Below are 144179 nucleotides of genomic sequence, written 5' to 3' on the forward strand. Positions count from 1 at the left end.
TATTACTAAGAATTTTGAAAACGATTGTGGAAGATAACATGAAAGACTGGGATACAAAGCTCGACTCCTCACTATGGTATTTCGAGAAAAATTTCAAGGTAGCTATGAGTTTAGCTCCCTTTAGGTTGTTATATAGACTTGAAGTTGTAGTTCCGATGGAGTTTGTTATACCCATTAAATAGAGTGCACATACATATATAGATTGGATAGACTTGATATTATTGGTTAATTGTGAGCAAGAGAGATCAGGGAAAACGGGTGATTCAATGCATCAAGGTAAGCTATATATACACAAAGAAGAGGTCACAATAGAGCTATGATGGAGTCGTAGATGGAGTAGAATAGCTTAGAGATAAGAAATGTCCAAGATTTTTTTAGCTTAGAGAATTTAATTTAACCTAAAAATACATTTCTTTAAAATGGGAGAATCGACCAATAGCTTTTTTTCTTGATCAAAATCTAGAATATAATAAATTGCCAAAATTTCTTAAAAGGAACCCCAAAATTAAAATTTATTATTATTTATTTTAAAATGAATTACTCCACATCTAATAATAATTCTACATTGAAAATCAAGCACCACACTCTTGTAAACTAATCTTTATTTGAATATTAAATTTTTTTGAAATGGGCTATTGAATGAGGAGAGAGATGGAATTCGTGCAATTAACAAGGTGGAATGAGATTGAGAAAGTGGAGAGATAATAGGATCATTTTACTATTTTTCTCTCCACTTTTCCTTGTTTTAAGGAAGAGAGAGACAAAGATAGAGTTAGAGAGAGACAGAGAGAGAATTCATTTTTTCCCTAATGTTTTTTCACTACAACCACCTTGAGTCGATCTATCATTTAATGATTGATAGGTTAGGTTAGTTATCTATGTTTTATGCATGGAGTGGAATAGGTGAGAGATAATGGTTGACTTTGTGTGTCAAAATAAGACTACATCCACCAATGGTCCCACATTGAGCTTATAGAATGTAACACTAGCCTTGAGTAGTTATTCATCATCAAGTAGTTCTTAGAAGCTAGCTGTGTAATTTCATGAATGTAGACTAAAGAGTAAACAAAGCTATTAAGGAATTCATGACCAATTTTCAAAGCCAACTCAAGAGGATATCAATAAAAGAAAGGCTCACCATGAGGGCTATTTCAATAGTCTTCATCAATAGGACTAAGGATAAAGAGCTATATAGTAGTAGTAGCTATTGGAGCAAAGAAGAATGGAGAAGGAACCTCCCTTTACCTAGGAGGTAGCAAACATCAAGCAAGAATTGGCTAAATTTTAAGAATGTCTTAGACCTAGGTATATATTGGCCTAGTGTGTTCATTGTGTTCATTGTGGTGGTGGGGGGGGGGGGGGGGGGGGATAACTTGATACTTGTGTGTGAAACACAAAATGTAAGACTTTGGACAAAAAATATTAGATATGACATAACATATCAATCTATAGAGCCATTATGAGGTTATTTACAATCCACAACATGCAAATAAGTGGTCCTATTATGGAATAGCACTTCCTATTCCACAAGAGTAAATACTTGCAACTCTTGGAATAGGGAGTAACCCTTACATATCACTAGACTAGCTAGGTCTTGCATCATAATTTCAAAGAGCCTTTTCATGAGAGGATTTATACAAACATCTATAGAGTAGTGAGGGAAAAAATGCAATCATTATTTACTAATGATCAATCCTTGTGATAGTTTCCTTAGATGATAAATATGTAGAGGTAGAGGTATTAGACAATCTTGAGAAGAGATTACCTATTGGGATTTGTGGCCAACCCTATCACATTCATCTCATTGTCCTAAGACGTAAGAGATTGAGAAATACCTCAAGGGATATTGGATATGTACTCAGTGCAGAATAAACCCTATATATTGTGACTAACCTAGAAAGAAAGCATACACCAACAAGGCCATAGGAAGAAAGAAAGCATCCACTAGCAAGTCCATAGCATCTTCTCGTCCAATAAGATTAATTAGAGTAGAGATGATGACAAAATATCCAAGCCCAACACCCATGAATGCAATCACTAGATCCTAGAGAAAATTTAAAGGAGTAATCTTACTTGGTCCATCTGCGGTGGTTGACTCAACTTTAGTAAAGATCCAAAATAAGGGCCTTGAAAGAAGTCAACTTGAAAACTTAAAGTGATACTACTCAACTCATAGTGGCACCAATACTCAAGGTGAGAATCGAAACCAACCTCTACCATCAACCATTTTGAGAACTTAGAGCAATACTAGTGATTTCAACAATACTCTATGTAGGAAGAAACACCACACCTTTGCCATCAATGTTTGAAAATTCTGCCAAAGTAGGAGATTGCCACTAGCCTAGAACAACAACTTGAAGTTATTGACAATGTAAAATAATGGGCCAAAGACATGCAAAAAGATATGAAATTCTTAACTAAGGACATGGAGAGAAGTGTGTCTAAGATCAGGTACACATAGACATTCTTGAAATACTAGATGCCATATGTTAAGAGCAAGAAGAGTTTTACAATGTATCAAAGGCATCAACCTCAATCCCATAGGCAAACCAAGTATAATAAGTGAGCGAGGACATAAAAACAAGCCCTATTTCTAAAATATCCTCAAAAAACATTCGCATGAATTTGGGATTATTGTTGAAAGTAAATTCTACCAAGAAGAAGGAGGTGAATGTTTCAAGAATATTACAAAGGAATGAAATCAACCAACTTGGTATACATTTTCAAGGATCTCACCAAGGATGAGAAAGAACACTTGATAATCCTGAAGGGGTTCTTTGATGTGTTTACTTGAAACTATTCAAATCTAAAAGCCATTTTAACCAATGTTGTAACTCACACTATCCCAATTGTGCCTAAAGCTAAGCTAGTCAAACAAAGGCCATACCCATGAACCTAAGGTATCCAAAATCCATGTCGAATGAGCTACATAGACTATATGAATCTCAATTCATCTAGAGGATACAATTGCTTGTATCACTATTGATGGTATTCATAATTAATCAAAAGATCAAAGTATGTATCAATTACAAAAATGTCAATGCAATTATCAAAAGGGACTACTACCCGGTACACTACATAGAGCAATTAGGCCTTATGTCACTATGTCCCAAAGAACCTCTTGATAAGATAATTTATAAAAACATGTACATAAAAATTGATGAGGACAAGTAAACAATCCTTACGAACTAATAATTAGTCCCTATCACGGTCTTGGAATGAAGAATATGTAGAGCTATGGGACAATCTCAAGAAGAGATCACTTGTTGGCCTTGTGGTGAACCCTATCACATCTCATCTCATTGTCCCAAGAAGCAAGAAATTAAGAAATATCCTAAGGAAGATCATGTAAAATATTACAAGGCGCAGCGAACAGAATCTGAGAAAGAGATAGAGAGTACACAACATATAAGAGGAGAATCAGTAAATTCTTTAACTTCAAACAACTGATACAAAGATGGCTCTATCCACCCGTGCGCTTCCACTGTGTGAAGCTTAGATGGCGATCTAGACAAAAGATAGGTGAAGAGCTTAAGGCTAGCTGGAACAACAACTCTAACTGGGTGAAAGATGAGTGAGAGATGGCTGCAAAGGGGTTTAGCTTTTATAGCCCGCGAAGGTCGTTAGGCCGGCCTGCTGACCTGACCTACTATATGAGCCTCCACTAGTTGGCCAGGGAATGCTTAACCACTCTGTCTAACCCAAAGATTAGACCCACAACAGTCACCTTTTTGCCATCCGGTCACATAGACCTCATCTGATATACAAGTTAGGACTCAACCAATGTCTCAGGCTCACATTTTGCTTCTCCTCATAATGGGGGCCTTACAACTTTGAGCACCATGGATCATTGGTAGCACCTAATGAGGGTGGGGCATTGATCATATCTAACAAATCAGAGATGTACTCAATGCAAAATAACCCATATTCATTATGATTGCCCTTAGAAGAAAGCAGCCACTACCAAGTCCATGGTATCTCCTTCTCCAATAAGCTTATTTGGAGTAGGGATGATAAACAAAAGAGCCAAGCTCGATACCCTAAAATTCAAAACACTAAAGTTTATGGAAAATTTAGAGTAAGCTTGCATGTTCCATCTTTTGTGGTTGGCTCAACCATAGCAAAGATCCAAAAGAAGGGCTTCGAACAAGGTCTACTTAAGAAATTAAGAGTAATACTACTTAGTTCACATTGCCAAGAGTACTCAATGTGGAAAGCAGAGTGTGTGTGAGTGACTGAGGCCTTTTTTTCTCAATATCTTCTTCTAGAGACCTCTTTTTTAACGTTTTTTTTTCATCTTATTTATTTAGAAAGCTACACATCAAGAGGTGACTTACAAAGCAAGTGGAGTATCCAGAGCAAACAATTAGTGTGGCGCCTTAAGCTTCATCTCAACTACAAGTGGAGGGATGCAAGAGGCGAGCTCTCCTTTATACATTTGGGTCATTCTTGGTTTCTAATTGTTTAGAATACACATAGGAAAGCCATAGACTACTCAGAGCAAGAGTATAAGCAACTATATGAGAGACTTGAACTATCCAATAGATGGAATCCTACTTTGTCTTTGAATTAAGGGCAAACTAAATCTGAAGGTCATGATCTGATCAATTTACTTGTACATAATCCTCTCCTTCAACTTACGTGAAATACTTAATGTGTATATTCATTACATTCCTTGCAAAGTTCCACTAGTGCCTCTTCAATAACGATATCACATTGGTGTGAGATGGATTATCCTAGAGAACATGATGTGCCTCAATATCCATCATGATGTCAATATTGTTCAAGCCTTGCAAGCTAACCTCTAGGATAAATATTTTAGTAATATAGTATTTATGGAAAAACTTATTCCTTCCACCTATCTACCAGGCATAATGTGACCAATACTGTATGCACGTGTTCACATGATAGGTCACAAATTATACGACAAATAGACAAAATCCACAACTTATCATAACATTGTTGGGCTAAATACACAACAATGGAGACATTGGATGAACTTCTATTGTTTTAGAAGCTACAACCTACTTCACTTGACTATCTCTCAATCACTGAGTCATCTCACCACTCCACTCTAATTGACCATGCATAGTTCTCTCCCCTACCTAAGAAAGGAATAGTATAAGTTCAACTTTGAGGTGTAGTGAACTCATCAACAACTTACCTTGAGGGCTTGATGGTTCCACAATCTAAGTGCTACACTTCAGTGCCTTGTCTCCTTTGCCTCCACCACAAAGAACTCTCAGGTTGAGAGAAGTAGATAGGGAAGAAGAAGGAGAAGAGATTTGCCACACCCCTCACCCTCAATATTGGTGACATGGAATGGAGAATAGAAGAAGAGAATAGATTCTCAAGGATTGCACTTACTGAGCTTCAGTAGCATTGGAGACACCTACATGGATGTTTACAATTAAGATCTCTTATACTACCTTGTGAATTAGGGTTTGCATTTCCCTTTTTATTTTAGGGTTTCCATCACCTTTTGTGCATCCTACATGGATTGCACTTACTAAGGTTCAGTAGCATGGAGACATCGACATGGATGCTTACAACTAAGATCTCTTATCCTATATAGAACAAAATTAATATAAGGGGGTTTGCATTCCACAATTTATTTTAGGGTTTCCACCACCTTTTGTGCATCCCACCACTTTATAGGCTCTTAGCTAGTCCTTCTTTAATAAATGTGTCTACCTTAGACTAATTGGAATTAGCCTAGACTATTATAATCACATTTTCATGGTGGCTGCAACCCACACAACCTATTCTTGGTCAAAAATTTCAATTGTGAGGCATATTACAATGCATATGGGTGTGAGCTTGGCACTTACAAAATGACCTAATAATAAACATGATGTGTATTTGGAATAATAGAAGTACCCAAAATAATCGATGAAACTCCAAAAATTAATACACATCTTAGAAAAGTAAATCATGCACTCATGCTTTCACTTTGCTTTGAGCTTCTTTGACTTTGTATCATAAATTTCCATTGACATTATCTTTCCCATGGCCCCCACAGGGCCCTAGACAAGTGCCAATAGTCCCATGCACTCATGTCAAAGGTAGCATGTTGTAGTTTGCATTGAAGACACAAAATACTACAACAATTGATGCAATAGTGGTCCTAGTGGAGGAGTGGTGTTGATATTCATGAAGAAGATGATGTTTCTAATGATGGTACATATGAATGGAACACTCATAGATGGACACACTTCCCAAACCATTGCCGCATGCTTGAACCTTATTCTATCAATTATGGCATATAAAAAACACTTAACTTTTTTCTCATTTCCTATTTAATATTCCATCAAACTAGCTCTAGTGGTAAAATTGCAGTTCTTAATGAAATCAAGGGATGCGATGAATGTTAGGGGTTAAAGGTTACTTATGCCTAGACACCTATATTTATCTTGCACTTAGTGGCCTACACTATAGTTGGCAACCGCCCATCACTATCTTGTTTATTGTTTATTCTTTAATATGGAATGATAAAGGCAAGGCACGTGACACATTGTGACTGTTGGAGTTGCCACATATTGGTATTGCTCTCTTGGGTTTAAACCTTCATAGTCATTTCTCTCTTTCATCCGTTTGAGCGCCTCTCTCACTCTCACTCCCTGTGCACATCACTTTCAACTAGTATTAGAGTGTGCATTAGAGGAGTTCAATCATTCTTCTTTAACCCAGAAAGAGAGCTTTTACCAAGCTTCCATGGTAGTGACACCTTCTTCCAACTAAAGTACATATCAACTTTCCTTCTTTCCAACTTGTTTCCTAGCTCTAGAAGGACCTCCACTCAATGCCAAAGCACCCAAGATATCAACCACCCTAGCAGCCAAGGGATTGACTACAAGAAGCTTTGGGGTTTCATTCTAACTTCTTGGACTCAAGCTTTGGGGTTTCACTCAACAATTCCAAAGCACCCAAGCTCAGCTACTCTAGTATTTGTCTCCTACTTCTTACCCAACCTTTGGAGTTTCATTCGGACTTCTTGGACTCCATTTCGGGTATCATTCTAGGTTGAAATGATCCACCTAGAATGATACCACTGAAATGTCCACAACAATAGATTAACCATTGATCTACTGTTGTGGACAAACCTATTATTCACAATTTCGGGTAGCAAACTGTTGAAGGTTCATGCTTCTCTGATGTGTATGCACCGAAGATTCAATGTTGAATTGATGTATTAATGCTTGGGAAGGCTCTAGGGATCAATTGGGCTCATTATATGGCAACACATGCCAAGCGATATTGGGACACTGTGAAGGGTATCATGTGACACCTTAAGGGCACTCCAAACTTATATCTTTCTTATCGCAGCCAAGATATTGAAGTCATGGGCCACACTAACTTAGATTATGTAGGATATGTAAATAATAGGCAATCCACCTTTGGCTATGTCTTCACCTTTATTACTAGAGGTGATGTTTTCTTAAATTCTCTAGGGTGTAGAAATGTACTGCCTTATCTACTATTGAGGATGAGTACATTACAACCACCACTAAGGCTTACAAGGAGGCCCTATGATTAGGTTGTCTAGTTGTACACCTTGGTATCTCTTCTATGGCTCCTACACTACATCTGGACTCTTATGAGTGCTATCCAATTGGTACATAATCTAGTCTTTCATGCAAAGACGAAGCACATTGATGTCCATTATCTATATCAAAGATATGATGGAGGACATGAAGATAGATCTTGTCAAGATCTCTACACACAAGAATCCTACCAATTTGGTCACCAAAAGTTTCCTAATAGGACTTCATGCATTCCTTACAAAGGTGATGGGCGTAGGATGAGATGATATTTTTCCTAATTCACTTGTGCACATATGTGCATTTTGTATTTTCTTTCTTCTCAATCATCCTGACACATTTTCCTTTAAGTGGGAGGTTATTTCGGGGTTAAAGGCCACTTTTTCCTATCTGCCTAGTGCTCATACACGTGTACACTACAAGTGGCAGTCGCCCAACATTGTCATGTTTATTCTTTATTTTCTATTATGGAATAATAATGAGAAGGCATGCCACACATTATGACTATTAAAGTTCCCACATACTAGTAATGCTCTCTTGAGTTCAAAACTCCATAGCTATTACTCTCTTACTTCCGCTTCGGCTTCTCTCTCTCTCTCACTCCTACTCACCCCTTTCAATGAAACCAACTCGGTCACCAATTGCCTTAGCATAGTTACCAAATCCACACGCTACCTCGCGTGCTAGCAAGACAATAGGGTCGCGAAGGACTGCCTCAAAATAGATTTTTATATGATTGACAATGTCTTTACAAGAGGCAAACAACTGCTCGAACCTCCCTATATACACGTAACCTAACCTTGGGACTTCATGCCTTGAATGTCAGTCCCACATAAAAGGAAAATAAATTCCCCACATACATAAACATATAGCACAAAGGGAAAGAACTCGTAAATGAAGGACATCGATTGGACTTGGCCACAATAAGCTTTTGCATAGCAAGAGGCTCTCTCCAAGTACTTTATTGAATTTGTTTAGTATAGCATTAAGACAAGAAACCATTAATCACACCCGCACCAAACAAACATATGGCCCTCTTGTCCTAGTGAGATAACCCAGTTCACTGTAAAATAAACAGCCCTCTTGGCCTAACAAAAATATAGCTAGAAAGTACACCATTCAACATCCTACTACTAAAAACAAACCCTTGGTTCCCACATAAATCATATTAAAGTACAAAACTAGACCAAGGAATGTGGCGCTCAAGTCCTACACTAAATGCATCAAATTATTAGCTAGCCCATTGCATAAATGACAAGGGATGTCCTACCAATATGCTATTGAATGATTTGATGCGTCCATGAAGGAATATGAAGACGATCAATCGCTACTTAGCTCATCACCCATACTAACCATTGACGGCCATAACAAGACATGCCAGTAAAGTAGTCCCCACAGTAATCCTGGGCTTGTAAGGTTAGACAATTCTAATAACCCCTCGGGACCAAAGTTGAGAAATACATCCTCAACAAAGGCATAATCTACCAACGAATTTGCAAAGCAATTCCATTGATGAGGAACCAATTGACAAGTCATTGTCTCAAAAATTTGAAGTATATCCAAGGATGCATGGTGATACATCTGCAGAATGGGATCCCACACACTGTAGGTCCCATTGAATTGGTGGATCACTAGCTGCGAGTCGCCTTTCACCAATAAATGGTGGATACCACCACGTTGGGCTACTATATTCAACCCTATAATTAAGGGCTTGTATTCTGCCATATTATTAGTAAAAACAATGCCTAAATAAACTTCCATTTTCATAATGACTCTACGTCGGGGGTCAGTCTTTAATAACCATATTAACACTCGCATGCTAAAAAGTGCATCCTACAGTCAAGGACACCACTTCTTTAGGTGGACTAAAATGACATACAATTTATTCCATAATAGAACTAGCTATTTTCTTGACATTGTCCTTCATTGTAGCTCGAGCTTCAAATTATTTTATAAAGAAGTCCATCACCACAATGATATAACACTTTCACATAGTAGACGAAGGATGATGCACAAGTCCCACAAAATCGATGCTCCACTTCTCAAAGGGCAAAGTCACAAGAATAAGATTAAGTGGCCACTTATGATTTTTCATGCATCATGCCTTTGATAGACATCACAATGCTTAACATATGCAAAAGTATCTCGAAAAATCTTCGGTCACCAATAGGGCGCATGTAAGCCTTTCAGGGTGGTCAGCCGTTCAGTAAAATGGCCTCCACATGCTGAATCATGGCATTCCTCTAGAATAAATAGGACCTCATTAGGCACCACTCGACGACAATAAATCTCATCCACACCTTTCTTATATAAGACCTCCACTATTATTGAAAAGTGAAGTGCTTGCTGCTTAATCTTCCTCTTCTTGGATTTAGAAAGAGTTTTTGTCGGGTTGCCTATTGATAGATAATACGTTATAGATGCATACCATGACAGAATAGAGGCTAGATGGTCACTAATATTAGCCCATTCTTCCTTAGGCTCACCAAAATCTACTAGACACTCTATGATATTCTGCAGCTTTGGTGGCTTGCTTCTAATCTCATAGTCAAACTCTTGCAAAGAGATCAACCACTTGGCTAGCCAATCAGGAAGCTGAAACTTGTTCAATAATTACCACAATCTCTCTATCATGGTCAAGAACACCACCTTCTCATAAAGCATATAGTGTCTAAACATCTTGGTGGCGAACACCATAGCCAAGCAAACCTTCTCCAAGTAGCTATAACGAAGCTCTAAAATTCCCAACTTCCGGCTTGCGAATGCAATAGAATGATAAAGCTCTGCCTCCCAAATTTGGGATAGGCAATAACTAATACTACGCCGCCTTGTTGCGCCTATGAATATATAGAAAACCTCACCCCTTTTTTGGAGCTTTTAAAACCAACGCTTTGGATAATTCCATTTTAATATCTTCAAACACCACTTTGCATGCTTCTATCCATTAAAAAACATGTCTATGAGATAAAAGATTCGTCAAGGGTAATGAACATTGAGCCAATACATTAATGAATCGACGATAGTACCCCACTGATGAAACAAAACTATGAACTTCCCTAACGGAAGTGGGTGGGCTTAGGACCACAGTAACAACCACCTTTTCAAGGTCGGTGGCAATACCAAATGCATTGACAATATGACCCAATAGTAAACCATAAGCCACCCTAAATACACACTTCCGAGGATTCAATACTACGCAATACTCACAAAATCACTCAAAGCATGTGCATAGAACAATCAATTGTCTATGACAGGTCATGGTAGATGCCCCCAAATCATATATGAAAACCTTCAACTCTTTAGGGGATATATCAGCAAATGTCTTGTCAGTTGTTCTTTGCCAAGACCCATGAGCATTATATAGGCCAAAATCCATTACATGGTACGCAAATGTACCAAAAACTATAATGAACATCATCTTTAACTTGTCCTCTTTAGCTATGGCCTTCTAATTATAACCCACAAAACAATCCATGAAAGAGTATATCTCTTGCCCTACCACAACACCGATCTAAAATTTGATTGATGAAGGACAGAGGATAATAGTCCTTCACCATCTCCTTGTTCAATTTCTTAAAATCAATATACCAGAAGATTTTATTCTTCTTTTTCTTTTGTATTACCACTGGTGAGTACCATTCTGTGTGTTCAACAAGAAAGATTAGACCAGCCTTCCTTAAACGCATCAATTTCTCAAAAAGAGACTCTCTCAACTGAAAATGTATACATCTAAACTTTTGCCTCACCACTCGCTTACTACCTTCTTTCAATGGGATCGTATGCACACAACAACAGAGGGGGGAATCCCCTTAAGTTTGTCGTAACTCCATGCAAATATATCCTTTAAATCTATAGGAGTGCCACATAATCTACACACTCATCAGCAGATAACATAATGGGGGGATCATTGGGAGTCTCAAGATCCAACTCTATCACATCAGTATCACAAATCTTGTCCTTTGCCTCTATTGGCTCATTTAAATATACTTGGTAAGCCTCTTAATAGTAGAATCCTCTTCAAATTCACTGAAACGTAGGGTTTTGATAGTTAAGGTTCCCTCAAGTGCCTCCCATTTTTTAGTGGGAGGTAATTCCCTTTCATCCAATGGGCGCCTAGGGTATGCATCGAGCATTACTCTAATAACCCATGCCCAAAAATCAATGGACCAGTAGGGATATCCACCAAACAATCGAAATGTAATATCCAAGTAAAAATTAATGGCTTGGTCTCCCAATGAGTTGGATACCATGGAAGTCAAGGACGCACTCAACATTAGCAATCGTTACATGTACTTGTGCTACCATTTCTTCTTGTTTCCTTAGGCTATCATCAACAATTTTTTAAAGTGTCGTGACATCCTTTTGGATTGGTAGACCCAACTTCTCCAAAATAAATACATACTCATAATGTTTACGGATGAGTTGGGCTCTACCACTGCATTTTCTATTAGGATTTCATCCATATATGCCTGCACCCTAGGGCATTGCTTCTCTACGTGATCCCACCATTCACTACCCACTCAATGGAAACCAAAAGGTTCTATGACATAACCCATTCGTAGGATTTTCTTGAACTCCTTTACAAACGTTCAATGACAATTGGATTAGTTGCAACAAATTCACATCCAGTTTGACTTCACATAGCGTGTTTGCTAGGTTAAACTCACGGAAGTTTGCAACTACTCTCTTCTCTTTCCACATCAGTCGCTCTTTTGGCTTCTTGATAATCTTAGTACCCTTGTTTTCTTTTGATTTACGTTTTCTTTTGACCATAGTCTCCTCTAAAACACCAATATTTTTAAGAGGACCCACTTGGGGTATCCAACACCTTCTTATCATCCCTACTAGGTTTAGGGTTAAATTTGCTTGCACTAGGGTCATCTTTTTTAGCACCTTTCAATTTCTGACCCCTGGTTACTACCCTAACATTGTTAGGAAATAAACTCTGATTGATTGGCAAAGTTTCGACCAAACTTTCCCCACTGGGCATTTCCTCGAGTGCGGCTTTATCCCTTTGCAAAATTTTATTAGGGGCCCTCTTAGTTATCTTAATTTTGCAATTCGAGAAATACGCTACTCAATTTTTTGGTAAGGTAATGTAAGCTATCTTATTTCTTTTTTTAATCAAGAAATTCTTATGTGGCAGGTCTTCCTTTTGTACATGTGCAAATGGTGGCTCCTCTATAAGTTAAAATGGTCACTCCACCTCCTTCCATTTCTGTTAGTTGTGAGGCAGATAAATAAGCCTACCAAATAAAATAGAGAGAAAAAACAAAGAATATATCTAAAAAACCTATATAAAATGTGAAGGTGTGTAAAAAGGGGTTCTAACCCCTTTAAAAAAGAAAATCAAAAGAGAAAAATGTGAAGGTGTGTAAAAAGGGGTTCATTGCCTTGCAAAGGCTTGACAGGTTCCTAGGGATGAGTTAGAACCCGGGGCCGATGCCTTGTCTTCTTGGGGGTGACATTTAGCACAAAAAAATGATAGTTGGAGTAAACACAAAAGTGAGCGAAAGAAGAAAATGATTTAGTGTCGCCTTGCAAGAGCTTAGTAGGTTCTTAGGTACCAAGACAGGACCTAACACCGATGCCATGTTCTCCTTGGGACACAATATGCTCAGAGCTCTCCTTTTTACACGCTTGAGTATCAAGTCCTAAAGTATAAAAAAGTCATAAATAAAAAGTATATGAAAATAAAAGACGGTTATAAGAGTTCTCACCTAGTAGGATTGGCCAATTGTCCTCGATTAGCAGGTAGACAGGTCAGACCACTAGCCATTCTATGTTGGAGCAGTTGGTTAGCGACTAGCTTTGGATCTCTATCAAATTATGCTTGGCCTATCCCTCGTAGATATTCATGCCTTGATCTTTATCAAGGTTTAGGGTGAGAGCTATGGTTGTGTTTTGTTGTGTATTCTTCTTTGTAGCAGCTTGATGCTCTTTATGGTTTCTGTATGTGCAAGTTAGTTCAAAGTCGCCCTATCCCATGGTCACCAATGAGAGTGGATTTTTGGAGTCGATTTTATAGCCTCCATGAGGCATGAAAAATAATGTTTCATGTAAAATGAGATGATTGTGGATCAAGAAGTTGGAGGATACATTTCGACACCAGCAATCCAATGCAAGTGTCTTCAATCCGAGTCCATTTTAACCTCCATTCAATGGTCGCAAGGTTTGGTGTTATGAAACATCTATTGGATTCGAAAGTCGAAAAACATATGATGGAGGCCAAGTTCATATGGGTATTCAGCAAGAAATGATATCGTATTCAGTAAGATTAAAATCAATCTTTCTCTCTTACCATAAACATGGTTCATATGGGTTGAGAGAATGAGGGTGAATGGGCACTGCTTTCACAAAAAATGCAAGGGATAGATCAAGAAAATGTCGAGAAAGTATCAATGGTTGTAAATGAGCGTCAGTGGCTTCCGGTTTTCTAATTACAAGGCATGGGTATGCGATTTTATGGTAAGTGGACTTTCTCTCAATTTTATGATACATATTGGTTTCCTATAGTTAAAATTGGTTTCTAGTGTTTGAAAATAGTTCATTCTATCAAAATTATCAAAGTGAACAAGTCCCAATCATTTACACACTTTATTCAAAACACGTAAAAGTGCGATTTCATACCAAATCGTCAATTTTATGAGTTTCATCATGACAAATTCTGTTCTCATAGAGGAAAATAGGGAGTAATAATGAATCTTAATATTCTTAAGTGTTTCACATTTAAAAATACAAAAAAAAACCAAAATTATAACTATAAATAATGTAAAAAATAGAGAAAAATAGTTTTAATTGAGAAAAAATAAGATATCACATGTGAATAATTATGAAAAATTAGGGCTATGTTTGTGCAAGTAAAATGGAGGTAAGGCATGAGATTTTGCCTCAACTTACCTCCATTTGTATATTTTAGTGGGTATTTATTGCTTTCATTATGAAGAAACATACATGGAAACACCTCTTAGCCTACCCATCACAAGTATAAGCCCAAATGGTAGGGAGAGAGGGACTTTTATGTACTAAATATGATTCAAAATATCATTGGTTTGCTACACTTTTCATATAGGTTTCGATCTTATTTTAAGTATTAAGAGGAACAGTGACATGGAGTAGTCCGACACTGCCTTATCATCGCAACTAAAGCATTAGTGATGTAAAATCATGAAAAGAATGACCACATTCACAATGCTGATTTCGTTTAAGTAAAACATTTGTACACTCAAAGTCATCCACTTTGCATTGCATTGCATCGACATGGTATAAAGAAAACTATATTCTAAATGCATAGTACTTGGTTTCAAACAATTAGCCCACGATGAGTGTGAGCCTCCCTATACTATAGGTTTAGTATAATCATTTTCTTGGGAATTGATTTAGTGAGAAATATACTGTCTCCTAGAACAAATATTATGAAGAGAGGACTTTGTATGTGTTATATGTTGAGACAACGCATCCTAAGGCCAATCCCTAGGGTGTAGGAGACCCATAATGAGCCCACTGCGATAAGCTAGGGGACTGCTCCCTTTGTTTGTGTTACCAGGTGCTAGCCAACTATGTGTTTGGATACTTCCTCTACTTGGAGTCAAGAAGGGCATCACGTTGGACAACAATCTAGAGATTGTATCTAAAAATGATTTCTTTCAAAAAATTAGTTCATAGTGTCTATAAGCTCCTCAGCTCGAGGTTGTGGGGTTGTTTCGGTGATTATAGGAGGCCCAAGTAAAGACCTAGAGCCAATGTCAGACCCACTTTTGGTCCCAACAACCCAAAAAGTGGGTTGAGAGATATTTAAAGACTTGTGGCTCATTAGCATGGGGAGGTTTTGGGACAATGTGACTGATCGTCCCATCAATTTTTTAGTTAAGAGGAGAGTATTGTTGGGTCACATAATTGTATCAAAAGAAGAAAATGGCATTGACCCGAGGAAGATATCTATTGTTCAAAAGGCTAAAGCACATGATAGGTCAACTGATGCAGCAAGTATTTGAGGTACCTTTCCCCCCATATGTATTCTTCCCTCACCACCCTGACTAATATAGACATGCAATTTATATGCCGAGAGGACCAAGAAAAGGCTTTTTTAGTACTCAAGAAGATACTAGTTGTAGCCCTTATCTTACAATCTCCCACATGGGACCTACCTATCCATGTCTTTGTCCATGATTTTGATGTGTTTGTAGGAGTTGCATCAATGCAAAAAAATTGTGCCACTAGGAGACTTAGTATAGGAAAGAAGAGTTACTTTGTGACGAAGAGACATGAATTGGAAATGGTATATTCCTTCCAAATATTCATGCATTATCTATTGAGAAATCAAGTCATTTTCCTTATTGACCATCTTGCTCTATTGTTCTTAATTAAATAATCCTTAATTAACTAGAAGATTAGCAAGATGGATGTTACTACTCCAAGAATTTGATTAGAAGGTTAGCCACACTCCACGAAAAGAGCGTGTAGTTGCAAATTACTTGAGCAAACTTTTGAGTGATGATCTTGAAGCTGGAGTACAAGATTAACTATTGGATGCTAGGCTATTTGAGGTGCACATCATGGATCTTGACTTTTACTATGATCAACTGCTTCACCTTTTAGTTCGAGTGATGCCTACACATTTTTCTATTGACCAAAGAAGAAAATTAAGTTTCAATAGTAGTCCATATTAGGTTATTTTCAATACCTTATATAGGAGAGGGGTGGATGACATCCTATGCTAGTTTATCATGTGGTCATTTTTTAGGGGAGATCACACAAAGAGATATTGCATGCAAGATTATGGTGGCCAACAATCATAAAGGATGCTCACCAATATGCTAAGGAATGTCTACAATACTTGACCAAAGGTCAACCATTGGATAAAAATAGTGTAGGATAACCTTGTTTTACCATAGAAACCATTCCAAAAGTAGGGGATATACTTTATTGGACCTATTAAACTTGTTGCTCAGAGGAAAGGAAATAAATACCTCTTGGTTTGCATAGATCATTGCACTAAATGGGTGGAGGCACAAGCCTTGAAGGACAATACAACAGGAAGTATTGTCACCAAGTTTATATATTCAAATATTATGACTAGGTTCACGTGTTCAATAGAAATAGTCAATGACAAGGGTCAATACTTCATGAATAAAATCATTGTGAAACTTACCTTTAAGTATATGATCATGCATAAAAAGTGAACATAACATCTATAAGATAACGATCAAGTAAGGAGTTTCAACAAGATATTACTATGAATTCTGAAAACTATTATGAAAGATAACATGAAAGAGTGGGATACAAAGCTCAACTCCTCACTATGGCCTTTCGAGAAAACTTTCAAGGTAACTACGAGTTTAGCTCCCTTTAGGTTGTTATATACACTTGAAGTTGTAGTTCCGATGGAGTTTGTTATACCCGATTAAAAAGAGTGCACAAACACATAGATTGGATAGACTAGATATTATTGGTTAATTGTGAGCAAGAGAGGTTCAAGAAAATGGGTGGATCAATGTATCAAGGTAGGCTATATAGACACAAAGAAGAGGTCACAATAGAGTTATTATGGAGTCTAGATGGAGTAGAATAGCTTTAGAGAGAAGAAATATCCAAGATTTTTTCTATCTTAGAGAATTTAATTTAACCTAAAAATACATTTCTTTAAAATGGGAGAATCAACGAATAGCTTTTTTCTTGATCAAAAGCTAGGATATAATAAATCGCCAAAAAGTCTTAAAAGGAACTCCCAAAATTATTATTTTTTTGTAATTGATTTTAAAATGGATTACTCCACATCTAATAATCATTCTAGATTGAAAATCAAGCATTACCCCTTTGTAAACTAATCTTTATTTGAATATTAATTTTATTAAAATGACTATTGAATGAGTAGAGAGACCAAATTTGTACAAACTCTTTGGATAATATTAAAAAAGTGGAATGACATTGAAAAAGTGAAGAGAGAAGAGGACTATTTTACTTTTCCTCTCCACCTTTCCTTGTTTTAAGGAAGAGAGAGAGAGAGATTTCATTTTTTTCCTGATGTGTTCTCACTACAACCACCTCAAACCGATCTATCATTCAATGACTGATAGGTTAGTTATCTATATTTTATGCATGTGAGTGGACTAGGTGAGAGATAATCGTTGACTTCATGTGTCGAGACCCTTGAAAACAATAAGACTGCACCCAATGGTCCCACATTGAGCTTATGGAGCATAACGCTAGCCTTGAGAAATTGTTCATCAACTAGTTCTTAGAAGCTAGCTATGCAATTTCATGAATGTAGAACGAAGAGAAAACAAAGCTATTAAGGACTTCATGACCAATTTTCAAAGCCAATTTAAGAGGATATCAACAAAAGAAAGACTAACCATGAGGGCTGTAGTAGTAGTAGCTATTGGAGCAAAGAAGAATGGGGAAGGAATCTACCTTACCTAGGAGGTAGCAAACATCAAGCGAGGATTGGCTAGAATTTCAAAAAGTCTTAAACCTAGGCATTGTACTCATTGTGGGAAAAATAACTTGATACTTGTGTGTGAACCACAAAATGTAAGACTTGGCACAAAAAATAGTAGATACGTCCATACGACATCAATCTATAGAGCCCTCATGAGGTTATTTACAATTCGCATCTTGCTAATAAGTAGCCCTATTATGGAAGAGGAGCTCCCTTAGCACTTTCTATGCCACGAGAGTAAATACTTGCCCCTTACATATCACTAGACCACCTAGACCTTGCATCACAATGTCAAAGAACCTTTGCACAAGAGAATTTATACAAACATATATAGAGCATTGAGGAAAATAATGCAATCATTATTTACTAATGATCAATCCTTGTGATAGTCCCCTTCGATGAGAAATATGTAGAGATAGAAGAATTGGAAAATCTCAAGAAGAGATTACCTATTGGGCTTTGTGGCCAACCTTGTCAACTTCTGTTTTGTTATGTTTTTCTTCTGTATGGAAGGCTAGGGTAATGATTAATGAATTTTGAGGTCGTTTGAAAGTTTATTGAATGGTTTTTTATGGTTTGGAATGGTTTTAGTATGAGTTATATGGTTCTGATGCTTTCTGTTGACCTTCTGTAACCCTATATTGAGCCCTCAAGTGTATGATAAAAGCAATCTCCTTAGTATGGACATGGAGCATGGAGAATATGCAAGTAGAGAATTCATTGTTGCAAAGGGTTGAGGATGAGGAGAGCTTGCAACATGTAGAGGAGACAAGTACAAAAAATGTAGGGAAGGAGACAGAAGTACAAGATTTCTTCAAGAATGAAGTAAAGTTTGGTGTGAGATGGACTGTCTTAGAGACAACATGATGTGCCCCAATATCCATCATAATGGCGATATTGTTCAAGCTTGCAAGTCTAACCTCTAGGATCAATATATCTATAACATAGTATTTGTGGTAAAATTTATTGCTTTCTAGATTTTTTATGGCTTCCATGAACAACACAATGAAAACAACATTGCACATTACTTTTGACAAACATCTCACTATAGTTAGTCATTATCATATCCACCACCCTACCAATGGCTACTAGCTTGTTTCAAAGAGATAATTGTGCTCTATCGATCCATTTTTCTGTGCATTATAACTTACGAATGCCTCCTATCACTTGATAAAGTATGAGATAATTGATGAAGTAATACAAAATAAAAGTATTAATTGAACCAAGTTGAGGGTAGCATGTTCTATAAAGATATGACATCTGTACATGTGCACATGCACATAACTATCCCTATAGAAGGTATACTACACATGAGTATAACATTCTTAAAGTAGTAATGTGCATAAAAAATACAAACATCTTGTATTATCAATATCTGTAAGATAATAAAATGTCACATATGAAAAAGCCAAAACCAAATAAATCATTAATATTTCACTTTCTACACTTATATAGAATTCACTCATACAAGAAAAGTACTGGCAGTTTACAACTATGGATGCAACACGACCATATTCCCACCTTTGATATAAAATTCAACTACCAATATAATGTCAAGAAGTCTAAAATTTCATTCCAAAAGATACATAAACGTAACTATCTGAATCATGTGTGTCTAATCAATCAATGACTTCATATCTTACTTGCAATTTTTAAGGCAAGGTCCCAAGGAAAATGATATAGGGAAGTGTTTGGGGCATGCCCTGATCAAGTGTACAGATTAATTCTTGCTCATGCGATATGAATCCACACCCCATGCGAACGTGCCCTTAATAGGACATCCTCGAGCCAACCATGCAAACCCATCCTTGCCGTGTCATCATAGAATCTTCTAGAAGATATGCCAATCATCACTTGCATCATTGATGATGTCATCATGAAACATTCTAAAACATCTTTAACTGCCCTCCAACACCTATAAACGAAGGAGCTCGCTGTAGAGCTCCTCAATCTTGCCAATGCCAGTCTTGGAAGCTCAAGGAGTCCAGACCTCCAAGTAAGTAACTTTGAGTTCAAGTTCTAGTTCTTGTCTAATCATGGTATCTAGTCTTGTCTTGTCTTCCATTATACTCCTATTATCTTTTCACCTTGTAATCTCGTAGTACAAGATCTTATCTAGTATTGTCTTGTATCGTATTCATCCCGGTCAAGGGAGATCTTGTAATTTCGATATCTTATATCCATACGTATGATCCTAGGTTGTGGGATTCTTCATATCCTATTGACTCTTGTTCTCTATACCTATAGTCCCAGATTGTGGGATTTTCCATATCTTCTTATCCTTATACATTGTGCCCCTACGTGGGATTATCTTGTAATCATAATTCTTGTAACAAATCTTGCATCTAGTCTACTCTCTTGAGCACTATCTAGTGCTCTCATAACAGTTTGGCAAGACCACTTTCTAGCCCTACTAAGCACCATGCAAGCGACCCTTGAAAAAATCATAGCCTCCCTTTAAAACCTCCAACAACAAATTCAAGACTTGAATGAACAACAAGCGCAACTTCAAATAAAGCAACCTATGCATCTACGACTTGCACTTCAAGCGATGTGCAAGACTAGATCCGAGACTTGCAGAATAACAAAGGAAATGATCCGATGATTCTATGTGTTTACCAACCCCCAATAAGAGAACCCAAGATCAGCATGCTAGAGAAGTTCAATGGTGATCGTCAGAAGCTCAAAGGATTCCTACAAAAAGTAAAGCTCTATATATGCATGCAATCGGATAGGTATCCAAATAATGCTTCCAAGGTGGAATTCATTGGGACTTTGCTTTGTGATCAAGCTTTATCATGGTTCACCCCAATCTTGGAAAAAGAATATACTAGTAGTTTTATAATTATGAGGCATTTCTTTGCTAGCTCACTTTCACATCTGGGCATGCAGACACTGGTTGAGTAGTAGAAACAAAACTTCGAAAGCTACGACAAAGCAACCGCCCTACCTCTACTTATGTATATGAATTTAAACAATTAATCGATGACCTCACTTGGCATGAGTATTTTATTAGTCAATTTATATGGGGTCTTCGAGATGACATCAAGGACCTCATGCTCACTATGCCCGAGATAGAAACACTCAATGATTATATCATGCAAGCCATTGAGTGTGATAATAGGTTGTTCGAGAGAAAGAAAGAAAAGCAAGAAAAACTAAGGCATTGCTAATGGAACCCAACCATAATCAAAGACCCAATCAGAGAATAAACCAAGCCCAAACCAATGCAAATAGATAATACCAAATTCGAACCCTGGACTCCACAAGAAAAGCAAAGACAAAGAGAGAATGATCTATGCCTATATTGTGAAAATCTTGGACATATCCCCCCTAAATTGTCCAAATAAGAGGACAAGAACCCCAAGAGTTGACCCTTTCCCTCAAAGCCCTGGTCAACTCCGAGCCTCCGCATATTCCATTGATGATGGATTTGTGAATAGATATCAAATTCCAATACTCCAAAACACCAATCATGCAATAGCTGAAGTTGTGGATGGAATATCTCTAGCATCTAGAGATATTACCAAGAAAATCAGACCACTCATGGTAACTCTTGCGATCACAAATCTTGTGTATCCTTTAATGTCGTATCCAATTCCACAAATCCAATCATCCTTGGGATGCCTTGGCTAAAGAAATACAATCCAGAAATTGATTGGATTAAGCAAAAGATTACACGTCATGAAAATCAAGAAAAGTCGATATATCTAGGAGCCAAAGCCCTTACGCACACAAGGCAAGAACTGATCTGCATGTATATCATATACCAGCTCAAGAATCTAGTAAGGATGAGTTGGTTAACCTACCAAGTTAATCTCAAGAACTCCAAGATGCCCGAAAAAAAGAATGGAGCTCTCTTGCTCGAACACAAACAATATGATTGTGCTATAAAACTCATGAGAGGGCTCAAGTACCCTTTGGATCTATCTACAAGCTATTCCTTGATGAACTAGCTGAACTACGCAAAAACATTGATGAGAACTTAACCAAGGTGTTCATTAACCACTCGAAGTCTCCTGCTAAAGTCCCAATTCTATTTGTGAAGAAGAAAGTCACTTTGAATGTGTGTGGATTATCGAGGACTCAACAAGATAACAATCAAGAATCGATACCTTTTGCCAAAGCTCTTGGAATACCTAGGAAAAGCCGAGATCTTCACAAAGATTGATTTGTGAGGGGCTTACAATCTTGTACAAATCAAAGGAGACGAATGAAATATAGCCTTCACACAAGGTATGGTCACTTCAAGCATATTGTGCCATTCAATCTCAATGCTCTTGTAATGTTTCAACATATGATAAATGATATCTTCCGAGAGCATCTAGATGATTTGGAATTATATACTTGGATGATATCTTGATATTATGAAAAGACCCAAATAGACATAAGCACTATGCAAAATTGATTTTGGAAAAGCTCAAAGAAAAAGGACTGTGCAAAACTTGAAAAGTGTTTTTTCCATCAGATAGAAGTGAGATTCTTGAAGTACAATGTCTCCCACAGAGGAATCTTCATGGACCCCAAGAAAATCGAGACTATTCTTGACTGGCAAACACCCACATGTCCAACAAGGTCCAATGTTTCCTTGGCTTTGCCAACTTCTATAGAATATTTATCAAGGATTACTCAAAGATAGTCACACCACTCACCAAGCTCACAAGAAACTCAAAGTTCTCATGGATCCCAAAAACTAAGGCGGCCTTCTAGACCCTAAAGATTGCTTTCACCACTATCCCAATCCTAGTCTACCCAAATTCTACCAAGCCATTTTTCTTAGAGACCGATGCATCAGACTATGCCTTGGGAGCCATCTTATCTCAACATGGAGATTATTGTTATATACATTCAATGGCATTCCACTCAAGAAAGTTCTCTCCAGAGATAAACCATGAGATCCATAACAAAGAACTCCTTGCCATTGTAGATGCCTTTGATACTTGGCATCATCATCTAGAGGGTGCAATCCATGAAGTTATCATCTATACGTATCACAAAAATCTAGAATATTTTATGACAATCCGCATCCTCAATTGAAGACAATCCTGTTGGAGTAACTTCTTATTTAGGTTTGATTTTGTTATTACCTATCATCTAGGATGTCAATAATGCCAATCAGATGCTTTATCAAGAAGATCCTACCTGACACCTAAGAAGGGAGAAGAATAAGCAATACTACTCAAGCCAGAGCACCTTTAACTAGTAGACATCTCCAATTCTCACCAAGAGGACCCTACCTTGATGCAATTAATCCATGAAGCCCTACCGCATGATGATTTGGCTAACAATATCAAGAGAAAAAAGGAAATGAAGTTTGTAAGTTTCAAAAAAATATGGGTTGTTATACTATAAGGATCTACCTTATATTCCTCTAGGAAAGCCGAGACTCCACGTACTCCAACAACACAATCATGCGAGCAACATGACACTTTAGAGTTGATAAGACCTTAGAGCTTATTTCAAGAGATTGTTGATTGTCCAAGATGTGAAAAGTTAAGAAATATCTAAAATCATGTGATCCCTACAATAGGGTCAATGTACTTTGTCACAAACCACATGGCCTACTTCAACCCCTGTCATTACAACACAAGCATAGTCTTCTCTATCCATGGATTTCATAATAGACCTTCCAAAATCAGACAAATATGACTCTCTACTTATGGTAGATAAGTTCACAACAATAGCACATTTCATCCCTACCATCAAGACCATCACAAACACAGCTACTGCTAAACTCTTCCTTAGATACATTTTCAAATTATGTGAACTCCGAGATAACATCGCTAGCTGTCGGGATCCCCAATTCACATCTAGTTATTAGAAGAGCCTTTATAGCCTCCTTGGAGTCCAAGTTAAGTTATCCATAGCCAACATCCATAAACTAATCGTAAAAAAAACGGATGACTCAAGTCTTGGAACAATATCTCCACTACACCATCAACTACCATCGGAATGATTAGTTTGAGCTCTTTCCCTTTACAAAGTTTGCTTGTAATAATAGTATCCATGCATCTACCAAGCGAACTCTTTTCTTTACAAACTATGACTAGCATCCAAGGATGTATATACATCTCTTTAATCAAGTAAACTTTGCGACCTGAGATAAAGCTCAACACCTAGTAGATATATGCCAAGAACTCAAGCAACAAATCCAAAAGGCTTATAATCAATATAAACACTATGCAAGCCCGCATTCTCTCCAACATTCAACATACAAAGTCGGTAATAAAGTATGGTTACTATTGAGAAGAGAGCGATCTAATCCCGCACCACCTATCCAAATTGAAGATCATGAAGAATTTGAGATCAAGTATGTCTTAAACTGGAGAATCTCTTGAGGTGGATTGAAATATCTTGTTATTACACTGGAAAGGATATAACATCAATAATCACACTTGAGAACCTGCAAAATATTTCCATAGAGCACCTCTCAAAGTTAAAGAATTTTACAAGAGGAATCCAATAAAACTTGGACTAAACCACCAAGCCGCTTCTCATGGAACTCATCGCTAGAGGAGGGGGTAATGTCACGAACATACCACCATTAAGTGTACAAACTAATTCTTGCTCATGCCATATGAATCCACACTCCATGCAAACGCACCCTTAACAAGATGCCCTTGAGTCAACCATGCAAACCCACCTTTGCCATGTCATCATAAAGCATTCTAAAAGATGTATCATGCCATCGTCTACATCATCAATGATGTCAACATTAGAAATTCTAAAAGATCTTTAGTCGCCCTCCAACATATATAAAAGGAGAGGCTTGCTATAGAGCTTCTCAATCTTGCCAATGTTAGTCTTGGGAGCTCGAGTCGAGACCTCGAAGTAACTCTGAGCTCAAGTTTTAGTTCTTGTCTTATCTTGTTTTCCATCATACTCCTGTTGTCTTGTCACCTTATAATCTCAATACAAGACCCTATCTAGTACTATCTTGTATCTTGTTCATCATCGTCGAGGGAAATCTTGTGATTCTGATATCTTGTCTCCATATCTACGATCCCAAGTTGTGGGATCCATCATATCCTATCAAGTCTTATTATCTATATCGACGGTCCTTGGTTGTGGGACCTTTTGTATATTGTTATCATTCTACCTTGTACCCCTACGTGGGATTATCTTGTAACAAATCTTGAATCTAGTCTACTCTCTCAAGCACAATCTGATGTTTCCATGACAAGAAACACGCATATACACATTAAAAAAATTCAAGAATAATGTCCCTTACAACATCCCATAGATATATATGACAAAGACAAACATTATCATTATCATTAAAAATATACTTTGGCGTACCATTGCCAACAAAAAAAAAAACTAAAGCTATAAGAGTTGATCAATTTGTCATGACACCAAAGCAACTAGGCTTTTTAAACTCCTCTATGGCAATTTTGTCAACTTCATAAACTATCCATTTGCTCTCTGCTCAAAAAGCCTTCATATTAGAGATTACTTGGGAGTGCCTTTGCATTTGTTGGCATAAGTATTACATTAGTACTTCAAATTCATATTTAATGTTTTCAAACTCCTCAATTATTTGACTCTTCCTTTGCTTGGTGTCTGTCATGGCACCATCTAATTGAACCCTTGTTTTTCCATTTTGATCTTAGTTTGGTCTCTAGCTAGCCTATATGACACATGCATGGGAGGGAGAGGGGTGTGTGTGTGTGTGTGTGTGTGTGTGTGTGTGTGTGTGTGTGTGTGTGTGTGTGTGTGTGTGTGTGTGTGTGTTTTTCTCCCCGGACAAGATTTATCTTCTTGGCATATAGCAATCTCGTATGCTACTTTGCCATGACTTTTGTATCTTTCCTATGATCTGACTTTTGTACTCATGTGATTTGAGATAATATGACTACTCATTACACACAAAAATGTAATGCATACAATACAGAATGATTTCATTGCTTGATAGCAAGATTAATTATTCAATTAGGATATATCAAAGACGATAACCCTACTTTGATGTTGGCTTTCATAGACATGTCATGTTTGTGGGACAACTCGAGGTAGAATGAACCAAAATGTGAATATTTGTAGTCATAATTTCAAATATCAAATCAGTTGTACTTGCATTCTATTGAGATTCGAGTTGTCCTTTATCTGCACGAGTTTTATCTTGTTTTTTGGCAAAGCAAGCCTTGAAAAAGCCAGTTCTACTTGGTTTCTTTCCTTTCAAGATGGTAATCATGGCAACATTTGGTTGGTATGTCTTATTAGTTTATTTTTTATTGCAGCAATCCACACGCTTCTAACTTGCATCCATACCTTACAATGGAGTGCTTTCAAATTATTTGCAGACTAGCATATGCTTCAAGGTAGACTGTCATCTCCTCCATGCTAGATTCACATAGTCATTCTCTTCTCAAATTAGTCTGCCTATATTTTAAATCAGAACAATGGTATACAACAGATTCAAACTCATTACATGTTTAGTTCTAAAATTTACAGATTCATTACATTGCCCTAAACCATAAACCCAATCATTGGAAAATACCAACAATATACTGCTTGTCTTTTACTTCTAAATGTTAACCTTGGGTTGGACAAAACATATGAGAACCCAACACACAGGAGATGCTAGCCATGGTCCACATGACCCCAGCTAAGAGTGGGACTCCTACAAGAGATTCCCTGAAGAGGACAAGGGCTGGGAAGACAAAGGCTCATAGGCAGGTCAAAAGTAGAGACGTGTGGACTGCCAGACAAATATAAGGTTTCACTCAGCTTATCCAGACCAGGGGCAGCAACCATGCAAGTTGGTGTTGCATAAATTAAGCTACCATACAGCACCTTCTACATGTATAATCTTTACCCACATTTCTCCTAAGGATAAAGAATCACAGCTCTCTGATATTGTAAACATGGATGGCCTACATTTTGTCTGAAGTATAAAGAATCGCAGCCTATAGGAACGTCCTTGCAGTATTTATATACGCACAGACATAGATTAACTACTCACCACACGTCAGACCAATTAAACATTATCAAAGATGAGTGGCAGTAGCATTGGCCAGAGAAGGCGGCTGATGACTGCCTGGCCTTGACAACCAGTTCTTTTTCTGTCGATAAGCTTCAACAGCTTGGTGCCTTAATCGCTCTTCTGAAATGTTCTGTAAAATATAGCTAGTAGTATTCAGTTTAAAGTATCAACCAGCTTACTAAAGCATTGAGAAGACATTTTCATTGCACTCATCAAAATGCATCACAATTTAAACAGACACATTGCTTGCCTCCCAAGTCTCTCTTTTGGATAGTTCTTTTACACATTATTAGTTACTCCCTCAAAAGAAGCAGCATGTTCACATAGGCAGACTTATAGACCTACATTACAGGCATTTGCCAATGTGAATGAAAATATTTATGTGACTCAAATGATTGCTCATCTTTGATGAAGCAGACTTGCAGAAGTACATGCTCTCTATATGTACACATACATGCGTACGTGCAAATACATATTGGGAAGAAGCAGCCATAAGAATACCACCAGGATATAGAGCGAGGACTGAATTAGAGTCCGTATGATCTTAACAAAGGACACATTATGAATTTGTCTCCAGAATAAGCAGATAACATTACTTAAATTAAATTTCTATGCAATGCTTATTCAGCTCCAGAATAAGACGGAAGGAAAAGGAAGAATTGGGGTATCAAAGAATAAAGGCTTGCCTGGTTCATATTACAAACTTACCAAATTAATCCCAGTTAAAGATACAAAGATTTGTGCCTCTGTTTCAAGATACAAAGATTTGTTCATAAAACGACCATCGGGGTTGCCATCCTGTAGTCTAAGGAACAAACTATGATAAGCCCAAGTGTTTAAGAAGCACTTACAGAAGCTCATGCCAATGCCAAGAATCTCCCTTAAGGTTAAGCTACTCCTAGTGCCCAAAAAGGGAGTGAAAAATGGACTAGAGCTCTGCCACAGTCAAATTTACTGAAGGGCTCTCCTTGGTGAAGCTCAATTGGAAATGGGCATTTCCAAATGTGCCACCATATGAGGCTCTAAATAACTTTCCACATGTCCAATTGTGACATGAGGGCTCTGATATTTGCCAGCTAGGCAAGGCATCCAATCGCACCACATCACAGGAACTAGTCTCTATGATGATCATGTCCAGCATCTCTGGTGCAGAGACTAGATGTGGCCCCTGATTGACTGATTGCTAATAGAAAGTTCCAAGGTGATACACCCGTTGGTGACGGATCCTAGAAGTTCCTCTCCACAATAACTTGTCTCGTATGACCATCACAATGCTTTGGTGTCTCCGTGCATTGCCACAAGCAACACTGCCAAAACCCATTATGTTACATCCATACCAAACAAGTGCCCAATGCATGACTGCATGCCAACCAGAGGAAGGAGATCCTCTGTAGCTGTCAGTTGTCCTATAGGCCTCTTCAAGAGGTACACCTCAAAGGATCAATGACACTCTAATCCACCTAATGCCAATTGTGGGTTGGGGCCCAAATTGACATCATCTTCCATCAGTACATGTCTGCAAATCCATGACATGTAGGCGACGAAACTCACTAGTCTTTGAAACCACCAAGGCTGGCTAATTCCACTCTTGAGTTCCAATTTAGCTCATCAATCCTCCCATATCCAAAACCGCCACTCATGAATGTCATACCAAGACAAGTGTCTAGCTTCCAGGACTCCTACAACCAAATGACGCAGAGCCCCAGTAAAGGAAGGTCAGGGAAAGCTAGACCCAACTATCCCCTGTCCAAGGCAAGCCACTCCCAGCAGACAGCCGCATCAATCTCCATTCAACGAGTCAGTGAGTCCCACCCCTTCCTACTTCCCACAGCCTATTCAAGAACTACCACAACTGCATCCTGCAAACCTCTTTCTAGATTTCAATATAGCAGCCAACATCAGACCCCACCCCCCCCCCCCAAAAAAAAAGTTGCCCACTAAATATGCTTGCACTCATCAAGCTGCAAGACCTTGTCCTTGATGTGCCCATTCCAAATGACTTGTTATCAATTAATCGCATCCTGACACCTCAAACATCTCTCCTCTAGCGCCTTATGCAAGCATTGTTACACATGCAATAGGTTATGCAAGAAGGATGATTGTGTGAGAGGGGTCAATGTTGGCGAAGATCCACCTCAACAAGGGCCTCCAATCTGGATTATGGACCTAAACCACCAACTTGTCACCAGTTCTCGACTTTGGTACTCAGGGTATATGATCTTGAAGCCTCTTTTTGCCTTGTTTTGATGATAGGTTGCCATGCCACTTTAGTTCAAGAATCCTTGGATCTGTCTAAGCCTAATCACAAAAGAATTGAACTAAGCTACATAATTGAGATGTGCATGCTGACAAGAAAGACCAGCAAGAAGCAATGTATGAAGTTGTCATTAGCAAGACATGGTTGATAACTAGGGCTTTGCCCTCTAAGTAAAGATGGACACGTTAGGTTAGGGCTAAACAGCATTTGCACACTCACACACACTCACAGTGAACAAGTGAACAACAAGAGAGAAGGGAGTGCTAGAAGGTCACATCCACTATGTGAGAATGAATGAAAATACAATCCCTACGGTACTAAGTACCACACCCACTAATAGGTGTTCACATGGGAAAAAAACTCTTCTCCAACTAGAAGGTGAAAAGTGGCCATAAGATAAGGGAGTATTCATACCAGAACATAGAAGGAACACGATAAGTGTAGCAAACTCCCTAGAGTGAATGATGTGAAAGTATACAAGGAATAGGCATATCAATCCCCAAACACTACAAGCCGAGAGCCTTGTAAAAGGCTTCGAACTTCTCTCTACAGAGAGCTTTTGTAAACACATCTGCCAAGTTGTCCTATGTAGGGACATAAGCCAAGTCAATCTCCCTTATATGAAGCCTCTCTCTAACATAATGATAATGCACCTCAATGTGCTTGGTGTGAGCATGAAAAACTAGATTCCTCGCAACTGCCATGGCATGCTAAGTGTCAGTGTAAATAGGAGTCGGTGGCTACTATCCCAAGGGCACTAAGATCAACCAAAAGGCATCTGAGCCATACACATTCCAATGCAGTTGTAAACGCTACCCTGTATTCAACTTCACAGCTAGATGTGGCGATTGTAGACTACTTCTTACTGAGCAAGAAAATGAATAAATCACCAAGCATGAAACATTTGCCACTAGTGGACACCCTCATGTCAAAACAACCAACCCAATCACTATCTCTAAATGCATGCAAGTAAAGAGTAGTGCCTTTAGAATTGAAAAGCCCAATGTTTAAGTAGCTTTGAGATAATGAAAGACACATTTAACTACTTGCCAATATTTGTAGTACCAAGGTGCATGAAGTGTGCCAACTAAGAGACCCCAAATTGAATATCTAGCCATGTATTGCACAAGTACAATAAACAACCAACAGCTTGCTGATAAAGAGAAGCATCAAAAGGTTCTCCTGTATCCTCAAGTGTAAACCTGTGGCATGTCTCAACAGAGTATAGGCGTCTAGTTTTGCATCTGAAAACGCTCAAGAAGCTACTCAATGTACTTAAGACTATTGCAAAATAATGCCCCCTCAACTGCAATAAACTGTATGCTAGATAGTAGTGCAAGTAGCCAAGATCAGTCACATCAAAAGCATGCTGCAATTCAGCTTTCAAAGCTGAAATATGTATCTCACGAGGTCCAATCAATAAAATATCATCCACATAAAGAATGAGCATCAAGAAGCTATCCCCATCTTTGCAGACATAAATTCTGCTCTCAGTGTGTGAATTACTAAAGCCAAGGGCAATCAAGTATGCATGTATCTTCTCGTACCATGCCCTAGGTAACTGCTTTAAGCCATAGAGGGCCTTATGCAAATGGCACACTTTGCTTTCTAACCCTTTCTGAACAATTCCGAGAGGTTGAGTGATATAAACCTCCTCATGAACATCACCATTTAGAAAAGTAATCTTCGCATCCAACTAATGCACATGCCAAATATAATGAGCTGTCAATGCAATCACACTACAAATGGTGTTCGTACGTGAAGTAGATGCAAACGTCTCGTCATAGTCAATCCCATGCTATTCGGCGTACCCTTTGGCAACAAGATGTGCCTTGTAGGGATCAATGCTACCATTAGATTTGCATTTTAGTTTGTAAAATCACTTAGTGCCTATAGCACACTTGCTAGCAGGCAAGTCACGTAACTCTCATGTGCCATTTTTATCAATACAGTGTAACTCAGATTGCATGCCTGCCATCCAATATTCATTTTGTAAAGCATCATGTAAAGAAACAAGTTCTTCATTGCATGCAGTAGCTATAAGTGCCTACACAACCAAGTTACCTTGTGCATGGCGAGTGGCTGCTCTAGTTCTACCAAGAAGAGCAACGGGCTGTTTGCTGTCCCATAATGTATCTAACAACTTCAGATTTGTGCTTCAAAGCATATGCCCAATAATGACAAGTCATGTCATCAATGAAGGCAACAAAGTACAAGTATCCTTTGATGGATTTAACACCCAAACATCACTATGTACAAGCTGTAATTTCTTATCATCACGCATAGTACCACCCTTGGGAAACGAAGCACGATGCATTTTGCAAGTACACAACTTTCACATACATCGTAATTAGATGCTTTCAACAGAGGGAGATTGAGCACCATATTTTTGCTTCTTAGGCATAGCAAACTACCATAATTAAGATGACCAAACTCACAATGGTGGCATCTTGTGATGCATCCTTTGATATTGTTCTCTCATATAAATCAAGCTGATAGAGTCCATTGTATAAAGTACCAGTGACAATGAAAACATCCCCATCACTACAGTCATAGATACTGCATTGATTCATATAGAATTTGACCACAAAACTAGCACATGTAATGGCTGAAACTAAAAGCAAGTTTTTCTTTATGCCTAGCATATACAAGACCTTTTCAAGTATGATAGTTTTCCCATCCATTGTAATAATGACCAATGAGCGTCACTGTCAAAATACAAAGTGCTGCAATTTTCAACAACTAAAAGACCATACTCATGTGAAAAAGGATCATACGAAAAACGCACAACAAAGGCATAAGACTGACCAATGTCCAAGCTTGCCAAATGTGTGGTTGCATCCTTAGCATTTGCTAAATTTTCAGCAACACTCATGCCCAATCGTTTTTTCTTTTCAATTGCCATCCTGTTTTCTCATTCTTCAATTACATGTCCCTTCTATTTGCAATAATTGCACCTTTTTCATAGAGAAAGGGAACGCCCATTCCGGCACTTAGGAATAAATTAACACATTTCAAGAGGACTGAACCCATGAAACACTGGTAAAACGTTCCAGCCCGTTCCATGCCCCATTTCAGCCCGTTCTATCCCATTCCTTGGCCATTCCCTATTTGGAACAGTTGTTCTAGTGTGGCAATATTTTTTTAAAATAAAAAAGTTAAAACGTATCTTTTCCTGCCCATTGCACGTATGCGATCTCCCGTATGTCGTCCGCCCGTCGTCTATTGTGCAATCTCCCACCTGTTGTTTGCCCATCGCCTATCACCCACAATCTCCCTGTCCACGTGTCCACTATTAACACTAAAGGTGCAACTGCCAGCGTGTTGCAGGTCGACCATCACCCGATGCAAGATGCCCACCTCTTTTTTCTTTTTGTGAAGATAATTGAATTAAGTAGTAAATATTTACATCAAACCATCAAGTCAGCATTCTCTCTGTATCTCTTACTTTCTCTTACTTTTTGTTACATCAGACCATAGTTGTCAGGTACGAAAAGTATGGTACGGTACGGTACCATAAAATACGGTACTAAATGGTACCTTAAGATTTTATAAGATACGGTACGATATTAGTACGAAAAAAAATTTAACTTCGTTATTTTGAACTATAGACGATAGGACAGATGTTTAAAGTCTAAATACCAATGCTATTGGAGTATATAAGATGAATACTTGAGGGTAACACGCCAAAACCTCTATGGCATATGCCGCATGCGCAACATGCGTTACAACTTACAAGTACATACATAGGAGTGGATACATCATACGTGAATGATCATACAAATAAGAGGCATGTATGCTTGAGAGAGAAAAGGTTGGGAGAGAGGAAGAGGCAAGAGAGAGAGAGAGAGAGAGAGAGAGAGAGAGAGAGATGAAATGACATGAGATACTTTATTAACGTCTCCAAGAAGCCAAAATGACCTGTGAGACCAACAGTTACCAAACAAACCACCAAAGGTTTTGGTAAAAGATTTATGAATTTTGTTATGGTTTTGTTTGGCATTGCTAAGGCTAAAGTAGCTACCGATGGTACATTCACTAATTCATGTACTCTCACAAGGTACATTAGGCCAAGCTATCCTCTGGCCTAGTTTTATTAGCAATGTGTACTAATGCTTTGGGTTGGGTGGTGCAAAATGAGCTGTGAACAAAGGTAAAATCAAAAGGATTAAGCTACTTGATGATTCTCAAATGGTGCTGAATTTATTTATTGATGACACTAACATATTGTGAAAAATGATGGAACATCAATTAGAAACATTTGGAACTACTTGAATACCTTATGTATGGCCTTCGGCTCTAGGATAAATCATACCAAAACATGTATGAGGAGTCTAATCAAGCTTCCACCCCCTTTCTTGGTTAATCGATCAAGGCTACAAAATCACCACCACCACCACAACAACAATAGCCAACAACCCAAACCACCACCAACAACAACCACCACGCCCAAAAAAAAGTGTTTTTTTTGTACGAATTCGTGTGGTACGGTCAGTACGAACCGTATAGTATGAACCAGTTCGTACTACGTACAAGTGCAACTATGCATCAGACCATCAGGTCATCAAAGAAACTCTCTCTCTCTCTTTCTCTTTCTCTCTCTCACTCTCTCTGTTTACATCTGTTGCATCAGACCATCAAGTCCTCAAAGAAAGTGACAAAAGACTATTAGGACTAAGTCACAAAGAGAAAATCACACTGCTGGTGTAGAGCGAACAATGGCCAGTCAGTGGGTAGCAATGTCAGGAAGAACTAGATCCGCTCATATCATAGAAGAAATTTGCCATAGCACTAAACCTCGAATACGGGCCACATGGCCATGGATGCCCGAGACCGAATCAAAAAGAAAGGCATTCCAAGTTCACCAAATATGCCACAAGGCAGTCCATCTAAGGAACTGGAACAGGCAGGAATAATCAAAATGCAAAGAAGGCACGGAGAGAGCTTTCCCATAATCCATGACCGGGCTATTATCCGGAGCTCAGTCGCTGAGAGCCAGACGCGAGAAATAAAACACCAGATCTGTCGTGCTGCTGGACAAGAGGCAAAAAGATGAAGCAATGTTTCATCACATGTAGTGCAAAATACACAATGACCAGCAGAGATCTTTCGGACACGGAGCACCTCTCCAGTTGGAAGACCACCAATCAGCAGTCTCCACAAGAAAACCTTCCTCTGATAGGGAACCTTAGACTTCCAAAGCTGAAGGAATCTTTCCTGCCACTTCGTTTTGTCGTCGCTAATATGCCATAATTTATTCACCTTTGTAGTGGCCCATCTCTTGGCCTCCATCATCTGACGGTATATCTGGTTAGCAGACCTCTTCTCAAAATCATCCGGAATCACAAACTTCCAGTCATGCCATAGATACAATGGTTGTAGCACTGGTAAAGGAGAGAACCTCTGAAGTGTGACCATTATGGATAACCAGATATCACAATATCCACAGGGTACCCGAAAGTGTTGACGAATACGCCGAAAAGAGTAAAGACAGGACTGCCCAAGAATAACACCATCAAAAACTGTCTACAACCCCAAACGAGCCATCCGATTAAACTTGAGTCTATGCAAATCTTTGTCCGGCCAATCCAACAACCTAAAGGAGGCTAAGACCTCTCCTTGCAGTGAATTCGCCTCCTTGTGAATCTCAAGAGGGCGCCAAGCTAAAAAACGTAAGATCTCCTGCCAGGATGCAATCAAATGAGAAAGAAGAAAAGATTGGGTGATCATAATTGGCCTCGAGGAGTTGAGGAAGAGGCACAAATAACCGTATTACCATGAGAGATGCTAGTCTTTTCAATGAAAAATTTTGTAATGTCCGCAACCAAGGATAACTCTGTACACATAATGCCTGCAAAAGGGCCAACCTCAAGGCTTTCATATACAAATTAACATCCAACACGGCTGCTCCCCCCATTCGCTTAGGTGTAGTCACATGTAACCACGAAATTCAAACATGATCCAACCGATTCCCCTTCTTTTTCCACAACATAAACCTGATAGGCTGAACAAGTTCCAAAAGGGACTTCTTAGTCCAGGAAAGGAGTGGCAAAAAGAATGATATCATATTGATCATAACACTTTGAGCAGTTTTCAGTCTGACATGTAAAGGCCAGCCTTAAGATTTCCAGTACATGAACCTGTCATGAATCCGAGAGGCTATCCAATCTAGTAAGGCCTGGGGTGCTACCTCCACCCCAATAGGATATCCCAAGTGTCAGGTTATATTTCCCTTTGGGATCACAATTCCATGCCAGCCCAAGGCCTGCAAATCAGCCTCCGTACAGGACAGAAGTGTAGATTTCTGCATAATAATATGAAGACCAGATGCCAAAGCAAAAAGATTCAATGCCACCATTGCTCGATTAACATTAGTGTGATCAGCCTTAAGGAACATAAAAGAATCATCTACCAAAGATTGACCCACAAGTTGAGTACCACTGGGAAGAGTCAAGCCAACTATCTCGCCTTGATCAGCCAACTTGTCCAACAATGAGCATCGGATGAGTGACCTTGCCTAAGAGATCAAGATAAGGCCACCTCTCTCTCTCTCTCTCTCTCTCTCTCTCTCTCTCTCTCTCTCTCTCTCTCGTACGCACTCGCTTCAACCTTCCTCTCATCTCATTGCCAACCCCTATCGGTTGTCACGAGGTGGTGCAGAGTGGGAGGTTCACACATGACTTGGCACATCATCAACAATCAATTTCAGCTTTTCTAAATTCCAAGGTGTCTATTAACCATACACACCACTTTCAATTTTATTTAAATGTTAAGAAATTTGTGTAAATTGTATCAATGTTGGGGCATTATGGACGAATTTTGCACATATGGAGCAAATTGGGACCCGAAATGTCCCCTTATTAATTGCCCCAAATCGCTCCCAATGTCACAAATTGGATGACTGCCCCAATTATCCCGAATTTTTCAATTGTCCCAAATTTCAAGTGTTTACAATTGAGGCCTGAATTGCCCCCAAATCTAGGGCATTTGGGATCTTTCTGACATGGTGTCAACGTCCATGTTTGGGCCCTAGGTGTTACTTTCTATTGTGGACAATCTGCCCCCACACCTTCCTGCTGCTGTTCAGCCTTCTACTATCTACTGCTGCCCAAGCTATCTATCCTTGATCAAAATTCACCTGATTTCAGTCATCTGATGCCTGTTTTTGTCTGCAGCTGGCTGCATTTTGATTTTCTGCATTATTTTGTTGCTGTACAATTGCATTTAACATTGGAACTGCCTGCATCTATTATTTAGCTGTCAATGTTTTTCTGCTTCTGACCTTGTGCAAGCTGCGCGACAGAATCTTCACATCTTAGTGGCTGTAATCTTTATCTTCTGGCTGTATTTGATCCAGTTTTCCCTGTTTCAGCAATCGTTTTGTGATCAGCTGTCTCTACACTGTGTGGAACTCATGCTGTTTTGGCCGTGCTCTGTTTTTGCCTCTCTTCTTTTTTTCTCTTCTCATCCTATCCAATCACATAGCGCCTCCCTGCTGCTCTACTAATGATAAGACTTCATGGGCCTAATTATTTAACTTGGAGTGCTGTCATGAAAGCATGGTTTGTGCATAAGCAATTATGGTACACAATTTCAAGAGCTATCGCGCATCCCCAACCTCCTATTCCTCTCCCAAATGATTGAGACCCTGTCAAGTTTCAACCATGAGGAAGTTGTGCTTACGTGGGATTATGATGATGCCCCTACGTATTCTGCTCTTTTCCAATGTATCTCTAAAGAGGCTCTGCAAGTAGTCACCTCCTACAAAACAGCTTCAACAATGGGAGAAGCTTCAAATGTTGTACAAAGCTCCTTCAACCATGTGTGCCATTACCCTCATCGAGAAAAGTGGCAGGATGGTATGCACTTATACCATATCAAAGAGATAGTAGAGTTTGTGGGGAGAAACCTAGAGCATATAGCAAACACTGAGAGAAAAAAAACTCCAAAACTCAGAAGAAGACTGAAGAAGATGATGAATGATGAATCATTGAATCATGTTGAATGAATTAAGCTGATACAATGGAGCAATGCTCTGAGATGACTGCACTGTCCTGGCTGATCAAGCGGCAATGATTGGAGGAAATTTGCACAATGAAGAAAGTGAAATGAGCTCCCCCAAGAAGTAAGGTGCCAAAGGTAAATGTTGAATGATGAAGGACAGCCGCAGAGGGAGCAAAACACAGTCCTTGAATTCTATCGAAGTGAGAAGAAGATGATGACCACCAACCATGATCTCCAAATCAATAGGGCAGCCTGCCTCAAGATAAAACGCAATGATAGAGGGCCTCCCAGCTGCAAAACGCAGTATGGAGGGGTAACATGCTGCCTATCGGAGCCAAATCGGATATTAGAACTAAGCTGAGCAGCAAAACGCAGATGGGAACAGCCCAAAAACTGGTCACATGGCAACAAGGAGCAATCACCCGCAAGGAGATGATGGTCACCAGCCAACCGAGGAAGTAAAGACAGCTGGGCAACTTAATTTGCGCAAAAACATAGCCTAATGAAGTGTAGACAGGGCATCTAGAAGCAAGGAAGAAGATCCAAGAACTGTACTATTTTGCTTGTTAGGGATACAACAGTATAAAAGCTAAGGAGAGAGGAGAGGAATGATCGATGATTAAAGAATGAATATGGATGAATGTTTCATGGTGTATTCAATGGGGGGATTTCGTGCCCTATTTATAGGCATAGACAATCTAGGATAGTGCCCCACAGCCCAAAATGTGGATGCCTAGTCCTTTTTCATGGTTGTAAATGTGAAATTGGAATAAATTTATGAAAAGAAATACAATTAATGAATGGATTTCTCAACAACCCTCTATGAACAGTTCCAGCATACGACGTTTGAGCCCAAGGATACCATCCAATCTTTCTTGCTTCCTATTACACATGTACAAAATAAACTTCAACACAAGCAATCCACCCTCCCAAAGGCTTGTCTAGTGGGGCTTGTGCTCTATAAACTCCCTTCAGAGTACTCCCTTCAAAGTTTGACAGCATAGCCAATTATTTGCAAGCCAAGACATCTTCACACTAGATGATCTTAACACATTGTCCTTGATGTTGCTTGAGCATGAGGTGTCATTGAGATTACAAGGGAGGCTTCCATCTCAATATGGTGGCCCTGATGAGGCATTTGAAGCTTCAAAGTGGGTGACAAAAAGAAAAGGTCGAAGGCCTGGTGCTATCACTATGTTAAGAAGGGACACTTGCACAAGGAGTTAGCGGCTTTGAAGAAAAAGGAGAAGAAGAAGCATGATACAAACTCTTATGATGAGTCATCCTGATTTCCCTCCAACTCCTACTCAGATCCTCCGACCAAGGTGAAGGCCAAGGGATGGAAGGGGTCATCTTCTTCAAACACAGGAAAGGGACTGGCTACCCCTCCCTTTGCTGCTTTCTAATACACGTAATGCAACCATCCCTCAAGAATCTCCAATGCAAAAGAGGGCGTGAGAGGGTGGTAAGATGGGCAGGTGAGCCTCATCTATACAAGTACACAAGTGAAAAGGTTCCAGAAAGGGACTTCCCTTCTGCATCTATCACGTTTTTAAAGTCTTAGAGCTAGAATTGTCATCCAAGTTCAATGGGTTATTTCTTCACAGAGAGCGGAATTGGCACCTAGTCCAAGCTCATATGAGGAGACACTTTGGCAGTTTGGCAAAAGGCAGGGAATCCATGGGCTCGGATGCTTAAAGGCATTGTTGGCTCGATGACCATGTATGCTATTGCGAGATATTGTTGACAAACAGAGATGGTTGCCATGCTTCTTCTCTATTCTCAAGAGCTAGTATGATTGACATCAACATCAAGTTTTGTCCAAGGCACCTTGGTGGTTGCTTGATCACCCACTCCTTGGGTATCCATGGTTCTATTCCGGTGGTTTTTCTTGTATAGACTATGATGAGCCATTAGAATTCATGATCTGAGAGAGGGTGTTGATAGATTACTCATGAATTTGTGCATGTTTGTTTATGAGCTAGGCGCAACAGTTTATTTCAAGCATTTTTCTAGTTTTTTTTATTTTGTTTCGGACATTTATTGGCTAGCCGACTATATCTTTTAAGGCCATCATGATACTGACCAACCTAATACATTTTAGTCATTATTTTATGTCTATTTATTTGTGGGCTCCCCTCCTCCTCGTTGATCATTCACTTGCAAACTTTAAATGCAAGTCCTGTTGGAGAAAGGAAGTCGGTGCCAATGCCCACATAGCCAAATGGCTCACCCTTGTACACAACGGTCTTGTCTTTGATATATAAATTCCATTTCTCAAGCATATCTCTAAATTCTCTCTTTGCAATGTACCTCTGTTCTTGTGTTTTCTCTTTTCTCCCGTGTATTGTGCAATCTATTACAACGGTCTTCTATGCTTCCATCACTGCACCCACTTATGGCAAACATATCTACTATAAAGTAGACCCTAAGAGGGTAAGTATTGCAATACCATCTGAGAATAAGTGCTTTGCAAAACGTGCCAAAGTTCCAAAGTTAACAGTCTAACTGCAAAAAGTATTGTTCTTGACTTTGTTCAAGCTTGGGCCTCCTCAAAGAAAAGTAGAAAGCCATGTTTGCATGTTTTCCTCGATCCTAGCTTCTGCAACATTGTCAAAGTTGATTTGTAACACTATTGGAGCTACACACTAGGTAAACCTCTTGCCATGCTATAGATCACCCGCCACTGAAGGTGTCACTATCCCAGTGAGCATTACCAAAATCACCAACTAACGAAAATGATATACACACTGTACCAGCTAGTCAAAGGTATCATATCTATCAAGAAGTCCTTACTATTGATTCTTGAAGTCCTACTACTAAAGTTGAGATTGGCCTAGATGGGAATAATTGAACCACACATTGTTGTGCAGCCTCTAAGGTGGCAAGATCAATGACTAGATAAAATGGAATTGCAACCAACTATTCTTGATAGTGGGCCTTTGCTGCCAATTAAGATTCCAATCTTGTTGCTTGGGTCTAGAGTTTAGCTTCAATGTCTACTAAGGAAGCTTCTACACTTATCTCCAAGAGCTCTATTAAGTATTGATTTGTTCATAGAAAGACAAGGCTCGACAAGGCTTGTCTTAAACCCTTAGTGGAAGATGCACCCCTTGAAAGGGGTTGCTATAGGGATGCATGAGTTATTGGTGTTGTTGAAGAAGTTGTAGAAAGTGGAGAAACTATGACTACAAGCCAAAGATGAGCCAACTACCAAGGAGGAATTGGCTAGGCAACTTCCATTCCCGAGTGTCTATGTGCCACCTTTGACCATCAAATTGGCGTCAGGTACCATTAAACGCCACTTCTCTAGTGTCACCAACTAACACTTATGGCCAAATGAATGGCCTTAGACCAAAAACTAGCACCAAATACCACCAAGTACCTATGCGGCATAACTTGCAACTTTTGCCTTTGACATCCCGTGATTTCTTTGGGTCCCGGGCTCGTAAATTTACTTTAACCCCAATTGCACCTTACATGTGCAATATTTACTTAATCATGTGATTAAAAATTAATCCACATATTAAGAGAGGTTTCAAAAATACATGTCCTCATGACAGCCCTTTCCCTTGAAATCCTTGCAATGGTCCTCGATTGCACTGCCAAATGCATCAAAAGCAAAGTACTATACTCGAATTTCCATAGGGCATCATAGTCAACACAACATTGCGCACTACTGTTCAACCATTCCTATGCCCACTATATACTAAAAATTACCAGCCAACATAACATAGCATAAGACTCACAGAGAATCTCAAAAACATAGCCAAATTATCATGTGACATGTCCATTTCTTATTAGCTCAACTCATCTAGCAAAACCAAACCATAGTATAGCGAAAACCAAGCATAAACCATGGCTAAAACATCAATGGCATCATAACATATATTATTTTCCATGGAACTAGATGTAAACCATTGAAAACTGAGCATAATCTAATAATAAACTGATCACTTGCTGATCTGAGAACTGATCACAAACTACTGCAAATGTGACCCGAAACTGATTACAAACTCATTGCAGAAATTGACCAACAATCAATGCAAAAACTGATGTAAAACTGATCCAAAAAGTAACCATAAATGGTTCTCAAGCTTATCAAAAACTGAGCTAAATACCACTGAATATTAATGATCATACACTGAAAACCAACATTCGATAAGCAGCCCTTGATAATCATTAACTGACGCTACGCCAAGCATAACCAATGCCATACCAAGCATGACTGATTCACACTAAGCATAATTGATGCAAATGTATATTTTCAAAGCTACAATGAAAACCATACCGATCTGCATACCAAACATAATGACTAGTACACTGAAAAGTGATCCCCTGGCAAACATATTGTTCAACTACAATACCCTAAATGTACGTTGAATACATTCGAGATCCACTACTTCTAGAGCTGTCCATTACTAAGGAGAGGAGGTGCTAGCTCCCTCACAAGTATCAAGTAATACTCTGAACCTATGCTTTGTTGAACCTAATTGAGTGAGAACTAAAGTCGGCTCTAACTAGAAAGCATCAAAAGTAAAGCTACAACAACTGACGATGGTCTGCCGAGTCATCCTCCTCCATCCATTTGACATCCATTGGTGAATAACTCTGAAACTTCACTAAAACCCTTATCCCTGATCTTCTTCTCTTTGTGTGCCAAAATCTGCTGTAGTATCAGTATTTCATCAAGCTCTTCAACCTCAGACTGAATTTCAGCAGAGACATCCTTTGACGCATCTCCATAAAAAGGTCTAAGCAAGCTCACATAAAAGGCATTGTGTATCCGCCAGTGTAGAGGCAATTTCAACCTATAGCATGCATCATTGATCCTCTCCAACACTTGAAATGGGCCATAGTATCTCATAGACAGCTTTGGATATAATCGCTCTTTGCCCTTCATCTTTTTCAGCCATGCCTTTTCAAATCATAGCAGTACATATTCGCCCTCTGCAAAGTGCAAAGCGCGCCTATAACAATCAGGTGCTCTCTTTTGCTTATTCTATGATCTTTGAAGCGCATACTTAACCTTCTGATAAGTTGCATTCATGCTTTCCACATAGCAATCAAACTCAAAGATCTTATCTATTGTGTGCAAAATAGGGGATACTTTCTTACCACGCTCTACCACCTCAAATGGAGCTTTGCCTGTAGAACTATGCACTATGTTGTTGTAAGCCCTTCCAAAATAAACTGGTCATTCGAGGGTCTCAATCACTAATGATCGACTCTAGCATACCATGATACTTAAAGATGTGCTGCAAAAACAATTGTGCCATATGATCAACCTTTATTTTCTTCCTCACCAGAATGAAATGGGCTTGTTTGCTAAACTTGCAAATGATAGTCCATATCCCATCATTCCCTATAGGTGTCTTAGAAATCTCAAAAATAAAGTCCATTGCAATGCTCTGCCAAGGCCTATCTGGAACAAGCAAGGGATGCAACAAACCCAATATCTTTTGTCTATCATGCTTTACCTTCTAGCATACAATGCATGTCTTAACAAACTATTCTACATCATACCTCAAAGCTGGCTAATAAAAGAAATGCTCCACTGCCTTGACCATGGCATCAATACCTCTATGTCCTGCATATACAGAGGAGCATGACTTTCAGTGATAACTCTAGGCCTTAACTACTTTGTGACACACAGTTGTCCATGCATCATCAGAAATCCATCTCTTACACAAAGTGTCCATGCCTTTGGCCATTGCAAAGCTGATCATAAACATTAGCAAAGTTAGAATCAGCAACATATTGCTCTTTCATAGCATCCAACTCGGTGTGATAAACTGTATTGACAGCCGACAACTGAGGTTTACGTGACAGTGCATCACTTTTCTCGCTCTTTCTCTACGATCTGTTCCTTTTTCCAACCCTATATTCAAATCTGCCCTGATTTTCACCTTTATTTTCAGATTTACCCTTTTTCTCAGCCTTTGCCTCTTTGACATGTGACTTGGCATCATCATCATGGAATCCTGCATCCTCTCCACGCAGCAATATGTCAGCTGTAGTAGCAGTTTCTATAAACTGAGACATGCTAAAAATAATGGACTTAATGCAAAAATCCCGAATACCCTTTGGCAAACCACAAATATACTGCTCCACCTGCTCATGGAGGGATACTGTGCGATAAGAAGTAACTGGCACGAATGCATCCCAAAACTTCTTATTTATTGATCCAAGTTCTTGCAATCTTTAAAATTCAATTGATTCCAAGTTGTCATAATGTCTACTTCAAAGGTACTTGTCAACCAATTTGAAAACTGGATCCAAGTGTTAGTTGACTTGAATAAGAAGTATAGACCACCACTGCAATGCATTTCCCTTCAAAAATGTGGCTACCTTGCATATCTTAGATGCCTCTATGAAGTTGCCTCTAGAATACGCTCCATAAAACTGCTGAATAAAAACAAGTGCTTTCAGCCTATCTTGTGCACCACTGAAAGGCTCAAACTTCACGCTTTTGCCACCTTCATCATAGTCCTTCGGCAGACCTATGGGAGTCAAGTTATCATAAATGGGTTGCTGCAAAAAGGGTGCATTGGATGTATTTGCATAAAAACCAGTACTATTTGAAGCACCTACATGACCAGCACCAAATCCTTGTGCTCCAACAATCCCTTAGGGCGCCAATACATATCCATATGGCCCACTTTGTGCCCCAAGCATCATGCCTATGCTTCCATACATGATGCCATACATTCCCATATGCGGTGCCTGTCCAATCATAGCATGAAAAATGATACCACCACCAAAGTATCCTTGCTGTCCCATGTTTGCATGTGCATAATTGCCTTGCTGCCCATGTTCCCATGGATTGGCACTACCAAGTTGGCCATGCATTTGCACTTGCTACTCCACAGATACAAACTATTTATGCTCATCAGGCATTTTGGGCTCTTCTAAAGAAGGCTTAGGCATTTCCTTCAGTTCTTGTGGCTGTCCCGAAGCTGTAGAAGGTGTCTTCTTCTCTTTGCCTTTGTTGTCCTTCTTTGGGGCATTCAAGAATCAAGTAAATTGAGGATCCTTTGCCAATTCAGCAAAAAGATTTGCTATTGTACGCATTTGATCCTTGAAGCTATCATCAAATTCTTCAGCCCCTTACCGGTCATCAGTCTCTTTATGCATTGAAGTGCCAACATTTGGGTCATTTTCCACATTTTCAGCATGCTGTCCATGTTGAGAACTATGCCCAACATTAGTCATTGCATTTCCCCCTTCACCACGTGGTTGACCAAGGAGTGATACATCCTCTCCACTTGATCCCATATTACCATGTGAAGACATGCTTGATGTAATTCACTGCTGAGAACAATTTCACCGATAATGCAATAGTCCCAAGTTGCAATCGAGTACCATGGGCCCACAAATCAATGGATTTGATGGTATCCCGGCAATGGAACCATGTAACCAACCTTAGCCATAATTAAATATTAATTTTCAGTATTTAAATACTAAAAATTGATATAATAATTATTTCAGTGCCCTAAAAAATAATCTAACTGGCCAATAATTAAATTGGCTAGGCAACTTCCATTCCCGAGTGTCTCTGTGCCATCTTTGACCATCAGATTGGTGTTAGGTACCATTAAACACCACTTCTCTAGTGTCACCAACTGACATTTATGGCCAAATGAATGACCTAGGCCAACAACTAGCACCAGATACCACCAAATACCTGCGTGGCATAACTTATAGCAACTTTTGCCTTTGACATCCCGTGATTTCTTCGGGTCTCGAGCTCATAAATTTACTTTAATCCCAGTTGCACCTCGCATATGTAACATTTACTTAATCATGTGATTAAAAATTAATCCACATGTTAAGTGAGGTTTCAAAATACATGTCCTCTGAAAGGTGAGAATGATCAAAGCTTGCTTGGAAAAGCTATGGCGAAAGAGCAAGAGCAAGAAAGAGAGAGAGACCAAATGGAAACTCCCACAGTCATAATGTGTAATCGGGCCTTCCTTTATTCAAACTGTCACTAAAAGAATAAAGAATAAAGTGACAATGACGAGCGCCCATCACCTGCAATGTGTAGTGGCGGGTACTGTCAGTGTAGTAATACACAGGCGGCAAGGCAAAGGCGCCTTTACCCCCAATAACCTCCCACTTAAAGGCGAATATGCCCCAATGAGGAGTGAAAAAGAAAAAGAAAAGACAATACAATGTACACATATACAACAAGATGAGGAAAAACGTCGTTCCATCCAACACCCATCAATCTCTTAAGGAAGGCAAAGCACTCAGTAGTAAGGCTTTTCGAGAGCAAATCGGCAAGATTTTCATTAGTGGAGATCTTGACAAGGTCAACAGTCTTGTCCTCCACGACCCCACGTATGAAGTGATACCTCACCTTAATGTGTTTCGTCTTTGCATGGAAGGCCGGATTCTTGGCTAGCTGAATAGCACTCATAGAATGCGAATGCAGCGTAGGTATAGAATCAATCCGAAGGTCATGAACCAAATGGCCCAACCAGATGGCCTCCTTGCAAGCCTCAGTGGCTGCAACATACTCGGCCTCAGTGGTAGAGAGAGCCGTACACTTTTGAACCCTCGACATCCAAGAGACAGCACCTCCAACATAAGTGAATACATAGCCAAAAGTGGACTTCCTACTATCTGCATGTCCTACATAATCGGAGTCTGTGTACCCCACAACTCCTGTATCCTGGCTGCCATAGCAAATACACATATCTGTTGTGTCTTTCAGGTATCTCATGATACCTTTCACAGCATTCCAATGTTTCTTGCCAAGTGTAGCCATATAGCGTGCCACAATACTAACTGCAAAGGCAATACCTGGTCAAGTAGCTATCATGGCATACATCAAATTGCCCATAGCTAATGCATAAGGGATCTTGGTCATCTCGGCCCTTTGCTCATCTGTCTGCGGACAATTGGCCTGTGAAACCTTCACATAAAAAGGTAATGGACAGCCAATAGGCTTCGCGTCCTACATGCAGAACGCTCAAGGACTTTATGAATGTACTCCTTCTGTAAGAGGTAGAGTAGTCCCTGATGACTATCGCGCTTACTACACATACCAAGAATGTGAGAGGCATGTCCCAAATTTCTTCAACTGAGATTTAAAAGCATCCAACTCATCATGAGTTTTCCTTGCTATCAACATATCATCCACAAAAAGTATCAAAATAAGCAATGAGTCATCACAGGCTGTCTTAGTGTAAAGACACGTATCCATAGTACTCCTGTTGTAGCCCTGTGACTGCATAAAGACATCAAACTTATGATACCACTCCCTAGATATCTGCTTCAAGCCATAAATACTTTTCTTCAACTTGCACACTAGGTGCTCCCTGCCAAGTTCTCCAAAGCCCTTAGACTGCTCCATGTAAATCTCATCATGCAAATCACCATACAATAATGCAGTCTTGACATCCATCTAACGCATGTTCAAGTCAAGCAACGCGACTAAGACCAAAACCAAGCGTAGGGTGGTCATCTTAACCATAGGGAAAAATCTTCATCAAAGTCAACTCCATGCTCATGTTTAAAACCCTTAGCAACAAGTCTTGCCTTATAAGCCGGCTTGGGGTGTCCAAGGGTACCTTTCAGCTTGTACACCCATTTGCATGGTGACAGAGTCTTTTTTACCAGCAGGCAAGGAAACCAAATCCCAAGTCATATTCTTATGCAAGGAGTCTATCTCAGACTGCATAGCCCTCTCCCAGGAGTGACTGTCACCCCTACGCATAGCCTCATCATAGGTGAGAGGCTCTCCTGCATCTGTAACTAAGACATAATGCATCAAGGGCTCAAATCAATCAGGTGGACACCTAGCTCTAGTAGACCAGGCTCTGCTACATGTCTAGCATCCTGTTCAACACCCTGGCCATGTGTACCAACTGCTGCTACAAGCTGTCCAACTGGTTGTGCAGCAGCACGTGGCTCCTCTTGAAATATAACCCTGTGTATCTCTACCACCTTCTCAGGCTACCTATGCATCTTGTCTTCATGGAAGACTACATCATGGCTACGGATGACTTTCCGCACCTGCGGATTCCAAAGGCGATAACCCATCTCGCATGCATCTCCATAGCCAAGGAAAATACATTTGACACTCTTAGGATCCAAATTAGTTCGCTTGTCCTTGGGCACATCGCAGAATGCCTCACATCCAAAGACACGTAGATGCACATAAGACGGAGGTTTCCCAATCCATACCTCCTCTGCAACCCGGAAATCCAAACCACTGGAAGGTGATCTATTGATGACATGCACAGTTGTACTGACTGCCTTAGCCCAAAAGCTCTGTGATAGGCTTGCATAGCTAAGCATACTGCGTACATGCTCTTAGATGGTTCTATTCATCCGCTCAACCAACAAACCATTTCTGGGGTGGGGTATAGGGAGTGGTCAACTAACGCTTAATACCCCTCTCGTCACATAGCTGCTCAAAGGCACGTGTCACATATTCTCCTCCATTGTCAATCCTAAGGCATTTCACTCTATGTTCAGTCTGGTTCTCAACCAATACAAGCCATCTTTAAAACACAACCGAGACATCTGACTTAAGCTTAATGGAGTAAGCCCAAACTTTACGCAAAAAATAGTCAATGAATATTACAAAATACTTTGCACCACCCATAGACTGACAAGGTATGGGCCAACAGACATCCGAATATACCAATGCCAAGGGCTCACTCGTGCGTGTCCTACCAGACTTCTTATGCGTATTCCTAGTCTGTCTACCATAAAGACAATGCTCACATGAATCAAAATATGCATAGTCAAGGAACAGTAAGTACTACAAACCACAAAGCATTTCCATTCCCTTCAAGGACATATGGCCCAAACAGACATGCCAAAGAGATACATGTGGGATGAAATTGACTAACAAAACATGGTCAATAGAAAATCCATCAACTATAAGAGGATAGAGGCTACCGACCTTAGCACCTCTAGCAAGCACAAGTCTGCCACAGGTGATCTTCTAGGCAAAATTCCCAAATGAAATATGAAATCCAGCATCATCAAGCTGCCCTGCAAACATAAGACTGAATGTAAACGCAGGTATATAATGTACATCCTATAACAGAAAAGTACTGTCAATAGAGAGCTGCAGCTGTACATCCCCAATGCCAACAATATCAAGTGACCTGTCATCACCCAAGTGAACTGAACCAGAGACGGTACGGTAGGAATGAAACCACTCATGGCATGGTGCAATATGAAATGAAATACCAGAATTCAAAAACCAATACTATGCATACATAGAGTGAACCTCGGTCAACGACGTAGTATCACAAAAACTAGCTGCAAGTATGTACTCCCCATCAGAGTCATTAATCTACATGACATTTATCCCCTCGATTTCCACACTGGATTTTACAGGCGTAATGCTACAATCAGAGGACTTTTCCTGTCCTTTGTCTTTCCCGTTCTCTTTGCGCTTCTCATTGCGTAACTCAGTACATTGTGGGCGTATATGACCCTTCTTGCCGCAATGATGATATGTCACATTAGCATTTCTCCCACGAGACTTACTACGCGACTTACCACGTGACTTAGACCTAGACTTCTACGAGTCTCTACCACGTCCAAAGCCACGGTCATTCTTTCCATTATCATCTCTACCTCTAACAATCAAAGCATGTGACACACGAGAGGCATCCAAGTTCTTACGGTTGATCTCTTATTGTAGAAGAGCACTCTCTATGTCATGCAAGTTCAAAATAGTAGCAGGAGCATATAAGGCAGTGCGGAATACATCCCATGACTCACTCAGAGTCCCAAGCAAAAACAATGGAGTAACCTCATCATTAAAGATAATACCCTATGAAGTTAAGTTCTTGAGAATAGTATGGAACAAACATTGTCATATTCTCCTTCATGCGCAGGTCCATAAGCTGCTTCAGCCAATACATCTAACTTGCTGAACTTTTTCTATCATAGAGGTTCTTAATTTTATCCCAAAGCTACCAAGCACTTTGTGCTTCCTCAATCACATTGTAATGCATATGTTCAACGAGAGACAAGATGAGGGTGGACTTGTATAACTCATCAAGCTCATCCCATTCATCATCAGTCATAGTTTTAGGCTGCTCGCCATGCATCCTTAGTGGCTTTATCTGCGATTTCTGCACCAATACCTACCAAACTTGACTCTTCCAGTAGACATAATTCACACCATCAAACTTAGTGATGTTAAAGATAGCACAACCAGTAAAAGAATATATTATACTGCAGTCCAAAACGGTACAGACAATTCAAAACTGATTGCTGTTTTCTGTTGTAAACAGCCAAAATACTACCAAAACCAAGGCAAAATGACCACAAACTGATAGCTAATGATGCTGCCCACCAAGTACCATCAAAAGTACATAAAATCAGGATGATTCAGCATGAAAATTCCACGTCAATCCATGCATAACAGCTTGCTGTAATAAATTACAACCAAATACAATGAGAGCAAACTGTAGGCAAAATGAATGCACCAAGTCAACCACTAACTGTCAAAGCATAACCAGTATCAAGCGAGCATAAATCAGTATGTGACAGTCATACGAACATCGAGCAAACACCCAAGCATGTCAAATGAATCTATAAATAAGCCAACACTCCCCCTGTGTAATAGAGCATAGTATACACAACACTAGCAAGACCTAACACAAAGAGGTGTATGCTCAAGGAGTACAAAGCCCAAATCAGCCCAAGTACATCTGTGAGGACGACGGCACATCAATCATGCAACATCCAAGTGAAGATCCCAGTCTCAAGTATCTGAATGCTCAAGTAGCATAAACTGCTTGCTCAATAAAAGCCGTAAATATCAAGCAAAGAAGCTCAACAAGGGCATATGATAGTACCAGTGCTAGAAGATCCAAGATCAAGCATCAATAAGACCTCATGAGTATATAGGCCGTACGGCATCTGTACATAGCATTCATAGACATTAAGTACATCCAAATTGTAACTTTAATAAGCCAACAAATAGCCAAAGTAAGCTACGGGCAATCAAATGTCAAGCCAAAGCAAGGCTCAGTAGCATCCAACTCCAAACAATGTAACGGGCATACAGTAGTGGCATAGGTCAAGCATGTCAAGACCGGTCAGACATAACCAAAGTACATGCCATAAGTACATCAAAGATAAAGATCCCAATGCTATGCGAAGCGGGCTCAAGCTCAACCAATGATTCGAGAGCAAATCCAAACTCTATGTCGATCCCCGAGAGTCACTACATCAATGTATACATCCAAGACATAGCCTGAATCCAACAGGCATATCCAAACATAAGCAAATAAGCTTTAGCCCTAAATATTCCAGCAGCAAATAAACATCCAAAACTGAGCAAACAGTGGCTCAATCCAAGCTCAAAACCATAGACAAACCATAGGTATACTTTCCCATATGTATAGGCACCAACCGGACATAATCGAGCATCAAATGACTATGTAGTATGATCATAAAGTGTAATGACAAAGGGCTGCCCTGTTTTGAGCTACCTGTGAACTGTGTAAAACAGTCAATGACTGAGTAAATTCAGCCCCAAAAGCATCTCATATCATAGGCATACATTCCCGTAGCATTCAGGGCGCATTCAGGACCAACAGAGCAACCAATGTCAATGCCAACCAAGCATAAACATAAAGTACTGATGTAACACTATTTGTGGCTGCCTTTGGATTGTGAAAAACAGTCCTGGACTGCGATAAATCAATTCACAAATCAATGCCAATGATAACCACCAATGTCGAGCATCAAGGGAGTGTTTCCAAGTGCCAAATGAAGTGTTTTCAAGCTGTCAATGAGTGCCAAGAAAGGGCTAAAGTACGAATTTTTTTGCAGGTCTTCAAGCTGGCCCAAACTGATCTGGGGCCTGTGGAAGGGCTGGGCAAGGTCAAGGCAAGGTTGGGGGAGTAGTCAAGGACCCCTAGGAGCTCCCTCTTGAAGGGCAAAGTCACTGATAGAGAGTAGGCATCACAAGAAGCAAGAGGGCATGGCTGCCTTGCTTCACAAAACCTGTGGACTGAAATAAAATAACAAAAGAGAGCTCCAATACCTTTGAAGGAATGCCCTTAAGGTGCCCAAATGGGCCAGGTAGGTGCTCGGGAAGCCAGGGAGTGATGGGAGCTTGGGAGAGTCGGTTATGGCTGCCGAGAAGGAGACCCAATGAGTGTAGGTAATCGATAGGAAGCTGAAGGAGTCACGAACCAAGTCGGAATGCTCGAGCAACCATGCTCTAATACTAGTTGAAAGGTGAGAATGATCAAACCTTGCTTGGAAGAGCTATGGCGGGAGAGCAAGAGCAAGAAAAAGAGAGACCAAATGGGAACTCCAACAGTCACAATGTGTGACCGGGCCTTCCTTTATTCGAATTGTCATTAAAAGAATAAAGAATAAAGTGACGGTGACGGGTACCCGCCACCTGCAGTGTGCAGTGGCAAGTATTGTCAGTGTAGTAATACACGAGCGGCTAGGCAAAGGCACCTTTACCCCCAACATTCTCATGACAGGGTGGGTCCTGACTTGTATGTCAAATGAGGTCTATGTGACTGGATGGCAAAAAGGTGACCTTTATGGATCTAGCCTTTGGGTTAGATAGAGTAGTTACGTTGGTAGCAACTCAAGGCACAATGCATTGAGTTGCAGGGTGTGAGAGTTATCAGGGGTCGCAAAAGCGGCCCTTTGCTGGGGGGGGGGGGGGGGGGGGGGGGGGGGCCGTCTTAGAGAGGCCAACGGCCCCCCTGATGGGTATCTAAGGACAACGCCCATGGCCTGACGGTAAAGGGAATATTCGTTGGGCGACTAGAAAAGGTTCATAATATGGTCGGATATGCCAACCAAACTACCTTTCCGAGCTATAAAAGGAAGACCCCTCTAAAGCCATCGTCAATCTATCTTTCACTAAGCCAGAGTTCTTCCGGCTACCCTAAGCTCTTCGCCTATCATCTGTTTGGATTGCTATCTAAGCTTCACAATGGAAACGCACAGGTGGACAAAATCGTCTTTGTATCAATTCATTCGAAATTAATGTAGTCTCTGTTCTTCTCATATTTGATGTGTGTTCTCTACTTCTTGCTTAGATTTTGTCCACTATGCCATGTAATTTCCACGACTTGTACCCACAATCCTACAGCAAATGAGCTTATGCAGTCATTATACGCATGGAGCACTCGGAGAAGACCTAATGGAGAGTTTAGGGGCTTCATGTCACCACTACCATCCCGGGATTACTAGTAGTGGAAGAGATAGTATACGGCCACCTACTGTTCAAAAGGATTTCAAAGGGGAGGCTTAAAATGCTCATAAAAGAAATATAAAAACAGTCATTAAGCTGTAGAGATATATGTCTGCCCATTTGACTGCTCGCACTTAGTTTACACCGACGCAACTGCACACTAGAATTTCTATATGTATCAAAATTTTTTCTCAAGTCTGGTACTGGTTAGCCTTGCCAGGCATGAGGCAGAATCTGTCTCTCTGCACACCACTTGGGAGCGTGGATTAGACAAGGGTAAAATCTTATTTATCACCCTAATTCAAGAAAAGACTTGGCCTCATCCAAGTTTCAGACTTGATGTAACTCACTTATAAGTTGAGATAAAACATAGGTGCCTAGGACAGTCCAGGTGTTCAGCCAGTCGTCATCATTTTGTCCATCGGTAGTTCTCAGCCACTGCCATCAGTCTGTATGTATTGGCACTGCTGCTCCTTTTGTCATTACATGCTATAAATTCAATACAAAAATAGAAGAAGCCAAACTTACAATTTTCTTGGGCAAAGAAAGTTTCACAGGTGCATCGACCACTTCTCCAAAATTGATTTTTTCTTGTTGGTGTAGAGGACAGCTTAAGTCAGCAGAATTAAGATATCCTGGCTTCTTCTTTTTCTTCTTTTTCTCATTGAGAAACCTGAAACAAAACCAAACCAAGAACTTCCCCTTAAAGAAAAAATGCACTTGTAACCCCATCATTAAAAAAATAGATCTAGTGTAATTCAATGAGCATTCACAGAGTACCGAGGTACAATGTAGAATGTGTTGCGAATCCTCCAAAAAAGTCTTCAAATTTTGAAGAACTGGGTTTAAAATATTGAAATTACAAAAATTTTACTTATAGGGCAAATACTTGTAATTTGATTGAAAAATCTCCCCAAAATCTTAATTTGACGGTTTTCATATCTGCCAGTGAAAATGCTTTGCATGACCACTGCATTCACTGAGCTAATTTATATTATAGAGATCACATCACCAGATCCTCAGAATATCTTGAAATGACTATTATACATGTCAACACATGTCGTGTTCATGCTTTCTCAGTCCTTAGAAAAAGGTATGCTTATGGGGTCTGACAGGGCAACGATTCTGCCAGGTGCCTTAGGCTGTGCGTGCATTTACTCTTGTGATTGACATAAATACAATAACAATATGTTCCAGTAAACATATTGCAGTTATCATACAGGTTAACCAATGTTCTGATTAAGTCATTTTACATATGGCAATGCTTCCAGGGAGGCAAATACTCTAAAGAATGTATGTGAGAAATTAGGAGAACACAGTGAGGATACAAATATTATGAAAACATAGAGGATAGAAACATAAACATACCCAAAGACAAAGACGAGCATAAACATTTGTTGCAAAGATCTACGGAAGAAGAAATGGTCTGGAAAGAGAGCAATGCAAAAATGGCATGATTGCAGGTTGTCAATATCGTCCAGAAGGGTTTGCCAAAGAGTATGCTAGGAATCTGCTTTTGAATTTTAAAGTCTGGCAAGCCAGAAGAGCACGAGAATGAGTACAACTCAAAAGAAGGTGATTTATGTCTTCAGTGGCAGCCCCACAGCAAACCACTAAATGTTACACTCCTATGCAGAGAGACAACTATGCTTCTTTCCATAGTCAGCATGGCCAATATTGAGCATAAACATAAGAACAAAGCAACACTCAGCTCAAACTTGGCTCACCGTTTTTTCCGATCATTGAGGCCTTTGTTTGAAGGAGTTGCCTTAAATTTTTCCAACAGTAAATGAGTACCCTCTTGCCGTTTCCTCTTTTTGTTCCTTGAAACGCTTTCACCTGTTTGAATGCCTGAGCTTGTTTGTTCATCCACCATTGACAATCTTTCCATTTTCTCAGGTTTTGTAAATGTATTGTTTTCCAGACCCTGAAAGTAAATAGATTGAGCTGCTGAAACAAGTATTTGCTCATAATTCCACAAGAAAATCACTGAAAAACCGATACAAGGCATTAAAACTGAATAGCGCATGCATATCTTCCAAATAATGTTGTGCATGTGCATGTCATGCAAGAGACAATTGGACTTAGACAAAGCATAAGACTGAATAGTGCATGCATGCCTTCCAAAGATTGTCATCCATGTGCATGTAATGTAGAACACAAACCATGTTTTGTCAGATATCAACACACCTATGTCAAGATTCTGACTATACTATTCATAGTTCATGCCCCTTTGACTGTTATTTAACAATCCTGGAAATGAAGTACATTATACTTCACCCCTCATCTATGAGTACTTACCAGTATTCTTTTGAAAAAACAGAACAATGACTAAGAACATGACCGAGCTACAGAGTCATACAGAACTAAGCTGCCCCCTTCCCCATGTCCTAGGCAAAGTCCACAGAACTATCTAAGAATCAAAGTTTTCCCCTCATCATCAGATGTTTCCAAGGAGATTCTCTTCCCCCCCCCCCCCCTCCGGGCCCCCTGTCCCAGTCTGGATGTACACAATGGTCACTCCGAAGCAAACATGGGCCAAAAGGAGCCAAATTAGAGCATCCTGCATAACAACATTCGTGTGTGATAACATGCGGGCAAAAGCCACATGTCCTGTCACAAAGGGAGCAGACAGCAACAGGCATATTCAAAACCACAATTTCACAACCCCTCTTGGATCAATGTTTGATACTTACCAATCCTGCTTCACTCTTAGAAGCACTTTCATGAGGACCCTCATGTTGGCATTCGTGATTCGTATCCATATCTGAATCAAAGAGTTATCAACAAATTCTAGCTCAATTCAATTCTCACCACCCGTATCCCCACATTTATCCCTACACATATGTTGTTATTTCTAGGTCTACTGCTCTTTCTATCAAAGATATTGCTCCAATGACAATTTCGACAATGCCAACAGCTCCAAATCAGGGATAGAACCCCAATACAGCTACAGACCCCTCTTCTTGCACCTCTGCATTTCACTAAGGTGAAATAGAAACCTACTGCTCTCTTTTATTTCGTAATACTGCGCTCTTTTTTTCCATGAAGAAGCTTAGATTAAATAAGTAAAAGTATTTACATCAGGCCTTCCGGCCAGCCATAAAAATCCTAACAATTCACAAGCCAAGCCAAAAGGCTACCAAAACCTAGCACACAAACATCACAGCAATGGCAAAATAGGAATGGATCAAACAATATTCAGCCAAAGGAGCAGCCACATCAGGAAGGACAAGGTCTGCCAGAACCATGAAAGAGATCTGCCATTAGAGTAATCCTCAAACAGGGGCCACATGAACACAAATACCCAAGGCTGAATCAAAAATGAAAGCATTATAGGTGCACCAAATATGCCAAAGAGCTGTCCATCTGAGAAAATAGAAAGAGGCAAGGATGATCTGATTACAAAGTGGACAAAGAAGGCATCTTGCTAAGGACCCAAGAACGGATGGCCATCTATTGTCAAGTCACAGAGGTCCACACACAGGAAACAAAGCTCAAATCTATCTTGCTAGAGAGCAAGAGATGAAGAGATGAATCGGCGTCTTCTCACATGTAGTACAAAAGATACATTGACCACGTCAAATCTTACAAGCATATAGCACATCCCCAGTAGGAAGACCTCTAATAAGTAGCCCCCATAATCTTGGACCTCCATGGTAATACTTCTCTCTCTCTCTCTCTCTCTCTCTCTCTCTCTCTCTCTCTCTCTTTACAGTGATGGTCGTGTCACCATTGATGGCAAGGCCATACAATAGGGAATCATGGCCTATGAGACAAACATTAGCATGGAGATATGGAATGGCTCACTATGGTCACACCCAAGGAGACTAGAGGAGGTCATGACAAACAGAGACATGATTCCACTTACTAATATGCACTAGAGCAAGGAGACAAGACTCCCTTAGATTAGGGGATACACTTGGGGAGTCAGCCTACTGGGAGGGTACTAGACAGCAAAGCATAACGCTTGGGTCAGGTGGGGTGGCTGTGCTCTTTCAAGAAAAGTTACAAGGGAAGGTCTCCATCATGTCTCGAGATGCAAAGGCACAAAACGTGGATTTGGGTGAAGCTATCACCAAGACTCTGTGTGTGTGTGTGTGTGTGTGTGTGTGTGTGTGTGTTGGCACTATGCTACTTCCCACTAAAGTGGTCCAAATTCATTCGGGGAGCAAGGAGGGGAAAGGGAGAGGGATGAGAACAAGAGATAGCAGAGAAGGAGAGGAGGTCACAATCATACTTTTTGGATCTATCAGAGGAGATCGGACACTTTTCAAACCTAGGAGAGGTCCTCTTGGTAGGCAACTTCAATGCTTGAACTTAGGATCACCAATGTGAGATGTATGATTTTGAGGAGTCAAAGATGCTCCACTGACTAGATCCATAGAGAGCAGGGTGAGGACAGCGGAGGATTTGGACCCACATAAAACACGGCATACACGACAGAATCCAATATGGTGGACTACACATTAGGATCCATTCCTTTCATGGAGAGGATCTCCTCTTTTAACATACCAACGCGGCCCATAGGAGCAGACTATAGATCCCTCACTACCAAACTAACCTCCACCTACACAAAATACCCTGGTCCCACATCCCACCATAGCCACCTCACACCACCTTGTACTTTATATACGATCTTGCCGACATCTATGCACACCATGTATATGAGGGATTGCTTTAACTAGACCTGTCAACATCATTAGCTACACTCACCTCACAACTTCCCTTGATCATACACTCAACAGCCACCTTGAGCTTTCCCCATCGCATATGACTAACACGTAATATAGGGCCTGGGATAAACCCCCACCCCTCCAAAACACTTGGAACAATGAGTGCAAGGCACGGTATAGACAACTTCGGATGCAAATTGACCTTGGGCAAATCACAAAGTGGGTGTTAGGTTAGCATTCAGCAACACACATACGCTCACACACACTCGCAATGAACAAGTGAACGCCAAGAGAGAAGAGGGTGCTAGAAGGTCACATCCACTATGTGAGAATGATTATGAAAGTACAATCCCTAAGATACTAAGTACCACGCCAAACCCTTCTCCAACTAGAAGGTAAAAACTGCCCATGGATAAGAAAGCATTCACATTGGCCACTATAGATTGTTTCTTGCACAACCAAGAGATACATGAATCACCAAGTATGAAACAATTACCACTAGAAGACACCTGCATCTAGAAACTACTCCAATCACTATCTATGAATGCATACAAGCAAAGAAAAGTGCCTTTAAGATAGAAGAGACCCAATGTCTAAGTGCCTTTAAGATGGCAAAAGACACCTTTGACTGCTTCCAATGTGTAGTATCAAGGTTATGCATAAAGTGTGCCAACTGAGATAGCCCAAACTGAATATCGGGCCATGTATTACACAAATACAATAGAAAACCAACAACCTACTGATAAAGAGAAGCATCAAATGAGTCTCACGCATCCTCAAGTGTAAGCCTATGGTCTATCTTAACTGGAGTAGAGATAGGCTTGCAATCTTGCATCTAAAAACACTCAAGGAGCTGCCCAACATACTTAGACTGTCGCAAAATAATGCCTGCAATAAACTGTATGCCAAGATAGTAGCGTAAGTGGCCAAGATCTGTGACATCAAAAGCATACTACAATTCAGCATTTAACGCCACAATTTGTATCTCATAAGGTACATTCAACTACATATCATACACAAAAAAAATGAGAACCAATAGGTTATTCTCATCTTCGCGGACATAAAGCGTGCTTTCAACATGTGAATTACCCATAGAAACAAGAAATGTCCGGAACCGCCCCCCAACGCACCGAAACGCTGTCCTTGGCATGAATCCGTTGCGAATTGCATCCCTGTATTGCAAAACATTTCATGTTGTCGGGATAAAGGCCCTTTATTCACCTCCTTCGTGTATAGCACACGTGTATAATTCAATTGTACATTTGAATGCACCCTTACGTGCCCTAAGTAAAAATACATTTTATTCTTTGTGTACCAACACACATTGTTGGTATACCCAAAATCGAATCATACTCTCTCTCTCTGTCTCTCTCTCTCTCTCTCTCTCTCTCTCTCTCTCTCTCTCTGTGTCACTCTCACTCACCTGCTCACTTCTCGAACTGCTGCTCACTCCTCCAGCTGGTGACATCACTAACAACGGGTAACAGAGCACAGGTTGTGCCTGCTTCCCGAGATTAGACCACCTAACGGCATGGTCTACCTGACAAGTCCAATCTGACCTGACGGGATCAACTGACAAGAGTTGGGCGCAGCTGTCACGTCAACGTGAAGGACAAACCAGTGACAGGCGAGGCCAGGATCAGGCGGCAGGTGCTGAGCGTGTGGCAACTAGCAGGCAGTAGTCGCAGCATGAAACAAGCAACGCCAACAGGCACACGTGGTAGACAGGTCATGGGCAAGTGACACTGCAAGGAGTCGCAACGACCTGCAGGGGCACCACGTGTGATGGTGCAACAAGAAACAAGGTGGGCAGCAACGCAGCGCGACGGGTCAACGGACCACCCGCCCCCCCGGGTCAGTTTTTTTTTAAATCAAAAAAAAAAATCTCTAACTTTTCACTTCCCCCTTTTTCTTTTGACCGAAGTTCACGCATGGAAGCACAAGTCACAGATCTGTGCACAATCTAGCTTGAAAATTTGGGGCTTTTCCCAGATTTAATCCCTTTTCTGTCTGGCAGTGAAATTCGTGTCAGAAATTGTAGACATTGTGCGTGTTGACCTCAATCAAGTTGGGGATTTTGTCAAATTTGTCGAAATTTCGCTCATTCAAGTAAAATTTCTTGGCATTGGACCCGGAAAAATTGGGGCTTTTCACATTTTGCTGAAGTTTTGCTTAGCTAGGTCAGATTGACTGACATTTACGCACTATTGGACCTGGAATTGTGACATTTTGTGCAAAATTTGGTAAATTTCTGCAGTATTTGCCTGTGGTGTGACTGGTTTATGTAAAAACAGCAAAGATTTATTACTATTTGGGGAAGAACAGCAGTGTATTTGCTGGTTCAACTTGTGCTTCTACAATTTAGTGCATTCATTCTTGTGTTCGTGATAAAAATGGCTGCAACTTCTTCCAATTCAGACATTAAGAGTTTGATGGAAATCAAACGGTTTGATGGTCACGGCTTTGACCTTTGGAAAGACCATATGCAAGGCATATTGTTCTTAAAGGATTGTGAGGATGCTTTGCAGGAAGATAAACCCACACAAATGTCTGATGCAGATTGGGCCAGAGTTAACAAAAAGGTTGTGGCTTACATAAAGATGGGTGCCACTGATGACACTTTGACAGACATTAAGGGCTTAAATACAGGTTATGCAATATGGGAGAAGCTGAAAACTACCTATGAGATCACCACACCTGTTAATCAGGTGCATTTAATGTGCAAGTTGGTGAATATGCAACTGGATAAGTCCAAGCCTACAGCTGAGCACTTGAGTGCATTTACTAGCATTTTAAACCAACTCAAGGATGCAAATTTGGATTTGATGATAAGTTCACGGAGATCTTTCTGATCATGACAATGCCTAATTCTTGGGAGACCTTGGTGGTTTCTCTCAGCGATAAACCTTGGTGGGTTCAATCTTGAACGAAGAAATTAGACGTAAGTTTAGTGGAGAAGGCAGCAAGTCAAAGGAAAAAAGTGGCATTACTCGCTATCAGTGTTGTCGGAAGGGCCACAAGAAGCCTGATTGTAGGTACTACAAGAAGAAACAAGAGAAAGAAGAATGCAGGAGACAAAAAAAAGAAAGAGGGTAAGATAGATGCATCTGAGGCAACCAAACGCAAGGAAAAGGCCAATGTGGCCTCCAGCGTAGTCATAGAGGAGCTTTCGGATACAGAGGCTGATGTATTATGTGCAGTTGATTATGATGTCCTTGTATGTCACATGCAGGATATGCAAATTACCAAGGCTGATGTGATTGATGCAATTTTGTCAGTTGATGATGGTATCACTCAGACCTGGATTGTAGACTCTGGTGCCTCTTTCCATGTAACTCCTTGCTTGGAGTGTTTCGCTATGTTCAATGCAAGTAGTTATGGAAAAGTATATCTTCGAAATAACCATGCTTGCAGCATTGATGGAATTGGCACTATACACTTGTCTTTAGATAATGGGCAAGAGCTTGTGTTGAAAGATGTTAGATATATGCCTGGCATCAAGAAGAGTTTACTATCTGTTGGTCAACTTGACTTGCATGGTTACACTACACTGTTTGGTGGTGGTTTGTGAAAATTGACAAAGGGTTCCATGCTGATTGCAAAAGGAACCAAGAAGGGCCTTTGTATTGTTTGCATTGTAAAGCTTTGAATGGCAAGTTTCTTGCAGTTGCTGAAATTGGTTGTCATTTGGAGTTGTGGCATAAGAGATTAGGCCATATGAGCCAGAAAGAACTTGATGTCCTTACCTCTTTGAAGAGGGTTGATGGAAAAGGCTCTAAACTTGACTTTTGTAATGACTGTCAGTTTGGAAAGCAAATGAAATTTTCATTTTACTCTAGTGTCTCTTGTAAGTCCAATGTCTTGGACTTAGTGCATTCATATGTATGTAGTATGCCCGTGAAATCATTGGGTGGTGTTGCATATTTTGTTTCTTTTATTGATGACTGTTCCAAGAAGATTTGGGTTTATCTGTTGCAAAAGAAAAGTGAAGTATTTGCTGTTTTTAAAACTTTTTTTGCATTTGTGACAACTCAAATAGGTAGAAAGCTAAAATGCTTGAGAACTAATAATGGGGGTGAGTTCACATCTATTGAATTCAAGTCTTTTTGTGACTTGCATGGAATTATGAGGAAGCTTACAACTCCTTACAGCCCTTCTTCAAATGGAATGGCTGAAAGATATAATAGGACTTTATGTGAAAGAGTGGAGTGCATGCTATCCACTGCTAATCTCCCTCATGAATTTTGGGAAGAGGCACTTAAAACTGCGGTTCACATTTGCAACCGCTCTCCAAACAAGTTGTTAAATAATAGCATCCTTGAGGAAGTTTGGTCTGGCAAATCGGCCTCACATGACCATTTACGCATATTTGGCTATGATGCTTTTGTGCATGTTAGAGATGAGCTAAGGAACAAACTTGACCCGAAATCCACCAAAGGCATTTTCATGGGCTATGGTGATGAGGGTGAATTTGGCTATAGAGTGTGGCTACCTCAGTCTAAGAAAATTATTTGCAGCTGTAATGTTGTGTTTAATGAGGAAAAATTGCTGAAAGGTACTTTGGCCTCCAAAGAAGACATGAAAAATGTCAAATGTCAAAATTTGCAGCCACCTATTACTTCAAATGATGAGCCTCATGGTGTTGTACCACAAGCTGAAACTAATGATCTGCCGGTTATTTTTGAGCTAGATAATGATGGACAGCAAATAGAAGCACAAGGAGGTCACGGACAGCAAGAAAGACTTGCTGATTATGAAAATGCAGGTGCTGGTAATGAAAATGAAGGTGCCGTACAGCATGAACAGCATGCTGAAAATGGCTTACAGCAGCCAATAAATGCTGGAAATAACATACCTCCAAATGTAGACCCAATTCCTGAAAATGTAGATCATTGCGTACGCAGGTCTACACGTTTAAGAAGGCGGCCACATAGGTATAATCCCTCTTTGCACTATGTGATGCTTACACATGAGGGTGAGCCTCTTACATATAAAGAGGCCAAGTCATGCAAATTCAGCATTAGGTAGGAGCTAACTATGCAGAAAGAGATTAAATCTCTGTATACTAATGATACTTGGGATCTTGTGTCATTGCCCAAAGGAAGGAAGCCTCTTCCAAACAAACGGGTTTACAAAGTCAAGACAGTTGATGGGAAACCCAAGTACAAGGCAAGATTGGTTGCCAAAGGGTATGCACAAAAGGAAGGATTGACTTCCAAGAGGTCTTCTCACCTGTTGTAAAGATGACCACTCTGCATGTGCTTTTTGCTCTATGTGTGCTTTTTGCTCTCACTGTTGTGTTGGACTTAGAGCTGTACCAAATGGATGTAAAAACAACTTTTCTACATGGTGACATTGATGAGGAAATCTACATGAAGCAAGCTGAGGGCTTTGTAGTTCCTGGAAAAGAGCACATGGTATGTAAACTAAAACACTGCTTGTATGGGCTGAAGCAAGCACCACGACAATGGTACAAAAAGTTTGACACTTTTACGCTCTCTCATGGGTTTACACTCAGCCATGCAGATCATTGTTTGTACATAAAAAAGGATACATATGGCAGCCCCATCATACTTGTTTTGTATGTGGATGATATGTTGGTAGCTTGGAAACGAAAGACTAGCTTGGATGCTCTCAAAGATCAGCTGAAATTAGCTTTCTCCATGAAAGATTTGGGGAATGCAAAGCATGTATTGGGCATGAGGATTCACAGGGATAGAATGCAGAAATTGTTGTTCTTATCTCAAGAAAAGTACATTGAAAAGGTACTGAACAGATTTAACATGACTGAAGCTAAGCCTTTTGGGTACCCTTAAAAAACCCTTTGCCTGCAGTTTGCATTTTTGTGTTTCTGCGTTTTGCATTTAGGGTTTGCAGCCCCAAAAAGGGGCGCCATCCTGTGCCTATTTATAGGCCACTCTTTCATTCATTTCTCGCGGCTGATTTATTTAGTCTGTCACCTCTTCTCTCCAGCCTCTCCACTACCCTCACACCCCTTCAAGAGGACATTGCGGTTCGTGGTTCGTGGCTGTCTTCATCATCTTCCTTGTGCTACGGCATCTTTGGTCCCTTGTATCACAATCACTCCATGATTCGGAACTTCATCATTCCATTCATCAAAGTTTCTTCTCTCTTTTCTTCTCTTCTCCATGTTTGCTGAGTTCACTTCGTGTTCCTCCCCGCCAACCCTACTGTCTCGCCGGTACATCATCTTTTGACATAGTATCAGAGTTGGATCTGCTCACCTAGCAACGAAGATCCTCCACTCCAGTAAAGGCAAAGACCGGTGGCGGGTTCGGCATCCACTTCTCTTCTTCTTTCGCTGCATCAAAATCTCGTTTTTGCATATTTCAGGTGTTTCAGCTTGCTGCTTACACCCCGTTCGCGGACGACATCTTACCCGAAGCTGTCCATTGCTGTCTCCATCAGTTGGCACCTGATTTCCAGCCCTCTTCACGTGGTTTGGAGCTGATTCTAGCCAGGCGACTGCTGTTCCTGTGCAGACTTACTGCCGTACAACCTACCACGTTATCACAGTCTTGTTGCCTGCGTTTTTACTCTCTCTCTCTCTCTCTCTCTCTCCTGTTCCCTGTGTTTTTAGTCTTTCTCTCTCTTGCAGGCTGTCCTACCTGCGTTTTTAGTCTTTCTCTCACCTACTACCTGCGTTTTAAGTCTTTCTCTCTCCTCACCTGCGTTTTTCTACTGAGCTTTTACTACCGGTCACATCCTCTACCCTCCCACCCCTTGAGGCGGACATTGCAGTTCGTGCTTTACACTGCCCTCACACCCCTTGAGGCGGACATTGCGGTTCGTGGTTCATGGTGGCTGACCTCTTCCTTCTTCAGCAAGGCACACTAGTATCCATGGCTTATTTACCAATAGATGACCTGACTACTGGGTACTACTACTGTGGCATCACCGGCCACACTACTAATGCTCGCCGACTTCGACCTTTGCTCCCCACCCCTCCAAAGTATATGCGTCTTCTACCAGGCACTCCTTGTGCCACCTCTCCTTTCTGTCCACAGAGATTGTTCTGCATCGGCTATCAGAGTACTATGCTCAAGGCAATAAGACGCATCCGATGCGCACTAAGTCCTTTCGAGCACATGGAGGATCGATTGGCGCTACGACCTCTTGGAGATCGTCGCAATGCCAACAGCAATCTTCTTCCACCCATTTTCGAGTACAATGGCTACCACGGCACGTGGTTCTGCAGTCCACTCCATTGAGAGATAGTGATTGTTTGATACCATCTCGTCAATCCGCTCCTTCGAGAGACAGTGGGCTGCTCAACTCCTTCCTCTTCTTCAGCTACCCAGTCTACTCCACTGAGAGACAATGACTGTTGTCCACCTCTTGCTCATTCCACCCTTCCCCACCCTCGACTACTTAGGTTCGAGAGGCTATCTCTGGGAGCTCTTCGGCACCCCAGATACCTTCTTCAGTACGACCGGCAGTACTTCCTTCATCATCAGACATTTCGAAGTCCGTGATCCATGAGTTTTTGGATTCCCTGTCTACTTCAAAGGGGGATTCAGAATGGATGTTATTTCTTTGTCCTCAGAGGGGGCATCTACTTCTTCTTCGACTTCAGCGGGAGCCCCTCCACCTCCCATCTCAAAGGGGGAACCTACTCCATATGAAGTTCTTCACCCATCCTCTACTTTCTTGGGGTGGCTTTCTTCGACCAGTCATCTCTTCTACTAATACCCAAGATCTTCAAGTACCACCTAGATTGGGACCTCGAAGGTTCAGCCGCGACTTGGTGACGCGGCCTTCGTATTCCTTCCAGCATGGATGCACGGAACTAGTGGCTTCTCTCCCGAGGTTGCGTTTCGGGTTCTCCAGTTAACTCTGTCCAGTGTTCTTTCCTCCAAGTTCCCTTTCCGGTGGAAATCTTGGATCTTTGGGATCCTCTACATCTTCTTCCTCCTCTTCTTCTTACCTTGGTCACTTGGTTAGCATGGAGCCACCTCCCGAGATCGAGTACGGGCATATCCTTATGGTTCTCAGCACCACACAACATCCGACATTCCTCCTATGTATTGGATGTTTTCATCATCTTTGTACTAGGGCGCTTGGGCAAGTGAACAATTTCCCCACGAGGGACACTGTCCAAGTGGCACCTGCTGCATGAGCATTCTTCAGCATGTAGCATTGCATCTCCACCTCACTCTTCTCTTGTTCTCCTTTTTGGGCCTGAGAGGGGGTGTTGAGAAACCCTTTACCCTTCACCCGTAGTTTGCATTTTTGTGTTTCTGTGTTTTGCGTTTAGGGTTTCCAATCCCAAAAAGGGACGCCGTCCTAGACTTATTGTGCCTATTTATAGGCCACTCTTTCATTCATTCCTCACGGCTGATTTATTCAGTCTGTCACCTCTTCTCTCCAGCCTCTCCACTACCCTCGCACCCCTTTGGGAGAACATTGCGGTTCGTGGTTCGTGGCTGTCTTCATCATCTTCCTTGTGCTACGACATCCTTGGTCCCTTGTATCACATTCACTCCATGATTCGAAACTTCATCATTCCATTCATTAGAGTTTCTTCTCTCTTTTCTTCTCTTCTCCATGTTTGATGAGTTCACTTCATGTTCCTCCCTGCCAACCCTATTGTCTCGCTGGTACGCCATCTTTTTACAAAAGCCAACGCTATGAAGGGAGTCTCTTATGCATCAGCTTGTGGCTCTCTTATGTATGCTATGGTTGCTACTCGTCCAAACATTGCTCATGCAGTGGCAGTTGTTAGCAGGTTTATGTCAAATCTTGGCAAAACACATTGGAAGGATGTCAAGTGTATTCTTCAATACTTAAAAGGGTACACAAAGAAAATGTATTTGCTATGGGTAGGGTGCACTTAGTTTGCAAGGTTATTGTGATGCAGACATGGCAGGTGACTTGGACACTCGTAGGTCCACTAGCGGGTATGTCTTTATAGTTGCTGGTGGAACAGTTTCTTGGTGCTCCACGTTGCAAAACATCATAGCATTGAGTACTACTGAAGCTGAATACATATCAGCTACTGAAGCTTCTAAGAAAGCTATATGGTTGAGCAGACTTACAGAGGATCTCGGCATGTCTATGGATATTGCAAAGTTGGGATGTCATAGCCAGAGTGCTGTGTATCTGGCTAAGAATGCCATATATCATTCACGCACAAAGCATATAGATGCGCAATATCACTTTATCAGACAGATTCTGGAAGATGATCTAATTACATTGACCAAGATCAAAACACAGGACAACCCTGCAGATATTCTCAACAAAGGTCTAAGCAACGCTCGACATGAGCATTGCATATGACTAGTGGAAGTTGGTTAGAGGTTCAATTTGGACCTTTAAGTGGAAGGTAAATATCCCACTTTAGATAAAAAAACACAGTAGGAAACGGACATGAAACGCCATGTGGCATGCCACTTACCCAATGCTCCTGTGTCTCGTTTTGCTCCCACCTACTCGTTTCGCTCCAATCTCTAGCCCGTCTTGTCTGCTCGAGCCTCCCTTGACCGCCTGCAATTGCCATCACCATCTCCAACCCATCCAATCTGCTGCCCCCATCCGGTCTGCACGAGCCTCCCCTGACCGCTTGCAACTACCAACACCATCACCTCCTCTTCTCTCTTTCTTCTTCTCCAACTTTCCACTTCCCTCTTCCTTCTTCCTCTACTTTCCTCCTCTCTCTCTTCTCCATTCTTCTCCTCTTCTCTTCTTCCTTCTCCCTTCTCTCTTCTAAGTTCCTAATTGCTCCCTCACTCTTGAGCCTTCTCCCTTCTCTCGATTCTCTTAGTAGCCAAACCTTTAGGCTTTTCTTCAGCCATTTCTATTTCAGTTTTCAGCTTGAAATGGCTTCATCTTCTTGCCCCACTCGTCGTATCGGTGGTCAAGGAAGGTCTGATGATTGGCCATGGTGGAAAGAAGTAAATATTAACCACCCATTCAGTGGTGGAGAATCTTGACCATGGGCTTGCAAGCTTTTCCTATACAAGCAAACAAGGTAATCCATTGAACCGAGCATTTCTATTTTGAAGTTTTATTGATTTTAATTTTTCAAAGTTACTTAGATATTAGAATATGGAATACAATTGCCACTTGTTTCATCTTATGCATAATTAGGTCTGAACTCATCTCCTACGTGAGCCAAATTCAAAGGTGCAATCTTTTCCTAATGTGACCTTGAAGAAGCAAAGGGAGCTTCATGATCGTGTAGCAGGTCAACAAGCTTATATTGCATCTAGACCACGATGTATTGCAATTAACCCTGCAACTTTTGTGATACCATTCCCATCAGATGTGTCTAGAGTAGGATGAGTATCAAGAAGTACTACCTCCACACCTATTCAAGCATTGCATCCGCCATGGCATCAACATCACATGTTGCACATAGATAGAGCACACTTAATGCTAGTTGGGATCCCAAGAAGAAGGAAGAGGTGGATACATCGGTGGCACGTTTTTTCTATCATGATCACATTTAGTTTCCTACAGCCAGATCAAGATATTTTGAATTGATATGCAAGAAGATTAGTGAGTATGGCCCTTCATATGTACCTCCATCATCAGAGACCTTACGCACCACTTTACTCAACAAGAAAAAACACCTTGTTGAGCAAGCAGCAGTGACTAGAAAAAGCATATGGGCTAAAAATGGAGTTTCGTTAATTTTTGCTAATGATTGGAGTGATACTCGCAAGCGATCCATTCATGGCATGGCTGCTTATTCTCATGGAAAAATGTATTTCATATCTTTACATGATGCATTGGAGACACAAAAGTTAGCAGTTGTACTTGCAGCAAAGTGGGTTATAGGTATTGAGCTTATTGGCCTAGAGCATGTTGTGGGATTTATTACAGTTAGAGAGCCCGCAAATAGGGCAGCATGTGCTATTATCCAGAGATATTATCCGCATATCACAGTTTCATTTTGTATGGCTCATTGCTTGAATAACCTACTAAACTTGTCATGGATTGCACCTGTCGTAGAGCAAGGAGCTCAAATGGTTAGCTTTGTTTTGAATCACCAATTTCTTCGCCATCTATTCTCTTTGCGGTTAAAGAATACACTTTTAAAATACTCCGACACTAGATTAGCCTTTAACTTCTTGATGCTAGGAAAATTAAGAGAATGCAGAGGTGTCTTAAGACACTTATTTCTTAGTGATAAGTTCACTTAATCAGCATTGGCAGATACTCCTACAAGTATCTTATACATGGAGAAAGCAAATAGCTCTACTTTTTGGGATGATGTAAAATAGGTAGATGCTATGGTATAACCTATTGTGCATTTATTGAGGGTTATGGACACTATGCGACCTTGCATTGACAAGATATATGAGGCTAAGGATAGACTAAATGAAAAGCCACGAGAGTTGGCACCAAATGATAAAGCATATGAGAAGATAAGTCATTTAGTTGTGACGAGGTGTAACTCCTATAGCTCACCCATACATGCAACTGCATTTGTTGTGGATCTTGAGTTTCACGGCAAGGGTCAAGAGAATGACATTGAGATTATGGATTCATGGAGACTTATGTTGTCTTGTCTAGTGCCTGATCATGGCACTAGACGAAGGATCAGAGACCAACTTTCATGTTATAGGACCTTTCAAGGTTCTTTTGGTTGTGGGGATGCGCAAGAGGATCACTCCAAGATTGGGATAGATGAAAGATCAAAGACCAGCTTTCATGTTATAGGACCTTTTGGGATTCTTGTGGTTGTGGAGATGTGCAGGAAAATCACTATAAGATTGGGGTAGCTTTGTAGTGGGAGGACTATGGTTCGGATGGTCCTAAGTTGCAACAGCTAGCCATCCACATTTTGGGTCAATTAGCTCCTCTTATTTGGACCAATTGTAGAATACATACGCTCATATTGCTTCAAAGAAAAGACCATCTTAGTGTGGAGAGAGAAAATGATTTGGTATTTGTTAGTGCTAATTTGAGGATGTTATGTAACAATATGACAACAAATCCCGATCCATTCACAAAGTGGGAGATGCAACAAGAAGAGGAGACACATGCTAATGTTGAGGAAGATGCAGCAGTTCATGGTACACATGATGATGAGACTGGAACTTCAAGAGTAGCAAGAGTAGCCTTAGATCATGATGATGATCTTTGATTTAGTTTGCTTATCATGAGTCTCATGACATATGTACATTGTATATGATATTATCATCATTGAGAGTGTGACACTTGGGCCATTGTGCCATGCTGACATTATATTTGTACTTGTAGTCTTGCAGTTGCCCTTTGGACTATTTTGACATGCCGCATTTTGCTTTACTCTAGAGGTTAGACTTCATATTTATAGTCTTTTTTTAGGGAATGAGCATGTTCTTTCAAAGATTAGGCTTCATATTTTTAGTCTTTTAAGTTTTTTGCCAATGGGTCATATTCTTTCATCTTAGACTTTAAAGTTTAGTTCATTGTTCATTGTTTTATCACATATGTATTATGCATTCTATGATTGACTAGCTTGACTCTTGAGCCTTGTAAGTTGTAATTCAATTTACAATGACTACTTTTAGAATGATGCATGATATCTTTAAAGTTAAAACTTAAAATGATTTATCCTTGTGGATTATATACCTTGGTTTTAACACTCCACATGGATTATGAGTGAAATATTAAATTTTTTTCATGAATTTTAATGTTTCTTAATGTCATTTCCATTCCCATGTCCCCATTCTCTAGGTTTGGCGTCCCCATCTCCATTTCATGTTTCTCTGGAATTATCAAAGCCAAGAGCAATCAAATATGCATATTTATTTTCCTACCATGCCCTAGGTACCTACTTCAAACCATATGGGGCCTTGTGCAACCGGCACACTTTGCTCTCTAAGCCTTTGTGGAGGGGACTATAAGGAGGCTATAGCATGGATGGGCACCCAATCACACTGATACCTAGGGGAAGTATCTCATATATGCTATAGAGGTCCTTGTATCATTAATTGCTCTCGTGTTCAATAGGGCCCTTGCACAAGAATTTCTTGATAAGTGGATTGTGTACACCATTGTGTCTATCCATAAGACTAGGAATCTCTTTGATCCAGGAAACTATCGGACCATCATGATTGGTTATCTGCCGGCCAAGTTATATAAAGCAGTGATCTAGATCGAGATGAGCGCCTATGTTGAGCCAAAGTCCGTGAGGGCAACAAGACAAGCAGATTTCAAATATGCATCTCCACGATGGAATATATTTTCACCATGTGATGCATGATTGAGTAAGCCCGGATCAAGAGAGAGACGATTTCGCAAAGCTCTTGATACGCTGTAGAGAGACAAATCACTACTTGTTGACTCTAGGAGTGCCATTAGCATATGGGGCATATATGCATTGTATGAGTGAGTAATAGGAGGATTCAAATGCCCCAAAGCAATGTTTAGAGAGATTGCTAACACCACTGGAGTGAATCAGGGCTGCCCATCATGACCTACTTTATTTGGGCTATACATCAATGAGATCATGGACTACATCATCAAAGGAGGAGGAGCTGATTTCAACTTGGCATGTATTCATATCCACTTTCTATTGTATGCTAATGATATCGTTTTGATTTCAGAGACTTGAGAGGGGCTTTAGAGACACCTCAAAGGCCTCCATAGCTTTTTGCCTAGACATAGGATTGTCAATGAGCCATAGGAAAATCAAGGTCCTCATTTTCCACACATCAGCCCACATCCACAAGGGATTATCATTCACTCTGGATGGGCAACCAACGGAGGTGGTGAGCTCATATGTTTACTTGGGTGTCACTTTTACTGCCACATCCGGTTGCTTTTCCATGGCGTAGACGGGAGGAGATTGTCTTACCAAGGGATATCCATCATTGGTGCTTCTAGAGAGACATTGCCACCAAACATACCTACAAAATCCATATATTAGGTAGTGGCTATTTGACACCATGATCACCCCAACTCTCATGTATTCTGCACTTGTTTTGGGCCACCAGACTAACCACATCAGTTTCGACACAGATGGAGCCTCCTCAGATTACTCTATTGCCATGCATGATACACAGTAAACCCTCAGTGCTCCATGAGATTCTTAGAGCAAAGTCTGATGTGACACCCATGGAGATAGAGGCCATTTTCCAGATCATAACTTTCATACAGCGAGCGCACAGGACATGGCATTTGGCAAATTACCATCAAGGGTACCAACCTTCACAAACAAAAACCTTGTTCATGGAGGGTTCATATTATGAAGAAATACCCTAATGCAAAAATACAAATGAAAGCGTATGACAAAGCATAAACTCAAAGAACACAATTAGGGTTGGGTAGCTTAGAGACAATAAACACAATGGAATTTGAATGAATGACTAAATGCTGAATATACAATGCTCATGTAGCAAACAAACCGTGCAAGAAGGAAAACTGTACCCCGAACTCTCCTATCTCCAAGACCAAGGTAGAAGTGCTGAGCTGAAGAGAGTATCGTACTCCTAACAAATCCCAAAACACAACAAAGGCAGCCTCCAGATGTCAAACAACAAATGCAGCAATATCTGGTGCCAGATCAGTGTCGGACAGCCAAAGGAGAGAGAAAACAGCAAGAGAACCTACAAGTGATGGCCTGGCAGCCAGCAGTACAAAACACAGGCTGTTCTAGAGTCACCTGCAGCACGGCAGCAGCCAGCAGTGGAAAACGCAGCAGTCAACTCCCACGTGGTAGCTGGTGGCAGTAGGAGAGTGATCTGCAGCAGCGGATGTCAGAGCTAGACAGCAGCAGTCAACAATAAAAATTGCACGATGAAGGCTGGAAACAGGCATTTAATGGATGTAGAGAGCAATGGGTAGCTTCGGCTGAGATGTCCTCTACAAATGGGATATGGGTAGCAAAGCTAGAGGGCTTGAAACCTGCAAAAACAAGATTGGGCTGAATGGAGGGCGACATGCCTATTCATAGAAATCTTCGCAACCTCGTACCACGGATTGTATTAAAACTCTCTCAAATCGTACACCATTTTAGGGTTTAGTAATTAAGCGTTTTTGGGGCTGTTTAAGTGGCTAATTCAACATGTAATGCTTATGTTAGCTTAGCAAGTACAAGTGATACCCTTTACTTTCTACACTATAACCAATGAAAATGCATCTGATAGCCTTTTTTTGCCATTTATGTCTTTAAGGCTGTGACATGAAAGCATATACCAAGCAAACAAAGACACGGATGTGTGACACTATTGGTTTCCGTCCAGTTCAAGCCTCATAAGGCGTACATTCAACCAATGCTTTAGTGGGGCTAGGATTCAACACATACATTGCACACATAATAGTGTCAAGCCAAAGCTTTGGAGGCAACTTATTGTGTGAAAGCATACGGCGTGCCAATTCCATCAAAGTGCAATTCTTTTTTTAAGCCAAACTATTTAATTGAGGTGTGAAGGCATAGTACATTCATGTATAATACTTTTTCAATCAAAAAGAAGTTAAACTCTCATGACATGTATTCCCCCTCTCGATTTGTACAGAGTGTAATCAATTTGCATCCAATACTATTTTCAGCCAAGGGCGAGAAGACTTTAAAGAATGCAAATACTTCTAATTTATGCATTAAAGCATATGCCCAACGAGTCATGTCAGCAATGAAGGTAACAAAGTACAAGCATCCCTCGATGGATTTGACACACATACGTCCACAAACATCACTATACACAAGTTGTAATTTTTTATCAGCACGCATAGATCAGCTTTTGGAAAACAAAACACAATACATTTTGCCAAGTACACAAAAACATCAATATTTGCAAGCTACGTCGTTAGGTACTTGGCACATGTAATATAGACATCCACTAAATCACCCTCTGTTGTATAGCCTATTTACACGAGCCTCATTGCGCACCTAATACAATAAACCAAGCCTATCCCAAGCATCCTTGGTCATTGTGCATGACCAAATATGTGGGATAACCTGTCTTTTGTACAAGAATGCAATCAAAGCATATGTCTAGGCATCATGCCCATTCCATCTCTATTGATCGAGGGTGGAAGATGTAATTGGGGCTAGAGCGGAAGATCCACTCATGAAAGACGATGAGCCAAATGGACCTATAGCATTTTATGCAGTGGGGCTTGCAAGCTTAATCTCTGAACCAGATACATAATCCCAAAGTTGCTCGACAACTAAAGCATGTTTCACCATGTATGCCCACATCAAATATTTTGTAAACCTTGGTCTATGATTATTAAAATAAGAGTTAGAAAATATTAGATATTTTCAATTTGCTAAATTTGATAGTAAAAATGATGGAAAACTTTATCTTGTCTTGATTAAGTCAATTTGATGATTATTTTGAGGAGAAAGCTCTTTCAAAGAAAGACAAAATCAAGTGTGCTACAAATTATTTGACAAATAAAGAATTGCTTTCATGGAATGTTCTTCACCATGGTACTAATCAGCTGAAAACGTGAAATGAATTTACAAAAAAGTCAAATAATCTTTCTTACTATCTCGGTTTCATCTTCATGCAATGTAAAATTGGATATATTTATCATGGCAAAAACATGATTATCTAGATGTTTACACAAGTTTTGTTGTTACCCATGCTTTAGGAAGTTCTACAAAGCACATTACAATACAAATATAAAGATTGATCTACAACCAAGCATCCAAGCTAAGTTGAATTCTCTTAAACCTATTTCATTCCACACAATGCTCTCTCTTAAGCATTGTTGAGATTCTTCATCATACAACAAAAATTATTAACTCAAAATTGAAAAGTATACAATTTGTAAGAGAAAAGAGAATTAAGAAAAGCATAAGTATTGAGATCCTTCATCGTACAACAAAAATTATTAACTCAAAATTGAAAAGAACACAATTTGCAAGAGATAAGAGAATAGAGAAAAGCATGGACGACACAAGATTGGATACAATCTTCCCTGTGCATGCGTAAGCACCACCTCCCATGAATGTCTTATGAATTTGTATTAGGCTTTTGTGCTTTAAAAAATCATTGAAAAGCATCTCCTTTTAGGGCTCTTCTTTCTTTAAGGTGGGTCCGACACCAACGTGATGTATGTATTATAACACCCCACAAAACAACCCACACTGGCACAGTCTATTTCAGGGCATGGCACCCATGACCCACCCCACCCCATCCATGTCACAAAGATGTGACTTGGTCATGAGTACCCAAGCAATGATGGCTTCAACTCAATGGATATCTTTATGACGATGCAAAAGTAGGCACCTCTTGGGGGGGGGGGGGGGGGTAAAAATGAGCAATGTTCTTAAGTTGGGGGGAAGAGGGGATAAAGAAAATAGTAGTTGTAGGTAGGATTTACATAGAGTATGAGTCCTTAAAATAGTAGTTGTAGGTAGGATTTACATAGAGTATGAGTCCTTAAAACGGCCTTGACTATGGATGTAGGATACAATAATCCTACACTACAATCATAAATAACTTCTATGCATTAAAATGTGCTTCTTCAACATATTTAATCCACATAACTCCTCCTAATAATCTACTCACCACAACACAAAACACATTATTTACCTATCATCTATCTATCATGCAAAATGCAACTAATGTCATATATAGATCCACACATAATAAGTCACGATCGTATAGTAAATAAACAAAGAAAATTTACAAAAATAAATAAATATAAAATCATATTATTATTATAGCAACAACTAGCTCTCCTCTTCTTCTCCTTCTTCTTGTTCTTGCTTGCTTGAGCTTGTGCTTGAGATAGGGAGTGTGCTATATATCTTAATTGTGGTTACTTAATCTTTCTAATCACTTTTTCTAAGTTTTTCTATGATCATTAGTTAAAGTATGCACAAAGCTGAAACATCAATAGCCATAGTGATCATGGGGATGGATAGTTTATTTCCATACAGAACTTCAAATGATACTTCACCAATGGCAGAATGTGAAGTGTTATTATAGACAAATTGAAGGATAGATAAATATTGATCCTAATTTTTTGTCTATTAATGGTATAAATTCTAAAAAAGTAAAGGATAGTATTTTTAATCGTTTCAATTTAGCCATTGTATTCGAGGTGGAAAGCTAAGCTAAAGTCTATCTTAAAATCTAGATTTTTAAACAATATTATTCAAATGTGATTATAAAATCTACAATTACAATCAAAAAGTATTACTTCGACAAATTCATGATGAGAAAAAATAGTATTCATGAAAACTTAACAGTGTCATATAGTCATGATCTTTTATCGAGGAAAAAAATAAGCTTGTTTACTAAATATATCTACTATAGTCAATATCATGTCATGATGTACAAACGTCATGAGAAAATCAATAATAAAATTCATAAAGATTTGTTTCCATAACCCATTAGATGCAATACAAACATAAATAATTCATAGATTTTTACATCGTGACATTTAATATGTTCATATATAATACATTCAGATATAAATTTTACAATATCATACTTTATTTACAAGCTAGTAAAAGTATTCTTTACAAGCAACTATAGTATCCTTTATGTTTAATATAAGCTATTGTATGCATTTCAGTAATTACAATATTCCTTTAAAAATATAGTAAAATTATTTTCTTTGATAATACAAAAATCCATTCACATCAGTGTAATGGAATAGTAATGTTAGTATTCTAAAATCTTTGTCAAATAATAAAAAAATCAAAATCTGTAGCATAGACAACAATCATAATATCAAAAGTTTAAACTTCAACAACAAAAATATTATTAAAGTTTCACACTTTTTATTTTATTAAAACTAAGCAAATGATGAGATACAATATTTTTTGAAGATCTACAACTCAATGCATCTGCAACCATATACATCTATTCTACAATTGTCAAATTTTTATTAGCATTTCTTTTTAATAGTTATTGATGCTAGTAGTCCAAGCTTAGGCACACTTTTGATGCAAAATAATCGCTCTTTTAAAGTTTTGATGTCTTGACTTTTATATAAACTACACATTCTGATTTTTATATCATTTAACACAGATTCAAAATACTACCACTATCATTCTTTATAGTTACATATATATTAATAGATTTCTATATTATCAAATAAAATTGTGTATTATCATATCTTTTAGCAATATTACAATGATTGAAATGTATGTACCAACTTACATGGAATGTAGAGAAAATCAATTTACTACAATTATATATATATAATATTTCTACTGGTCATAATGAAATGTGATATTGCAAAATTTATCTGAATGCATTATGTATCAACATATTAAACATCGTAAAAAATCTTATGGATTACTTATAGCTTTAAATGTTCCTAATAGATGATAGAAACAAATTTCCATGTATTTTATTACTAGTCTTCCTACGTCTCTACGTCATGATATCATATAAACTATAATAAATAGATTTAGTAAACAAACTTATTTTCTCCCTTGTAAAAGGATACCTCCTCCAACAAACCCAGAGGAGTTCTAAGGAGGAAAGAATGTAATGTTCCCATTACTTAGTTTATTTTAATAAACAATGTGCGTATACATTCCAAAAATTGATTTATGTTGAAAACAAAAGGGTAAAGATTGCGTATTTTTAAAACTAGCTCTAACTATGAAGATAATTGTTATTATTAATGAGGTATTATATGCCAGTTTATAGAAGAAAGGCTTGGGAAACCCTCCCAAGACAAGCTTATTAAAACTATGTTTGTAGTATAGAACAACAAAAAGAACTAGCCTAGTGGATAGTCACTTGGTAGTTAATTGCACTTGGGTGACGACACTGCCGGGACGGGGAGGCCTTTTTATGTTGATGTGCCTAAGGATGTATCTGCTGAAATTCAGTCCAATGTAGAAGAGTTGAATGAGATATTGGTATCCGAGCAAATTTTGGCACATAAAGAGAAAAGGTCAAAGGTAAAGCTTCCATAAGCTATTGGGTGAAGTTTCACAACTGTTCACCAATGGAAGCTAAATGGATAGAAGAGGATGACTTGGCAGACCATCCTCAGCTGTTGCAGCTTTACCTCGATGCCTTTCAGTTAAAGTCGACTTTGGATCGGGCTCTTTCAGGTTCAGCAGGGCAAGGGTCCAAAGTACCACCTGATACTCAAGGGGGAGATAGCACTTCCACTCCTCCATGAATGAACTACTCTCGTGTATAGTGGATCTCGGATGTATTCAGCATGCATCCAAGGTACTGTGCTAATAGTATGTCTGCCATGAAGTCACTATTCAGTGTACTAGTCACTATGGTATGTATGCAGATGAGTATGTTTTTCACTGCAGCTCTGAAACTGTACATTTGCATCAAGTTATGATCATGAGAGACTGATTAACGAGTGCTGGTTTTCAATGTATGATCATTAGTTTCAGTGGTATTCAGCTGGTTCTATGGACAGCAGCATGTGTATTGAATGACATTGACAATTCAGCCATGGTTTTGGCTCGATTTATGCTTTACTATGGTTGTGTAGTTAGCACTGTTGAAAAACAAGAGTTTGGGATGCATCCGATGAGTTTCTGGCAACAATTCTAGACTATTGTTGAGCTTTATGCTATGTTTATGCTGGCTGGAAATTTTCAGCAAATGGTGGGCATAAGAGATAGGTAGCCAGCAGTGGCCAATGTTATGTTGACTATGATGCCTTGTGAAAATTCCAGTGCAATATTGTTTGCTTTGATACATTATAGTGCAATCAAGGTCAATTGCAAGGATTTCAAGGGGGTGGTCTGTCACCAGGACGTGAAAATTTGATGCTTTGTTTATGTTTAATTGACATTTGATTAAAGGATTAATCAAATGTGCAATTAAAAGATGCACATGTGTTGCACATGTGAGATGCAAGCTACTTTTTCACAATTGAAGGCCGAAGGACCTTGTGAAAAAGATATGTGTCAAAGGCAAAAGTTATAACAAGTTACACTTGTTAGATTCTAAGTGAATTTTGGTGTTAGTTTACCCCTAGGACCATTAATTGGCCATTAAGTGTCAGTGTAATGGATTAATGCTTGTCCAAGGGTCAATTAATGCATGGGACCACTTTGGGTTGCAAATGGCCTAGCCAATTAATTTTTGGATGGGCAAGGTCAATTTTCTAAGCATTCGTTCCTTGAGCCCCATAAGAATTCGAGGGTGCAAATGCAGTACTAAACATGCTACTTTGTGCCCCAAGCATCAAGCCAATGCTGCCATACATAAGGTTTTGCATATTTCCAGTCATACCTAAATACATTGGGCCTTACACTTCATACATTGGCTGCGGCATACCATAGGGATTTGTGCCATACATTCCCATATGCGGTTCTTGTCCAACCATAGCATGAAAAATCGTGCTTCCACCAAAATATCTTGACTGCCCCATCATAGCATGCACGCCTAGCTGTCCAAAATCCATTGGATTGGCACTTCCGTGATGGCCTTGCATTTGCATTGCTTGCCTCATAGGTACCAACTGTTTTATTTCATTAACATCTTTGGGAGCTTCAAATGAAGGGTTTGGCATTATCTTCGATGCATCTTGCTGTCCCGAAGGAGTAGAAAACGTCTTCTTCGTCTTCTTACCTTTGCTGTCCTTCTTTAAAGCATTCAAAAATTGGGTAAATTGAGGATCCTTTGCCAATTCAGCAAAGAGATTTGCTGCTGTCCTCATCCAATTCTTGAACTGGTCATCAAATTCCTCTTCGCTTTGCTAGTCATCAGCCTCTTTAAGGCCGTGCATCTTGCCCAATAACAACATTTTCAGCTTGTTGTCCATGATTTGAGCCTTGTCCAAGGCCAAGCATTGCATTCCCTTCATTCTCATGTGAATGTTCATATTGAGAGGCATCATCGCTGCTTGAGTCCATCTCACTGTATGAAGACATATTGCTGTAATTTCTCAGCTAAGAGTAAAAATCAGCACTAGCACAAAGCTTTGGCTTGCAATCAAGTGCTTCGAGCCCACCAAATCAAGGGACTGAGTGGTATCTCGGCAATGGAACCATGTAACCAACCTTCCTTCCATGGATGGGTGGTAAATCCCTGATTACAACTTAATTACAACAACAAACAATCAGTGCAAATCTGAAAATACAAATTTACCTACTAATCTTAAACAATGCACATCCGATTGGCCCCAAAATTGGCGCCTCTTTCGGTATTTCTTTAGTTTTATTGAGAAGAAGTTGATTTGCAATGGGATTCTCCCAATCGCTTTCGGTATTCCAACTCCCCTTGCTGTTCAAAATCACCAGCAAGTCTTTAATCTGATTTGCCCCTTGATTCGAGCAATCAATTGGCCTTCACCCATTTTGACAGAGATGGAAAATGCCTCAAATTCAATTATTTGCTGGTCCCTCCACTTGAATAGGCTAAAAACAACTTCGGTCCTATTCAATCCAAGTCTTGGAGCTTCCAATTTCTAGCATGATTTCCCGAGGCTGCTGCTAAACCCTAATTTCCGCTACAGATTAGGATTTACGGCAAAGAAATCTGAAATTTCTCGGCCTCCAAGGGTCCAAATGTTGAGATCTTCGAAGCAAAGCTGTGAAATGGTTAGGAGATGAGAGGAAAAGCTGTAGAGAGAGAAATTTCAGAGTTTTGTCACGAAGAATGACTGAACATCAATCAAATGCAGCTGTTGTCCTGCCACAACAGCTTGTAGATGCAAAGAACTAAAGAAAATCAGTCATTCACTGCTGCTGCCCTGTCTCAACAGCCTGTAGATGCTGTCACCTGCTGTTGATTGGTCTTCTCCAACCCCTGGCTGCCTCTTTGAAGGTCCTCCAATGGTTGCAAATCAAACCAGCAACATCTCCTCCCTCTCTCTTGCAGACTAAATACACCAAAAATGCTTCTCTCTAGCCTCTAAAGACGTTTTTCAATCTTGCATAGGCATTTTTAACAAGTGGCAACCTTTCCAAATGGTTTTTTCAACATTTTTCATAATTAAATATTAATTTTTAATTTTTAAATACTGAAAATTAATCTAATAATTATTTCAGTGCCCTAAAAAATAATTTGACTGGCCAATAATTAAATTGGCTAGGCAACTTCCATTCCCGAGTGTCTCTGCGCCATCTTTGACCATCAGATTGGCGTTAGGTACCATTAAACACCACTTCTCTAATATCATCAACTGACACTTATGGCCAAATGGATAACCTAGGCTAACAACTGGCACCAGATACCACCAAGTACCTGTGCGACATAACTTATAGCAACTTTTGCCTTTGACATCCTGTAATTTCTTCTGGTCTTGGGCTCGTAAATTTACGTTAACCCCAGTTGCACCTCACCTGTGCAACATTTACTTAATCGTGTGATTAAAAATTAATCCACATGTTAAGTTAGGTTTCAAAAATACATGTCCTCATGATAGTCTCCTCAAGGCGTCCTGTGATGGAGACACCTAAAAAGGCACCATAGTTTCCTAAGAGGAAGGAGTCTCAGCAATTGTGAATTGGTTACATGTTGTTTGTGCATCTCACAACAACCAAGCTAGGACCACCAATTGATGTTGAACAGAGTGGGCAGACAGGAAAAACACAGCTTGTAGAAGTGTGTCTGGCAAATTGAGACCTCCAAGAGCAACACAACAGCTGGGTGACTTAGCTGATCTGTAAACACAGCTGTCCATGTGGTTGGGAATCAGGGCAGCAGCTGGAAACAGGGTGTCAGATGCTGAGGATCGTCAAAGAATCAGTCAGACAGAGAAGATGCTGTCCAGCAACCAGGCAACAGCTGTAAACAGCAGAACATAGGGCTGGACTGGTCATGGGATGGGCTGGATAAAGTTGCCAGGCAGTAGGGCTGCAAAATGCAGCAGATGGGCACCTCCAGTAGGCAGCTGGAAAGAAGCCGCCAAGGGCTGGATGGAGTGGCAGCAACGATTAAGGAACTAGACAACCACATGCTGATGGGGACTTGATGACTAGAATGGAACAGGATGCTAAGTGCACACCATCTAATTTATAGATGAGGAACCAACCAAACAATGGAAGTTTGCTTATGGGAAACAAAAACTCTTTGTGGCATTAGAGTTTGAGTTTTGGGGCTGTAAACATGAGCTAAATAAGGTTTAATATGAAATGCTCATCTTTTAGCTTAACACCTCACTCCCTTTCTCAAACTTGACCATTGAGCAAACCTTAGATTGGCCCTTTATCTTGCTTGTCATTACATTTGAATGTCTCCCTTTGTAAGAGGTGGAGGGCAGTCATCCATTTCAATGTGAGATTGCTTCTAATGACTGTAAGGACACTAGAGAGAGACAGACAGATCCTACAAAACCCCCGATTGGCAACAAAAAAGCAAGCCAATAACAATTTGACCTATAGCCCTGTTAGAAGTCTAGGCATCATTGGAACAGAAGACATAGCATAATACAGGCTACAAAATTCTTAAAAATCTACTTTAAATCTTTAAATTTATTACCACAAACTTCCAATAATTGATTTGTTTTGCAATCTATATATAATGTAAAGGTTGAATCATAGCACCTTTTTTCCTTTCTTTCTCCTTTGAACATCAAATCTATTCAAACTCGAATTATCTGGGGGGAAAAAAAGTCAGCCTCATTTACAAGCCTCTAGAAGGCACCTGACATAGACTACAGAAAATATTTGACATTGAAAAAAAAAAATTATAATAGCATCTACATACACAATCAAAGCCAGAACCAAATATCACACGAGTGCCAAGGTCCTGATTAAAAAGTTGAGAGCAAAAGCTACTTTTTCCCAAGCATTGTTTGATCGTGCTAGTCATTATATACATGCTGCCCATGTAAGCCATACTGGTCATTATAAACATGCTGCCCATTATATACATGCTACTGTCATTTTGGCCATACTGCCCATTACATGCATACTACCCATTTTGTCCATTATGAGGCTAAAAGCAGCTTAAGGGTGGGGATTGACTTTTCATGCCAGGATGCATGGGAAAATAATTATCACCAGCTTTGCATTCTATTAGAGGGTTCACCCACTTTAAAGCTGCTAATGGGAATGCCTCTACTCCTAATGATACTTGGTTGAGAGTTTGCATTAGGGCGTAGAGTAGGCTATCTCAACTCAGCTTGATAGTTTGCATTAGGGGGAAGAGTGGGCTGCCTTGACTCAGTTCTATATCTGCTCTCTTTGTCCTGTAATGATTTGTGGCCATTGTCTCATGTATTCATTGATAGATATGTCCATTTAATGTCTTCAATGCATGTGTTAAAGTTTAAACAAACTAATCACAGCAACATCATTTGAATATTTGAAAAGAAATATGGGAGGCCCAAACACTGAAGTGCCATGCTTAATCATATAATAAGACCATCTATCAAAGAACACTTGCAAAAAGAGAGAAACTATATAGCGGACCACATGATAAACAGGGGTTTTGTGTCTATTATCCACAAACTCGTGAGTCATTAGTGAGGACTAAAGGAGATCTCAGATAAACCTAGCTCACCCATGTCAAGAGCACTAGCCATGACCATTTGTGTCACCTCATCACATCATTTTTGACTTAAGCTACTAAGAAATTTCCACTTAATAAATATTCTCCCTTACCCTGCAACTTGATGCAATGTGCCTCGAGTTGCTTCCAGCTTAAGTACTCCATCTAACCCAGAGATTAGACCCACAATGGGGTCACGTTTTTGCCATCCGATCACGTAGACCTCATCTGACATACAAGTCGAGACTCAATCAATACCCGGGCTCACATATTGCTTCTCCTCATAATGGGGGCCTTACAACTTTGAGCACCATGGATCATTGGTGGCACCTTATGAGGATGGGGCATTGAGCATATCTAGCATCGAGTTGAAATATTGTGATTGTAAGGACGATTGATTAAAGTGGATCATCGTTTGATATAAATGGTTGTGGCTAGATATGATTGGCTGTGGATGTGGCTGATGAGAATTGTCACGTGATGAGATTATGTGAAACCGTATATATGTACTCTCTTCATGATCATCATCATCAGCTGTCTATAGGCTGCCATCTTGCTTCCCGTCACAGCAGATGTGCTGTCACCTGCCTTCCCAAGGCCCTCATTGCAGCTGTGTTTTCATATCCATCCATTAGACTTGTTTTGCTTTGATTCCAGCCTATAGTTTGTACTCTATGTTAGAATTTGCCGATTTTATGGGCAATGCCCAATGTTTTAGTTATTTGGTTTGTAGTGTGAACACAACTACATTAATAAGTTGTGGCACCACTTCTAAAGTTAGTTCTAGAGTAAAAATAAATCTAGTTGAGTTAGGGAGTTCTAGAGTTAAATTAACTCTAGTTGAGTTAGGGACAAGTCTAACTTACTTAAGACCTATTGTACTTTCATTTTATTATTCAAACACTTGCATCCTTTGAGTGTGGAACTGCTGCCCACTCTTGCTCATTGTCTTGTGTTCACACTCTCTCACGCACGGATTCCGAACAGCCACCATCAACTGGTGCCGCTCCGCCAAGGTCCTACTACAGTCAGCCAACGTTCAGCCCAAGGAAGAGAAGTTGCTGTTTTAGAGGAGGTGCTGCTGCTGTTTTCAGCCTGCACGAAGTCCTGTACATAGTTTTGCATGCAATTGTAGGCACACAGCCTCTCTAAGCCCTCTTCGTAATATTCGCAGCCCTGCCCACCATTTTCTCAACCTTGCTTGCCATTTTCTCAACCTTGCCTGCCATTTTCTGCAAATCTGAGAAAAAATGCACAATCCTAATCTTCCAAATTTGGGGCTTTCGAAAATTTCTGCAATTTCTCATCCATCTTGCTCATCTCATACCTAATTTCAAAGAAATTTTCAATTTCTCACACTCCGTGCCAAGAAATTTGGGGATGTTCGGCCAACTTTCCCAATTTCTCACAATTTCCTCGAGGAAAGTTGAGGCTTTTGCCTAATTCAAGTTCCGTGCATGAATCTCCACTGAAATCGACAACATTGCACCACTTCTTCAACATTGGTGCGAGAAATTTGGGGGGGGCTTTTTAGTTTTTTGGCTTTGACACACATCACAAGGCAAATTCCAGCTACTAGTTACTGTTAGCACACTTCCGGAGGTGACATTTCTACAAAAATTCGGATTGTAAGGTAAAACTTTCTTTAATTTCTTTAAAATTTTCAAGAAGAAATTTGGGGCTTTTGTCGTGCATGCATCCCAAGGCAGGAAATTGATAGCACAACAACATTTAATTGTTGCTACAATCAAATCATGTGAAGATTTGCTAGGGTTTGCATTGAGGAAACACAACATGTACAACCAAGATTGAAACACAAAGACTTAGACAGAGACAAACCCCTAAACACAAAACTCAAACACAAAGACAAACACAGAAGAAGAAACTTTGAAGTAAATGGATGTTGTAAATGAATGTAAGAGTGTACAGAATGCCCAAGGGCGGCGCAATGCAGTGTCAAAGAGTGATGTCTATCAAAGACAGATCCCAAGTGTTGTGACCACCAGTCGGAGCGTGGAAAACACCAAACGCTAATCACCAAAGTGTCAAGGAACTGAGGCAACAATAGGAGAGGTGTTTGCTGATGTAGACAATCTGTTGGACAGCAAAAACGTAGGTACTCCAACAATGGCCCGGTGGGAGAGATGGCAGCAATCTATCCCCTAGCACCAAATGCTAAAAAGGTAGGCTAATCAAGTGCTATGATGATGCAGCAAATGGAGACCTCCAAACAGCAAGGCGATGGCTGAAAATAGACCGCTAGTGATGAGCTGCAGTCGATAATGGCTGCACATCAGATGGGAGGTGGCTGCTCAAGCTCCAAGCTCCATTGCCACATGTGAGACAAGAGAAGAGAAGAGAAGAGAAAAACATGAGTGAAGAAGATTGGAAAGCTTCTCCACCACCGGTTCCTCGCCCTCACACAGTCACTCTCTCACACCCCCTCTCTCAAGCATAAGCACAAGCAAGAGGAAGAAGAAGAGGAGGAGAGCTAGTTTTGGCTACATACGAGCATAGTTTTTCCATACGTGAATCAAACGTCAAACGCAAACGCGTATGAAAGTATGAAACGAGTATGATTCAGACCCTAGACCTGAATCATACGTGACCCTAATTTTTTAACAACACAACTTTAAGATATGATAAACATGATAAACATGTGCTAATTTCAAAATAAAAGAACAATGCACAACTCTTGAACTTTGAAGACTGAGACTCGAGAGTTTGAGTCAATATAGAAGGATTCATGATTCATCATTCAACTTTCAAGGAATTGACATGATACATGATACATCTGTCATCAAGATTCAAGCCAAGTTGCCCAATGCCAACTACATAGTAGACTAAAAACTGAAAGGGAACAACCAAAAGCAAAACTGAAAACTGCATAATAGAGTCACATCATATATCATGATTCATGATTCATCTGTCATCAACTAATCTACTCATCATCTTCATCATTCTCAAGAGTGCAGTCCTCCTCCTCCTCCTCCTCCTCCTCCTGCTCATCATCATCATCATCGTCATCATCGTCATCATCATCCTCCTCCTCCCTCTGATGTGGACCAAGAGAACTCGAGCCAGGAGCATCACTAGTGTCTGCCTCCCTCTGTGGCACTGGCAATGAGGCTACGATTTCCAAGTAGAGAGCTGTGTTTCCCACAGTTTGTGGAGTTCCTCAGGCTGAGTTCAGTCATTTTCAGTCACGATTCCTCAAGAGTGTGTGTTTCAGACTGCCTGGATCCAGGGAAAGAGTCGGCAGATAAAGGCGACCACATTCTATATGCTTTTTTGTAAAGTCATCAACATTTTTTAATTTAAAAAAACGTCAAGTCTGATATGGGGTTTTCAAACGTCTGTTTTTCAGACGTTTACAGACGTCTAAAATTCATTTCAGACGCGTCTGAAAATAACTATGCATACAATAATAAGCTTCTTCATTCACTTTTTGCCTTTTATACATGCTCTACTCCTCTTTGTGGCGCTCATCCCTTTTTACATGATCGGCCATTTTAGCCAAGGTTCTCTTTCCCTATTCCCTTTCTATTTACATTGTTCTTTCACCCATGCTCGTCTATCTTTACAAATTGCACAGGAGGGAGTCTGACACTCTTTTACAAGGATTTAGGGTGTAATTTTAGCCTTTGTCCTTTTGCACTCGCCCAGGACTTTTAAATTTACTCCCTGTGCTTTTGGCCCTTTTCCTTCTATTTTTTCATTGGATCGCCTTTTTTTCACTTTGTCCTACATCTTTTTTATTTTCTTTCCCTTTATTTGCACCAGGGTTAACATTATCCCCCTCTTAGCCGAATGCCAATCCCATGGTACTTGCTGGTGAGTACTCAGGTGGTTGAAGGTTTGCCATGTGAGTTGATGATGGGACTTTGGGAAGATTGGCCATGGAGAAGCATAACAAAATGGATGAGAGGTTGTGGAGGCCAAGGATAGGTTAAAAAGAATAGAACTCTAAAGTGAACGAAAACAATAAATGAATGATGAGTATACAAAGTGTCCAAGGGCAAAGCAATAGTGTTGAAGAGTGACTTCTACTAGAGAAAGAACCAAGTACTGTAAACACTAGTCGAAGATGAGAGAGTGCGGAATAATGAAGGGCAGCAAACTGGTCATCAAAGCACAACAATCGAAGGGTGCAGTCTAGTAATCATCCAACGTAGAGAACTATCAAGCGACAATAGGAGAGTTGTTTGCTGATACAGGCAGCTTGTTGGATAGCAAAACCGCAAGTATTGCGGCAGTCACCTAACGGGAGAGATGGCAACAGCCTATCGCCCGGTACCAAATGCTAAAAACGCAAGATGATTATCATGAGAATATGTATTTTTTAAAACCTCACTTAATATGTGGATTAATTTTTAATCGCATGGTTAAGTAAATGTTGCACATGTGAGGTGTCACTAGGGTTAGAGTAAATTTACAAGCCTTGAACCTAAGCAAATCACGAGATGTCAAAGGAAAAAGTTATTATAAGTTATGTTGCACAGGTACTTGGTGGTATTTGGTGCTAGTTATTGGCCTAGGTCATTCATTTGGCCATAAGTATCATTAAGTGACACTAAGGAAGTGGTGTTTAATGGTACCTAATACCAATCTGATGGTCAGAGATGACGCAACGATACTTGAGAATGAAAGTTGCCTAGTCAATTTAATTATTGGTCAATCACATTATTTTTCTAGGCATCAAAATAATTATTAGATTATGTTTCAATATCTAAAAATTAAAAATTAATATTTAATTATAATAATGCTAAAAAAACCATTTGGGAAACCTGCCACTTATCAAAAATGTCCATGCAAGACTGAAGAATGTCTTTAGAGGTTGGAGAGAGGTACTTAGTACATTCAACCTACAAGAGAGAGAGAGGAGATGCTGTTGGTCTAATCTGTAGCCATTGGAGGACCTTTTAAGGCAACCAAGGGCAGGAGAAGATCAATCAACAGCAAGCGACAACATCTACAAGCTGTTGAGACATGGCAACAATAGTAAATAACTGATTTTCTTCAGTTCTTCGCGAAGAAAGTTTCAATTTTCTCTCTCCTCAGCATTCTCTCTCATCTCCCAGCCTTTCTACAAATCTACAGCCTGGCTCCGAAGATTATAGCATTGAGATTACCAGAGACTGAGAAATTTCTAATATCTCTACTGTAAACCCTAATCTGCAACATGGAAATTAGGATTTAGCAACAACCTCAAGAAGCGTGCCAAAAATTAGAAGCTTCAAGACTTGGATTCAACAGGGCTGAAGCTATTTTCAATAAAATTCAAGTGGAGAGAAGCAAATCGATAAATTTGGGGCATTTTCCATCTCTATCAAAGCAGGTAAAGGCCAATTGACTACTCGAATCAAGGGGCAAATCAAATTGAAGACTTACCAAAAGGGGCACCAATTTTCAAAACAACAGTGTGTCCATTACGGAAACGGGGGGAACGGCACATGCCTTAAGTACCAAATATACCCTGCACGACCAAGTTGCCCCAAAGAATGTCCCTCTAATTGCCCCAATACCCCTCAATGCTCAAAATTGACCCTAATATCCCAAAATTGACTCGATTATCCCTATAGCTCCAAATTGCTCTGAATTGCCCTAATTATTCTAGTTTCCCTTAAATTAGACAAATATAAATGAATGATTACCTTGGAATTGAGAATAGGCTGAAATTTGATTGTGATTTGCAAGAGTTCATAATGCATCAAATTTTAACTTTGCATGGACTCCTAATTGGCTTGTGGGTTGTCTTGACACTTTGAATATTCAATGAGAGAGAGAGAGAGATTAGTATGTGCACATTAGGCGATGGAGATGGGTGAACATGCAGTAGAAGGAGTGTGATACAAGCAAAAACAAAAAACGTAAAAAACTGTAAATTTTTTGTCAACAAGCTTGGAACGGTCGTTCCAAACAGGGAACGACAAGGGGAATGGCAAGGAACACTAGGGAACGGCCTTGGAAATGGCAGGGAACATTCCCTGGCCATTTCACCTCCTCCAAGGGTCTAGAACGCGTTAGGCCGTTCCTACAGGCCGGAACGACCATTCCCTGTTTTTATGCTAGTTTCACTGATCAGGTGTTGTGTGAGAGTGCGCAATGGAAAGAAAAAAGTGAACACAGAGAGGAGACTGAGAGAACGCAAGAGAGAGAAGGAGCAATGTGATTGCAATGGCTGAAGGCACAAGGTTGCAACAGTCAACCCCAACAACCAACTCTGTGTCAGTGTGGGTGCCTATACATAGGCAAAAAGTGGCAAAACCCTAAACCTAAAAATGGCCAAAAGTACCCAAAAAGAAATGCACTAATATGCATCTAAAGTGTGTAAAACACATAAAATGATAGACAAATACAATATCAGAGCTCCTAATATATTGTCTAACTTAGACTCAGAGGCTCACAAGTAGAAGATGACCACACATGACTGCTAACATCCCCTCTCAGATCCTGGATGTGACAAAAGGCCAAGGAGATGTAGATCCAAGGGTGGCAAGAAGGCCAATGTTGATTAAGTCTGTCAATGAAGAAAGCCAACCAAGGAGTAAGACCCCCTCTCCATAGAAAAATCCAATCAAACAAGAAGGCCATCAAAGGGCAAAGGAAACAGAGAGGCCTTGAACAAATCACTCCAAAAAACTCCACTTGAGGATGGGTGAGTCAAGCCTCTAACCCAACTATGAGACAACAGCAAGGAACTATCGAAGGTGCCATAAGCTGCATAGAAACAAGGACCAAGGGCCAAGTGATAGGAAATGGTGGCTCAATGATGAAGAAAAGGGGTAGCTGCATAAAGAAAAGGCCCAAAGTAGAGTGGAGACCCTGAAGAAACTCCTCACAATCTTGGAAAGTCCCCCTGAAAAATAGAAAGGACCAAAAAATCCACAACCACATCACCCAATATTATTCCCCTCTGAAAGGGATGTGAGATAGGAGGGAATCACCAAAGGAGATGGTGGGGGATGGAATAGAATCTGTGGGATAAATGGTGCACAATTGGGAATGGGTGCAGCAATAGAAAGCTGCCTTGGAGGGCCCTACCCAATGGAAAGGGAATGGAGCATAGATTGCCCCCTCTCCTACCAACCTATCACAAAAGTAGCTCATATAGAATAATCCTCAATAAACATAGTCAGCTCAATGAAGACAACACGAGTCCCAAGACTAGGAATGCAAAAAACTAAGAGGAGTCGAAAGCCCAAGTCCAGAACATGTGGGGCGTAAAAAATAGAGCTCGATGGATGGTCAGATAATAGAGGCAAGGTGCCAATACTACTAGGCACCGAAGAGATATCATCAATAGTGATGATTCCCTCTAAGGCACAGAGATTGTGCAACAAATCACCTCGGGGAGTCGTATGACTCCATGCACCACTATCAATGAGCCAAGGCTGCTCAAAAGACAAGACAATTGAAGAAGGCTCTTCCACTTGATAATTGTGTAGAAACACTGACTCAATGGTAATAGTGGGTAACAAAGGAGAGAGACAAAGGCTCTGACGTAGATCTACCTTTCGCTACCGGACAAAGATGAGGGTATATCCCCCAACACTTCTCCTCGGGATACAAGGTCTTCCCATAATGAAGTGGACACGTGGGATATTCTCTACACTTCCCCACAAAAGATGTATCAGAGTTGGAATATGACTCCAACTTCTTCCTCTCCACTTTATTTTGCTTGGCTTATCCTATACTTGGAGATAAAGTTGCATAAGCATGGTCATGTGCACCCCAGAAGAATCTGTCTCATTATGACAAGCATCCTGCTCAAGAACCAATGGGACTAGCTCCTTCCAAGTGTCTCCCAGCTACGAGAGGTGAGAAGACTAGTATAGAACACATCATATGTCGGTGATGGAAGATGTGAGAGAAGTGTCACAGCTAGGTCCTTTAAATAAATGTCTATACCAAGGAATGAAAGCTCATCCCGAAGCCCCTCCATTCTGTGGATGTGATCCCTCATCGTAGGGGAATCTGCAATAGAAAGTTGTCGTAGCTTCAACTCAAGAGATAAGCGATGCCTAAATGTTTTGATCTGAAAGAGAGATGCCAATCTCCTCCAAATCTCCATGGCGATGCGGATGTGTCTAACATGCATGAACACAAAATCTATACAACTCAAAAGGAGAAAAAGTAGGCTCTAACATTCAGCCAATCCCATAAAGCTGTCAAATCCAGGGTCACACCATCCTGAGGACCCACGATAGGTTGGAATATAGAGACAGTAACAAAATCCCAAAGGTCACAATTATTGAGGATACACTCCATGAAGCACAACCATAGAGGGGTAATTCATCCCATCTAGCTTATCGGATGCGGATAGAGAGGGTAGGACATGCACCTACTCAGGAGATGCCATCAATGCCAATCGGGGACTAGATGCCGCAGAAAAGAGAGAGAATGTTGATCGGTCTGAATTGTCCCAAACCACACAATCCTCCATAGCATACACGTCAGCTATAGATGTCCTTCAATAAGTACTTGCAAGAAAACAAAAATGTTGCCACGGGGATGTCCTCCACCTGTACAGGGTTCGTCGATCTACATGTCAACTAAAGTTGTATCCGTAGTAGTGTAGACGGGGAGTATCCGAGGTGAGAGAGACGACTTGATGCCAACAAGAGAGGGGGAGATCTGCAAAACGTAAATATGGCTGCAATAAATGTAGTCAAACATGTCAAAAAACCTATCGCCCAGCTAGAAAAGGGGCTGCTTGGCAAAGAAAGCAATTGTCCCAGTAAAAATACAGTAGAAAAGAAGTCTATCCACCTGAAAAACAAACTACCCGGCGCAGAACAGTGCCCCAACATCCAAGAGCTACTGCCCAACAAAAAGGAGGCTGCCTGGCAGCAAAACACAAATTCAAGACCGGGGGGTGGGCGGCTCGCCTGCAAAAAACGCAGGCAATGCAGGGCCTATTCCTACAACAAGTGTGCCGAGGGCTGCTTGTATAAAAACACAAGTGATATAGGGGCCTATTCCAGCAAATCTAACAATGCAGCAATCAAGGGATTTGCCTTTAGAAACACAAGCCTGAATGGGTAGAAAACAGGTCACCCAACTTGGTAGAAGTCCCCTCATCCTCCCAAAAGTTGCTTGAGGCCAAATGAAAATCTACCCTAGTAAAGACAGCAATAAAGGGCTGGAAACACACCATCCTACTCTATTTGACTCCAAATGCAAGGTCTGCAACACATGTAGAAGGCACCCAGCATGTTTCATCGCAAACAGCACACTCCTCTTCAAGATCTCCGGCTCCCATACATGGCTCTACTGCCATGTGAGAGTGCGCAATGGAAAGAGAAAAGTGAACACAAAGAGAACGAGACAAAGAGAGAATGCAAGAGAGAGTGAACAATGTGACTGCAATGGTTGAAGGTACAAGGTTGCAACAATCAGCCCCAACATGCAACTCTATGCGTCAGTGTGGGCATTGAACAGTAGCAAGGGGATGAGAGAAAGAGGAGGGTTGGCTAATCACGAAGGATCAATGATGAATAATGAAAGTGGAAAGACAAGCTGCCTACATATAGGCAAAAAGTGGCAAAACCCTAAACAGGGTCAAAAACCCAAAAATGGCCCAAAGTGCCCAAAAAGAAATGCACTAATGTGACCTCCATCTAAAGTGTCTAAACACATAAGATGACTGACAAATATAATCTCAAAGCTCCTAATGTCCTTGTCTGACTACATTGAGGATCACAAGCAAAAGATGACCATACAAGACACACATGATTGCTAATAGTATGATGACTTAGTAGATGGAGACCTCCAACAACAGGGCAAGCTGGAAACAAGCCTCCAAACAGCAAGCGATGGCTAGAAACAGACCAATGGCTAGAAACAGGCCACCTAGGGCTGGATAGTGATGGGTTGCAGTTGGTGATGGCTGGACGGTAGATGGTAGGTGGCTGATGGCTGAAATCTACACAATAGAGTGAGAAGCCTGCACAAAAGGATGAAAACTGAATGGAGACAGCCTGCCTATTCATAGATGTGGATGGACCCTCCCAAATCAGGGTTTCATTGAAACTCTCGAACCATGCACCATTTTTGCATTTCTCATTAAATAAGCATGTTCTGAGGTTGTTTAAGAGGCTAATTGGCACGTAATGCATTTTTTAGCTCAATACTACGACCAAGAACACTTTTAGTGAGAAGACTCATTTCAAGAGGTCAAACTTCATGACTTGGTTGGAACCTCATGCAACAAGTGTTCAAGTCTCAAGATCTTTGGGACCTCATAGTTGATCTAGAGGCTATATAGACCCGAGATTGGCCCACTCTCACCATATTCATCAAATAAAGGCTTGCAATGCTAAAGCGAATGTCAAGCTGATGCAAGGGTTACAATCCAAGTCTCATGCTATCAAGACATTTACTATGTCTAGCCTTTAAAACCATCGGGATCCTAGCAAGGAGAGTTTACGGAACAAAAACAAGAAATACTATAGAAGATGATGACAAAATCCAATAGATTCACTAGAAATAGAATAAACCCAACTATAAATTATACTTTTCGAAAGTAGAAGTGTATGGATAAGACTAAAAGACAATGAACATGAAAGAAGAGGGAGAGAAAACAAATGGTAGAATGCAAAAATCTGCAGTAAATGAATGCTGAAATGAAGAAGGCATATGTACAAACGGGCTGTCAAAGTATATCTCCTTGAGTCGATCTCTCTCTCCACTTGAAACAAACAAGCGGAATGACCAACAGCAGGCAGCCTATAAATAGGCCTCAAAAAATACAATATAATAATCAGATCAACCAGTTTTAAACTGGTCGACTGTACCAAAATTGCAATCGCTGAATTAAAAAATGATTAAATTTTCTGCACAGCACAGCAGCTGCCATGTGGCACTCGATGCAACATATTGTACCTAGTCAACTGCCCAATAAAGCTGGAAAACACCTATAGACTGCATAGAACTGTCTGACCTAATAAAAAGAAATGCATAACTGTGCCGGAGAGAACTAATTGGACAGTAGTCCGACAATACATGTCCAAGGGATGAATAAATCTCTAATAACCCCTCTCAGATCTGAGATAGGGCATAAGACTCCGGGATCTGGAGTGCTGTCAAAGAGCAATCTGAGGAAGAGCCTTCATAAGCAAATTTGCCACGTTGTCCTATGTCTTACAATAGCCCACATCAATGGTCTCATGCAAGATCTTCTCCCAAATGAAGTGGTATTGTATCTCAATGTGCTTCAATCTAGCATGGAATACAAGATTCCATGCCAAAGCAATGCAACTCTCATTGTCGCAATTTAGTGTAGAAGGACATGTCTAAGGACAACTCTTCTAACAATCGCTAAAGCCACACTATCTCATGTGGTAGAAGACGCCACTCGGTGCTCCACCTCTGTAGATGATAGAGGCAACATTGAACTACTTGTTACTCCAAGAGATAGCACCTAAACCCAAAGTGAAGCAATATCTTGTGGTTGACCTATCGTGGTCAACATCTCCAATCCAATCTAAATCCCTCCAACCCAGTAGAACCAAGGCTGAATCTCCTATACCTGCTGGATTATAAATACCTACGGCAAAAGTCTCCCTCAAGAACTATAAAATCCTCGTAGCATCCTTCCAATGAACTAGCTTAGGTTCAATCATGAACTTGCAACCAAACATATAAGAAAACACAAATCAATCTGAGTATTAAGGAACCATATCAATGACCTGATCAACTATCGATAGAGCGGATAGCATCCACCACTGGTGAATTTGAATAGGCTGTAGCCTTCTAGTTCAGATCCATAGGAGTAGAAATAGCCTTGCCCCCCTCCATCTCAAACGTAGTCAAAAGCTCCTAGATGTACTATTGTTGGGAGATGAAAATCCCTCTCAGAGTCTACCAAATCCCATATGTCTTCTCAAACGTCTTGTGTAGTGCCTCCTTTGTTTGCTTGACCTTTTGTGCATGGTCACCTATCAAGATGAGATCATCCGCATACAACACAAACAACGCATGCCCTCCAATTGAGGTGTGGACATACAACTAGGGATCAGAAGAGGAACGTCAATACCCTAACTTCGCTTGGAAAAACAAGTCTTATCTTTTCGTTCCAAGCATACGGAGCCTATTTGAGGATGTAAAGGGCCTTCTTCAACCTATATACCTTGCAATTGGACGAGGAAAAGCCAAGAAGCTATTGAACATAGATCTCCTCCTTCAAATCTCCATTAAGGAGGGCAAACTTTGCATCGAGCTGATAAACCAACCATCTTCTATGGTTGGCTAAGGCAAGAATGGCCCTAATGGTAGCCATCTCAGCTGTATGTGTAAAGGTATCATGGAAATCCACCAGTAGCCACTGTGCAAAGCCCTTTGCAACAAGTTGCGTCTTGTGCCTATCCAAAATCCCATCGCTATGGTACTTGGTCCTAAAGACCCATTTGACTCCAACCACCTTCTAATGAGCGGGCCAAGGCACGAGATCCCAAGTGCCATTCCACTCAATTGCATCCAACTCCTACTACATAAATTTATTCCCATGCTATGACTACAAAGCCTCCAACAAAGGTGGGCTCTCTATCCCACATGGCATGAGACAAACAAAGTTTGTACAAACAAGCTTGATGGAGTGTGCATGGTTCTTCCAAGATGGCTGTGGGCCATCCTGCAGCTACCACTCCTCAACTCCCTCAATCCCTAAATCATGGAGTGTATCACATGCCCAACAAGGAGGAGGCCAATACTCCCCTCGCCACTCTACCTTTGCCGAAGTCTCCGATATGTCCAACGGTGCCAACGAAATGGGTGAAGCAATCTCCTCCTCCATTGAGGGTGGAGTCTCAATGGACAGAGGCTCCAAAGGCACTAGAATAGGCACCCAACTGTCACGTGAATCTCCAAGGAGGAGATGCTCAACACTCGCTTTACAGCTAGAAACTCCATGAATTAAACATCGCGACTCATGTATAGCTCCCGTAAAATGGAGATCATAAATCTTGTATCCCTAGGACTATAAGCTATAACCCACGAACACCGGTATTTTGGAACCCGGCTCAAACTTACCCCTCTTTTTCTTCAAGATATGAACATAAGCATCACACCCAAACACTCTAAAAGAAGAGACATCTGGCTTTTGACCAAAGTAAGCCTCAAAAGATATCATACCAACCATGACCAATGTAGGGGATCGATTAAGGATATAGACAACGGTGGCCATTGCTTCGATCTGTAAACACAAAGGTATCTACCGATGCTCCATCATGGTGCACGCCATCTCGATCACACTGCGATTCTTCCGCTTCAATATGCTATTCTCTAGAGATGTACTCGTGTTCGCAAACTCCTCGCATATACCACGATCTGCACAAAAATGGGCAAGCTCATGGAAGTTAATTCCCCTCCCTTGTCCGAACACAAGGTCTTGAGTTTCCTACCATACCTATTCTCCTTGAAAATCAACCAATCCTTAAAGTGTGAGAATGCATCTGGCTTCAACTCCAAGAAATATGCCAAGTCATCCTGCTAAAATCATCAACAATTAGCATAAAGAATAAACTCCCCTTAAGGGACTCCATCCTCATCGGTCCACATAAGTCCATCGAAAAACAAGCTCCAAAGGCTCCTTAGCCCTACGTGAAGCCTTGTTGGAAATAGCATCTCTATGCCGCTTGCTAGGAATGCAAGATACACATGGTGGGTGGCTTACCCCAATCTCTGGCAATCCACACACCAACTAACCACAAGCTACCTTCCAAAGGTACTCATAGTTGAGATGGCCAAATCGAGCATACCATAGCTCAGTCTAAAGTTTCAGAAGAAAAAAGAAGAGACGAAAAGACTAATGAAGTCCATATCTTATAGATTCCATTATCCTCTTGACCTGCACAAAGAACCTATTGAGAAGCTTCATCAAGAACTTAAGAGTCCTTGCTAAACTCCATTGTAAGGCCAAGAGCACAAATCTTGCTCACTGAAAGAAGATGATATGTAGAGAACCTTTGATGTGTGGGCCCCACCTTGTGCATTCGGAATCCATTGCAAATCACCTTCGCCTTTGATCGAGACTAAAGAGCTTTCACCTATGAGAATTTGTCCATACATTAGACACATACATGCAATACCATCTGAAGAAGCCGTGGCAGAAAGCATCGCTATCCACAATTCACTCACAAGACTGTGGGGCCATGTGGGAAACATCTTCAATCACCTCCAAGTGGAGGAAAGCGATCGATAAAGGAGCAACCACTGCTCTTGAGTCCTTTGTAGTCTACCCCTTCTTGGTGTCCTTCTCAAGACAATCCTTCTAATGACCTTTCTTGTCACACATAGACTCCTTGGCTTTATCTTAGACTTCTCGTCCTTCTTCTTCTTCTTCTTCTTCTTCTTCTTCTTCTTCTTCTTTTGTTGAGAAGATTGACCTATCAACACCTCCAACTTGGAAACATTCTAACCTTTGAGTTGTTTCTCTTGGTCCAAGACGATCAGAACCAACTCCCATTTAAGGGTATCAGTCCACCTTGAAGCAATCAATACAAAATAGAATGTACTAAATCGGGGCGGTAAATGTAAAACAAGAGCTATCACCATGTCCTTTGAGGTAATCACCTTCCTTGTGTTGTGAACCTGCATCTGTAATTACCAAATCTTATTGGCATGCTCCCACATAGAAGAAGACTTATTGGGACTTAAAGTCCACATTTGAACCTCCAACGGCACATGTTTCATAACAGTCAACTGACTGTACATTTGATCCAACTCCCCATATCTCCCAAGCCACGATTGAGTGTTGGATGTGAGCAATAACAACCCCAGTGCAGGAAAGAGTAAGCTTTGTAATCTATAGAAAGCTTGAAGGCATCACGAGCTATAGGATGGTCCATAGCCTCAATCACAAGCTTTGCCAAATCATAGGACACTAGGATGGAAAGCATCATTACCCGCCAAAAGTGGTAACTCTCCCTATCGATCTTCTGATCTAAAGAAAGAGCTAGTAACAAGGGAATCTTGCAGTCCATAATAGTGTGAAACTCCACGTCGATCTCAAAAGACATTGTCAGCTTAATAACCTGCACAAAAACAAAGAGCAGCCCCCTCTAACTCCACACATTGTGCCTATCGGGCTTCCTCCGCTCATCCCAAACATGTTTTAATTGCCAAAGGAATGAAAGCTCAAAATCTGCTCCAAAAGGTTGAAAATGCAGCCTTTTCTCCTACACAAACAACAAAAATCTGCAAAAAAACAGCAACTTCGCTCCTTTCCATGCTTCATCTGTTCACCTCAGCCTTCGAATGCTGAAAACACAAACTTTTGTCACAAAGAAATCTCCCATTCAAGTCTACCCATGATCAATCAGCCCTTCTATGCTACTCTAATACCATGTCAGAGTGCAACGAATGCAAAAGCATATAGACAAGACTAAAAGACAATGAACATGAGAGAAGAGGGAGAGAAAAAAATAGACACTAGAACGCAAAAATCTACAATAAACAAATGCGTTCCCGTGCTTCATCTGTTCGCCCTGGCCTTCGAATGCTGAAAACACAAACTTTTGTCACGAAGAAATCTCCCATTCAAGTCTACCCATGATCAATCAGCCCTTCTATGCTACTCTAATACCATGTCAAAGTGCAATAAATGCAAAAACATATAGACAAGACTAAAAGACAATGAACACAAGAGAAGAGGGAGAGAGACAATAGACAATGGAACGCAAAAATCTGCAGTAAATAAATGCAGAAATGAATAAGGCAAATGTACAGACAAGATGCTGAAGTATCTCTTCGAGGCAATCTCTCTCTCCACTTGAAACAAACAAGTGGAATGGCCAACAGCAAGCAACCTATAAATAGGCCTCAAAAAATACAATATAATAATCAGGTCAGCCAGTTTTAAACTAGCCAACTGCACCAAAAGTGTAATTGCCGAATTAAAAAATGAAAAAAAAAACATGCACATCACAACAACTACCACATGGCACTCTTCACAACATCCTCTCCCTACTCAACTACCCAATAAAGCTGGAGAACTCCTTTAGACTACATAGAGCTGTCCCACTTGATAAAAAGTAATGTGTAACTATGCCCAAGGAAACCAATTGTACAACAGTAGCCTAACGATGCCTATCTAGGGGATGAATAAATCTCTAACACATACATCAAAATACCCTATATAAGAGCAATGTCAGCCCTTTAAAACATCACAAATCCTTTCCTTAATCTATAGGACAACATAAATACAAGAAGACCATGTAACTGTCACAAATTCTCTAAGATAACAGTCCTATCATAAGCTTGGCTGCAACTTGTTTCCACCATAACTTTCACATACAAACTCTGAATAGGGTCATCCAAGTACTCAAATTGAAGCGAACAAACCTGATTGACAAGCCAACATGGGCAAATTTGCAAAAATCCTCTCAAAAATGGTTGAAAATGCTCCTTTTTGAAAAATGCTTAGCTTTTTTACATTTTTAGTTGGACAACTTGTAGCACTCAACATAAGTCCTTGCATATGTTTAGATCCACCCAAAGTTCTCGTTAAATTATGTGAAACTTATAATGTAAACTTAGACTATTTTGCTAGACTAATTTTGATCCTAGAAAAACCTCTTAGGATCATGAGTAAGTATCCCATAAGCGTATATTTAAAATACTTGTATAGATGTCTTTGTTAGCGAATCATTCCCTGGCCACGTCAGCAGTACGGACAGCGCAGAGGATGGCGCAGGATGCCACGTCAGCAAGTCGGACAGGTGCCACATGGCACAGCTGCAGTCGGTCAGTTTTTTGGGCAGTCGGCTGCATTAATTGCAGCCAACCTGTTTTCTGCCCATTTTTCGTGATTATTTTCTGCTATTTATAGCAAACTGGTCCAGCACTTGATCACATTCTGATCTTGAGATCTGACAAAGACAGATTGCAAAGACGGACAGCACCCAGGCTGACAGAGATTGAGGTCCTCAAGGCGGAGACGCATGCAGATATTTTCTCTGCACCCGTGTATATTTCTGCATTCCTATACAGCATACTACATTGCAGATTTTCTGCTACACAATCTCCTTTTCTCTCTCTCTCCTCTTTGTGTTCACCCTCTCTCAATCTTTGTCCTACGCTTCCACATCGCTGCACTCTGACATGGTATTAGAGCGGTAAAGACGGACTGACTGAGTGTTGAACCTACCTGAAGAGGAGAAAGGAGTCCAGTTGGTGAATTTGCTGCATGTTGTTGCTGTTTGAAGGGGAAGAAGGCTGTGTTTTAGGCCTTCCATTGCAGATTTTTCCTTTTCATTGCCTCCGACGACTGAAGAAGGTTCGGAAAGCAAAGGAAAGAGCCCTAGCAGGCTGTGTCTTCACAGTTAGAGGGGGCTGCTTTTGTGTTTGTGCAAGCATTGCAGGTGAACATGTCTACACAGACTGATTTGGAGTTCCAGGCGATCATAGACAAGAAGGTGCCTATCCTAACGGCTCTTCCATCATATCAGAAGCTTGATGGTGACAATTATAGCATCTGGCGGGTGATGATGTTGGCCATTCTGGAGTCTTATGATTTGGCGGAGCTTGTGATGGAGAAGATTAACAAGCCTTCGGTAAGAGATGAGTCCAAACTCTCCTTCAATGCTCGTGCAGAGTTGACCAAGGCCCAATCTCATTGGGACAAACTGAATGCCAGGATTCGTTCTTTTCTTTTTCTGTCTTGTACTACAGCCATGATCGCTCACATCAAGCACTTGACAGTGGCTCGAGAGATATGGCTGGAGCTCGACCAAATGTTTAACCGGATGACCCTAATGAAGAGAGTTTCTTTGGAGGTGCAAATACGGACCTTGTCCGTGAATAAGTCTTCTTCGCTTCGGAAAAACATCAACAAGCTTCAGCAGCTTCAGATGCACGTTAAAAATGCAAGGAAGCCTAATTCCTCCGAAGACATAGCGATGACTTTGTTGTCCCAGTTACCGCCACGATTCGATACCTTTTATTCCGCTCTTATTGCATCAGGGCGAGAGTCGACTCTTCGATGGGAAGAGTTGGTTCCTATGGTCTTGGACCAAGAGAAGCAGTTGAAGGGACAGAATGCTTCCAAATTGGAGGCTTTGGTTGGTCAAGCCTCTCAGAAGAAGGGAAAGGACCAAAAGAAGAAGAAGAAGAACAAGGAGAAGGAATCAACTTGCCATATTTGTGGTAAGACCAGTCATTGGAAGAAGGATTGCCCCGACAAAGATAAGAAGGATACCTCATCAGCTGCTTTTCTACACTTAGCGGTCATTGAGGACCCTACACCGAAGACTTCTGATGCTGCAATGACAGCTCCCTGTTAGCAGATTAGTTAGCTCATGGTTGAGTCTAGACTTGTGGTTCAGCAAGTTGGGCACAAAGACATTTTAGGCATTTTATTTGCCATTGTTTATTGTGGATTGGCATTATTTGCAGCCAATTGGCCAGCATTTAATGCTGGCCGACCTGTCATATTTTAGGCATTTATTTTGGCCTATTTATTGTCAGTCTCCCTCCTCCACATTCATTCATCATTGGATAGTTCTTGGAGAGAGGGAGCAGGTGCCAGTGCCTCCACAGATGGTGACTCACATTGTATCTGTACCGTCTCATGTCTTGGTATATGGATTCCATTTCCCGAGCATACATCTAAGTCCTCATCTGTATTGTGTTCTCTCTTTCTTTTCTTTTGTCTTGTGTTCTGCAGTTTATTTCAGCACATGTTTATACTTCCATTGCTGCACCACTTCTGACATGGTATTAGATTTCAGGATTTGTGTTTCTGTTGTGTTTTTTAGTTGATTTCAGGATTCTTTTCCCTCTTCCTGATCAAGCGGCTGCTGCTCCTACCAGGCACCCTATTTTGCCTGCGTTTTTTGCTAATATTAGTATCCATACAGCCTGCGCATCTGTTTCAGCTTGTGTTTTGATGTTTCAGCATCTCCTCCTGGTTGGGCACTTACATTATTAGGCCGTTTTTACTGTTTTTGACAGTTTTTGACTGATTTTTACACTTCTTACCACAGCTTTTGTCTTATTTTGATCAGATTTTGGGTTATACTGTATGTGAACTCTTGTTTTTTGCAATCTGTGCTCGTGGTTGGCTGTGTTCCCTCTCCAATTACCTTCTTTTCTCTACTTCTTTTCTAAATCCTCTACAGATGGCTGCTCCATGCACATCCAGTGATGATATGTTACACGGAGATTCTCGTGAGGCTCTTGTAGCTTCAGAGAGGGGTTCGGAGACAAAGAAGTCGAAGGCCCACTGTTACCATTGTGGCAAGAAAGGTCATTTAAGGAAGGACTTCAAAGAGTTAGCGGCTTCCAGGAAGAAAAAGGAGCAGAAGACAAAGCGAGATGCGAACTCCTCCGACGAGTCATCATCTGCCTCAGATTCCGATTCCGATCCTCCCGCCCAGGCGAAGTCCAAGGCGCGGAAGGGATCCTCTTCTTCGAACCATGGGAAGGAATCCGTGGCCTCTTCCTCAGCTGCTTTCTAGTGGTGGTGATGCGGTCATCCCTCACAACTCTCCAGTGCCAGAGAGGGAGTGTGAGAGGGTGGTGAGATGGGGCAGCCGTGCCTCATCTATATTTCTATACAGATACACGGGATCTAGAGAGGGACATCCCTGACACATCGACCGAAGTCTAGCAAGTACAAATCCTAGAGCTAGGATTGACATCCAGGTTCATGATGGGCTGGTTTCTTGACAAAGAGCGGGTGGCTTTTGTCTAGAGCTCATATGAGGGGACACTTTGGCGGTCTGGCCAAAGAGGGGGAGCCCATGGTCATTTATGCGTTGTGGCATTGGTGATAGGATGGTCACATATGCTACTTCAGCAGCATTGTTGACAGACATTGAGAGCTACTATGATCTTCTCTATCTTCAGGAGCTGATACGATCGACATCAACATCAGGTTCTCTTCGAGGCACCTTGGTGGTGGCTTGCGCACCCACTACTTAGGTATCCATGGTTCTACTATGATGGACATCGTTGTGTGTACTATGATGTGACCTTATCATTGTATATTGTATTGTATCAGATCACCTATGATCTGAGAGAGGGTATTAGCAGATTAGTTAGCTCATAGTTGAGTCTGGACTTGTGGTTCAGCAAACTGGGAACAGAGACATTTTAGGCATTTTATTTGCCATTGTTTATTGTGGATTGGCATTATTTGCAGCCAGTCGGCCAGCACTTAATGCCGGCCGACCTATCATATTTTAGGCATTTATTTTGGCCTATTTATTGTCAGCCTCCCTCCTCCACAATCATTCATCATTGGACAGTTCTTGGAGAGAGGAAGCAGGTGCCAGTGCCTCCACAGATGGTAACTCACATTGTATCTGTACTATCTCATGTCTTGATATATGGATTCCATTTCCCGAGCATACATCTAAGTTCTCATCTGTATTGTGTTCTCTCTTTCTTTTCTTTTTTCTTGTGTTCAGCAATTTATTTCAGCACATGTCTAAACTTCCATTGCTGCACCACTTCTGACACTCCCCAAGCTCGAGAGTGGATCGTGGACAGTGGTGCCTCACGGCACATGACTCCTCTCGTTGGTATTGCCCATTTGCAACCTTCGCGTGGGCTGATTCTCATTGGAGACAACTCTTCTGTGTCTATTGCTGCACGGGGTGAGATGCAATTGATTCCAAATGGACGTGGTGGTACCCACACTTCCAAGGTGTTGCATGTGCCAGGCTTGGGGTATTATTTACTTTCGGTCCATAAGATTTGTGCTCTTGGCCTCTCAGTGGAGTTTGACAAAGATACTCTTCGAGTCCTTGATCATGGATCGAGGCAGGTTCTCTCTGCATGGTCTGAGGAGAATGGCATCTACAAATTGAAGTCTTCTACAACACTTACCTCTCTTCTTCTCACCTCTCAAATACAATCCGAGCTATGGCATGCTCGGTTTGGCCACCTGAACTATGAGTACCTTCGAAAGGCGTCGCGAGGATCATTTGTCCAAGGTTTGCCAAACATAGTGGTAAGCCATCAGCCATGTGTCTCCTACATTCGGGGGAAACTGCATCGGGATGCGATTCCCAACAAAGCTTCGTGGCGGTCTACTTCAACTATGGAGCTTGTATCTACCGATCTTTGTGGCCCGATGAGGACCGAGTCCCTGAAGGGGAGCTTGTACTTCATGTTGATCATCGTAGATGACTACAGTAAGCTAACATGGGCCTATTTCTTGACATTGAAGTCAGAGGATTTCTCTCACTTCAAGGATTGGCTTCTCTTTGAGGAGAACCGATCTGGCCGGAGACTAAAGACCTTGCATTCAGACAAGGGCGATGAATTTATGTCTAATGAGTTCACTCATTTTTGTGGAGATAGAGGCATTCACCAGGAGTTTGCTAACACCAACACTCCTCAAGAGAATGGCATTTTGAAGCATAAAAACCAAAGTGTGATCGAGATGGTACGCACCATGATGGCGCACCGACAGACATCTCAGTTTCTGTGGGCCGAGGCAGTGGCTACCGCAATTCACATCTTCAATCGATCTCCCACTTCGGCCGTTGACAGGATGACTCCTTTTGAGGCTTACTTTGGGACTAAGCCTGATGTCTCGTATTTCAAGATCTTTGGATGTGACGCCTATGTGCACATCCCGAAGACGCAGCGTGACAAGTTTGAGGCAGCTTCCTGACAACAGGTTTTTGTTGGCTACAGCTCCCAGTCCCAAGGTTATTGTCTGTTTGATCCCGTCAAGCGGGATGTCTACATGAGTCGAGATATGCGGTTCGTGGAAGTTCTAGCCACAGAGGGGGGTGAGGAGTACCCTGCCCTTGGAGATCCAAGGAAGAGTTGGGCTCCCGAGACAATTCCTTTGGAGCCAAAGCCTCTTGATGGAGATTCTTCTTCTGATTCAGAGTCTTCCCTTCCACCGGCCACCCCAATGGAGCTTCCGCCAGTGGATGTACCCGAGTTTTCAGTAGATGGAGAGTGACAGGGAGAGGTCCAGCCTCCTCCTTGTTGGGCCCGTGACACACTCTGAGATTCAAGGATCGAGGGGGTCCCTGAGGAGTGGGAACCGCGGGATGGACTGCGGAGGTCACAGAGGAATCAGGCACATTCTTCGGAGCTTGTTTGCTCTAACTATTGTTTGATAACCCGTGTTATGCAGGATCAAGAGCCCGTTTCAGTGAAGGAGACTTTGCAATCTAACAATTGGCGGAAGGCTATGGAAGCCGAGTTGGAGGCTATTGAGAGGAATGGCACTTGGTCTCTTGTGCCTCGTCCCTCTCACAAGAAGGTGATTGGTGTCAAGTGGGTCTTCAAAACCAAGTACCTTAGCGATGGTTCTTTGGACAAGCACAAGGCTCGCCTTGTTGCTAAAGGTTTTGCTCAACGCCTAGGCATTGACTTCCATGATACTTTCGCCCCCATTGCTCGTATGGCAACTATTCGAGCTCTTCTTGCCTTGGCTGGTCATAGGCGATGTGTAACCGGCCTGTTCACTGGGAAGGGCGGTAGTGTATAACCAAAATATATAAATGCTTTCACCCAATTCACAGTCGCCCACTTTACCTGAACTTAAAGACAGAATCAAGAAGAAAAACAGGAAGCTAAAATGCTCCTGTTGCCACACAGACACCCTGTTGGCCCCTAAGTTAGGCGCCCCTTGCGGTATTTCTTTATTTTTAAAAAGAGAGAGTACAATGGGCTGTCTTTCACCTATTCTGGGTAAAATTTGGCAGCATAACAGTACAATTACTGACCCAAAACAAGAAGACCAGAAGGGGAAACTCTGCCCAAGTCTGAAACTTCTGGTTGGAGTGCAGAATTGACCATCTCAGCCTGCTGTATCTGTTCTGACACCTGTTTACAACTCATATTGTTCCCTGTACTCTTCAGCCCACTATAATTACTGGTTCAGAACTGTTCTGAAACCTGTTTTCAGTTCATACTGCTCCCTGCATTGTCCTACATCATCTGGGCCAAGTGACCCCTTGACTCTGACATCAATTGGGCTCTGAATTAACCTCTGAACAGTCCAAAAACAGTACTGATTCAGTGCTGTTTCAGACACTTACTTGGTGAGGTTACCACCCTCACCTATCCCTGCTGGGACAGCATACAACTGCTCTTGTTCCTGGAGAAAGGAGGCTCTTGCCTCATGCAAAAACAGCATATTCCACACAGCTGTACCTAAATCAGAAGAAAGGCCCTTGATTCTGCAGCATAACCGTACTGTCAGGGAGAGAGAGAGAGAGTAGGAAACAAGCTCAGCCCTCTATGCATCAAAGACAAGGTAGACCAGCTCTCAAGAGCTCTCCATCAGCAACTGTCCTTCTCAAATGAGCCCTCCTAAGCCCAAAAACTGCACGCCAGCCCTCTTTAAAGAGGTAAGTGCACACATTTGTGCCAAGTGGTAGCACTGTAGGATATTTCCCGTTCTAACCTTCCAGCTTAAAATTCTCCATCCCCGGTTCAAAATTTGACTTTGGCACAGACCAGAGGATTAATCCTCGTACAAAAACGAAGATAATGACGCGAACAGATTCTGAGGTCCAAAAATAGTAACTCCCTAAATTTTAGGAGTTGCTTCCAATGCATCCCCACTAGTCTTCCGACCATCTTTGCAGACTATGGCTACATCCAAATCTGTAATGTAGCTCAACTGAAAGTGAATTTCCACTAATGACCCCACATGGACTAATCTCTTGCAGATTTGTCAATCTTCACTTTGAACTAGTCTCTTCCACGCTAGTTCTTCAACACACTTGTCCATATACACTTTCACAAGTCTCTTCCAGGCTTGTCAATCTACAATGCCTGTCACATACTGGACATGCAACTCAGGCATTTAGATTTCAAGAGGAATCCTTCCAAAAAGAAAAACCAAATAAAATATATAATGAAGAAATCAACAAAAAGGTAATAGTTGTCACAGTCTTGTGACACGATGGCCTGTCTATCAGTTGGATGTGAAGTCAGCCTTTCTCAATGGTGACTTGCAAGAGGAGATCTATGTAAAGCAGCCTCCCGGCTTGGATTCTCAGATGGGTAGTACAGGTTGAAGAAGGCCTTATATGGCCTCAAGCAGGCTCCGCGTGCATGGAACGAGAAGATTAACTTGTTTCTTCAGTCAAAGTTGGGATATCGGCGCTGATCTGCAGCTTTATGTGCTCACTTCCGAGACTGGTCATGTGTTGTTTGTGTTATATGTAGCTGATTTGATTCTGATAGGGGATCATGCACAGAAGGTCCACACGACCAAGACACCTTTGAATCAGACGTTTGAGATGACGGATTTGGGGCTTCTTCATTTCTTCTTGGGTCACGAGATTTATCAATCTCAGAGGGGGATTTTCATCTCTCACCAAAGATACATTCAGGAGCTCTTGGTGACTTGAGATGGAGACTTGTCGGTCCATTTCTACTCCTATGGATCCAAACTAGAAGGCCACTTCACACTCAGATTCTCCCGTGACGGATACTTCCCACTACCGTCAATTGATTGGATCCTTGATTTGGCTTCTCAGCACTCGTGTTGATCTTTGTTTTGCTGAGGGTCTTTTGGCGGGGTTCATGAGTGAATCCCCACAGGTGCATTGGCAGGCTGCCCTGAGGATTCTTTGGTATTTGAGGGGGACCTCTAATTTAGGGATTTCTTATCCAGCAGGTACAGATCCTTCAGATCTTGTTCTTGCACGTTGGAGCGACTCGAATTGGGCTGGCGATGTAGACCATCGACGGTCTACTACAGGCGATTGTTTTACTTTGGGTACAGGTGTTATCTCTTGGAGTAGCAAGAAGCAGCCCGCAGTAGCCCTTTCTTCTATACTGAGGTGGAGTACCAGGCCACGTCTTCCACCACATGTGAGGTTGTGTGGCTTTAGAGATTGTTAGAGGAGCTTGGCTGCCCCCAGACTCATCCTACTTTTCTACGGTGTAACAATGAGAGTTGCATTGCCTTGGTACAAAATCCTGTATTCCATGCCCAAACGAAGCACATTGAGATCTAGTATCACTTCATTCGGAAGAAGCTTCTGGATGGAACCATTGATGTGGCGTACTGCAAGACGAAGGATAGTCTTGCAGATTTGTTCACGAAGGCACTTCCCCAGGCTCCTCTTCGGCAACATTCCAGATCCCTCAGTCTTTTGCCCTGTCCAGGATCTGAGAGGGGGTGTTAGCGAGTCATTCCCTGGCCACGTCAGCAGTACGGACAGAGCGCAGGATGCCATTTCAACAGTCGGACAGGTGCCACGTGGCACAGCTGCAATCGGCCAGTTTTTTGGGTAGTCGGCCGCAATTAATGCAGCCGACATGTTTTCTGCCCATTTTTCGTGATTATTTTCTGCTATTTATAGCAAATTGGTCCAGCACTTGATCACATTTTGATCTTGAGATCTAACAAAGACAAACTGCAGAGACGGACAGCACCCAGGCTAACAGAGATCAAGGTCCTCAAGGTGGAGACACACACAGATATTTTCTCTGCACCCGTGTATATTTCTGCATTCCTATACGGCATACTACACTGCAGATTTTCTGCGTTACACTGTCTCCTTTTCTCTCTCTCTCTCTCTTCTCTCTGTGTTTACCCTCTCTCAATCTTTGTCCTACGCTTCTGCATCGCTGCACTCTGACAGTCTTTCCCTTGCTTTTCCTTAACTAAACCTGTAGCTATGCGACAACGCATAGCTTTAGCACTTTCCCCTAGCATTTGATAGTTTAAGTCATCCTTTTGGCTACTATGTGGTGAGAGTTTGAACACAACATGTGAATCTCGATCTCATGAGTTGCAAGAGTTATCCATTTCCAAAGGGGATGATTTGAAAGTCAACATGACCAAGTATAGATGCCTACTTGTCAAGTTTGCCACCACTTACTCATCGGAGTCAAATGAGGATCAAATCACATTGATCTTAAACAAGCTACCCTTGAAATACTACAACTTCATGGAACAAGTTCTCTCTTCACCCCAATTGCCAAGCTTGTACGAGTTTAAATGTCAACTCTCACATTACGCAATGCTACATGAACAAGTCCACAAAAAAACCTCCTTCACATTGTCTAGACTCTACTTCAAAGTGGACTTTGTATCCTCTTATTCCAGGGAAAAGTACAAAGATGGCAAGAACTCTCAAGATATTATAATAAATTCTAACCAAGGTAAACGCCCTTCTTTTGATGGAAACAACGAATCTAGAGCTATCTACCAACAATTCCCTAAAAAGAATAGATCTTGCACTCACTACCAACGCTCTTTAGTCTTATAGACAAAGAGTATCATAACAAGGCTCAAGGTTTTCCATCTAAATCATCACCACAACAAATCGCGACGACAACCATAAGTAGTCCTTCCATTGGGCATCTGAGAGAGGATCCTCCAACACTGGAAACTATTGCTCCTATTCCTCTTGGCATCCATCCATCTTAGTGGCACATTGCTAGACATGCAATATACGAACAACTCTCTTAGTCGACACCTTTCAAGACAACTATAGGTCTAGCTGATTTATCTTGTGCACTAGGCATATTAGATTTCACCCCACATACTCATCTAGCTACTCTTACGTGGGCTTCTAATGTGGCCACTATCTGATCCATTTCTCCGCTTGAAATGTGGCTACAAGCTTGGGTTAGCAATTTCTAGGTCCTTTAGGACAAGCTAAGATAGCCTAGTGACATTCACTTCTACTCTTTACTCATTAGACTATTAAGTCGAGCGAATAGGCTACTTGTCCTTTAGGCTATTTTAGACTTTTTTAATCTTTCACTATCCACGTTCATTTACTCATTTACTCGCTCATTTTTAAGCCTTCCATTGCATTTTACAATTGCATTAGCACTGCTTCTTTTTCCTTTGCTTAGCACCAAAGCATCTTCATATATGTAGCACAGGCCATGAGAGAGAGAGTACCTCTTGAGTGGAGGATAGATACAACCTGTTTTCAAACCTAGATTGGTCTATTGGCCAAATGGGACACCCTTCCTACTACCTAGGGCCATTGTAACTAGCAAAGACCGGATATTCGCTTTCATATTAGAGAAGGTTGGTCACCTTCAGCGAGTGGCCTTGGATTGGGTAGAGTTAGCAAGATGTTCTAGACAAAGGATCAAAGTAGTGGCACACTGTGCAAGGTTTGAGCAAAGTGATACATCCACTTGCTGGTTAGATGGATGGAGACACTAGGCTTATCAAAGAAGACCCTTTCAAGAATTACAATGGACCCATGGAGTGGATTTGAAGGGATCCATCCCGTAATAGGCCATACAATGTGGCCTTCTTTGGCTACACTACCAAGCTAGGGACAATGATAAAAATCGACAAGATTAGAGAACAGCCAACAAGCCCTTTCCATTAACATACACAAGCCATCTTAGATGATAGTTTCTTGTTAGACATTTGGAGGAGGCTAGATGATAGCTTTTGGCCTAGGAATATATGCATCTTTCTAAGGTTATTAGTTCACAAGAGCTTATGTAAATGGCTTGGATATTTTAAGATCCCAATGACATGTGCGAGATGTGATGAGCAAAGGAGACAGAAAGACATTATCTATGGGATTGTCCTATAGCCCATTAGATATGGAGAAGAGCCCTTAGGATGGTCTTTCACATCTCAACAAAGACCATGGTTGCAATTTGGGAAACCATACCTTGGGTCACAAACAAAGACCCATCATATGAATATAAGGATTTTTAGGGGACCCACTTCATTTCCATCATTGATCAGTATCTAAACATCCAAAGTACTTGCACACATAGTGGACCCAAGATTGCTAGGGTTATTGCTTGGTACATTTGGACTACAAGGTGTGGCCATGCTCCTAATCCCTAGGATCGAGTATGAACAAAAATGATCCATTCTCTCTTTCCACACAACCCCTCAAGTGGTTTGGCATTATAGCCCACCAAATTGGTTGCTCAATTTTGTACTTTGTATTTTCCCTCAAAGGGTTTTTCTCCGAGGTGTTATGAATGAAGTTTTCTTTTCTTTAAAAAAAGAAAGGCCCTTGCAAATGGTGCTCATCGTCCGCAAAGCTTCAGCAACAGATACAAGTTTCTATTAGGAGATACTACCCATATCGAGCGTTCTAATATATGATCAAGAAGTATTGAAACAAACACACACACACACACATACGCGTTTATGTAAGAAGGAGTTTGTTGTTTCCTCTTTATAAAAGTTCAAAAGCTCATAACAAAAGCATGTTTAAAAGGACATCAGTACAAAGAACAAGGACCACAGGGGAGTTTATGAAGGGAGTGATGATACCTGACGGAGTTGAGTCAAGAGCGGTGTTCCCTCCGCGTGCAACTTTAAGACTCATAATTCGGCGGACCTTGGAGGGAACAGCGGATGCGTCCCGCGCAGTGGGAGGAAGAGGGAGCACACGGTCTCCACCATGGCTGGCTAAGTAGTTGGCTTGTCTCCTCCGCCTTCCCTTCCCTTTGCCCATCCCTCTAGTTATCGCGCGCGAGAACAGCCATTCTGTCTGTTATGTGCAAATATACGTGGCTCGATTCGCGTTTTTCAGAATTTTTAAACGCTGATATGTAAATTGGAAAGCAAGTCCTGCCCAGTGCCTACGTAGGTCCATGTCTATGCAAAGCCTGGCCCACGCGTGTAGATTTTACATTGACAATAAATAAATAATTTCGCTGCAGAAGGTGTAAAGTCAGGTAAATAGATACTAGCTGGCGTGGTTGGTGCCCACTATTGCGCTTTACACGGTATGAATCGTTACGAAGCTCAAGCTCGTGATGTTAGCAAAAGCTTTATCTCTAAATAATTACTTTTCAAACATGTTTCTTATATGGAACACACACATTTGTACGACAATATTGACTTTGTTGTTAAGTAAGAACTATCGATAGCTACCAACATTAGCACTTGTTGTTAAAATAAGAGATTCATATAATGAGAAGCTCTTATTGATGTAGCATCATTCTATAAAAATCCTTACAAAGTTTAATAAACCATATTTTATATGCTAACAAAGAGAACCAATAACTTTAAACGAGTTTAGAATATAACTCCTAATAACCACTTAAGCTTCTTCTTCTTTAAGGTACGATTTCTTACTTAATATTTTCATGCAATCAGAAGTTAATTGGATAGTTCGAAAGTTAGTTAGTCAATTAATAAGTTAGTGAGGTTACTAACTAAAGACTAACTAAGATAAAAACTAACTAACATTAATAACTAAAGACAACACTTCGAATAGGGAGAGAAAGAATGGGTGATCTGAAAGCTTTCTAATCAAGTGTCTTGGAGTTTTACCTCCCTTTAAGAGCCAATGGAATCATCAGATTTATGAGTTAAGCATCAAATCATTGATTTTTTCAAGAGTCCCTCCACCAAGAATTCTTGTTCTTAGCCACATCCCCTCTTCTCTAATTCATTATAAATATGAGACATGGGGAGGCATAATGGAGCATAAGGAGACCTCGAGAGGCTGCGAGAGAGAAGTAGAGAGAATGATACCTCTCCAAGAGATTGTGGGAGAGAGCTTGAGAGAGAGAGAGAGAGAGAGAGAGAGAGAATAGATATCCCGAGAGGCTACAAGGGAGAGAGTTAGCTCAATTCCCTCTATCTCAATCCTCAACTTAGCCATTTTCTCTTACACTCTCCCATCTCGAATCTATTCTGCCTCCTTAATCTCTTGAGTCTACTTGCGGACCATGGCCTCCAAGCGAAGAATGCCCTGTGCGGATGGCAATCCTACAACCAGCAACAAAGCTTTGGACAAGGGCATCACTACCAATCCAACCTTGGTTCCTATCGTAAGTAATGTATTTCTAAATTGATAGATACTTGCTTTGATTCTCGCATGAGATACATTATGCTCCATACTATAATGTACGAGAATAGATCATGGGAAGGGATATGCCTCTTCTCACATATTCGAAAGATGGAGTTTGCAAAGTGCATGTATCAAGGGAAGTTAATTGCACTTAGTTGCGTATGGCTTATTCGTTGTTGATAGAGCAATCAGTCACGGGTTATGAATAGCATAATCGTAAAAAGAATTAACATTAGAAATTATGCATATAAGTATTAAGTAAATTTTGCATAGAATCGCTCTTTGATCCCAAGAGGGAGAGTGAATATGCGACGGAATTATTATCGCATCTATTCTTGTATTGTTTGGAAAAAATACAATTAGTTTTGTTGGTTGATTGAACAACATCCTAAATGCTTTTTACAATCAACTAATTGTTGCATTGTGATTTGGATAAATATTCCAAGTGTTTGTGTTTGATTGTAAAAGCATGGCAAAGGTCAGTAATAACAAGTAGCCATAGGAAATAAAGGAATGTTTCATTGGAAGATTATATTAGGATGATTGCCTTGATTATGTTTGATTCTTAATTGGATTAATTAATTAAGGATATTTTGTACGGGTGGATCATCTCCAGGATCGCATCATGGAGTATCCCGAGAGGGCACTGTTCGATTCATGGGCCGAAGGTCGAGTAGTGAAAAGACCAACCACGGAAGTTGTGTCTCACTCCTAGCTCACTTGGGGTCAATGGAGCTCTAGATACCCCTTACCTAGACCGAAACGGAATTATAGACTGCCGTGAACCCAACGTCTAGGGCGTTGGAAGATCCTATTCTAGACAAAGGATGGAAATTTTGGTGCCATGTGATTTGGACCGGGTACTTTTGTTGGACAAAAGGGATACATAACTTCTCTTGTATGGGCAGGAGACAAAGATTAACTTGAAGATAAGTTAAGGAACTTGTTTGTCAAAAGGTCTGCTTGCTCTGTTTTCGTGTCTGTACTGTAAATTACACGAACGAACCTTGTTTCCTAAAGGTTTAATTAAGGAAGCTGATGTTAAACGTCGCACATAAATGTGATAGGACCTAATTAGAAAACTAAAGCTATCAAGGAAAGCAGGTGGGTGGAATCCCTGACGGATCCGTCCTATGGCAAGGTGGTCTCGAAAAACCGAGAGGCTTCTCACAAGGTTTTACCGATGTTTGACCTTTAGGAATTTTTAAGTTAGAACCCCGATGCATGCCATTTTAGGGGACCGGAATGGGACTATGCTCTACGAGCAGAGAGGACGATCATTACATCCCTCTAGTTTTCTATTCTCTTTGAACCAAGTGCGGTATGGGTCAACTTCGGTTTGAATATCTCTGCATAAAGTAGGATATCCAGAACCCAACGCTAGAATGTTGTCAAGAGACCTTGTCTATTAGGAACCCAAATTTCAGGTTAATCCTAGTGGGTTCGGCTATGGACGTGCCATTGTGAGGCGGACTCGGAAAACCCTAGGCAACAAACCCTGTGACATTCCATGGGAGTACAGGGCGGCGTCACTTAAACTCATCTCTTGATGGACCATTAAAAACGTACCTGGATAGTTGATAGGTGGGCACGTTATAGTTGGTATCAGAGCAAAACTTTGTAATGATATACAATTGATTTATGTATAGTTCGTAGACACCCACAAATGCTGACATGCAAGAGAAGAAATTAATTCTCAAGCAATTAAGCTAGTTGGCTAAGCTCGAATATGGTGGAAGTAATGGTGCAAAGATCAAGGTAATTCTGAAGCCGTTGTCACTTGGGCTCAGCTGAAAGATGTTGTATGCGGACGATACCTTTCATTGACCCACCAGACTTTGAAGATGAATGAATTCTTCAAGCTCAAACAGCTAGAATTAACCCTGGAAGCTTACTACTCAAAGTTTGTAACCCTACTAAAACACGCACCGCCTATGGATATTGCGCAATAAGTATCCAAGTTTTGCCATGGCTTGAACACTCCTTTGAACTATCGTCTTGAAGCAATGCACCCAATGGACTTGCAAGATGCATTACTTCGAGCAAAGCCAATCATCCAAGAACTTAAATTGGGCAATTGTGACAAATATGGTTCTCGAGATCAGGACAAGAGATGCCACACATGCGGAGAGATAGGACACATCCATAGGAGATGTCCCTACCTTCAATGCTTCCATTGTAATGAGTTAGGACATATCCAAGCAGGTTGCCCTGATCTAAGTCCAGAAGACTTTGAGCCTCCAAGAAAACGAAGCTACACAGGTGTAATCTATGGATATATAGAGGAATCAGATGAAGATGAAGACCTAGAACCTACAACACCTTTTCAGGATGATTAGAAATCCTAGAAATTTTGTCAACATGAAATACAACTTGTATCGAAATAAACTCTACTCTTGTAACTACAGTTAACTTGAGTAATATGAGTTGTATCTATTTTGAGTCTAGAACTTGTAAATGATTAGAGATACTCTGGCAAGGAATGACAATCATAACTTGCAACGAATTTTTCTTAAGTCGTTCCTTCTCAACTAATATAGATTGGGTCTTACCAGAATGTTGAAGCTTGGAAGTATTCTTTAGTATTACAACCAAAGCCGATTATCCATGGAGCTCAGTCTCAAACTAAGAAGATGACAATCTGGGAACATAGTTTCCGAAATAAAGGATCACTTCGATCTGTTAAAAGAATCATAAGACAATTTGGTCTAAAGAAGAAACTCCTGCCAAGGACAACCAAGAACCTTGTGACCGTAAGTGATAAAGGTCCGCAATGTTTCTATTGCAGGGCATTAGGTCATTTCAAAGGGAATGTCCAAAGCCCCTAATCACCAATGCTCCAAGTGCCACAACATTAGACATAACTACATCAATTGTCCCAACATAACTTGAAGAGAACTTGGGCTTATAAGAAATGAAGTTGTACAAGCTCAAGTGATCCAGAATATACCAAGATACTTAGGAAAAACCTAGAAGATATTCATGAGATGTAACTACAATAAATTTTCTATTGTAATCAAGACTCGGATATATCAAATACAATAGGTTGTTGTTTCAAAAGACCGCATGCCTATGAGTGATCAGAGTAGCCATATTAATCACTACTATTAATACGAGCCATATTAATCACTACTATTAATATGTATAGTATAGATGGTCCAAAAATATTAGATTTTGGGCAAAATTAGTATATTCTAGATATTTTAGATATTATCCTAAAAAGATATGGAGATTTCTAGAGCTGGATGTCATTTAAAAGAAAAGACAAGTTATGTTTTAGTTAGTTTTGGAGATTTTATAAAAAGAAAAAAAATAAAGAGAGAGATTAGTGAAATTGCACACGCCGCAATTGTAGTCTACAGGTAGTAGACAGTACTTCAAACAGGGAGAGAAAGAAGGAGTGATCTGAAAGCTTTCTAAATAAGCATCTTGGGGTTTTACCTCCCTTTTGGAGCAAATGGAACCATTAGATTTATGAGTTAAGCATCAGATCACTGATTTTTCCAAAGGTCCCTCCACCAAGAACTCTTGCTCTCAGCCACATCCCCTCTTCTCTAATTCATTATAAATATGACGCATGGGGAGGCACAAGGGAGCATAAGGAGACCTCGAGAGGCTGCGAGAGAGAGGTAGAGAGAAGGATACCCCTCCAAGAGATTGTGAGAGAGAGCTTAAGAGTGAGTGAGAGAGAGAGAGAGAGAATAGATACCCCAAGAGGCTGCAAGGGAGAGAGTTAGCTCAATTCCCTCTATCTTGATCCTCGACTTAGCCATCTTCTCTTACACTCTCCCATCTTGAATCTATTCTGCCTTCTTAATCTCTTGAGTCTACTTGCGGACGATGGCTTGCTTGTGGATGGCAATCCTATAACCAACAATGAAGCTTCGCGCGAGGGCATCACTACCAATCCAACCACGGTTCCTATCGTAAGTAATGCATTTCAAAATTGATAAATACTTGCTTTGATTCTCACATGAGATACATTAGGCTCCATACTATGATGTACAATAATAGGTCATGGGAAGGGATAGGCCTCTTCTCACATATTCGAAAGATGGAGTTTCCAAAGTGCATATATCAAGGGAAGTTAATTGCACTTAGTTGCATATGGCTTATTTGTTGATAGAGAAATCGGTCAGGGGTTATGAATAGCATAATTGTAAAAAGAATAACATTAGGAATTGTGCATACAAGTATTAAGTAAATTTTGCATAGAATCACTTTTTGATCCCCAAGGGGAGAGAGAATATACGACGGAATTATTATCGCATCTATTCTTGTATTGTTTGGAAAAAATACAATTAGTTTTGTTGGTTGATTGAACAACACTCTAAATGCTTTTTACAATCAACTGATTGTTACACTGTGATTTGGATAAATATTCCAAGTGCTTGTGTTTGATTGTAAAAGCATGGTAAAGGTCAATAATGACAAGTAGCCACATGGAAAATAAAGGAATGTTTCATTGGAAGATGATATTAGGATGATTGCCTTGAGTATGCTTGATTCTTAATTGGATTAATGAAGGAATGATATTTTGTATGGATGGATTATCTCCAAGATCGCATCTCGAATTACCCCGAGAGGGCACTGTTCGATTCATAGGCCAAAAGTCGAGTGGTAAAAAGGCCAACCCCTTGCCTAGATTGGAACGGAATTGTAGATTGCCATGAGCCCAACGTCTAAGGTGTTGGAAGATCTTATTCTAGATAAAGGATGGAAATTTTGGTGCCATGTGATTTGGACCGGGTACTTTTGTTGAACAAAGGGGATACATAACTTCTCTTGTATGGGCAGGAGACAAAGATTAACTTAAAGATAAGTTAAGGAACTTGTTTGTCAAAAGGTCTCCTTGCTTTGTTTTCATGTATGTGCTGTAAATTATGCAAACGAAACCTGTTCCCTAAAGATTTAATTAAGGAAGATGATTTTAAACGTCACACATAAATGTGATATGACCTAATTAGAAAACTAAAGCTATCAAGGAAAGTGGGTGGGCGAAATCCTCGATGGGTCCGTCCTACGGTAGGGTGGTCTCGAAAAACTGGGAGGCTTCTCACAAGGTTTTACCGACATTTGACCTTTAGGACTTGCTAGGTTAGAACCCGGATTCATGTCATTTTAGGGGACCTGAATGGGACTTTGCCCTACGAGCAGAGAGGTCCAGCAGTGCATCCCTCTTGTTTCTCATTCTCTTTGAACCAAGTGCGGTATGGGTCAGATTCAACTTGGGTATCTCTGCATAAAGTAGGATGTCTAGAACCTGATACTAGAATGTTGTCAAGAGACCCAAATTTCAGGTTGATCCTAGTGGATTCGGTCGTGGACATTCTGTTGCAAGGTGGACTCAGGAAACCCTAGGCAAAAAACCCCGTGACATTCCATGGGAGCGCCGGGTGGCGTCACTTAGACTCATCTCCCGATGGACCGCTAAAAATGTGCCTAAACAGGGCACATTACACTTACACCCTTGCAATGGAGGACTCTATTCTCCCACTCTATGCATACTATAATGCTCTCAAGATTTGTTGTCTTTCGGATAACCAAGGTTGAAGGAGTCATAACTTCTCCAATAATTAGCATTCAAGTTCAAGTGGGTGCCATTTTATTTTTATATACAAAAAACTCCAATAATAGAACACACACACACATACACACACGTTATGCTATCTTAGTTCTCTCACTAAATATGGCATAATGTATAATTTTCTCCTTACACATGACATAGCCCATATCACACATCATGTGGATTTGTAAGCCTTGAGAGTAACTCTGAGCCTATGATTGTGATGTAAAGGTTAAAAGATTATGGTTGTATGTGTGAGGAAGTCTCTACAATAAATGAGCACTCAAAGCATATGTGCCACTATTAGATTATGGTGCGTAGATCAGACGTCGTATGTGCGCGTAGTGAGCGTCAGAAGGTCCCCAAGAACAAAAGAACTCTACTTTTTACACAAAAACCAATGAAGAAAGCTTGCACGACATGAACAAGAGACCAATTGGGTGCCTAAGAAGTCAGGCGATACCCAAATACAATGTCCAATACAAATATTTAAATCGTGCACCCATGCGCATACAAAAATAATAAATAAATATCAAGCACTTTAATAAATAAGCGCGACAAAATATAGGTGCCATGCCTAAGATACGTGTCCATAAAAAATTGATGATAATTTGAATACATGTTATCCTCCAATGCTTCCCACTACCACCACTGCTTGCTCTACACATCAACTGAAGCATTCACAATTGTTAGAAAAATAATACAATTAAACCGACAAAAGTGAATACCTAGCAGTCTTCAGCTACAAAAATAAATTGGTTAGAAATCAATCCTAACCTTAATTTATTACGAGTGCGCACTCTAAACTCATAAACCTTTATTAATTTAAATATGTATTTTATGGAATCACCCGCTATGGAATCACCCACTTACACATTAAATTAATAAAACGTCCGAAAAGGATAGGCGTCCCCATCAACTTTTTGCACAAAGAATCCACTTTGTGTATGAGCCTTAGTAATAATAAAATTTTACAGAATCCATCGCAAAACCTCACGGAATCCATCGTGGAATATGCCTCCTGGCATCATACCCCCGGGGTGGGATAGTAATTGTCCTCAATTGCTATTAGCTCAATGTGGAGCTAACTGTGTGGGGAAAGCATTTAGGTCTTTAGCATGCATCCATTGGGCGTCTTCAACAGGATGATTTTTAAACTTGACCAAATATTTAGAATATCTACGGCCAGTTCTAGTGGTCATAAAGTTAATATTTATAATAGTTTCAGGCTCAAGGATTTCAGTTTCATCATCTAGCAAAGGAGGGTTTTCATAGACAGGGTGTATAGGTAGTTGGCCTCTAAAAGGTCGTAATAAACTGATATGGAAGGTGTTGTGGATTTTCCAGTGTTGTGGTAGTTCTAGTTTAAATGCATTGTCACTGATTTTGTGTATGATCTTGAACGGTCTATAAAATCTAAGTGCTAATTTAACAACGGGATGCTTATCTACACTTTGTAATCTTCATTTTTCAATTCGTAACCAAACATAATCATCAGCTTTAAAATTCATAGCCTGTCTTTTCTTGTTTGCTTGTTTTGTGTATGATTGCTGGGCTTTGGCAATCATATCTTTAACTTCATAAAAAATAGTAGCATGCATGTTAGCAATATCATCAGCAGTTTAAATTTTGTTTGATAATGATGCAACAGGTGTAGGCAATTGATATCCATAAATAACTTCAAATGGTGCTTTCTTTGTAGCTCTATGCGGTATGTTATTATATGCAAACTGAAGTAAATGTAGATATGTATCCCATGTATGTGGTTTTGAAATGGTGTAAGCACGCAAAAGATCTAAAATAGTACTGTTAGTAGCTTTTGTTTGACCATTTGTTTCAGGATGAAATGCAGATGAAAAATCAATCTTTGTTCCTAAGAGCAAACAAAGTAATCCAAAAATTATTGCAAAATTTAGAATCATGATCAGAAATAATGAATTTTGGTAAACCATGGTTAGTGAAAACAGTTTTCAAAAACAATTGAGCAGCTTGAGATGCAGTTAAAGTTTTCTTGCATGGAATAAAATATGCTTGTTTGCTGAACCTGTCTACAACAGTCCAAATTATATCATGGTTAGCTTTAGTGTTAGGTAAACGAGTGATAAAATCCATTGAAATCTGTTCCCATGGTCGTGATGGAATGGATAATGGCATTATAAACCATATTGTTTACCATGGTGTCTTTTAACTCGTTGAAAAATTTGGCATTCAGATACAAAGTTAGATACATCAGTGTCCATTTGTGGCCAATAAAAATCTTCAATCAATGTACGCAAAGTAGATATAATTCCTCTATGACCTTGATATGGAGGACAATGAATTTCATGCAAAACAAATGATCGAAATGGAACAGTCACACATAATCTTTTTTCGTAAAACATAAATCCATTAGTATAAGATAGTGAATCAATAGGAATCCAATTATTTGCAACTAGCTTATTCCAATTAGCTTGAAAAGTAGGATCTTGATGATAAGTATCTTTCATAGGGATAAGGGAATCAAATGATATCACAGAAATATTTTGAATTGTCGGTCTTCTACTCAAAGCATCAGCAACAACATTCTCTTTTCCAGGTTGATATTGTATAAGGGGATGAAAACTTTGAATAAAAGCGGCCCATTTAATGTGTCGGTCAGATATTTGTGGTTGATAAGGAGATGTCTAATGCTTTGTTGGTCAGTTTTGATCATAAATTCAGATCCCATTAAATAATGTTTCCATTGATGTAAGGCTTGTACTACGACTAGCAATTCTTTGTCATAGGTAGAATATTTAAGTTCAGATGGTTTGAGTTTACAACTAGAGTAGGCTATGGGATGAGAATCTTGTATAAGGACTGCTCCTATTCCAGATCCACTAGCATCAATAACTACTAAGAAGAATGGTCTATTGAAGTCAGGTAATTGTAATACAGGAGCATGAGTTAAAGCATGTTTCAGCAAATCAAAGGACTTTTGTTGATTGTCAGACCAGTTATACACAATACCCTTCTTTAAAAATTTTGCTAAAGGTAATGCAAGTAATGAGAAATTCCTCACAAATTTTCTGTAAAAACTAGCAAGACCTAGAAAAGAATGTAATTCATGCACATTTTTGGGTATGGGCCAATTTAAAATTGCTTCTATCTTTTTAGGGTCGACTTTAATACATTTTGATGAAATAATATGTCCTAGATATTCAGTTTCTGTTTGGAAGAATTCACTCTTTTCGGGGTTAGCATATAATTGATTATCTTTTAATAACTTAAAAACTAAAGACAAATGTTCATAATGCTCATTCTCATTTTTACTGAAAACTAATATGTCATCAAAGAAAACAATGACGCAATGCTGATGTTTTAGAAATATGCGATTCATCATACGACTGAATGTGGCTGGTGCATTAGTTAAACCGAAAGGCATAACCAGAAATTCATAATGTCCAAATTGTGTTCTAAATGCAGTTTTGAATATATCAGATTTGTCCAATCTTACTTGATGATATCTAGATTTAAGATCTATCTTACTGAATATGGCAGATCCTTGTAGCTTATCCATAAGATCGTTTACCCTAGGAATCGCGTATCTATTCTTAACAGTAAATTTATTTAGGGCACGATAATCAATGCACATGCAATAGGTATTATTTTTCTTCTTCACTAATAAGACAGGTGCACCAAATGGAGAACTACTAGGTCTAATTAATCCTCTGTTAAGCAATTCTTCTATTTGGTTTTGAATTTCTTTCTGTTCAATTTGGTTATGTCTATATGGTGCTTTACATGGTGGTTGTGTTCTAGGAATTAAATCTATCTTATGATCTTCAGGACGTGAAGGTGGTAATCCAGGTGGTAAATCAATAGCAAAACATTCTTGAAATTGGGCAAGAAATTGTGTATGCTTAGGATGCATCTGTTTTTCTTTAGCTTGAATTTCATTCACCCATATTAAATAGGATTTGCTACTTTTACGTAATGCACGTTTAGCCTGAGTATGAGTAAGCAGTGGAAAATTATTGAAAGCGTGCATACCATGCAGTGTGATTTGTTTTCCTTGAAAATAAATTTTAATCGAATGCGTAAAATAATCTATATCAGGATTGTATTGATGACGTCAGGGCATTCCTAAGATAATGTCACTAGACTGCAAATGTACAACTAAGAAATTTCTTCATTCAATATAATCACCAATTTTAATTTCTAAATTATGCACCTCTTGTGTTCCATTGTATCTCATACCTAGGAATACAACCTTGATGCGATACTGTGTAGAAATAGTTTGTAAATTCAATTCTTTGACTAATTTTGCTGAAATAAAGTCATGTGTGTTCCCATCATCATGTAAAATAATCTTTTCTTTACCATGCACAAAACATTTCATTGTTAATAAGGAATGGGGAGTTGGCATACCTGGCAAAGTATCCGAAGTAGTACCAATGTCGTCATCATCATCTTCCGTAAAGTCCGGCATTTCCTCACGTTCTTCGTCTTCAATTGCTCCCAGATAGTTGATATGGACGGATGGATTTTTAGATTGACAATTGGCTGCTAGATGTCCAGGTTGATGGCATTTGTAACAAACTATGGGTTTTGCTTTGGATACATTATTGGTAATGGCAGGAAGTTTAGGAATGTTGAGATTTGACTGTGGAGATGGCTTAGGGTTTGGATTTGTGTTAGATGGCAAAGCAGGTGGTCGTGTCCAAGATTTATGGAATGAAGATGGAAGAAAACGACTTTGATTGAATCTTCAAAAATTTGAATTGAATTGTTTGGAACCATAATTACCATTAGTTGGAAATTGTTGTGGTCGCTTGTCTCGTCCGCGAATTTTGTCTCCAGTGTCATGGGCCAAGGAGATTGCATCTTCAAGGGTTGTTGGCTTGAACATATTGAATTGACTTCCGCATAAAAATGTCCAAGTAGGCTAGACATAAACTTGCGTTTATGAGTTGCTTTAGGTACATCTTCGAGCATACGTAGTTGCAGTAGAGCATTCCAGAAATGTTCAGTGTATTGGGAAATAGATTCGCGATCCCTTTGTTGTAGAAGATCCCATTGCTTGATTGCTTTTTCGTGGAATTCAGGAGGAAGGAAATTCTGCAAAAATTTCTTTTGGAAGGTCTCCCAGGTAGTGGGATAATCAACGCTTTTGCGGACCATAGTCCACCATAAGGATGCTCGGTCAACTAAATGGTTAGTGACACATTTAATTTTGTCTTTCTCAGCATATGTTTCTTCATGGAAGTAATCATCAAATTGACTGATAAAAGCAAGAACAATCTTTCCATCGCGTGATCCATTGAAAGTATGAAATTTGAAGTTTCTTTTACTTATCTTTGTTTCTTTGCGAATGGATTGGGCTTCAAGTGTTGCATCAATGGTATGTCGTATAAGATCTTCAGGTTGTGGTCCATCTTGGTCGGTGGTAGATTGTTGCAGATTGGCCAATTGAACTTGTAAAGCTTGTCGTGCTCTTCGTTCTTCTTGAAGCTGCATCATAATCAAATTCAACTTTTGCTCCATTGTTGGTTCGGGTAAATCACCTTCAGCCATAAGATCATCCATGTTTTGATCAGTCATCGTGCAAAATTCCAAAAGACCTCACACACTCGAAACCTTGTTAGCGGGATGAGCGTAGCTCAAAGATGGGTTTACAAGGCTTGTATATTTTTGTTTGGCTCTTATAGTCTTTCTTCTTTACGATTGAGGAATTCGTTGTCACAACCGTCTTCCAAGAAAGTAACTTTGGCGTGTAGATTGCGTATAGTCTGCGTATGAACTTCTGCTTTTGCTAAAACTGGTTCAACAAGACTACAAGTGTGAATAGGGACTTCCAGAGTGAATTGTGTGTTGCTGAGTACAAACTGCCGCTATGGTAATCATTGAAGATGACTTGTAGGACCTTGATGACTTGGGAAACTTGGAGGATTTAAAGTCTAAAGCTTTGTTAACTAAGCGTGATTTTTGAGGACCTCAATATCTTTTCGCCAGATTCGGCGTCGTTCAGTTTATGCCGCTGCCGCCATTTAACAAATTTGATTATGGAAGCTTTTTAATAAGCTTCTTGTAAAGCTTAATAAGCTTTTTACTTAAGCTTGAAAGGTTATGGCTAAAATTTCTTATCTGTATCCACGACTTGATGAAGGAGCTTTGCCGCTGGCGGTCCTTCGCCTATCGAGAGAGGTCCTTCATGATTAGAGGGTACAGAAGGGGGTTCTTGACTGCGAGGAACACACTGGTATCGACCGTTTGCCACGAGACTGACTGTAGAGCTCGATCGTTCTAGGAGCTCCGCCTTCGCGCGAGATGGTAAGGGATTGGAAGATCTCGATCTCAGCTTCGCTCTAATACCACTGATGCACAGATCGGACGCCGTATGCGCGTGTAGTGAGTGTCAGAAGGTCCCCAAGAACAAAAGAACTCTACTTTTTACACAAAAACCAATGAAGAAAGCTTGCATGACATGAACAAGAGACCAATTGGGTGCCCAAGAAGTTAGGCGATACCCAAATACAATGTCCAATACAAATATTTAAATCATGCGTCCATGTGCATACAAAAATAATAAATAATATCAAGCGCTTTAATAAATAAGCGTGACAAAATATAGGCGCCATGCCTAAGATACGCGCCCATAAAAAATTGATGATAATTTGAATACACGCTATCCTCCAATGCTTCCCACTGCCACCGCTGCTTGCTCTACACATCAACTGAAGCATTCACAATTGTTAGAAAAATAATACAATTAAACCGACAAAAGTGCATACCTAGCAGTCTTCAGCTACAAAAATAAATTGGTTAAAAATCAATCCTAACCTTAATTTATTACGAGTGCGCACTCTAAACTGATAAACATTTATTAATTTAAATATGTATTTTATGGAATCACCCATTATGGAATCACCCTCTTACACATTAAATTAACAAAACGCCCGAAAAGGATAGGCGTCCCCATTGACTTTTCGCACAAAGAATCCACTTTGTGTATGAGCCCCGGTAATAATAAAATTTTACGGAATCCACCGCAAAACCTCGCGGAATCCATCGTGGAATATGCTTCCTGGCATCAGATTAGCCTCAATCTACTTCATGATTTGTTGCTAATTATTATATGAAACATTCTAACAATTAAGAGTTATTGCTTCATTGGAAATCACATCTTAAACAGAGGTGAAGAATATGAAAACTCATAAAATTTATATATAGCATTGTGTATGAGATAACCTTATATTAAAACTTGTGGTGTATTGGAGCTTAGAAGGAATACTATTTTAAATGTTTAATTCTTAGATGCGATTAGATTTATAATATACATTAGGGGATGCATGATGCAAGGGATTGAACTCATGCACTCCTAGAACTTGACCCACATTCGATCCACTATGCCCTGACCTCATTGGCTAAATGCTTAATTCTTGCATCATAAAGCAAGTTTAGATTATTGTGATTCAAGACTTATATATCTAAATAGAGAAACATTAGAACTTTAAAAGTAGTATATACCAATTAGGTGCAATTCTAGTTGTCAAAAACATTTTCCATTACAATTTCAACTCATGAGCCAAATATATTTATAAGTAATACTACTTAATATTCTTAATTCATGCATAAAAAAGTATTGTGATTCGAGTGATTAAATATCTAAAAAGAGAAACATTAGAACTTCAAAAGCATTATGTATTAAGTAGGTGCAATTCTAGTTGCCAAGAACATTTTCCATCACCATAATAGCTCCATTGGTTAATAATATTAGAACATATATGTAGGAGACTAATGCTATTCAAATGAGCTAAGAATTTTTTCCTAAGAAGAAAGCCAATACTTGGATGACTTAATAGCCTTAGATATCAATAAAGTCCACCATAAACCTACAGCCTAAGATAGTGGAGCAGACAACTAAAACAAAAAGATAGAAGACTAGGGCAACATGACGGGGAGAGATCATAGCTTTAATCTGTATAAGCATCGCATTATAGAAAATTTTATGGCACATAATACAATATTCCCTCATAAACATGTACACTTGTTGCTTGGTGCTGCCAAGGGATTGATTCCAAGGGGTAATACTATGTAGGTACAAAAATCTGGTTGCTTTTCAAAACTCCTAAACTTGTGTAAAGCCAACCACTGGTAAGAGAAGGGTCAAAAGTCCACCAATCAAAATTGAAGCGATAGCTATATGCAATTCTTGTAGAGGTAAATAAAAAAGGCTAGTGGGTCATTGGCAATTTCCTCACATATGGCTCTGTAGGTGAATTACCATTAGGCTAAAGTATGTCTTCATGTTTCATGCTTTGCTTTGTTTCTTGCCAATTAGGGGCCATGGCTCTTCATAATTCTCATGACTCAACAAATTTATGACCAAATGTAGAGGTAGCTCATGCTCAACTGCCAAGACCCACGGACTGCTTATTCATTCAAGCGTTTCAAGAGAACATCTATGGCTATCTCTCACCTAGCTGACATGCCTTCGATCCTATCGGAGTGTAGTGAGCTTACCTCGATGCTCGAATGAGTTGTCCCCTCCCTCAAGCACACTAGTAGCTCCACGATTCTTGATGCAAGCTCAAGCATCCTCAAGCCTCCACCTCCAAGCTCCATCCTCCATAGCCGCATGCAAGAGAAGAGAAGAGAAGATAAGATAAAAGAAGAGAAGAGAAGAAAAGAAAAGAAGAAGAAGAAGAAGAAGAGAGGAGATGGTGGAGAGCTTCGCCTTCCTGATTCCTCACCCTCACACACTTACGCCTTCCTGATTCCTCACCCTCACACACTTACTCCCTCATACTCTCACACTCCCTTTGTCAAGCACACACAATCAAGAAAAGAGAAGAGAAGGAGAAGAGTCTCTTGTTGCCACACACCAAAGAATGAGCTCTCATTCACTTTTTGAACTTTATATACATGCCCTAAAATCCAATGGGCACCCATTCCCTTTTTTACATGACTCACCATTGTGACAAGGCCACCTTTTTCATTTCCTTATACTTGGCCTATTTCTTTAGCCTATGCCCGTCTACCCTTTTACAATTTACACGAGGGATCCTGGCGCTCTTTTACTAAAGTTTTGGGTGCCTTTCACTTAAAAATGCACTTTTGCCTTTAACTTGATTTTAGAGGCCTCCCTTGCGTCTTTGCTTTTTCTTTGTCTCGCTTTGTCCATTTCATCCACAATTCACTTCTTTTGCTTTCATCTCGAGTTGGGGTTAACATTACCCCCCTCCTAGACAAGTGCCAGTCCCATGGCACTTGCGAGGCTTTGCTTTTGAGGGTCTAGCGCTTCGAAGAGTGGCTACCTAAGTGGATGATGGGACCTTGTGTTGATTGGTAGTGTTTGAGGAGTTTGGCAATGATTGCATTGTTGGAGACCAAGGGTATGTTGGGTGGATGGCGGGGACCTCTAATGTTGGTGGTTGTAGCATCTGGGGGTACCTGAAAAGAGAAGATGTGCTCTACCTAGGTGGAGTGTCCACCTCACCGTGCAGTGCATTGTGCTTGTGTTGGTGGAATGGGAAGCTGGGTCCTAACCACAAGCAAGCTTAGGTAACGTCCCACACTTGAGGGCCCCACATGCGAAAGTCAAGTGCAGTGGTTGCGGCTCAAGGAGACAAGTCTAACCGTAGGTGAGTGTTACCTCCCTGCCCTAAGCGCGTGTAGTGGGGGATTAAAAGGGGCTAGGAGGTTAGACACATATCCTGCCAAACCGAGGCCACCGGATGCTCCTAACTTGAGAACCCCCGAGTGTAGTGACCATGGTTTATGTGTAGCTCGTTCTTTTTTTATTTATTTTTATTTATTTGAGTTACATAGTCATGATAGAAGCTAGTCTTTGTCATCGGAGTGAGGTGAAGAAGGAGGCTTAATGGATTTGTTAAGAAATTAGTGGCATTGGAGATACCCTTTGAGGTTTAGGCAAGCTCAAGCAAGCAAGCAAGCAAGCAAGAAGAAGAAGAAGAAGAAGAAGAAGAAGAAGAAGAAGAAGAAGAAGAAGAGAGTTACTCTTGGCCACACACAAGAATGAGTTTTTCATTAGCTTTTCAACTTTATATACAAAGCCCTAAATCCCTTTTAGGTGGTCATCCCCTTATCCCCTTTTTTACATGGCTAGTCATGGCCAACGCCCTTTTTCCCATTGTCCTCCTATCTTCCTAGCTTCCTTCCTACCACCCCTCTATCGTTACAATTTGCATAGGTGAGAGGAGCCCGGTGCTCTTAAAATAAATCATGGTGCGCATTGTGCTCTTTTACAAGAGTATTGGCTTGCGCTTTTTCTTGTGCACATTTCTCCTTGATTTAGGACTTTTCTACACTTTTTGTGTTTTCATATTTTTCTTGGCATGCCTTCATCTTCTTCTACTTTAGATTTTTCAGATTTTCCACCTTGTTCGTTTGAGGGTTAACAGTATCCCCCTCCTATACAAGTGTCAATCCCATGACACTCACCATCGTGGGTAGCAGGCATTGGCATGCACCAAAGAGGTGGGTGGAAGGGACATATGTGGTTTGCCTTGGAGGGGTTTTGGTGATGGTGCAGATGAAGGTGGTTGGTGGCACTTTGTTGGCCTTATTGGTTGGTGATAGGGCTGTTGAAGTTGGTGATAAAGCTGGTTTTTGTTGGGAGTTGCAGTCATGGGTTGCCATAGGTGTTGATGTTTTGGGGATTCTGCGGTGGGCGATGAGTCGTTGGTGGGATTGCAAGATGATAAAGGATAAGAATGCAGAGTTGAGTGTTGATGAAGAGCTGACGATACTGTCGATGGATTATTCAATACCTACAATTGAAAACCTCTCATATGTGGTCTCTCCTTGGGGGTAATGCTAGTCTTCTTATCGTGCATAAGACATAGTTGGATTAGTTTGGGAGACAGGTCGAACTCTAGGCAAGTTGAGAGTAATGTCCTGCACTTGAGGATCCAAACTGTGTATAGATTATGGTGCAGATATTATGTGAGTGTATGTGCATACTTAGATATTACGTAGTTAGAAGACTGCTTGTCTGGTTCCTCGTAGCAATGTGTGGATGAAGCAAGGGTTCAATGGGATGGAAACTATTGTCGATGTTGAGGAGAAGTACACTTGAAGGCTTCTTGAGACATCATTTGTGATTTTGTCAACACAATGTAGCATAATTGAGCTCATTGATGCCTTAGCTTTTGGTAGCTAGTGGCTACTTGTATTGTTCAAAGAGTACAAAGTACTTTCGATGGTCTTTCGTGCCTTGCTTACCACTATTGATTGCAATGGTACTGAGAAGGGGTGTGAAAAAGAATTATGCGAATGGTTCAAGGTGACAAGTCTACTAACCATAGGCGACACAAGCTCCCTAGGTATGTCATGTCCTTGATGTGTCTTGAACAATTGTGGGGGATGTGTGAAGGGCTAGGGGACTAGGGATGGAGCTAACCGACCAAGGTCACTGGACGTACCTAATTTTAGGACCCCTAGGTGCTGTACTGTGATCGTGAATGCTTTTTTTTTCTTGTTATTTTATTTTATTTTCTTTTTGTTTTCTCTTTTGTTGATTTTTCTCTTTTTATTTTTTTTTTCATTTTTTTCTCTTTTTTTGGGATAAAATGAATACAATCAATGCAATACATTGAGGCTATCAGCCTTTCATTTGGACTAAGAAATTTCAAAATCCAAAAACTGTGAAAAATAGATATTACAAGGATGATTGTGTTACTCGCCTCGATGCTAGAGGAACAGTTGTTGAGATGAAGAGATACCTTTGAGATTTTGCAAACCTCTTTGTAACTCGTGAGACATTGGAACAATCAAGGTAGCAACTGCAGTGAGCCGAATGTAAGAGTCTGGCTAAGAAAGGGAGAGTAGCCAATGACTATGCTTTGGGCCATACTCAAATGCAATGTGTGCTTTTTGTAGGGGTGATTTTCTCTTCCAGCAGGGCTTTTGTCATGGCTCTTTATTTCTTGGTATTTCTGTTGCTTTCTCCATAATGGTTCTTGTGGGGTTGGTGGTCTTGTGGTGACTTGGACATTGAATGCTTTCATACAGAGACCTATGTCATCATGCATTCACTTGGCAACTTGTGAGAGTACATGCAAGTCATATGCTTCGACCCCATAATGAACAAGTGTAGCTCAAAAAGACATCACTTATCTGAATTCCATAGTATTGACTTTGATGCATATTACCTGCACTTGATTATCATTGCCTGTGTGTGTGCTGGCTTTGTTTTTTTGGTATTGTCTATACATAGTCACAAAACACATTGTTTATTTATATACATGCTTATAAATCCATGTCACTTCATGAGGATAAAAACCAATTGTAGAACTCGGGATTGTATTGGAGTGTGGCATATGCATCTAGTACTCGTGGTAGCCTACTCAATAACAATAGATATTTTACAACATCGAGTAGCATGGTACCTTGTCCGAGTCTACTGGCAGCATGTAGCTCCTCCTCAGTGAGAATTTTATCAATCAGAGAGTTCTATTGGCTAGCTTCGGCTAAGCCCATACCTCGAACAATAGTTAGTACTACTCGAAAGGAAGTTGGTGCCACATAGGTTGGATCTGTTTGAGATCGTCATTTGGCCAATCACTCCTTTGAGACTGGGCTCCAAGTTTGGCCATTGTAGCACGGTTTTCAAACCAATGCTTTTCAAATTGACTTTGACCCTCTGATTGTCGCTTTAGCTGCTCTATCTCAAAGAGATTCGATTGGCAAAGCACTTCGTTGAATGTCACAGTTAAGCATAGTTCGTCGGCTTCCTCGTCAGAGATGAGTTGCATGTGCTCATATAGGAGCTTGTCATAGTGCTCATTAAGATATTTTTGCTCTTCCCAGGATAGCAGATATGACAAATATTCCTCAAGCTGCTCCCTAGGGAATGTGCCCATGTTCACAAGGATGTAAGCACATGTGAATAATTTGAGTTTAGCCTCCAACTTGGGCACTCTGTGACACTTCTATATTCTGTGAAGGATTTCTCGGTTGCTATCTCATGCAAGATTCTGGGAGTTTCCCTAGGCTTTAGCATAGCTGAGGGCTCAGGCCTAGATGAGCAAGATTGGTCAATGCTAGATTGCTTATGTCCTCGAGATTTTCATGTTTCTCTTGAGGCTTTACTCCTATTGTGTCATGGCTCTCCTCGGATGTGACTGGTATGGTTTTGTCAACCTATTGTGACAATGTTGTATCCACTCTTGATTGGTTAATCTAAGTTATGTTGTCAGTGGATTGAGTGTTACAAGCAACCGTTGATAGTTATGATTGCTTTGACTTATCAGAACACATGGATGTGTCTATGGTTTCATTGCTGTTAGGAGAGATGGCAATGGGTTTATTCGTGGGTGGACTCGATGCTTGATTCCTCAGCTCTTCAGCATTCTCGGTCTCAATCTTCTTGGCGTCTACAGCCACTGGAAACTGCCATTGTCTTTGTTGTTTTCTCCTCTTTTTCTTGGGCAATTAATGTGTATTCTTTAAAGATTTAGAACCCTGAACTAGGTCAACCATTGATGTGCTTGGTTGCAGCTCAACATTCTCTTTTTCTGGCACGTCCTTATGGGACATAGCCGCAGCCTGTTGGATAGCCTCGCAAGGTTGTGAGGGTACAACTGCCTCTCTTCTTGGAGAGTCTAGCTCTTCAGCTAATTCCCTTGGGTTTAGCTCCTTATCCGATTGCATTGGCAGTTGCTCTTGGTTGGGCGCTTTCTCTAGACTCTTGTCCTTACCCATTGGAACATGGCTCCATTGCTTCTTGTCAGAGCGGATGTTCTGTTTAGAGCTTTTTTTCTCTTGCTCTAGAGGTTTGGGTAACTCTAGTGTAGAACCAAGAGACGGTTTAGGGTTCCTGTCATGTAGGCTTGGATGAAACCACGTGAAGAAGCTAGGGTTTATTGATGGAAAGCATAGAGATCTAGGATTGCAGGGTCTTGAATGAGGCAGAAGACATATGTGCTAACATCAAGTACCATGCTCCCTACTCCTAGGCTGCTAGCCACATGTAGATCTTCTTCTAGAAGCACTTTATCATGCAAGGGATGTTTTTGGACAGTGGCAGAAAGTTGGACCGCATGGACCGCTGCCAATACTCGCAATGAGGTCGGGGCAATGTACATGGGATCATTTATTGATGTCCAAAGGGCTTTCCTTTGCTCAGTGAGTGTCATTAGTTAGTGGCCAATTTTGGCTGCCAAACTTTGGTTGGAGTACCACTTCTGCAAAAAGTCACCTTATCCTTTCTCTTTTTGTTTGATTGCTTCGAGTTTTCCCTTGTTTGTCATACATTGAGCAGTATAGAGTGAGGGTATTAAGCACAATTCTCTAGCTGTGGCTTTTGGGATGTCCTTTATGACTTCTTTAGTGATAGCTACATAGTAGGAGCAAACATGTTGTTGCTCATCCCAAGTTAGGGGTTCGACTATGAACTTTTTGTGCTCTGGTGTTGGCCTTCCGATATCCACATGGATATACGCATGTGTGATGGCTGTCAACTTGTGATCAAGCTTCATCATGCACTTCATCTCTGGTTCTTTGGTCAAACGTGTCATCTCCTTGGCCAAATCTTCGAGAGATTTCTCCTCAAGCCTATGCTTTAGGTGCTTCAGAAGCGTTGGAGGTTTCAAGGATGTTGGTTGTGACATCTCTTCTGTAGGTGAATTGTTAAGGACACATTCCGCAAGGGGCATCATCACAGCCAAAGGCTGTGACTGCTGTGATTCCTAATTGGAAGTAGTAGTGGCTAGTTCAATGGACTAGCTACTATTGGTAGATTGCGGTGTCAAGTCCTTAGGCAGATCGAAAGTGTTTGTGTCTTTTGTTGCCCTTTGAGCATTCACTTGTGCAAATCAAGGATCAGTTGAGCTAGCCATGATGGATTGCACATGCATGTACCTAAGTTGAGAATTAGGGGTGATGTCATGCCCCACACTTTTGACATTTGGAAGCTCAGATGGAGATAGAGATTGGGATCGAGAAAATGCACTTGATGATTGCTGTTGTGTCTCCTCTATTTGTTTAGGAAAAGAGGGTATAGGACATTTGGGACTGCTAGGTGGACTTGGCATGGCTGGAAAATTTGATCGTTGCTGTTTGATGATTCTGCCATTTGCTTTGTTGAGCAATCAACCTTATCATAAGCAACGTTGTGCTTGTGGTACTCATTATCCTCTTGGGAAGTCAAAGGCTCATTGGGCACTAGTGGTCTTTGTGCACACTCGACAGTTACATTCGATATCCACTTGTTAAGCATGCTAGGTTGAGGATCTACCTTTTGAACACTCATGTTTGGTTTCTTGATTTCAATCATGAGGGGCTCAGTCACTCCAACCTTGTCGAGTGAAGACTTGGATTTTCGTTTAGATTTCCTCCTACACTTCTTTACTTTTGATACGATCTGACCTTCAGCTGACAGAGGTGGTTTAGCAGGGGGTTTTGGCACCCAAATCCATCGGTTAGCTGCATAATACCCTTGAGCACATAGCAACTCATCGCGGCATTGTGCTAGCTCTCCATCGATACCTTTGTCTATAAGGCTTGGGATTCTTTTGTGGTCTTCTACGATATTTGTAAGTCCAAAGCTTGTCCTTGGCATTGTCTCTTGACCTTCTTGTTTCAAGCATGACCTTGCTCACCGGTTCTCTGTGTTCAACATGCGCTTGTATTAACTCTTTCAACAAGTCCTTACTCTCGTTACTAGGCTTGCCTTGTATGTCAGAATGTTCCTTATCTTTCCCTCGAGGTTTGATGAGGTCACCCTCGCTAAAGGTTGTGATTATCCTCACACCCAGTAGTGTCAAGTGTATTCTCTGTGCTACATAATTAGCCTCACGCTTCGTCGCCCTTTTGAAGGGTTGTCCTAGGAGGGTTTCCTTTCCACAATTTGCACTATTTGGAGGAACATGGAATAGGAAAGACAAGCCTTCAATTTTAATAGTTACAAGGATTTTGCACTTCCCTATAAGTGCTTATAGGTGTCCCTCGTAAGGACTAAGAGTTGCATTAGTCGGTGTGAGCTCTGGTTGGCCTAGTAGGGTCCATGCTTCATAGGTCAAGATATGAAAATCAGCTCCTTCATTGATGAGAGCATCGACATTATGCTCTCTTTTTGCGGCGAGTTTGATCCTAAGATAAGCAAGCAGTACTATGTCTTCATCTTCCAGGTCTTGGCTTATACATTCAAGCTTTCTGATACATTCCCTTAAGTCCCCAACTACATAGCTAGATTCGGATTCTCTATTGATATCTTGGGTTGTTTGTGTAGTGTTGTTCAAGGTGCATCGATTGTTAGGACTGTCATGTCTAGCCATCCTTGCAGTAGCTTGATGTTGTTGCATTCTGTTTTGACTAGATGCAATCCAGACACAACCTATACATGTTTTTGTGGTATGGCTTTTTTGCCCTTATTGGCTAGATTGGCCCATTGAGGTTCTAGGGTCTCTGTTTGCCTTTGTTCGTGTATGGGCTTTTGGTTGTTGTTTTGCAAGTGAGAATCTATGCTTTTGTAGAGCCCTTACTAGGATCTAATTTGGAGGACTTGTCACGGTGCACGTTTTCTCTCCAACCTACTTGGGGGTGGTGCGAAGGGGGCAGAGCCCCCTCTCTGTAGGGGTTCGAGGGGGGGGAGGGCAGCTCGGCCCGCAAGGCCATTATGCTAAACACCATGCGTGATTCGAAGGACTGTTTGTAGCCAAGTTTTGAACCACTTACTCTAGATTTCAGCCCAGTGATAGATCTATAATGTTCTTTTGGCTCTATATGGTCTCTGGGTCTGTATTTTCTTGTTTTAGTTTATTGGTCAGATTTCCAGAATCAGACTATCTGATTTTGGATGGTTTGACTAGACTGGGTCCGATTCCGAAGAGTGGTCTGATTGGTAGTTGGGTTCGAGTCCAATGGTTGGTTCGACTACACAGTGATCCAATTGTTGTGTACGTTCGATTGGACAAATGGGGTGTCCAACTAGACGGGCGGTCCGATTGGGGAAGGTTGTTCGCTTGGACGGTTGGGTATCCGATCGTCGGACGGTTGGTCTAATTGGACCAAAGGGCTTGGTTCGACTATTAAAGAGTGTCTGGCTAGATGGGTAGTCCGATTGGGGAGGTGGTCAGACTCCTAGAGTCGGATGGTCTAATGCTCCCAGTCAGAAGGTCCGACTGTCCGAGTCTCTGGGAGTTGGACCAAGACATAGTGGTCTAGATTGCGAACCCAGCGGTGCAATGAGATAATTTTTGACCTATCCTAGGGCTCGTTACGGCCCCCTCTCATACCTTCCTGATCACATCAATGGCATAAAAAGAAGATCCTTACATACCTGGATCGGTCGAAAACACTAGAATCAAAGCGTGTGATCTCCTATGTGATTAGCGGGTCTCTCTCTCTCTCTCTCTCTCTCTCTCTCTCTCGCTCTCCCTAATCACTGAAATGCAAAATGAAGTCTCCCTTGCTACTCCTGGCCTCTTATTTCCCTACCCAGGTCTGCATTCACCTTAGTCTTACTCCTCTTACCAGCATTTAACCCAAAATTTCATTTTTTTCCTTCTTTTCCCTGTTTCAGCCTATTATACAGCAGTAGAAACCCTATTGTGTGCTCATGCTATTTTGCTCCTATCCTATCTAAATGAAAACAAAAATCATAGAGAAAACACCTATACTACTCCAATCTGCTTTTCCAAATCCAAAAAACCAAAAACCTACTTGCTAAGGAGATCGAATACCTCGTAAAACTCCCTCCCTTCCTACCTATCTACCTCAAGCGCGCTGGCTCGGAGAAAACACTACTTTAATACTTGATTCGAAGCATGCAAGCACTCAAGGCTTGAATCCATTGGTCTCGGCACAACAGAACCAAAATTTAGAGGCGTTCAACCGGCAAGACCCATGGACCGCTTATTGTTTCAAGCGTTCCAAGCCAAGCACTAATGGTTATCTCTCACATAGCCGATGTGCTATCTACCTCCAAGTGTAGTGAGCTTACCTCCATGCCCGATCGAGTTGCCTCCTCTCCCGAGCACTCGGGTAGCTCCACGATCCAAGTGCAAGCTTCAAGCAAGCTCAATCCTTAAGCTCCACGCTCCAAGCTCCATTGCCGCAAGCAAGAGAAGAGAAGAGAAGAGAAGAAGAGAGGAGAAGATGGAGAGCTTCTCCACCACAGTCCCTCACCCTCATGCACTCACTCCCTCATACTCTCACACTTCCTCTCTGAACCACAAGCTCAAGCAAGCAAGAAGAAGAAGAAGAAGAAGAAGAAGAGAGCTACTTTTGGCCACACACAAGAGTGAGTTTCTCATTCGCTTTTCAACTTTATATAAAAAGCCCAAAATCCCTTTTGGGCGGTCATCCCCTTATCCCCTTTTTTACATGGCCGGCCATGGCCTAGGCCCTTTTTCCCATTGTCCTCCTATCTTCCTAACTTCCTTCCTACCGCCCCTCTATCTTTACAATTTGCACAGGTGAGAGGAGCCCAGCACTCTTAAAATAAATCATGGTGTGCCTTGCCCTCTTTTACAAGAGTATTGACTTGCACTTTTTCTTGTGCGCATTTTTCCTTGATTTAGGACTTTTCTACACTTCTTGTGTTTCCATATTTTTCTTGGTGCGCCTTCATCTTCCGTTTCACTTTTGCCTTGGCCTTGTCCTCTGCTTTAGATTTTTCAGATTTTTCACCTTTTTCATTTGAGGGTTAACAAATACGAAATGGATTATGGGAGAAATTGCAGTAAATTTTAGATCCAATGGAGAGAGCAGTGGATGCAAATAAAACTACCATTATATTAGCAAGGGATTTCTTAGTGGATGAACTCTAATGCCATGAAGAAGATGAAGACAAACAAATTTTTCCAAGCTTGACAAATTGTCTACAAAAGTATATGAAGCAATATGGCTAGGGTTGGTGGGACAAACATTACTAGGATTGACAAATCGTCTACAAAAGTATATGAAGCAATATGGCTAGGGTTGGTGGGACAAACATTGCTACCTTTGCAAATGTATGCATGAAGGTGGGAGAAATATGAACCTCAGTAACCAAGGGAGAATCAAAATATTACCAAAAGGTGTGGTAAGGATAAAACCAACCTAGTAGAGACCATTGACAATACTTAACATCTCTTATAAAATAATATAAAAGGCCATCACATTAATGATGGCTTAGATCTTCCACAAAGCCCAATATGGATTTGTATATGGTTGCAATATACAAGATACCATGTTAAACTTGATGGTGGCTATTGAACATACTATTGAGATGGGGGGGCAATTCTCTATTAGAAAATATGAATTTAGATAAAGCCTATGATAGGGTAAGATAGAACTTCATATTTGTCAGAGATTAAACTAGTTGTGCCTAGCTGCCAATATTCACTATGTACTTAGTGCATGCACACTCGTACCTTGTAAGTGGTAGTTGCCCATTACAATCCCTTTATTCTTTATTCTTTCCATGATAATAGAATAAGGAAAGGCAAGTCACACATTGTGTCTATTGGAGTTTCCACATACTATCTTGCTCTCTCTTGCTTGAACTTCCATAGCTCTTGCATCCTCGTATTTCTACTTGTGCTTTCACCTCTTGCTCCACCTTTCAATTGGTATTAAAGTGGGCATTTCAAGAGCTTCATTGACATTCACTTCAACTTGAGACGAGAGCTTGAATCTAGCTTCCATGGCAGCAACTCAATGGCATATGCATCAATTCCATCTCTCCCCATATCAACTCCACCTCTTCCAACCTTGATGAAGATCTTCCCCAACAATGTTTGAGCTTCCCTAAGTGATCCTTGAGCTCCACAGTAGTCAGCAAAAGCCCTAGGAATAGCATTGCAATTTGCAGCTCAAATCTAGGGCTATTCCTTGATCCTCTTGTCTCAACCATTAGTTCTTAGAGCTCGTGTAGCTCATAGCCTAGCTTTTGGGGGTCTTTTTGAGCTTCCTTGACTTCCTATTGAGTATCATTTGAAGGGTTTTGGATTAGTCATTGTCTATAGTTCAAGGAAAAAATTGATGTTCTCTGTTTGGAAAACAGGTATTTACTTGGTTTATGCTCTATTGATGTTTATGAGGATTACTTCTTATGCTCAAATGATATACTGATGCTCGAGAAAGGCTTTTGAATTGATTAAAGCTATTTAGCTCAGTATTTGGATGGTTCTTTGATATTATATCATGTGTGCATTAAGCATCCACCGTGCAGCCTTATGTATTGAATGCCTTCAAATGCTTTGGGAATGCTACATGGATATATTGATGCCTGGCATTGATTATCATGCTTGAATATGCTTATGTTGATCTCTAAACCTTGGATTTGAGCTTAGTTGGATAAATATTTTAGTGGCTACTTACTTTGAACCTTTATTGGTTATGAGCTCAAAGGCTTATTGCAGGTATATGCTCCTAGATGTATTGCTTCATATCATTGGGTACCCACATGTTATGAGGCATATGTATTGAGTTTTGCTTTACTCTTGAACATTCTAGATTTGTTTTTGTGGGAGCACTTTGATATTTTATTGTTGCAAATATTAGACTCTTACATGCTTATTGGTTTATGCATACATTGTTCTTGTTGTGTAGACATTGATGATTATGGGTTGATTTAGCCTTGATTTATAGACCCGGTATTTCCTTATGTCAGATGGGTTTGTTAGCTCTTGGATCCATTCTTGGTTATGTGCTTGAGATTCATTATTCATATGCAATGAGTTAGTTGTAGATTGATGGTTCTCTACTACTTTTGAGATATCTCTTATACACTAATGGCTTATATACATACTCCCCCTCTTGATTGGGATTGTCTCCATGTATCTAACATCTTTGGGTCTTTGACAGCATTTGGTACCTTGGGGGTTTATGCCTATCTTACACTACTAGCTGGATTACATGTTCCAGTTGCTATTCAGATATTCTTAGTAGTGGGAGCTTTGTCCTTTGCTTGTTTGCCTACAGTTGTACATTCCTTTATTACAATTCTATGGACATGCATATGGGAATTCAGTTTTGAGTAGTTTATTTGAGGGCAAATACTTGTACTGCACATTTTGCTTCTTCCTACGTGTGGACATCATTGTATTGGCTTAGTCTTCCTCTTATTGCACACATTTTGGCCTAGCTTTGGGATTGATTCACTATTATTACAACATCCCCTATTCTCTTTAGTTGCTAGACATAATGGCAGGTGTTTCAAGTGCATCCAATGATAATGCTATCTTTAACATAGAGAAGCTAGGTGGCAATAACTTTCAGTATTGGAAGACTTGGATTTGGCAAGTATTGGTGCAAAAGAAGCAAGTGAGGCCATTAAAAACCAAGATAATAAAGCCAAAGTATTGGAATCAAGCTGATTGGGAAGAGCTTGATGAGCTATGTAAGCCTACCATTATATTATCTTTGTTTAAGCATGTATAGTTCAATGTTATTGTGATTGAAGGTGGTACTTATGATTTATAGAAAAAGATATGTGATCAATATGGCAAGTAGAGTCCTACTTCACAGTTGTATTGGTTAAAGAATCTTATCGAGCTTTGAAACATGAAGAATGGCACACCTATGTCCACTCATTTGAATACATTTCACTCCACTTTTAGCTAGCTTATCTCATATGTCATTCAATTTGGGGATAACATAAAGTCTTTGTTCATGCTTATCACATTATCTGAGTATTGGGGTGCATTTCATACTGCTATGAGTGCTAATCCTCTTGAAGATGGTTTTAAATGCTCTATGTAGAGAGTGCTTTGCTTATAGAGGAAGTGAATAGGAAGAACGTTGATGTAGCCCATACTTCTCATGCACTTACAATTAGAGGCATACATGATAGTAAAGAAAATGATTGCTGTGGTAGAGACTCATAGCCCAATAGGGGCAAGTCTAAGTCTTGTGGATAGTCATATAGTAAGTCCCATGGACCTAAGTCCTCTCTTGTCATTATTATGGGTTGTAGGGTCACATAAGGCCATAGTGCCATAAAATGCACAATGAAAGAGTAAAAAAGGCAAAGGGAAAGTGTATAATAATGCCAAGTCTTTTGATGATCACATTATTGTTAAGTCTACTATTAATACTAAGGAGATAAATACCTTAGATTATAGTTCAGATGATTACATTCTTACTACATCTTCACTTGGTGCTACTTAGTTGCTTGATGTTTGGTTTACTTACTCTCAGTGTTAGCTTTATACCTACTTCATTGTTGTAGGTTTAGTCAAGCTGGACAATGATCATATATGTGATATTGTTGGCATAGGTGATGTGAGACTATAGTTTGGTAATTGGTGCTCTATTTTTCTTTTCATGATTCTTCATAGAAGATTATACGTAGCAATCTCCTTTTTGCTAGAGATGCTAACGTCGGCAGCCTACATCCCTTGCTTGTATCTAGGTTTATTGATCATGTTTTAGCCATGATTGATCTTCCATATGTATCTCCTTGGCATTGCCATCTTGGACATATGTACCTTAAAGGAATGAAAGTCCTCACTCGTTTGCAGTACTTACTACCTTTTAACTATTCATGTTTTGATTCATGTGATCATTGTTTTTATGGTAGGCAATACAAGTAACTCGCAATAAAAGTTTGGTTCTACGTGGATGGGTGAACCATTGGTACTTATGTATTTAGATGTTTGTGGTCCCATGCCTTGTTAGTCATTAGATGGTGCAAAGTATTTTGTTTCATTCATTGATCATTATTTGCATAAGGTTTGGGCCTATCCCATAAAGTAGAAGTCAAAAGTTTTGCTTATGTTACAATGCCTTCGTATTATGATTGAGAACCAGTGTAGGCATAGGCTAAAATGCCTACAATCTGACAATGGGGGTAAATATCTCTCTTAGGTACTTGAGCGGTTTTGTGATGAGAGGGGTATTAAGGGCTAGTTGATTGCCTCGGATACCCCACCCCAAAATGGTATTACAAAGCGCATGAATATGACTATTTAGAAAAGAGTCCATAGTATGCTTAGTGAGACACTGCTCTTGGTGGTAGAGTTGTAGAGGAGTTATGGTCCGATAAACCTCCCTCATATGCACACGTGCATCCTTAGATGTAAGGATTTTTGCCATATTCCCAAAGACAATGCAGTAAGATTGATCCAAAGTTGGTCAAATACGTCTTTCTTGGATATGGTGATGCAAGTGAGGTTGGAGACTGCCTTTGGGATTTGCAAGCTTGAAAGGTTATTTGCGACCATGATGTTGTATTCTGTGAGAAAAAGATATATATGAAACCAAAGCATATAGTTTGAGGAGAAACCTCCTATCCATTAAAGTATAACTAGCCCCATTTAGATTGCATGTAGCTAATAATGATGTAGTGACCTAGGAACCACCTATTGTGTAGGATCATGATGTTAGAGAGAGAGGATAGGCCATGTAGGCCCCACAACCAATTTTGAGATACTCTACTAGAGCCTCACATCCTTCTTATCATTTTGAACCCTCTATGCATTAATGTTATAGTGACAGATTCTAGTAAGCCCCTCACTTATGCGGAGGCTATGCATATAGGTGATAGTCTCTCTTGGGAGGGGCCATACAGTCTAAGTTTGATTTATTGCAAAAAAAATCATACAATAGATTTGGTTTCCTTGCTAGATGGTAAACATGCATTGCCATGTAGGTATATAAGTTGAAGAGCACCCTTAGCCACCCTAAGCCAGCATATAAGGCATATTTGGTTGTTTAAGGGTTTTAAATAGAAAAAGGGACTTGACTTTGATGAGATATTCTCCATTATGGTCAAGGTGACTATACTTGGTATTGTCTTTGGTTGCACAGACGGATTTGGACTTGTACAAGATGGATGTAAATATAACTTTCTTACATGGGGAGTTGCATGAGGATATCTATATGCAATAGCCTAAGGGCTTTGAGAAATAGAACAGGGAATAACTATTGTGCAATTTGAGGAAGAGCCTTTATGGACTTAAGCAGATATATAGGGAATGGTATCACAATTTTGATACTTTTATGCATTCACATGGTTATTCCTATAGTGATATAGATTAGTATCTTTACATGAAGAAGACATGTGATGGTAGCCTTATCCTTTTGGTGCTATGTGTTGATGACATGCTAATTGTTGGAAGTACTTATGATGAAGACCTGTGATGGTAGCCTTATCATTTTGGTGCTATGTGTTGATAACATGCTAATTAATAGGAGTGCTTATGATGAGTTGAATGCTTTGAAGACTTAACTTAAGAAGAGCTCTGAGATGAAGGATACAGAAAATACATCTCACATACTTGTTATGTGCATTACACGCAATTGCTTTAAGAGACTCCTCTACTTATCATAGAAGGAGTATATTCATACATTCCTTGAGTGGTTCCATATGGAGGGTGGTAAGCCTAGTGGTTGCATTGTCAGAGGGGTTTTAGTTAAAAGGTCGTATCCACTGGGAATCGAGAGAGAGAAGAAAGTAAAGAATAGGAGATAAAAGAGAAGAAAAAAGATAGGTAAGAGGTACACAAGATAAAGACAAAGCTCAATGAATCAAAGCACTATGTATTGATAGAACTAGAGAAGATAAGCAAATCCTCATCTAGGACTACTTAGAAGTAATCTCTAAACATTAGATCTCCTAGAGCTCCTTGGTAGACCAAAACCATGCACTAAACACTAGCTTTTTCTCTATTACTCAAATAACAAATTTGATGGTTTCGTTGGCTCCGAAAGGGGGGTTAAACTCTAGGACACTTGGTTAGAATTCTCCTAGATTTCTTCCTCTTATTCTACCTGCTCGGAATGTTGTTTGCTACTTGTAAACTACTACGATTATACGCCGTGTGAATTTGGAAGCCCCCTTTTTTTTTACATGAGATCTCCCAAAATTGGATTAAAAGCAACTTGCGTTTTTACATGTCACCCTATTTTAGAAGTTTTCTATACCTTTTTAGGATATTTACAAGAAATAATATAAAAAATATCAAAAATAGTCTAAACTTATCCAAAAATATCGTATTTTGGATCTATCCATACTATAGACACTAACACTAATGACTAATATGATATTGACTCTCTAGATTAATAAGAAAGTTGGATGATGATGCACTCTAGGGTTTTTCACACTGTGTATGTGTAGCGATACAACATCCACCCCCTCTGAACCTGCATATCCTCTGGTATATGGCAAAGTCCTAGTTGTCACCAGATTCTCAATCCTCCTCTTCCTTTGTAACCATATTCTTTGCTTCTTCATCTTCCATATCTTGCTGGCTAGCCCTTATATCATGGCTACTATTTTCTTCCAATTCTGGCAACTCATAGGCAGTAGACTCTTGCCTCTTGAATAAATTGATTCTTTTCCTTGCTACTGGAAGTTTTATGGCTATCGCATCCAGCTCATTTAATGCATAAGTACCATTCTCAAACACCTATCTTACCACATAGGATGTCCGAACCATCGTTTGAGACTTCACACATGGCACTATACTGGTTGTCTAAACAGCTATCATAAACCGCATAGGATGTTCGAACCATTGTTTGGAGAATTTACGCATGACACTATACTGGTTGTCCGAATACCTATCTTACCACATAGGATGTTTGAACCATCATTTGGAGACTTTACGTATGGCACTATATTGGTTGTCTAAACAACTATCATAAACCAATACCCAATCCCCATCTTGTATGGTTCTTGGCCTCAATCTATTTCTTTTGTCAAACTATTTCTTGTTTTTTATCCTTGCTTCCCTTAACTTTGCAACTGCTGCCTCTATGTCTTCTAACTTTCTTTCCAACTGTCTAATACATAAGGCCAAAGAATCCTCTTGATTTAACTCCTCTTTCCAAGGTAGCAAACTCCATGTGACTGTTAGATCTTCTATTGACATGATAGGTTTTTGACCAGACATTAATTTAGTAAGCATATATCTTGTAACAACACTATGAGTTGTTCTGTCAACCCACAAAGCATAAGGGAGTAATTGTGGCCACTCTTTTACCTTCTCTCCACATGCTTTTGCCAATGTCTTTACAATAGGTGGATGACCTCTTTCACTCTTTCCATTTCCTTCAGGGTTATAAGCTGAAGTTAAAGCAAGCTTTATCCCTAGTTGTGCAAAGAAATCATGGGCTTCATCTACATCCAGTTCACCCCTATCTATTGTAATTACCAGTAAAAAGTATATTCTAAGAGAAAAGTACACAATGGATTTGTTGTCTTGGTACATAGAGCTTTCCCTTCCACTTGATTAGTCAAGTCTTCACGGGCAAGTACAAGATATCTCATTTTCCAAAGACTTGTAGGCATCGTGACTAAATCCACTACCCACTTAAAATGAAGAGATAAGGGATATGCGGGCTACAATCCATCCCAATGTCTCATAGATGAATACATTTGACATGTCATACATGTTTCCACACAAAGTGAGCAACATCCTTATACATACCCTGCCACCAATATCTTTCTTTGATCTTTGGAAAAGTACCCCAAACACCTCTA

At 40.4% G+C, this 144179-nt stretch overlaps 1 protein-coding gene across 2 annotated transcripts; it reads right to left on the reverse strand.

Moving 5' to 3' along the window:
* Window positions 1–26470: 26470 nt before the first annotated feature.
* Window positions 26471–110951, reverse strand: LOC148026846 (coiled-coil protein). 2 transcript variants are annotated; one of them, XM_087691386.1, is made up of 6 exons: window positions 110685–110951; window positions 81523–81575; window positions 54171–54370; window positions 52972–53116; window positions 48151–48242; window positions 26471–27095 (listed from the first exon to the last, which is right to left on the reverse strand). In XM_087691386.1, exons 1-6 carry the CDS (start codon window positions 110866–110868, stop codon window positions 27074–27076), a joined length of 696 nt encoding a protein of 231 aa, XP_087547512.1. In that variant the 5' UTR covers window positions 110869–110951; the 3' UTR covers window positions 26471–27073. The 2 variants fall into 2 exon arrangements, with proteins under 2 accessions (XP_087547512.1, XP_087547511.1); XM_087691385.1 differs by lacking the exon at window positions 48151–48242 and having other exon boundaries at window positions 110685–110948.
* Between the last annotated feature and the right edge of the window lie 33228 nt (window positions 110952–144179).

Source organism: Lygodium microphyllum, chromosome 13, assembly GCF_053477565.2.
Source record: "Lygodium microphyllum isolate KBCC chromosome 13, Lygodium_microphyllum_v1.1.10, whole genome shotgun sequence".
Classification (NCBI taxonomy): Eukaryota; Viridiplantae; Streptophyta; class Polypodiopsida; order Schizaeales; family Lygodiaceae; genus Lygodium; species Lygodium microphyllum.

Bases quoted from the DNA above. Each gene is read 5' to 3' on its own strand.
- LOC148026846 (XM_087691385.1), bottom strand. From the start codon at position 110,868: ATGGGCAAAGGGAAGGGAAGGCGGAGGAGACAAGCCAACTACTTAGCC. The intron at 81,576-110,684 runs GTATCATCACTC...TTTTCCCCCCAG, and splicing joins TCTTGACTCAACTCCGTCAG to ATAATTCGAGTTTGAATAGA. The intron at 27,096-52,971 runs GTAAGTTTGGCT...TATATTTTACAG, and splicing joins TTTCTTTGCCCAAGAAAATT to AACATTTCAGAAGAGCGATT.